The sequence below is a fragment of the Sinohyriopsis cumingii genome, unplaced genomic scaffold (genome assembly GCF_028554795.1).
Source record: "Sinohyriopsis cumingii isolate HCF-2022 unplaced genomic scaffold, ASM2855479v2 utg000940l, whole genome shotgun sequence".
Taxonomy (NCBI): Eukaryota; Metazoa; Mollusca; class Bivalvia; order Unionida; family Unionidae; genus Sinohyriopsis; species Sinohyriopsis cumingii.
In genome coordinates this window covers 1,808,433-1,945,500 of record NW_028315945.1, presented here as the reverse complement: position 1 = coordinate 1,945,500, position 137,068 = coordinate 1,808,433, and the positions used below count along the sequence as shown (strand labels likewise).

The 137,068-nt window shown below is 39.1% G+C and overlaps 1 protein-coding gene across 2 annotated transcripts; it reads right to left on the bottom strand.

Annotated features, from left to right (window-relative positions):
* Positions 1 to 23,660: 23,660 nt before the first annotated feature.
* On the bottom strand, positions 23,661 to 73,260 carry LOC149772989 (uncharacterized). 2 transcript variants are annotated; one of them, XM_089946982.1, is made up of 2 exons: positions 73,060 to 73,260; positions 23,661 to 27,187 (listed from the first exon to the last, which is right to left on the bottom strand). In XM_089946982.1, exon 2 carries the CDS (start codon positions 27,182 to 27,184, stop codon positions 24,647 to 24,649), a length of 2,538 nt encoding a protein of 845 aa, XP_089803108.1. In that variant the 5' UTR covers positions 27,185 to 27,187; positions 73,060 to 73,260; the 3' UTR covers positions 23,661 to 24,646. The 2 variants fall into 2 exon arrangements, with proteins under 2 accessions (XP_089803108.1, XP_089803109.1); XM_089946983.1 differs by lacking the exon at positions 73,060 to 73,260 and adding an exon at positions 71,708 to 71,958.
* Between the last annotated feature and the right edge of the window lie 63,808 nt (positions 73,261 to 137,068).

Sequence of the window (137,068 nt, the reverse complement as noted above, 5' to 3'; positions counted from 1 at the left end):
TCCTCCATGCAGTCCAACAGTGGATTCAGCCGTTTCAGAAGGGAGACACTTGGTTTCTGTACATTGCGTTCCTGAAAATCCTCATTATCCTTTGGAACTCAATAATCTACCACAAATTTCTGAAGATGTTAGCATTTCACAACACAACCCTGCTTCAGACCATCCCCCAATAATCTTTTACCCTTTTCCAAAATCACAAAGTCTTCCAGACCACTCACATCATTTTCATCATCCAGATCAATTTTGTCCAAGTGATTCACAACCTCATCACTATTCCACTTCAACTGACCAACCTAACGATTATATTAGGGGTCCTATTCCATATGCCTCTGAACCAAATTATAGAGTGGTAGAAGAAGAGTCTGATACTGCAGTGATGAAGCCAGTTGCAGAATCACAAGCTGCTCAGAACGGTACGGATCTTCAAGTACTAAGCAGTGAATTCCAGAGTTTACAAAATGACAATAATTATATTAAACAGCCTTACTACTCCATTGATCATAATTCAACTGGCAGAAGGGTCAGAGAAGTACAGGAGAGTCTAGTTAGGGCAGAAGTCAGTAGATCCATACCTATTTCAAGCAGTCCCAACTCAAGATCTCAGGTGTGTTACAATGGAAACATGCCTTCCGTTAATGAACACTATCACTGTCAGCCAGACTTCATGGGCATGACTAGCAATACATTCCATGATGCTGTAATGGAGCACATTGTACATGCATGCCATGAAATCCTTGCTTCACCAAACATTGCATGTTTCCCAATTCCCCGTCCAACATCAATATCCATCCCAGCCATTGTTGAACATCCTGAAGGAGATCCTGACAACCTCGAGTGGCAGAAACAACAACATCGTGCAGCTCAAGATAAAAGATGTCTGCATCAACCTGCCATAGGCATAAATCAACACGAGGAGAAAGAATTCTCAATGGACAGACAAAAATCTCTTGTTCCCAATTTGTGACTTTTGTAACTTTTAACAGCCCTCCCCACTTTACAAAAATGTTTTAGGAAAATAATGACACTCATGCACAATTTAAACTGACATTATCTGCTTTGACTGTGCTTGAAGCGATTTGGGCTTCATAGTCACAAAATTGCTCGACCATAGCAATTCACTTGAACTCCAAACTCTCACTTTAAAATTCATATCTGGAGTTGCTTAGGCTCTGAAATTAAAAATCATAATTGGACTTGCACAGTATCTTTCAAATTTGGCATGCTTGTACAGATGCAAACAGCTGAATAATGCAAACATTCCGACTGCACTCAGATGACAGTTATAGTAGCTTACAAATTTGGACATTTGAGCATAGTTTCAGATTTATTCTTTGACAGTTTCATGACTATTAGGCCTGGAATCACAGACGTTTATAGCATAACCTTGTTTTTATTTTCAGTGAATACCAAATTTTAGTGAAATTGCTATCTTACATGTGATTATCACTTGATGAGTTTTCAGTGCGAATTCAATTTGCAATCATTTTTTAAACAGCTTTCTGACTACAATCCATGTTTATAGTATCCACTGTTTCAAACAATGTCAAAGACAATATTATAATTGTGGGTTATGTTTTTAAACGTGATTACTAATTTAAAACTGATTGAAATATTCTAATACTATTCGCTGCCAACCAGACATGAAATCCATGTCAAAAGTAAGCAATACGTTTTTGATATTCATTTTATCCTGGTTCATTTTCATACAACAGTCAGGTTTGAGTGCATATTCAAAAATAGGTTTAATTTTTAATCTTAATGTATTTTTTATCAAAGTAATTTGCGTTTATTCATGAGCATATTATAATAATTTGCTGCTGAAGTTTGAAATGTCAGTATTAAATATAGAATGTCATCATAATTGAGATATTTTATGGAATTATATCTTAATTTCTTTTTTCACAGACACTCAAGTGTTCTAAGTCACGTAATTATTAGTCAGTGGGTATTTATGTTTTTGTTTGTTGATTGTTACAGATCTGAAAGTATTTTTTTCTCGTCAAATATTGAAACATTATGTCATGTCATTCTATTATAGATACCATTAATACTATGTTCAATCGAAGTTTTATGTATACTAGCTTCAGGTGTTTCAAAAAATTATAAATGCGTATATATGTTGTTTCAAACAAATTATAAATGCTAGCATCTGTTGTTTCAAAATTTTTTTAAATACTATCTTTAATTGTTTCCAACAAAGTATTATTCTTTACATTTGGTTAGAGCTAAAGAACCAACTGGTTAGTTGTTACACTCTAGAGCTATGAAAAAGATCATGTAGATAAACTCTGTAGATTAAAAGAAACACTATGTATAAGTTAAGATATAGCGATGTTCACAGCAAGATCATCTGGTAACAGTTTAAATATTTTCAATTAATAAATAAAATACAATAAATGAATTCACAAAAACTTGTGATTTAAGGAGCATTAGCTAACAGTTTATCATATACAGAAAGCAACCGTCTGGTCAAGTTATGTGATCCGGGTAAATCGGATGGGGAACGAATTAAACAAGACAATTCTCAAAGAACAGCAGAAAAATCACGAAGACCTCAACAAAAACAGGGTCAAAAGGCATAGGTGTAGCCATACAGTACTTGAACAATCTGGAAGATTCTTTTTCTCTATATTCATCTGCTGATATTAATGATGATAGACATTGTTTAAATGAAGTTGCATCAGTTGATAAATGAAGGGAAGATTTCCATTGGTCAGAACACAGTGTATCCCCCAGGGGTGTAAAATTGAGGGTAAAAAACCCCACTTGGTGTCAGAACTGGGGGTCAAATAAAAAATGTGGGGGCCAAAAATATCCTGACGAATTTTCATCTCACCCATACTTTTTCAGTTTGAAATAGGATATTGCAACTTGCAAAATACACGCTCTCTCTCTCTCTTTCTCTCTCTCTCTCTCTCTCTCAATATACAAATAAACCAACTTGCACAATTAACAAACATGCATTTTTCATTCAAAGAATAATTTTATTAGTTAATTTTTCTTTTAGTTTAAAGTCGTACTTTTAACAGTCTCCTTATAGTCTTTTTGTAGCAATATTATAGACCAACGCATTACACATAAGCCAATACAAAATCCAATTAAATCTTTTTAACCAAATGGCAGTTAAATTACTGTCTGTCATAAAATATGCACTATCATCGGTTTCATTGTACTTCGTCCTAGAGCACATTTATCCAAAAATAAAAAAAGGCTAGTGATTAATCTTCTTTCTAATAAGTTACACTTGAACTTTAAGATCTTTCTTTTATTTCAGCAAGTTAAAAAACCAACAAAATCTACAATGACCCCCTGACTTTGTAATCCAAATAACGCATTTATCTCAGCAAGTTTACTGATTTCTTTGTTGTGAAAGAATGTCTTGGGTGATAATGTGTTCTCCAGATGTCTTGTAGTGAACAAGGGCAGATTTTTTAAAATTCTTAAACCCCGTCAAGCAAAGATTATTCACTTTTGCAGTCTTCGCAATCATGCGATCAGAAGCCACACCGGTAATCCTAATGGATGTGCCGTATTCCAGTCAAAGGAATTATTTTCTCCGTTTTTCATTAAAGTTAGATCCACAGTTACTCTTTTGTATTCTGCTTCTTTCACTTTCTTCACTAATGATTCTTTGTCCAAGTCGTTTTAATAATCTGGTGATCACTTTCTAGTGCAACAAGAATGGACGTTAACTCATTCGGCCCCAATCCCACCTGATTACACAGATTCAAAAAGCAATATTTGATGTGGGTGTTTTTTTCTTTCTTCTGAATACAAATAATTCTTTCTTTGGCTAGATTTGAAAAAGAAAAGCTGGGAAACTCAAAACCTGCCAAGAACATCGGGGCTACAACACTTTCATTGATGCCTGTTACAAATGAATTTAAAACTACAGGTAACTGAATGTAGGGTTTGGGGGTAAGGGGGTTCAAAGACTAACATTATAATAATTTTATTCACAGTCCTACAATGTAAGACGCCGACCTTGATTGCTACGATGTGGGGTAGGTGGGAGATCCGCTACACACACACACACCCATCGAAACTGTCAGTGTCGATGTCTTTACACTGTTTGACTATTGGACCACTCCCCCCCCCCATCACTGTAACCATTTACCGATAGTCTTAATTTCAGACCGGTCTTAATTTCATTTGTTGTTGTTGTAGGGTTTAACGCCATTTTTCAGCACACGACAGGCTATACTTGACGGCCAGTATTAATGGTGGAGGAAGAACCCGGGAAAACCCCAGAAAGAACCACCGACCCACGAGAAGCTACTGGCAATCTTTCTCAAATACCCACGAGACTCGAACCCACGCAGACAGAGGTGAGATGGCAGTGATCCGTAACGGACAGCGCTTTAGACCACTCGGCCACTCGGGACCACCAATTTCATTTGTAAGTAGCCCCTGTAGGTAGTATAATCAGTTAACACGAAAATAGATTTAAAGTTAAAGACGCGAAAATTATTTACTCACGTGTCTGGACACTAACGATTCAGCCAAGTCTCAAGTTTCATTATAGCATCAAATCCAAGAGCCATTCGTATGTCAAACAAAACAACACATCCTTTGCTTTAAATATTCAACTTCTACTCAGAAAGCATATGCCAGTTTAGATAAAAGATTAAGACCATGCTGTGGAATGTTCAAAACCTTAGATCTCCTACCATTGGTAGAATTTTTAGTTTGATATTGACGTAGCTATTACATTGCTGATGAAGAATCCCCTGGTCTGTAGAAAAGGCTAAGTAGCAGACGCCTCAATAAGAATTCATACCCTTAAACAGGTTATTAAACTGTAAAACAAATTATCTTTAAAAAAAACAAATAACAAAAATAAAATAAAAATACAATTCTAAATAATTGCAATCACAAGAGTTTAACGTTTTTTTTTCTTCTGAAGTGTCGGTTGCCGACTCACACAGCTTACACAACGCCCTTCGAGCGTTATTTGCTGAGTGATTCGGCAACTGACAGTTTATATCACGATAAACTCAGAAAATACAACATTAAACTATTAAATAAGCCAAAACTAGCATAATAATGCAACCTAAAACCTATTATTTTTACAAGCCAGATACAAATACATGTCAGTTGTATTTGTGATGATTGTTAAGTGTACGTTGCTTACAAGTTTGTGAATGGTTGTTTAATATATATATATATATATATATATATATATATATATATATATATATATATATATATATATATATATATATATATATGGCTTTTAAAGTGCTGGTATATTGCAATTTGATTGACCAATACTACTGTTATATCAAATTGAGATCTTCCCATGGTGCATTAATACGAATATATAAACAATCTTGGAAATGTGTGCTGTCGGTTCTATTCCTATATGGATCAGTGATGAATTTCCACTCATTAATCATTAGTGACGCATGAAAATAACGATAAAAGTACTAATCTGGAGTGAGAGAGTAAAGGAATTTGGGCTGAATGAAAACCTTGAAATTGAACTTTCACCAAGTAACCTACAAGAAATACGGTTTGTCGTAACGGTGTGTGTACACTTCCCTTGGGATCTATATACAGCGTTCATATACTCAATGATACAAAGTTGCAACAGCCTGTTTTCCTTACTTGGCACACGCAATGTATTTATTGCTTTGTTGTTGTGACTGTTGTTGTAGTTTTTAAAACCTATTATAAGGTTCTAAAATCGATTATTATGAATTGAATATGAAAATGGCCATTGGCCACCCCACCCTTGCTCTCTCTCTCTCTCTCTCTCTCTCTCTCTCTCTCTCTCTCTCTCTCTCCATCGTAACACTCTCTGTTGACAATCGTAGCAAGATACTGGCGAAAATCCATGAAAATACGAACGTAGATGATTTTCGCTTGTGTCATACCACGATGTTTCTGGATCTATGAAAACTGACGAGAAATGTTAAGTCAAACAGACCGAAGGGAGAGAGAGAGAGGTCGTGGGGTTTATTTCGCGTCAACGATACGAGACAAAAGAAAAAGAGGACAAAAAAACCTACAACGAAACACAACAAATACTTAATATACGATACTAAAAACAACAGGTGTTAGTTACCAAGAAAATTTGGATTATCCGTTCATGAATCATGGGATGGGGGTTCTAACCTTAAACCTGTAACAATATAACACAAGGGTAGACACCAGTCTGCACCTCTCGGTAGTTCCAACACTGCTAGTTTATCCTAAATGCGTCTGCTAATTTCCAACTTAAGCCAGTCGTAATCAAGAATACTTCAATTTTCAAAGCAGCTCGACACACTTCGTTCAGCTTGTGACATAATGGAGAAAATTCAATAATTGTTCGCCGATTTTTACGTCTGGACAAACGCCGTCTAGAAGTGCCGTTTTGCATTCGGATAGTCTTGGATTTCAAAATTGACCGAAAGGTAAGATCCGAACAAAATCGAGTCCGTAGTAAATAACGTTAATGTACATTGTGATGCGTTTTAATTTTGGTGCCAAAAACAAATAATGATTTTGGTAAAGTTGGTGCTCATTGCTGGTTACATTGTTGCACAGTGCATTGTTAACTCCTGAAACATACTTATTGTTGAACTACAGACTCGAGGTTGCTCGGATGTAGGTAAGTCCCGGGCCCGACATCGCCTGCGCGCGTGGTGAACCTAAGATATTTGTAAAGGCATACCCTGCTCTTCCAACGCCATGGCGGAAAATTCCACTTGGTTAATAAGCAATGTAAAATAACAGATCCCAAATAGCTTATTCTAGGCAATAGTCCATCTACTTTCTTAATGGGCTGTATGAGTCGATCTTGCCAATATACATCTGACACCAAATTAAACAATATAAGGTAGCTTCAACCCCAGCCATGGAGCCCCGCCACACAAGGTGGCACCTATTGATACATGGGATACATACTAAATAAGGTCCCAGCCATGGAGCCCCGCCACACAAGGTGGCACCTATTGATACATGGGATACATACTAAATAAGGTCCCAGCCATGGAGCCCCGCCACACAAGGTGGCACCTATTGATACATAGGATACATACTAAATAAGGTCCCAGCTTAGCTCTATAAGGTAATCTTAATCCTAGGATCATCAGGCCCCGCTGCACAACGCGGGAAGACAATTACGATACGTAGTAAGCACCTAACATACAATGAAATAAAGAAAGAAAAATAAAATTAAATTTGGTGATGTGGTACACAATTTCATTATGATTCTGATTTCGCAAGAATTATGGAATGAAACACGTAAGTGTCGTTTTGTCTGCTGTTTTCTTCCTTTGCTTTTGCTATGAATAAGAGACTCACACTGAAACACACAGGAATAATAACATGGTGTGTGTGTGTGTGTGTGTGTGTAAGTTTTACGTGATTGTTCAGTTATTGAGGATTTGGGTTTTTTAGGATATAGGTGGCATGTAAAGGATCGTTGACATGTTTTCAATAACAAAAAGACTGATGGACTTCACATCATTAGCTTTAACTCTCAATCCCTTTTAACGGCCAAGTCCAACTAATGATACTACCAGTGACAGTAGTAACTGGTGTTGCGGCTTGCACCTCAGTTTCGGTGAGAGTAGACATAGTCTACATTTTCGAGTCTTCGATCGTGAAGGTCTTTTTTCATGGGTTGAACTAAAGACATCTGATACATTTTGTTCTTTAGCTCTGCTAATATCATCTGTAGCACAGCGGTCGTTCGTTTTCAACTCCTTTCTTCTTTTCACTATTCAACGGTTTACTCTTCCCTTCATCTTGCCTTCTTTTCTCTCTTCTTATTGGCGTTGAACAAACGCTTCTGGCTGTTCTTTCTGACATTGCAAAAACTCTCTATCTTATGAAATTATTAACCACTGGTATATGGAAAGGGTAGAGAAGGTAGTACTACTGTTGAAAGCAGATTTCGGCCAGAGCTAAAAAGCTTAAGCAGACTTTAGGTAATTCTCATCTGGATGAAGAATACTAGCTACAGACGCAGTAATAGTCGTGGTCATAATACACACATTCCAAGTATACGATGCATCCCCAATACATTGCTTTTTCGTTTTTGCATCCGTTGTGATCTTTGCGGTATGAGGCATGCATGTTTTATGGGACACACTTTCAGTATTTGAACCCTTCCGCAATGGTAAATCGTTGGAACGCTCGTGGGCATATATATTGAAAGTGGCATAACGGGTCCGCCCTGACTGAATTATTTCACGCGCTATCATAATAATTGGTGGAACATTTCAATCCGTTTCGTTGGATCGTCTGCGATTGATTCGAGGATGCCTTTCATGGTCATTTAATATATCTAGAAAGAGAGATCCCAATCATGTGCTAAAATGTGGATGCTTTGTGTATGTCTATGTTTACAACAAAAACGCCCTATCCCTTCTCTCTCATATGCGTAATAGCATGTTTTCATGCGTAAGGGTATATTAACATATCCTTAAACACCCCTACCCTTGCCCGTTTGTGTGTGTGTTTGTTTGTTTGTATGAGATGGATGTATTTTCATCCCCCCTTTTTAAACCTTAATATACTCTTTTGTGATATGTTTTATATACTCTTCTGTGATTGTTTTTATGTATGTAACTATATATGTGAGTATAAACACTCATACACATTTTGTTAGATAGTAAGGGTGAGTGTTGGATTGTAATGAAAATGCGGCAGCAGGATTGTAGGTGTGTTGGAGCGGATAATAGTATATGTAGTGTGCTAAATTGTAATAAAGAGCGGCTTCTAAATTGTAGGGGGGTGTTGGATTGTCATTGAAAGATGTTAATATTGCCTGTCCCGTTTGTCGCCATAAACTTTCTACCTTTTCGCCCAATAAACGTTCGACACAGTACATTTTGACCCTATAAATTGTTCACCGCATAGAGGCTCCCGCATGATAACAAACGGTGTAATTTTAATTCCCCTATGACGCCCAATCGTCTCATATTCCTACTAATGTTGCATTCTGAACAATGGTATAATCATATACATGCCGTGTAATTAGGTATTCTTAGTTAACAAATGTTATGTCATTTATGTGAATTGTTGGGTTTTGTTTATGGCAGCACTTAATATTGCTACGATAATAAGGAATACAAACGGTTCATGGGGTTAATCTTGCCGGACTTCCCGCTCCATCTGGAAAAACTGGAAGCAGTGTCCGTTACTAGAACACAACCTGAAATATCTTTATAGGAAGTTCTGGACCAGTTACCTAGGGCTTGCATTAACTAGTAATAAGCTGTAGGCGTACAAGGACCGGCATCAAAATGTTGACACGGGTTCTCAAATTTAAAGGAATGACTTTGCTACCTTGTACCCAAACTATTACTTTTTATTTTATTAGTCTATACTTGACATGTACGTTCATGCACTTGTAATCGAGCATCCCGTTGATTACTACAGTGAGTCCGTTTACCAAAATTTTATTTACTCGCGACAACATCAATCAAGAACCTCCGAAGCATCTTCATCCGAGATGAGCTTGGGTCGATGAATTCGCGCACGTAGAAACGAAAACAATTAACCTGGATTCGACAACTGGACCTGGAACTCATTGCGGTGAATACATATTTATATTTTGACTTGTACAGGTTTGAACCGCTACTTCAGGTCGTGTATTATTTAGCAAGACGTTTCCGGATAGCAGAGCAGTTTTGCAGCAACTCTGGAAGCGGAATTTCTGAAGTCATTTACTACTCTTTTATTAATGTTGCAATTTGAAACCCTGAATATTTTTTACAAAATTTAAATAAAATATTGAACCATGAGCTTAAAAAATTATAGATATTCAGAATACCTTCCTTATAAGGAAAAGAAAGATTTATGCAATAAAGCTTTCTATTTTTACGTATTAATCAAAGACACATATGATAATAATGAAATTACATTGGAAGAGTTATAATGAAAGTACAAAATTTATATAAAATAATGCAGGGTGATCGAAATCTGGAGCTGAAAGAACTGGTGCACTTTTAAAGATGGTCTTTTGATTATGGAATGCCTCCTGGCATTTTTCAGACCAATAAAATCTGGTCTTCTTGCACAATAAATTGGTCAGTGGTTCAGCAATTATGAAACAATCTGAGAAACAAATATTTTATAATATTCAACCATACCCAAAACTCGCATCAATTGCTTTTTATACATTGGCACAGCGAATTCAGAGATAGATCAAACCGTAGAATAAAAATTACAAAAAAATAAATATAATCATGTACAGAAGTTTCAAATAATATAGATATACCTCACAAGTTGAATAGTCATATGCCTTCCTCATATCGATTGATACCTATAAAGCATCCACCACAGATGCTTTTGCTTATTTCTTGTTCTAATTGAAGTAAAATGTCAAATAAACGCTCAATGTCATCACCTCTATTCGTCACGTTCAATGATCTCACACTTTTCTGTATTCAACTATCTCTTCATCCTTTGGACAGTTTCATTAGTCGGTTAGTCAAAATAGGTTAAACCCTTCCAGAACTGAACTGCCCAGTTTCCATGATTCTGACTGTTTACAGGTAGAGTTCAGTATTCTTTGAAAAGGTCATTCCGGTCTTTATATTTTCTAGCGTAAGCTTTGTGCCTTTATATATTTGCTTATACCCAATCGAAAAACTGTCTCGTGCGAGAATCTCCCCTTGGTGGCCTCTATCAAAGGTTTCAACGATCAAATGCAAAGGTAGTTTCAAATAGCTTACTCGAGTTTTACTGCCCGTTTTGGTTCTCGCGTGCAAATGTGATGATTCCAAGCTTATATCGAGTTGGTATTGGTACGTCATAGTGATCTCAGCTGTTGATTTCCATTTAAAGTTATGTTAAAGGCTTCTCGCGCAGATATTTGTCAACCAGTGGAACAAGATTGTCGTCGATGTTGATAAATTCCTTCCAGCTAATCCAGCACCCTTCACCGTCAAATTCCTGAAGACTGTCACTGTGTGGCTGCTCAGGGTCCATTATGTATATATAATGCTAAGTCTTAAACAAAAACGCCAAAGATAGTTAAGGGCATATCGGATAGATTCTGATTCCTTATACCTGTATTTCATCTCCGACGACTAACATATGTTAGTCTGATTCTGCATATGTGAACAGGTGAACAACATCGTGTCTTGGTTATGTGTTACTGGCTAACCATGACGCTGGTGACCATTTGACACTATTTTCATAATTACCCCATCAGTCAATAAATTATGTTACGGTGAAGAACTACGATTCAGATTCTTATTGATGTAAAAATTAGGTTAACAAAGCTTTTCCGGCACCAATGCAATGATGTCGGTCATTTGATAATTCGTCATTTGTGTACTCTGCTCCGTTGGTTAATTTCCCTTTTTGTAAGCAACATGAATTAACTACAGGTATGGTTGATGGTAGTATTGATAGATTTTCCTTACAGCCATGCATTGTTTGGTCGCAGCATTGGCATCGTCAACGTAGATTTTGATGTAAGCAACCGACACATCAAATGTCTTTGAGTCCATCGTTTTCGGTCACTCTGGCCAGGTTCTTCGCGATTGCTCCTCGCGATTCCAAAACAACTTCGTTCATGTACACAATCGACGTTTACGGTTTGCAGTTTTCCAGGTCGATCTTGAGAAATTACATGCTCGTTTTGGGTCAATATCAACACCAACCCAGTTGATCAACTCGACTACATCGGCTTTGGAGCCTAACCTGGATAGATCCACATCGGCTCTGCGATGCCCACAGATGTGGCCATCTGATGGGGTTGCAACATTAATAAAAGAGCAGTAAATGACTTCAGAAATTCCGCTTCCAGAGTTGCTGCAAAACAGCTTTGCTATCCGGAAACGTCTTGCTAAAAAATACACGACCTGAAGTAGCGGTTCAAACCTGTACAAGTCAAAATATAAATATGTATTCACCGCAGTGAGTTCCAGGTCCTGTTGTCGAATCCAGGTTAATTGTTTTCGTTTCTACGTGCGCGAGTTCATCGACCCAAGCTCATCTCGGATGAAGACGCTTCGGAGGATGTTGTCGCGAGTAAATTAAATTTTGGTAAACGGACTCACTGTAGTAATCAACGGGATGCTTGATTACAAGTGCATGAACGTACATGTCAAGTATAGACTAATAAAATAAGAAGTAATAAATTGGGTACAAGGTAGCAAAGTCATGCCTTTAAATTTGAGAACCCGTGTCAACATTTTGATGCCGGTCCGTGTACGCCTACAGCTTATTACTAGTTAACGCAAGCCCGAAGTAACTGGTTCAGAACTTCCTATAAAGATATTTTAGGTTGTGTTCTAGTAACGGACACTGCTTCCAATTTTTCCAGATTGAGCGGGAAGTCCAGTAAGATTAACCCCTTGAACCTTATGTATTCCTTATTATCACAGCAATATTAAGTGCTGCCATAAACAAAACGCAACAGTTCACATAAATGACATAACATTTGTTAACTAAGAATAACTAATTACACGGCATGTATATGATTATACCATTATTCAGAATGCAACATTAGTAGGAATATGAGACGATTGGGCGTCATAGGGGAATTAAAATTACACCGTTTGTTAACATGCGGGAGCCTCTAAAGGGTAAACAATTTATAGGGTCAAAATGTACTGGGTCGAACGTTTATTGGGCCAAAAGGTAGAAAGTTTATTCCAATTTAGCACACCACATATACTATTATCCGCTCCAACACAGCTACAATCCTGCTGCAGCATTTTCATTACAATCCAACACGAACCCTTACTATCTAACAAAATGTGTATGAGTATTTATACTCACATATATATTTACATACATAAAAACAATCACAGAAGAGTATATAAAATATATCACAAAAGAGTATATTAAGGTTTAAAAAGGGGGGATGAAAATACATACATCTCATGCAAACAAACACACACACACACACACACACACACACGGGCAAGGGTAGGGGTGTTTAAGGATATGTTAATATACCCTTATGCATGAAAACATGCTATTACGCATATGAGAGAGAAGGGATATGGCGTTTTTGTTGTACACATAGACATAGACGTACACAAATTATCCGCATTTTAGCACATGATTGGGATCTCTCTTTCTAGATATCTTAAATGACCATGAAAGGCATCCTCGAATCAATCGCAGACGATCCAACTAGTGTCAGCATGTTGTCTTGAGAATAGGTGAAAAGATTGTATAAATAGACTGGGACCAGATCGAAACGGATTGAATTGTTCCACCAATTATTATGATAGCGCGTGAAATAATTCAGTCAGGGCGGACCCGTTATGCCACTTTCAATATATATGTCCACGAGAGTTCCAACGATTTACCATTGCGGAAGGGTTCAAATACTGAAAGTGTGTCCCATAAAACATACATGCCTCATACCGCAAAGGTCACAACGAATGCAAAAACGAAAAAGCAATGTATTGGGGGTACATCGTATACTTGGAATGATTGTATTATGACCACGGCTATTGCTGCGGCTGTAGCTAGTATTCTTCTTCCAGATGAGAATTACCTAAAGTCTGCTTAAGCTTTCTAGGTCTGGCTGATTTTCTATTGCCATCGCAATAAATTCTGCTTTCAACAGTAGTACTACCTTCTCTACCCTTTCCGTGTTCCAGTGGTTAATGATTTCATAAGATAGAGAGTTTTTGCAATGTCAGAAAGAACAGCCAGAAGCATTTGTTCAACGGCAATAAGAAAAGAGAAAAGAAGGCAAGATGAAGGGAAGAGTAAAACGTTGAATAGTGAAAAGAAAGAAGGAGGTGAAAACGAAACGATCACTGTGCTACAGATGATACTGGCAGAGCTAAAGAACAAAATGTATCAGATGTCTTTAGTTCAACCCATGAAAATAGACCTTCACGATCGAAGACTCGAAAACGTAAGACTATGTCCACTCTTACCGCCACTGAGGTGCAAGTCACATCAGCAGTTACTACTGTCACTAGTAGTATCATTACTAGGACTTGTCCGTTGAAAGGGATTGAGAGTTAAAGCTAATGATGTGAAGTCCATCAGTCTTTTGTTATTGAAAACATGTCAACGATCCTTTACATGCCACCTATATCCTAAAAAATTTAAAAATATCCCCAATAACTGAACAATCAAGTAAAACTTACACACACGCACACACACACACACACACACACACCATGATATTTACTCCTGCGCGTTTCAGTGTGAGTCTCTTATTCATACCAAAAGCAAAGAATGAAAACATCAGAAAAAACGACACTTACGTTTTTCATTCCATAATTCTTGCGAAATTAGAATCATAATGAAATTGTGTACCACATCACCAAATTTAATTTTCTTTTTCTTTCTTTATTTCATTGCATGTTAGGTGTTTACTACGTATGGTAATTGTGTTCCCGCGTTGTGCAGCGGGGCCTGATGATCCTAGGATTAAGATTACCTTATAGAGCTAAGTTGGGACCTTATTTAGTATGTATCCTATGTATCAATAGGTGCCACCTTGTGTGGCGGGGCTCCATGGCTGGGACCTTATTTAGTATGTATCCTATGTATCAATAGGTGCTACCTTGTGTGGCGGGGCTCCATGGCTGGGACCTTATTTAGTATGTATCCTATGTATCAATAGGTGCCACCTTTTGTGGCGGGGCTCCATGGCTGGGGTTGAAGCTACCTTATATTGTTTAATTTGGTGTCAGATGTATATTGGTAAGATCGACTCATACAGCCCATTAAGAAAGTAGATGGACTATTGCCTAGAATAAGCTATTTGGGATCTGTTATTTTACATTGCTTATTAACCAAGTGGAATTTTCCGCCATGGCGTTGTGTGAGCAGGGTATGCCTTTACATATATCTTAGGTTCACCACGCGCGCAGGCGATGTCGGGCCCGGGATTTACCTACATCCAAACAACCTCGAGTCTGTAGTTCAACAATAAGTATGTTTCAAGAGTTTACAATGCACTGTGCGACAATGTAACCAGCAATCAGCACCAGTTTTACCAAAATCAGTATTTGTTTTTTGGCACCAAAATTAAAACGCACCACAATGTACATTAACGATATTTACTGCGGACTCGATTTTGTTCGGATCTTACCTTTCGGTCAGTTTTGAAATCCAAGACTATCCGAAAGCAAAACGGCACTTCTAGACAAACTGAACGAAGTGTGTCGAGCTGCTTTGAAAATTGAACTATTCTTGATTACGACTGGCTTAAGTTGGAAATTAGCAGACGCAATTAGGATAAATAGTGGCGTCGCTATGGGGGTGAGGGGGGTGCGGACTGCACCGGGTGACACCATCTCAGAGGGGTGACACCAAAAATGAAAAATTGCAAATTTTACAGAGCACACACTGCTCGGTCTAGTCGGATTTCATAAGCGGATAACAGATCATAGTTAAATACATGACTAGCAGGCACAGCAGTGGCGTCGCTACGGGGATGCGGGGGGTGCGGACTGCACCGGGTGACACCATCAGAGAGGGTGACACCAAAATGACATTACTAAGAATTCTGTATGGCCTGTTACGGAAGGAGGACCATGGGGGTGACACCATGAGCTACCGCACTGGGTGACACCAACCCTAGTGACGCCACTGAGGATAAACTAGCAGTGTTGGAACTACCGAGGGGTGCAGAGTGGTGTTTTCCCTTGTGTTATATTGTTACAGGTTTAAGGTTAGAACCCCCATCCCATGATTCATGAACCGATAATCCAAATTTTCTTTGTAACTAACACCTGTGGTTTTTAGTATCGTATATTAAGTATTTGTTCTGTTTCGTTGTAGTTTTTTTTTTTGTCCTCATTTTCTTTTGTCTCGTATCGTTGACGCTAAATAAACCCCACGACCGAGGGTGTTGTGTTCGTTTATTCTGTACAAGAAGGGACATTTTACTTCAGAGTGCCCTAAGAAAAAAGGGGGGAAAGACGAAGAGGAAGAAGAACGAGAAGAATAAAATCCCATACCCGTCCAGAGAGACTAGAAAAGAAGACGAGAAGAAACTGACGATGATGAATAACTTGTGCCATTGAAGAGATTCAAATGAAAATAAAATGGGCCATGGGACGCTCGCTGATGTGATCTGAGATTTAATTGTGATTGAAAAAGAGAAAATATACTAGAAAGAAAAGAAAGAAAGTGCATCTTGGTCTTAATTTGTATAATAAGAACCTACAAGCTCTCTCTCTCTCTCTCTCTCTCTCTCTCACACACACACACACACACACACACACACCATTCAAACATCATGTAAAAAAAGGATATAAGTTTTACTTGATTTAGCTATCTCTGATTAGCCTCTATTTCTAGAGAGGTGGGTGGTACTGAAAATGACCAATGGGTGTTTGTTATTGCGAAGAGGAAATAAAATCGGTTAAATCCCAATTAAAATCATTCTCTTCTGGAAACATAACCGTGTTTGTTTTGGTAGCTATCATGCATTCACTCCACGTCTCCCCTGCTGGCACACCCCAATACATGGTCTTCTTAGTTTCCACCATGTTCAAACTATGTCGCACCGATTCAATGCACACCTACATTCTGCATGTGATGTCACACGCAGCTCTCTTCTGCATTTATGTGAAATCATCTTGGGCTGTCTTAAAGTTGACAGATATGGATATTAGGGAGAGTAGGATGTATGTGGAAAGGGAAGGCTGTCTGAAGAGATTCTTGATTTACGGTCCATCTGTCAGAAAGAGTTTGAGAAAGATAATAAAACCAGTGCGATGCTTTGATGGTAACTGACTTTGGTTAACAACCCCTAAAAGGCCCTTTCCGGGGCCTCTCATTTATCACGAAAAGAGATACTCTTTAATAATTGCCTATCGATTTTGTTATTTGTGTTGTATAAGTAACGTTATTTGTTTATCTATGTTTTCAACCTATAAACACTTGTTGACTATAGTGACGCTTATTGATGTCAACTCGAACACTGTTACAAAGTTGCCGACTGCCTGAGGCCAACCACTTGTAACGCTGTTGCCATTTGACCCCAGTGCCCAGTACCTTGACGTCATTAATGTTAATTTTCCATAGACCTCCAAGTGCCATTCTCATGTTAAATTCGCATTGACCCCCAAATGTTCCTCGACGTTTGCCTATGAGAAATTACATTACGGTGCCACAGGTAACTACAATCGTCCAATAAGATTTCCGACTTAGAGGTAGCAATAAATGATTAAAGTCTGTGATCTTCTTTGTTATTATGTATTGGTCCATATCTTTATGTCTATTACCACGGCTTAATCAAACTGTCATTTTAGTCAGATTTATCATCCAACTTAATATCGTGAATGAAAAGGCCAGAAGTTTGCATTTTGAAATATATTATATTCAATTCACCGAGTATAGATATTAATGCAAACTTTAAATGTGCCAAATATTTATTATTGTCAGCTTGTATGACACTTATTCGTATGTCAATTAATTTCGGAAATTATCTCGATAATGATGGAAAAGAGACTGAATAACAGGCTTTATACAAATCTAGTCGGTATTTGGGCAAGGACATATTTATATTTTAAAAGTCCCTCCATGCAGCAGTTTACTCAGCCTTTATGTCAAAATGTATCTGAAGTTTAGTTGTCAACTGCTAAAACACTGTAGGCACATATATTCTTTCTACCGCCATTGTGTGACTTTGCTGAATTTGTCGGGTAATGCGAGCCAGGTACTTACTGTGTCAGTATAGATTTTACAGCTACATCCATCATTACTCATGAACACGGATGCTCTCATTTGGTCGATGAGTCATGGAAATACATTCCAGGGAGAGTAAGTAAGAACTTTCTAGGCGACTGGAAACCGCAATGGATGAAAAGATAAAATATTTTTAAGACGGAACTGTAATTGTTATCTTCGAATGAAATCGCCCCTAACACTTTCTAGAAATAATTTGGCTCACTTCCTCAAAGGCATCCTTATTTACGGATATCTGTAGCCAGTAATGTCCATCAGAATATGAAAATTTTGTTATGGGAACATATTTATCGGTCTAATGATTTTAATGCAGATCTGACGCTTACAGTTGGCTATTACTAGCACGTCATTCATTTCCTCTTCTCCTGACAGTTTATTTCTATGAGTGACACAAGAAATAATCCCAATCTAGAAGCAAAAGGAGGTAATTCTTTTTGGCAATAGTAATACAATCAGCTCATCGGCAGACAGAAAGACAATATTTTGGAATGCCTGAGCAATCAGCTGCAAAGTCATCAGATAATGGTTGAAATAAGCTGGCACAGCTCAGCACACACATTGCGCAGATACGGCGGGGCTGCAGTCTATGGGTCAACATGCAGTCAGCAGAGTTCCAAATCCAGTTACGCCGCCTTCGGGTTTAAATGGTCACATCAGATTTCCAGATGATAACGCTGCAACATATGCATTTTCCTGCCGTCTTCATAGAAAACTCTTTGAGCAAATGCTCAAGGTTTTTCATATCAAGATTTCATTAACAATGGATACTTCGGTTAAATAGTAGTTATGGTGTTACTTCGTTCCCCCCAATATGCTAGTAAAACTATTAAGTTAGACAATTAAACTTAGCTATAAACTCTATCCAAGACCCTTGCAGAGATATTCATTTAATCATATTACAGATCCTCTGATAGTCAACTTGCCCCCCCCCCCCCCAAAAAAAATATGTTATTATGTAAATATTGATATTTTTACCGGTTTAAGTTTCCTTTCAATTACCTTTTTCTTTACTCCATTGATGTGACGGATTGAGAGCACAGGGATCGTCACTTTTTAGGTAAACAAGATCTTCAAATTAGAACGTTGTATAAAAGCGAACATCTAGAATTTTAGTTATGTATTATAAATTTCTTAGATACAAAAACATTATTTTTCGTACAGTTTTTATTATTATGACTGAATCAATTATTCCTATATAATGAGGTTAGACATCGAAATATAACGCAAGAGGAAATAGAAGTGAACAACTAATACAAATATGATACCAAGAAATATTTTGTGCTGATGTTCTCGTGAAATTATATTTTATGTTGCAGGTGAGATGAGGTTGGACCTGTATATATGTGATACTTTTGCATTATGTACAACCACATTCAGAAATGCACCTGTGTGTTGTCTGTTATATATAAAAAATATTGTTTATTCTGAAAAACGAAAGTTGCCTATATGCGAAAATTTGCTAAGCATCATTATCACAAAGCTATTCACAAAAAAATAAGATGTACATACTTGCAGTTCAATAAATGGTATGAAAATATTTCAGGAAATTCACTAGAAAAAGCCCGTTTATTGTTTTCCATTTGTCATATGTTTGCTTTTAAAGCATGTACTGGTGGTGAGCATTTGATGTATAATTTAAAATAACATTTTTTTTCAGGGAAGGGAATTTGGTTTTTCTAAATACGAAATAAATATATCTTGACATTCCTATTCATCTTCAATCCATAGTGTGCTTTGCGCTATTTTGAGACTCCTTATGCAAACGTTCAAATTTTTAAAAAAATATAGTTAATTATCGGAGTAATCAAAACATGCGTGATTAACATTAATCTATATTTTGGTTATTATTCAGTTATACGCCATTACAATATATGCAATAACCGAGAAAAACGGTTTGTTTACAATACATCGTAAGCATACTATCGAAGTTTAATCAGTTTCCATTTTCATCTACTTTGTGATAGATATAAATTTCGATTTCTAAATATATTCTGATAAAATATAGATCTACCTTCAACTTATAGATTTAAATTGTCTCAAAAAGGATTGTTTGAAAATTCGTCATTTGTTTGAATTGGAAATGTGTTAGAAAATCTAGACCATACGTTGCAAACGTCGATCAAAATTAGTTAAAAATTGTATGTTTTCTTTCACAGAAAATAAGATCCAAATAGAAATGTTTATACATAGGTGGACAAGCTGCCTGCAATAAATTATATTGCAGGATATCAGAGTTTTTATCAATTGACTAGGATCATGTATACCTTTACTTTTCCCCAATATTTCGTCTCTATTGTAAACCCGTTCAATATTGTGCATGTGCTAAAATTGATTTAATTAAACTTGCAATACTGTTTCACACTATTATACTGGCCTCAATCGTTTGCCCCAGTTCGGTGTACATGTAATCTGTCTATCAGATTGATGGCATTGAATCCACAGTTCATAAATCTAATAAGAAAAAGTCCCGATTCTTTCCAGGAATATATTTTATAATTCAACTGAATATCTATCTAAGACTATTAGACTCCAAACACTTCCCTGTGTCTTCATAAGAACAGATCCCCCTGTACAGCATTTTCGAAATGACTTACTTTACGTTTATTTTCATATTGTACTTGTAATAAAATGTATGTGATCTAAATAGTAAGATGAATTCTATAGACGACATAGTTTCTTTTAGATTAATGTTTCCTTTTATATTTTTTCATATTGTTACGACTCTATAAACTTAAACTAAGTGACAGAAAAAAGCGAAATCAACAAATTTAGTAAAATTAAGTAAATAATTTATTTCGCAAGAATACAAAGTGAAAATGTATAAGGAACTTTCATCATTGCGAACATAATCCTGAATAATTGTTAGTTATATCACAAGTCCAAAAGTATAGAATGTTCCGAATGAGTTCCATCTAGAATGAGCTGATGTACCAATAGCTTTGACTGTGCAGAGGTACAAGTAGTCTCGATCTATCAGTGATATAATCCAGAATGTCTTTGAAAGAATTAACAATAATCCCAAAGGAATGTTTAGTCAAAATAAATAATTCCTCCCAAATAATATCGGAACTCACATAAGATTGACTCTACAAAGACTGATGTTAAGACAGGAATGAGAATTTATTTATTTCTTCTTCCTAACATACGAAATGTCACCTGAATTATAACACAACAAATACCCAGGACCTTGGTAACTTCCGATGGAATGTTCCATCAAATTAGTAAACAAGGGCAGGTTTACTTAAATTTTAGCAAATAACCTGACAAACATCCGTCAGACCAAGGGTTTAACCAAGGGACAAACCAATGTCCTTAACTCAAATCCGAGCAAACATGTTACTTGGCAAATTATCATTATCGTTAATCGTAATCTTCAATCATGGGCACAAATTAGCTATCAAATATATTGTTTTACAAAGTACCTTTTCAATCGAGGCTCATGGATAAAACTTAAGCAATATATATATTATTACATAGATGTATATTATATATTATTACTTAATAAACAACACCAACAGTCTGAATACACAATAAACGAAAGCTGTCACACATTTCACATGTTGGTGCTTAATTTGTAATATCTATCTATCTATCTATCTGTATAGATATATATATATATATATATATATATATATATATATATATATATATATATATATATATATATATATATATATATATATATATATATATATATATATATATATATATATATATATATATATATATATATATATATATATATACACAGTTGACACTATTATCCTTCAAAGCATATTTACAAGATCCATTTCAGTATTAAATCACCTGCAACGGTTTTGAAAATCACGAGTATCTGTTGTTTCCAAATAGAAAGAGATATTTTCTGTGGCCTATTAAAATGCTTATTCATGTTAACCTACAATGTAATAATATACTCTGTGCCGTAATTTAGGCTACCGGCCCATATTACAAAATAAAATACAAGTAAATATAATGTGCACCATGTTTTAAAGAAGTTAAATATGGTGTTCATCATGAGTATATATACATAATTTCCAATAATCGATGCATTATTTTTTTTAAGATGTTGCTAACTCTAAGTATATTATTCATCATACGTTTGAGTTATCAAAGATTGTCTGAGACGAAAAGCCCAATCGGTGTAGGAAGAAAGATTTCTTATAATTAATATATTGCAATGACTCATTAGGGATACACATTTTTCTACAGACGGAAATAGATAATAAACTTCACTGAAGTATTTTTTTTTCTTATTTGGTCGTAAGCTGGACAAACACAAACAAAATGGAATTCATCTTCTACCAAAATGAACATTACTTTTTCGGCATAGTTCACATTACCTATTATTTCTCTCAATCCTGCTCTGTTTTCAGCGTATGAGCTGAGCATCTAAATTTAGCAAGTAATTTCCAAAGAAAATACGATAATCCACATGAAAAGTATTTTCTCGGTCATAATTCAGTTTTATGCATGCTATAATATTCACATTTATGTGAGTTGTTAATATAGCTTTGACAGTTTTGTTGTGTTGAATCCTTAATTCTTTGCAAGACATAATGCAAAAAATTGTTTTTCGTCTCCAACATCTTGATTTAGCTAAACATACACAAATCATAAACGAAATAACGTCTTTAACTTCCAGTTTACACGGTTATTTTCATCTAATCTTTTCAACATTAAATAACACTGGTGTGGGTATCGATTCGAAGGCATTCTTACGACCTTCAACTAATATTTAATGCAATATAAAAAATACAAGGTACAAAGTGGGTATCTTCTGCGCTCCCTAACACAATCGCATTATTGGTAGATTTAGGAACACCTAAATACTGATTGCAAAAATTGTATTGCACAATTCCAATATCTCTAATAAATTCATATCCCCCAATTTCTGACCCATAACAAGCAATTGGTTTTATTACCGAAACAAACATTTTAAATCCTGTATGGTTATAATCAATGTTAGTTGAATGTTATAAACTTCTAACCTAAGTTGATCTACGTTAAAATTATTACTGCTATTAAAAAAAAACTGCCATTCCACTATACTAGGATGAGAAAATGTTTTTTAAAAAAACATTGTTATTCCCACTTGGATCTTCCAATATTTTCTATGTTTAGATGAAATTTGTATCATGTGATAAATATATTGCCTATCTTCATGTTTGAAGATCGTAAAAATCCTGACAGTTTATAAAAACTATTTGTATCTCATCGATATTAATGAAAAACATTAATTATAGTCTACAATAATACAAAGCTTTAAAGAGAACTGAACCATGCTCATGGATTTCAGTTGTAGGATGTGAAAAACAGACGGAACAGGATAACAAAAAGCTGGTACAAACTCTAAAACCAAATTCTTTCATTCTTTGATACTACATGTCTGTTCTAAATACTTCTCTAAGTATTTCTCGATATAAAGACATGCGAAATATCTACTGAAGGTAATTTCACAACCATAACTGCATAATAAATTAACATTTAATAAATTAAATAAGCATGAAAACTAGATATATGATGTATACGGGAACAACATAAGGAAAGAAGGACAATAGATTGTAACTCCAATCTAACTGACAAGACTGATGAACATATGTAACGCGATTTAGTAACTATGGTAACTATAAACTAAAGACTAATCAATACCTTTTATCAGCCATGGTCAGGTGTAAAGAAAAAGTGGATGTTTGCAAAATAAGACAAAATCTAGAAAACCTTTAACAATATAAATCTCAATCCATATATTGTCCAGTCAACAAGTGTATTGATTGCATATTAATTCTCCTTCTACTTCTGTATATATATATATATATATATATATATATATATATATATATATATATATATATATACATACATACATACATACATACACACATTTGTGTATGTATGTGTGTACAAATATATATCTGTGTATGTATGCATATGTAACTATATATATATATATATATATATATATATATATATATATATATATATATATATATATATATATATATATATATATATATATATATATTATGTGTCTCTGGCAATGAGCTCAGATATTTATATATTCTTTTAGTCTGCCTTTTGGTTTATTTTTAAGATGCTTTGATTTGTTTGTTAAGAGCTATGTCACAACTATTGCTTGACTCCTGACTTGTGACACCGTCTCTTCGCCAGCTTTGGATGTGGACACCGTGATTTCGCCAATGCTTTGAAATGTGAACACATCTGTCACCATCAGTAAAATCCTAAATTAGCAGAAACACGCATTCAGTTGGTTCCTAGGTTTCCTAGATAAACTTAAAATCTGTAACTGTAACCCTGTGATTGACTTAAACTGATTCAGAGAGGTAAGAACAGGGTATGGGAATTTTTTGATTGAAATGTAGATCGATGTTTTCATTTCAAACTCGGGTATGTTCCAACTGTGTTTCTGTAAGAATTGCATACCGCAGTCAATAGCAAGTTCTGGGTGCTTCTCCAAAATGACCCCTTGCCCACCCCCGCGTCATGACAAAGAATATCATATCCATGTCAAAAAAGTTATATAACCCAAAGTTTTGCAGCAGTGGCGCTAGCACTGCTTGACAACTTAATAAAAAATAACGTTTATTGCTGTGTATGCAGTTACAACTACCCCAGCTTGGGAATCGGGTATATGGAAATTTTACGCTCATTGAAATACGCTTATTCTTTATTGATCTTTTATTTTTCTACCATTATTAGAATCTAATTTGCCACATTTATCGATATCTGCAATTTTTTTATCGAATGCACTCATGCCATTGCAGAGTGTAGTCAACAGTAGCTTCCCAAAAGATTATATATATATATATATATATATATATATATATATATATATATATATATATATATATATATATATATATATATATATTGCAGATATGCTACTCAATTGAATATGATAAATATTTAGGTGACACAGGAAAGTATTGCAAAGTGATCTATCACAAAAACAGCTATATCTATGAAAAGCTATTTTTGTGAAACGCAATTAACTTTACAGAGTGTTACTCCTCTTCTTGCATTGTTTCTTTGATCGTCTATCTTCTCTGAAACTATTTCTGCGTTTGTCTAGTTGACAACCAAGATTTTGTTTGGCGTATTCAGTCAAGAAACGAATGAAATGAACAACGTCAGAATTCTCGGTGCAAAGTCGGAACACTACACTGATACTATCACTTATATCATTGTCACTGATGTCATCACCGATGTAAAGCTTATTATTCTGATTATGTTTTTTCTGGAAACTCTCTAGCTTTAGATTGATTCCAAGTGCATGAAACTCTAGATACCTTCTAAAGATTGTGTCTTTCATCTCGTCACTAATTCTATTGTTCGCTAATCGTGCCTGTTGGGACCCATCCGAATCCTCTGGTCTAAGAATTAATTCCAGAAAAGCGTCCTCGATGCTTCCATAATTCCAAGCAAATACATCGTTTTCTTGGAGAAGCATTCTTGATTTATCCCAGTCACTAAATGTTTTCATCTTTCTCATACACGCCCGAAACTTACTCCATTCTTCTACTTCTAAGGTCCTTTTGTTGATATCACTGTTTTTTTTTTTTTGTTTTTTTTTTGGTTTTTGGTTTTTATCAATGCTATTTCCATTCTTCTTTTGATATGGATGACACTTATATTCAAAGCTGAATCGTTTTATATTGTTCTCGTATGCAGCGTCATATAATGTGATGCCCTCGAATGTGTCAATATCCATCGGACGAGAATCTATCACTTGATCTACGCGTTCTCTGAGTTTTGGTATGTCGTCCTGTACCGCTTCATCCCATGTTTTTTTACTATTCTGCATAGTATTGCTTTGTTTCAAAAACTTCTTTCTTAGCAAATCAGCAATATATCCAGGTTCTCTTTCTTTTAGTTTGGCTTGTTTGATAAATCCATTTACCTGATTATGAATCTGATTAGCAGTGTCACGTGCTGTATTGTCTGTTGGCTCTTCCTCTCTTTCATAATCTCGAACTGCGTCTTTATCCAGAAGAAACATATGGGGTATCTTTGATCTTTCACAAAATTCGTGCCAGTTATCTTTAGCTCCTTGACTTTCTAGTTTGAATATATACAGAGATGTCAACAGAGCCTTAAGCTTGTCAAGGTCAGTTTGTACCTTGGACACAAGCCTAAAAATAGATTTTGTAGAGCCCTCATTCTCAGGGTTTAAGATATGAGAAAACAGTGCAGTAGTAAAATTGAAATCTGAGTCACCTTCAACGAAAAGGATTCTTTTTGCAAAAATCACATTCGAACACTTCTCACTAGCAAGAAGACGGGGCATTTTGTTTTTCATTTTGTTTAAAACAGTTCCCATGTTTACTATATGGTATTTTTCGCTTGTGCTTTGTCTATTTTTAACATCTTTCTCTCTAAATTTGCAGAATCTGAATGTCCGGGGAACTAAGACTGGTGTAAGGAGAGCACCATTGTGTGATATGAAAACTATCACTTTGTTTTTAACCTTTGGTAGAATTAAACTTTTTAACCTGTGTATCATATGAAGATGCATTCCCCTGTCTGGCTCTTCTAGAAGAAGGGTATAAAAATTCTTCCATGAAAGAAGAAGAGACATGTGTCTGGCTTCTAAGATGCCCTCTGGAAGTTTTAAAATGTTGAATATTTGTCCCCTACTATCGAATACAAGCAGTTTCATTGTTTTCTTATCTTTGTCACATAACTGAAATGTAAATATTTCTCCATCCGTAAGAGTTCTGAAGATGCTTTCAGCTTTTGTTCCGTCATACATGGCATCTTCTTTCTTCTTCTCGAACCATCTGATTATTTCTAATCTATGTGCAGCTTCACTGTAATTTTCTTCCCCTTGTTGCAAGTTCTCGCTTTTTGACCACTGTACGCGTCCAACTGCTCGATATCCAAAAGTGAAAACAACATATTTACTTAACCTTTTGAGAATTGTTTCAGTCGGAGTTCTCTTTTTGTTCTCCTCGTTCTTTCCAGTTCCCGGTAAATGTTTATAGTATTTATTAATAATCATCGCAACACATTTCAGGAATTCGTCAGGGCCATTATTCCCCGTCAAGATACATTTTTTTAAACATTTTATGAGAGAACATTTCTGCTCTTTCTCTATTTCACAGTGTAAGTTGTAAGCGCACTTTGACGTATCTTCTCTTCTTATGATATCCATATGAACTTCTTCATTACCTGTTTCGCCATCAGTTATTAGTACGACTTTGGCAAATTCAAAGTGTGAATCGTTGAGACGTTCATGGTTTGTAACGCGAACAAATGATGTCAACAACTTCCTGTTGCCTCTAAACTTTTCTTGTATTGCTTCGGGTAATGTGAATTCACATACAACATATGCATTCTCCGTGCTATTTGGGAAATTTATCATAAACGTGCAATTGGATCCCATGTCCAGACATCTTCTAATAGCTTCAAATACGCTTGACTTACCAGAATTGTTCTCACCCATGAAAAGGAACACTCCTTCCGTATCAAATCGTAACAACTGCTCATCCTCAAACTTGATAAAATTATTCAATCTAACTGTTCGGAGCATATTCTGAAAAAAGAAATGATTTTCCATTCAACAAGCAGGTTAGTTAATTTGTGATTTATCACTTTACCTGTTATAGGCTTCAAAATTTCAATCATTTGAATGAAATAACTCGGTTCGCTTTTCCGCAAATAATTCTTAATCACCCCACATTAGTGTTGATTTATAAATACTTATGGAATGTTTATTTCATGGACTGATACTATTGGATAGCACACATACACTATACAAATCTATGCATCGCTAACCTTTGTATCAGCTGAATGTGCCAACTGCCAACCGCGTAATCGGGATATGGTAGTAGGAAGGACACAATAAAGAGTCATACATTTATCATGCTTTTTGACGCGGTTTATGCCCTATTCAATTTGGATGTTTTTAAAGTTATAAGAACAAAAACATTTTAGAAGCCACCGAGCCCATCCGCTAATGTGGAAAAACATCAGTTATTGAAAATATTACGCAAAGTCAAATAAAACCCCAAAATTACTGTTTCTTTTAGACGTCATCTCAAATTTCATTATAAAACATATCAGGTAAAATCACTCGTAAAACTGCACATGAAATATATTCAAAATAAAATTCGTCCTGATATGTTTTATAATACTTAATTGATATGGACTAATGACATTAAACAGAACAATACTGGTTGGAGAGGACCTTAAGGTTATCATGTGATTTCCACCTTCACATTGGTTAATGAAATCCAACTAAGTTCTTTGTAGCTTATTTGTAAAGTAAATATGAACGCATTTGCTAAGATTATATAAAGTTCAACGTAACATTTAAAACCAGGTGGAAACTTCTAGAAATGATAGTGATGTCAAAAGGTTGATAGTCATTTATTTGTCAAACAAGAACCTCCATAAGTATAAACATTGAATATATTCCCAATAAAGAAAATATAGGTATTAATAAATTTGAAAAAGAATTTAACATATCATTGACTGTCTATGAGATTGCAGATGAGAGAAGGGAGGAAATCTAGTTGAAATTTGAATTGTATCGAATGGAGAAAAATATATAATAATTGATTGATCTTTCTTTTATCAATGTTCATATTATCACAGATAACAAACACATAACCAAGAGGTAGTTTCATAAAAAAAGTGTTATAATGATTGCTATTATCAAAGAATATCAACCTCTAATTTAGAAATGAATTTTTTTCTCTCACTATTTGCAAGAAATAGCGTACGTATTTAACAAATAAACTAGGTCAAAGAACGCTGCTGAGTGAATGTCGGCAAAATAAGATACATAATAATTATAACTATACCGATCTATTTCTTGTGACAAGGACATTATATATATATATATATATATATATATATATATATATATATATATATATATATATATATATATATATATATGTGTGTGTGTGTGTATGTATAATGATTATATCCATACTGATCTATTTCTTGTGACAAGGACATTAAAGAGATCGTGATCATTTGCCATGAAATTATAGAGGTCATGACACAAGGAATGTAACTTGAATTGTCTGTATCCTAACTAAATGCAAATTTTTATTCACAATTTATTACGCTTTTATTCCAGTCTAATTATGAGAACATTGGCAAAATAAGAAGCATAAACAGTTGTATGTGGTTGCTGAGATGGACAACTCAAAACATGTAATAAGACGTGCAGGGCCGATATCTGCGGATTTCATATGGGAGACGAGGAAAAACAGGACCAAAACCAGGTTTAAGATGTGTTTAAGGCGTTTGTGGTAAACTTCAATCAAATGCCAACCGTAGAAGAGTATTTAACTATGAGATTTAAAATAATTGGGACGGTTGTGAATCTACCTAAAATTGATATGTAAAGATGTATATTTAAAGAACGGTCTCATCAGCGATGATATCTTTGACTAGTTAACATCTGCCATTGATACACTTAAACCTAAAAACTATATGTTGACAGCATGCTAAACAAACGTAGTATCACACAGACGTTTGCTAAATTGAATCATTATGTTCGCGTTGATAAATATAGCAGACAGTTACATTCCGCTATGTTGTGTTCGTTAACGTTTGCAAAGGACGCTAGTTATGCTAAACTTAAGGATCCCTATTAATTCTCCATTGCCGTGAAACATTGTAATTATGCACAGCTTTTGCGCGGCAAACATGTATTATATTTGCACAGCATGAGGACGTTCGTTTGAAGATGATGATAAACAGTTGGTGTTTGAAGATGATGATAAACAGTTGGTGTTTGAAGATGATGATAAACAGTTGGTGTTTGAAGATGATGATAAACAGTTGGTGTTTCGCGAAACGCCGCTAAAGAGTCTTATTCCACTCCAGGATCTATCAGTACCGATAGATCCAAGACTTCCTTGGAAATATGATCAAATATAATTTTAAAAAAGCAAATTACGGTTTCCCGGTTCTATAACGTGTATTCGGCTTATACTCCGCCGCTAAAATAGCAAGAAATGTCAATGATTCATTCAGTCTGACTGCCAAATTACATCCAACAAGACATGAATTTTTGTATGGTGTATTCGCAGCCGGAAATTATGCACTTGATTCATTATCAACCAGACTCAACACCTTAGTCTTGACAGCCTGGTGATTTTGAAACAAAATCAAGAAATGAAATAGCGTGTGTGTCTCTGTAAAATGAAAGTGCATTCCCAGGAAATCTAATTTCATCATGGCTGCGCAAGGTCTAAAATATCTCATTTTAAAGTCGGGCATGGTGTGAAGGACCAGGAACTAAAAATGTTCATTATAAAAGCCGATAATATTGTTTGCGTGGGGTTAATCAGATCCCCACTAAGGTCCCTGGGGGAAGGTGTCGGTTTTTGTTTTCAACAGGGACGTAACTTTATATATTAGTTCCGAAATTATGTTGGATAACAAACAAGCGTGGTGCAGTGCATAATCACTGGACTGTGAAATAGCGGGTCATATTTTCGAATGACACCGCGGAATAAAAATATTTTTTTATATAGTTGGGAGACAGCTGTGTTTGACTCTAATGATGTAAATTATATAAAGTGAAAGCCGATTTGGCGAATGCATGATTGTTCTCAATTATCTGATCTAGACACACGTAATTCCTGGGTTGGTCAGGTAGCATGGATCCACTTGAACCTGCTAGTATGTCGTTTAACACCAAGGAGTTTGCTGGGAGGAGTGTCATCGCACAAATTAACATTGATGAGTACAGATGCCTGCTGGCCGTAACAATGATGTATATTTACATCTTTAAGGTGGAAATGTTGTCTAATATATATATATATATATATATATATATATATATATATATATATATATATATATATATATATATATATATATATATATATATATTGGATGGCGCTGGGCTTCGCAAATCGCTATATTTCTCCTTATTGGCGACAAAATATACCATTTGGCGATATTTTTGGCTACAACATATTTGGCTGATAAAAATTGTATATACAGTAGTAGTATATCGGCGTGATATACGGACAATGGGAAAATACGTTACAAAACACCCGGCGGCACTATACGGACAAGGTTTTTCAGCACACTCTGGGGTGATATACGGACAATGGGTATTGAACATGTGGAGTATTTGGGCCTGTATACGAACAAGGGAAAGTGAGGTTGTTGTATAGGAACAATAGGAATGGAACAGGTGAGGTGACGTCACGGTACTGGAGATTGGTAGAAATGTGCAACGGGCTGACCTCAGTCAGACCAAAGAGCGGAAAAAAATCCTAGAACGCTTCGAGGGGTGGGACTGGCGGGGCATAGACATATATAACCCATACAACACATGTATGGTAAAGCGGGAATAAATATTTTTTCGAGGCATATGAGTAGTCCTGAAAATGGGTCTTTGGTTTTTATGTTAACATCATTCGGTTAACATAGAGGGCGTCGCATAGGTGTTCTTCTCTTCCTCAAACTTCTTCGGACTTCTGGGCCGTAGATGATAACTCGCTTCAGTCATCCTTGTCTCTCTACATAAATTCTTCTATTCCAAAAGCTCGTACCGGTGATCCGGATAATTATCCATGATGATCTGACATACATGTAAGTCCGTGCGGAACATCATCGACGATACGAGGGTAGATGATTCAACTTTAGTCCACATCTTGTGACGAGAACAGGTGAAGGAAATGAAATGAACTGCGGTTATTTATAGCAGAAGAGCGGATCGAAACGGATTGAATTTTTTCACCAATCCTACCATGCCTTACAAAATTCAGTCACAATACGGAGTCTTTCTTCCAATTCGAAGATAGCTGTATGTGACGCCACAATCCCTGTATAGATGCGCTAGCGTCTGTACGCAGTGAATCGATGCGACAAAGATTTCAAACATGACGTAAACTAAGAAGACGATGGATTGGGGTGCACCGGCAGTGGAGACGAGAAGCGATGATATAGCAGTGGATACCAGTGTCAACACAGTCTTCCTTTCCGAAGAGACCGATTTTAATTGGGACTGTGTCGATTGTCTTTCTTCTTCGCAATAATTTGTTCTGGTACCAGCACCTTCGCCACCTTCTCCTTCTTTACCACTTGTCGAGGATTTTAAACAGAGACAGAAAGAAAAATTGGAGAAATTTTTACAACAACAGAAAGAAGCAGAACAAGCGTTTCTTCTTCAACAGCATCAACAAGAAGAAGGAAACGACATAAAGAAGAAGCAGCAGCTGAGAAGAAACAAGGTCTAGGAGAGAAGGAGGACAGTGAAAGTCAAACTGCAACGGCACTCTTAGGCATTTTGGCAGAGTTATGGAGTCCGAAACAAATGTATCAGACTTTTTTTATTACGATCCCAGAGATAAAGACCATCTCGAGCCAAACAGCCCAACCCCATTGCTACACATGAGATACCACCCTAGTCATTTCTACCAAATCAATGACAGGAGCAAGTCCGGATGTAGACCTTGGCCGTAGCAAAGGAGTAAGGCAGTTAAAGTTGATTACGTTCCGTTCGTGCTTTTTTTTGTTAAAAAACCCAAACACCCAACGATCCTTTTCATGGCCACCCACTTCCGTTGGAAAGAGATAGCATTCATTTTGCCAAAATCAATTAAAACTTAACATTCTTTTTCTGCCCATGATTTACGTGTGTGAATGCGTAAGTGTAGGTCCTTATTCTAAAATATCAAAACAAAGAGATATTAATATTTTCTGTTTTTGTCTATTCCTGTACAAATTTTACAATCCAATTCACAACACAACACTTTGTAAAGTTCATTGACTTCTTCTGTGCGTTTATTCACTCTCTCTGTTTCTTGAATTTCTTTACTATCTCAGGTTTATCCTCTTCTTCCTCACATTCTCCTCGTCTATTTTTTTTTTGCTTTTTGTTCTCTTTCTGGACGTGTCTGGGTTCTTCCTTTTGGGAGGGAACCTCTTCTTCCTGTTCTGACCCCCTCTCTTCCTCTTTGTCCTTTCTTGACAATGATAACAGGTATCTTGACGTTTGTCTCTTCTGACACCTGTTTTGCTTTTTTGTTGACGGTCTGGACACTCGGTAGCCCAATGCCCATTCTTCTTACAGCTATAGCAAGTATCTTGACTTTTATCTCAAAAGGATGGGGAGTAGTCCGTCGGCTTGTCTGAAGAAAACTTTCGTATGGCACCTCGCAAAACTCTGATCAGAAGTTTGATCTGTGTGGGCTCTTCCATCGTTCTGGTGGGTTTGAGAGTGAAATGAATACTCAGAGGGAAGTCACTGACCCTTCATACAGAGAAGGTACTGGTCTGACATGGATATATGGACCCATGGCGTATAAAATGTAGTCATTTGACTTTTTACATTCAAGATGAAACGATCGCCTCATTTCGTGAAGAAAGGGGAAGAAAATAAAAGGCAGAAACGGGATTTATCGCCTCGCACAGTAGCTAAAGTCTTGGCTCACATTCATGCAAGTAATTTTGAAGATGACACGAGTGAACCAGAATCCAGATCCAGAGCGTCTACACCCAACAAAAGTACTACCACATTCGAGAGACGGAAAAGCGCTCCTCTAGAAAATTTATTACGACAGCCTATAATTACACAGTGAAGTTTAAAGATTTCAAGCCCGAAGTACCGCTGGAGAAAACAAAAGGATTCATCGCTGAGGTGCTGGATTCTCTGTTAATCACACTGAAATGACAATGTGAAGCCAAGGAAGATGATCACTTGAGAATTACCATTCATCACGACAGTTTGAAGTCATCCGTTTGCATCGAGTTTAGCAGCCCAGTAGAATTGACACCTTCCAAAGTCAGCGACAATTCAACATGTGCAACAATCCAACGACAAGTTTCACATCACCAATGGAAAAGCGACACTGTTAATGACTCACGAATCTCTTCCCCAAGGGACTGGACGCAGAAAAGTTTTATTGGTTGACGACCTTCGTAGCGTCAAGCGTAGCCTCGTCCAAATTAATAACCCTCAAGACCAGATGTGTTTAGTCAATAACGGGAACACGTTTTCCGTCCTGTCTAAAGTTGTTCCACCCATCCAAAAAAAACCCCTCATTTAAACAGCCTCCAAAGACATCATCGATTCCGTGTGCGAATGTTGTTCAGATGTCTTGAAAGGCTCAATACCTTTGTTTAAACCCCAGAACAAATGTTTAGCCAAACATCGTCACGTTCTTCGCCAAATAGTTCAAAAGAAAATACCCATTCGTCAAAATAAAATGATGTTGTTACAACACGGGGCATTCTTTCCACTGTTAGGAACTCTTATCAACGTAATAGTGGCATCCACGCTTGGACTCCTGGGAAGTGTTTTACCCATGCTTCCAGGAAGATAAAAGGGACCTCTGGAGTCAAAAGATCGCAGACCTGACCATTGAAATAGAATGGAAGGTCGAAAACTGGCTTTAGTGCCTTACAAACGAAGGATTAAATATCATCGTTGACAAGAACAACTTACCCCGCATTTGGCTGCCAATCATCATTTCAGTTGTCCCAGCTGCGACACGAATTTCAGTCATTAATGGATCGCAACGATTTGTCCGAAAGAGAAAAATTGCAAAACTATTGCAACGAGTGTAACTCTTTCACCAGAAACCTTTAGACGAAACAGCTCTGCCAACTCTGAAAGATTTTAAGACCTTGATGAAAAGTCCATCAGCATTCCCACCACCACCACCCCAGAGGTCATGATAGACACAGGCCAACGAATGCCTGAGGAAGAAGAGGTAAGTCTTTTAAACACCGTCAGCAGCTCCCATTCATAGCAAGATTGCAGCGTCCTTGTTGACCCCTTACCCATTCCCCAACGAGAAGAACTTAAAACATGGGTTAAAAAGATGATGTCCACTCCTCCTTCAACAGAAATCAAAAGAAAGAAGGGAAACCAGAAGTAAAAAAGAAAAGAAGACCAAAACCATCCCAATACCACCACACCCCAACTACCCTCAACTTCTACTCCCGTGGCACATCGGACACGTAAAGCCGCTTCGAAACCACCATTTCGCCCCATCCTAAGTAGCATCAGCGAAGAGTGGGTGACATATTAAAAAATGGAGATGGTGTTAGAGAGCATTTCCTACGATCCAGCCCATCCTGCAGGTTTTGGAGGAGTTCAGAAACTGTATCGTGCTGCCAAAACCCGTCTGAAAAGTCTCCGTTTACAAGAACAAGCCACGTACACTCTACACAAACCCATTCGATAAAATTTTCAAGAAGTCGCATCCTAGTGTAGGACATCCATCATCAATGGCAAGCCGATTTAGCCGATGTCTCTCATTTGGCATCCTACAATCGTGGCTACAAATATTTGTTTTGTCGTCAACGTCTTTTCTAAACTTGCCTGGGTCGTGCCATTGACTCCCAAATCGAGCACTGAGTTAATGCGAGCCCTCAAACTGGTTTTGGAACAAAACGGTCGTCACCCTCTTCAATGGCATACCGATAAAGGCACCGAATTTCTGAACAAAACTTTCCAAAAAGAATTAAAGAAACGTGACATTCATTTTTTCACCACCAAGAGTCCCGAAACCAAAGCCAGCATGGTGGAACGTTTTCAAAGCACTTTGAAAGACGGTATGAGGGAATATTTTACGAATCAACACACTTTCAAGTACATCGACGTCTTACCGCACTTCGTTAAAGCGTACAACCAATCTTACCATCGAAGTATCGGACGTGATCCGAAGAAGTGACACCCGACAAAGAAGTGACTGTTTTTGAGCACCTGTTTGATACGTAACCTTCGATGACTGTCCCCAAGAAAAGTGGTGTGTTGGCAGCAGGAGATTGGGTGCGCGTTGGCAAAACGAGGACTGCACGCTTTAATAGATGCCGCTTTGACGCACAGCAAAGAATTTCTCCAAAGTGTCATCATTGACAAACAAAACCCAAAAGAAGATTTCTTGAGAGCAGGCAAATGTTTTAGATTTTAGAACTAATTGATCGCTTGCATTTAGAGATGTGGTTGCAAGGGAAGTATTTGCTGAACGGGATGAATTTCCGCCTGAGGATGAATTTAAGCAGTATCGCTTTCCATTTGATGGCTGAGATCCCAATTACAAAACTAAAATCGAGGGTGTCAAACTCTACGTGCATCGCGTGGAAGTGTTATCTAAAGTGGGAAACGAAATCAGTCACACTTTGAGCAGAACGACTAACAAGTATCCAATACGACGCGTGGGAGTGAAAACCTTCACCATTGCCAAGATTTATCATTCCATGATCGAATATCATCTGTTCCAATGACAGCTACCCAAAAGTTTAATCATTGGTATCATCGAGAATTCACCCTTCAACGGAGCATTCGGAAAAGTCCTTTCAACTTTAAGCACTTCAACGTAAAAATGATCGAAGTCAGTCGCGATGCCATGACCTTGTGTACCTGATCCTTCGAACCTGACTTCAAGAAGAAGAATTACTTGAAGTCGTACTTGTCCTTATACGAAGCCAATGGAACAGTTAGGGACCAACACCAGTCACGGCATTATGTACGATGATTGTGCAGGAGGCTACGCTTCGTGGGCTTTTGATTGCACTCAAGACCAAGGCAGCGACGAGAGACATTTCCATACTATAAAATCTGGCCAGATCTGTGTGGAACATAAGTTTACTGAAGATCTGGGAAAGACAGTGAATGTATATCATGTATGCCGAATTCGATAATACCATTGAAATCAACAGTTTGAGAGAAATCATTCTAGACTATTAGAAACTATAGAAGACTGAAATCCCTCTTTGAATAGTGGATAATATTTGGAAATGGAATGGGAGGATACCGTGGAAACAGAACCCCAAGACAAAGACGATGACGCCATAGTGATGAATTCCAGATGGCCAGAACTAGAACATTTAGACTCCTGTTTTGCCAAACATGTTGCAGAACAAATTACATAATTGATGAAGAAAGATTGCTATGAATGTCAAAACAATCATCCCAGTCAAAGTCAACACGGTAAATGTCTGATGCTAAGTCAAGAAGAACAGTTGTCCGAGTATCTGTACGAAGATTCGAGTCTCATCTCGGAAGAAGCCGTGTTGCATCAGTGGCATAAAGACTTGCGTGATCATTCATCCCCTCCATTTAATTCTCTAGATATCTATCACATGGAAGTTCTCTTACCTCAGAGTGCGGAGACGAAGAAAAGAAACGTTTACTTTTCAGACATTTTCAAGTAAAATGTTCGGATTAAATTGATGACTTATCATTACCTGTGAAACTCCCCAGAAAAAAACAAAAAGATAAACAACACACAAAATGGATACTTGGGAACTTTATTAACTTTTCAACCACAGTTTGTACACTGCTACTTGGAATCCTGTCGTGTGCGCTAAAGATGAACTTCCTCATCGCAAACCTCAAGACCATCAAGCTTATGTCATCAAGACGGACATCATCTACCAGGAACCCACTGGGTAGCCGTCTACTTTCCCCGTGATGGTTGTGTGGAGTATTTTGATTCGTATAGATTACCATCTTTGGAAGACGACATCATTGACTTTATGAGAAGAAATGCCCAGACGACACGATTCAATAATGCGAAATTACAAGACTCAGATTCCATGGAACTGACAATATTGTGTGTATTTCCCTCATCAACGCAGTCTTGGATATTCTTTAGAACATTTAGTGACTCAAGATATTCACTCTTCTAGAAATGATCACAAAGTAGATCGATGGTTTTGTGAAAATTATGGTTATCTTTTATCTTTAGCTAGCAAACGTAGTGTGCATCAATGGCCTAATGACTTCCACCTGTGGAAATCTAGCTTAACTTCTCAACGTTGTCATCCTGATCAAAAATAGTTTGTTATTTGAAAAAATGTTTGTTTTATTGTTAATTGTAAGTTGTTAACTATTTGAATAAAAATGTTGCGTTTCGAAAAATGTATCTGTCGTTTGTTGTCAATTTTTATCATTATAATGCTCTTTGACTTCTCTCTATCCCTCATCCTAAATTCAAAGTATCATAGCGTTCCGACCCAACAAAAAAATCTTAGGGATGTTTTTGTTTATCACGTTCGCGCTTGAACCATATAAAGCGAAGCAGTCTCCAGTCTGACTATCAATTGTTGACTCATCCTCCAATGAAGATACCTTCTAATTTAGCTAAACTAAACGAAGCCGATGCGCATTTGCGCCGTGTCAGGCAAAGCCTGATACCCAAGCCTGAAAATATGCAGAATGTCAGGATGCTGAAAGTGGCCGAAGACCTGATAAGAGAGGTCTTCAGAGTGGAAATCAAAAATGAGAAAGAAGACTGGACGGAGAAGTACAGACTACAGAAGCAGAGAGAGAGAGAAGAGAGAACAGCAGCAACAACAACAGTAGAAAGCAGACAGAGGATTTGTTGACTGTCGTGTAGACACGAAAGAGTTCTCCTTTTCTTTCCGAAGAAGCAGCATATCCTGCGGGAAAGCCTGTCACCAGACGGATGACGCAATCTTAGACGACAAATGATTGCCATTATTCCCGTTTACAATAAAACAGCTCTTTTCAGGGCTACCCGAATACTCTAGAAAAACATACTAGTTCAATTGCCAAAAATGTATGTATTTGTGTTCGTATGTACGTTAAAGATAGAAGTGTGTCTATAAGCACCTTCTTTCCGTAGTCTGTTTTTTTTGTAGTTAGTATTTATAAGTAAAAACGTGAATGAGTGTTTCTTTTACGTCCGCGCGTTGCATGTTTTGTGATGTCTGCTACTTAACTAATTAGTTAGCTAATTGGATAATTTAGGCTTGCGCACAAATGATCCTGAGGGAAGGAATCAGTGCCTCATACCTCAGGCTATTCACTTTGCCGTCAGCTAGCAAAACATAATGTTTCATGCTAGCTGAATGGAAGGCTGACAGAAGTGTGAATAGACCCAACAGGCACTTATGTATAATATTTCTGCTTTACTTGATTGGATGAGTGAAATGGTACCTACACCCATTCTTATTGAAGTGTGCTTTGTTGGAACATTTATGTGCTCATTGCACGCTGGAATTGGTGCTTTTTCTTAAATGGGTATTTGGTTATTAAGTGGATGTTTAATTGAGGATGGTACTGGTAATGTTAGGGTTAGTTGGGTTTCTTTGCTGAATGATCAGGTTACTCTAGACGAATCAAAGTCGCCCGTCCTAACTCTTTTACCTGACGGTTTGTTTGGATTTAATTGAGGGGGGTACAGGTACTTTTGCGGTAAGACGGGTTTCTTTTGCTGAATTACTCAGGTCACTTAGACGGATCAAAGTCATCCGTATTAATTGGTTACCTGACTGGTTTATTTGAGGTTTGTTAAATCCTATTTTTGAGCCCTGTTGTTTCAAGGTATTTTAATATGTTATGATTTGTTAATTGTTTGTTAGGATTTGTTGGGTATAGGAAGTCTGGATATGTATAGGGGTTTCCAATTTCTGTTTGAGCTCTTTGAAAGTTGTTTCTTGCTACCTGGAGTTTAGTGCAAACATTGAATACATGATTTAGGTCTTCTACAGTGTGACAGTTGTAGAAGTTTATATTTGCTGGTTATTGATTTATGTATTTACCAAAACTGCCTGCTAATCTTGTTTTCCCTGTCATTATCCAGTTAATGAATTTTTGGTCTACACTTTTAATCTTGGGTGATTTGATGGATCGGTCTACTGTTTTTAGGATTGAGTGCAGTTTCCTACCTTTAGGGGTGGAATTCCAGTGTTCCTTTTTTACGAAGCATTGTGCTTCTGTAGAGCTATATCTAAGTGTGGCTAAATTTGGGGTCTCCTAATTTAACTTTAGCGAATATGTCTGCTTGTTCATTACAAGAGATTCCTATATGCGATGGTACCCACATAAACTCTACTGTTTTATTTCTTGTGGAAAATTCTTTGATCCTATGGTAGGCCCTGGCAAGAAAGAGCTCTCTTGATCTAGTGTTGCGATTTTTAATTGAGTTTAATACACTTAGAGAGTCGCTAATAATGACAGCTTTTGGCATGTTATTATCAGTGATCCGAATGAATAAATAATTGCCCTGAACTCTGTCGTGTAAATAGAGTAATGGTCTGGTAGTCTGGTCCCCATTTGGATGTTATATTCAGGGATAACTATTGCAGCTGCTGTTGTTGGTGGTTCAGTTGTTTTTGATCCGTTAGTGTAGACTTTAGTGAAACCAGGGTAGGTGGTTTGAATGTCATTTGTGATTAGTGTTTTTTATTTTGTTTTCTTGTTCCAATTTGTTTCCGTATTCGGTGGCCTTGGTGTTTGTCCTTGGGTTAGTTTACAACCAAGGGGTTTGGTCAGGTGGTGTGGTGTATTCTTCCTGTTGCTAAAGGATTGGGAGTTTTTCCTTATCTCTAGGACTGGTTTGCCGCCTGGTATATTTTGAACTAGTTTTTGTCTAACAGTAATATTGCATCTCCTTATGGCTATTTTAGTGGGGTGTGTATTTGGATGGTTGGCTAATCGAATTGAGTATCAGAGGAACATTTCTCGTCTTCTCAGATTTAGCGGCATTTCCCCAGGGAGAACTTGAAGCTCGTCTAGTGAGGTGGATGGAAATGCACCAGTGCACATGATTAGTGCTTTCCTTTGGATAGTATCAAGTTTATGTAAAAGTGTTTGTTTTGCCGGGTTGTAAATTTGACAACCATAGTCCGATTTGGATCTTATAAGTGATTTATACTTTCTTGGTTCGATCCCCATGTTGTTCCATTGAGATTTCTTAGTAGGTTTATATCCTTGCTGCAGCTTTGTATAAGTTTCCAACTATTGGGTACTTGTCCATTATTTCAAATCATGTTTAGTAGCTTAATAATGGCTGTTGTTATATTGCTGGGGTAATTTTTATATTGTATGTACCTTATTTGATCTTTGCAAGGGGATGTTGTTGGGTTTTGTTTTAGCTGATTGCTATATCCCATTCATATAGTGTGATTTCGCTATTTAGGTTCGAATCATGGGTTCCTAGGTCTTGGAAGAGGAGGGGTTGTGATTTTCTACTTCCTTTCTGAACATTTTTGGTATGATTATTGTTGCTGCTCATGTTGGAGAAATGACTGGCTAGCATATCGGATTTTTCCTTATTGGTGGTAGCACCTCTTAGTTTAGACGTTGGTTAGGTTTTATTCCCCTAATGGTTTTAATTTTATCCCAGACTTGTTTGGAGTTTGAATTTAAGTTTAGTTTGGAGCAAAAAGGACTGCCAGGATGTGTCTTTAGCTAATTTTATGGTTTGTTTAAATATTGTTTCTTTTTCTTTGTAGTGGAGGAAGACTATTGAATCGTTTGGGTGTTTATATTTATTTAGGGCTCTTTTCGTTCCTTATGTGCTATTCTGCATTGATCACTCCACCATGGTACTGTCTGTTTATTATGAGAGTTTATGGATTTTGGGATGCTTAATTAAGCTACATTAAGGATTGTACTTATTATATTATCATGATAAATGTTAATATCTTGGTTTTCTAAGTCTTTAGTAGCTAACATGTTTTTAAACTGATCCAAGTTTGTTTGGTCATATTTCCATCATTTCTATGTATATATAACCCATATATATATATATATATATATATATATATATATATATATATATATATATATATATATATATATATATATATATATATATATATATATATATATATATATATATATATATATATATAACCGAAGTGTGTGTGGTATGTAAATGTTTGTATGGGTTAGCATACGTTTGCGTGGATAGTAGAGTGTGTGGGCTTTTCCTCAATCCTTTCCGAATATATATATATGGGTGTGTGTGTGCGAGTGAGTGGGGGAGGTTAGCGTACGTTTGCGTGGATAGTAGAGTGTGTGGGGTTTTCCTCTTCCTGTGTGTCGATAGTAGGTTTTGGGGATTGTATGAGTTTGCGTACGTTTGTGTGGATAGTAGATATTGTGATTTTTTTCTTCTTTCCGCGTGTGGATAGTATATTTATGATTGTATTTTCTTTTTACCATGTGTGAATAATATATTTGGGATTTGTGTGAGCTAGCGTACGTTTGTGTGGATAGTAGATACTATGTGATATGAGTATAGGGGATGTTTTCCTTCACGTCCATGCTACACACATATAAAGTCAAGCGCTCGTCATTCGCTCCATTCAACATTAAATGATCTAAGGAGATGGTTTTTAACGCAATAGATAAACTGAAGATGTTGGACGAAGCAGTAGACGATTTTGGTATGGTGGAGGAGATTCTAGTCATAATAAATGATGATAACTATTCTTATAGCCCGGATAGAATGAAAATGGAAATCAACAATTTGTGAAAGATGAAGGAAAGACTAGGAGAGTTAATGAAACAGGAAAAGGAGGAGAAGTGATCGAAGAAGAATGAGAGCCTGGAATGAAAAAATAGAAAAAGAAAAGGAGAATAAGAAGAGGAATAGAGGGAGGAGGAGGAGAAGGAGAAAGAGAAGGGAAAGAAGAAGAACGTAGGACAGAAAATAAGAAATTGGTGCAGGAAAAGAAGAAAATAGAAGAAGAAAAGCAAAGACCCTTTTCAGGGTCATTCATATGCCTCGAAAAGATATGTAGTATCTTTGCCATGTAGGTGTTGTATGGGTTATATTTGTCCCGCCAGTCCCAACCCGCTAAGTGTTCTAGGTTTTTTCCCGTTCTTTGGTCTGATTGAGGTCAACCCCTTGCAACATTGTTACCAATCTCCAATACCGTGACGTCATCTCACCTGTTCCATTCATATTGTCCTGATACAAAAACTTCACTTTCCCTTGTCCGTATACAGGTACAATATTCCTCATGTTCGATACCCATTTTTCGTATATCGCCCCAGGATGTGCGGTAAAACCTTGTCCGTATAGTGCTGCCGGATGTTTTGTAATGTATTTTCCCTTTTTTCGTATATCGCCCCCATATACTACTTACAATCTTGGCTTTGGAGTGGAGAAATTTAAAGGCACCATGCCAGGAAGCCGCAGACTTGGATACACAAATGCACTGGAATAAATTGTTACATCAACAACTCCTTTGGTCTTGTTGACAAACCACCCTAACAGTGCATTATTATATCATAAACCTGTTATGCTGATATATGGCTTTTGTTCTTTATGCTGTAATATAACCAAAAAGCCTTGCTACCTGACTAGTTACAATCGACTATCTCTGAAGGCGGGAACGGGAATGACTAAAATCGACCAGACCACACCAATATTTTATTTTTTTATACTAGAAAAAAATAGTTTTGCTGCAACTTCAACGAAAACTGATTACCTTTGAAGTACCGATCGTTCTGTGTATATGTAGCAGGAGCATTTATTTTATAATTGTATATATTCATGTTTTAATAAGGCAGAAGTAGGTATTTTATTATTTTATGTAATTAATGTTCATTGATGAGTGAAATAAAGTCATCAGTTGCAATCATTGTGCTATTCTCATTTTACACATGTTTAGCCATTTAGGCAACCTTGAACCAGGATTACTCTGTATATTTCTCTGAAATGTATGTTGGCGTATTTTAGAACCTTTAATAGGTTATCAATCTGCATATTCTTTTTCTGAGTCTATCATTCTGTCCATACGCTTGTCTGACTGTCTGTATGCTCTCTACGTTTGCTCTACACATTGATTGTTTTGGTTAGGTTTATTATCTGTCTCTCTATATAGATAAATAATAAATATATGAGGTAGTAAATCATTCGTATTGAATGTACTGTAAACAGAATCAATGTATTCATGCAGAACAATAATGCACTGATGACGGTATTATTTATAGTTGTAGTAAATGTATTTTTATTGTATTTGTAGGGTGTAACAAAGCAGGAGAAATGTATTTATCTCCATTTACCATTTACCAATAAAACCCAATTTATTATAACAAATACTGGACTTGCATTTTCTATTCTGAGTATAAGGCAAGTGCTGTAACATTTTCCGCCCACAGTGGGACCTATTGTGCTGAAGCCAAGGTTGTGCGCATGTGTATGACGAATGAAGGACTGGATCAAGTGGATTAAACAAGAATATACGGAGATGCTATTCCTTCAGTATCACGCCGTCAGTGGACGCGTACATGTGGGTACTCCAGCCATACAAATTTATAAAGACAACTTCATCATATAAGAATGCACATGGAACTCCCGCTGTTTTTATTCTCTGTTTCATTCATGGGATTAAGGAAATGATACTCATTGATACTCTGTGGATCATCTGAACCTTGTGATTGGCAGTGCTATTCAACCTGTGCTTATATAGACTGATAGTTGTGTGTTGACTCATTAGGCCACTGTATAATTAATTGTGTTGCCTTTCATACTTTTTTCCTTAGTACAATTTTAGGAAATATGTTACATTGGAAATTTCTTTTACATCTTAGAATCTGCATTATACCAAAGTTAGACTACATGTAGTTCTGGTTCACTTGATTCTACCAGAACCTATTTTCACATAGACTCTACTTTTCCAATAGTACAATATTCACCATTGACAGTACAAACATTGTTCTTACAGAGTGGTCCTTATTTTTGCAATATTCTTGCTTGACTGGCCATATATATATTATTTTATTTTGACCTGATATTTCTTGAATGCTGAACGTTGCGGTAAATTTACTCAAATTATACTCAGTTATTACCCAGACACACCTGAAGATTTCGCAAAGTGCATAGCAGACTTTACCGCTTCATTGGGTGCATCTCCTGTTAAGGAAGAGATGACAGCATCACATGCAACAGCGTCCGTGGCCAGTGGTCCTATATCTGTCACACTACCACATGAATTTTGGATACCGGTATTTTCAGGAGACAGCAGTGAAACATCGTGTGAATTATGGAGATTCAAAGTTACGTGCTTACATCAAGGCACGTATCCACGGGACCAGGTATCTCAAGCCATCCGACGTTCCTTGAGAGTAGAAGCTGGGCGGATTTCTGTGCGATTTGGTCCAACAGCATCCAATAAGTAGTTATTACCAAAGCTGGACAGTGTGCACTGCAATGTAGATTTGAAGGAAACTTTGTTAGCTGACTTTTACAGTGCTCGCCAGAAAGAGGACGAAGATATTTCTAAATGGATTTGTAGGCTGGAAGATTTGTTGAACAACGCCGTCCAAAAATGGTTAGTGAAGACCAGTGAAACAAATGATATGCTAAGGGCTATGCTATGGACAGGACTTAAACACAACTTAAGGATGTGTCTGGCCATAAGTTTGGCTCACTCAAGACATTTGACGAATTGAGAGTAGCTCTTCGTCGTATTGAATCTGAACACAAGCAATGTAAGATGAGCTAAAACACACCAAGAGATCTATCCGTCTTAACATGGCATCAACTCCAACCACATCACAAAACAAGGAGCGTAATGAATTGGGGGATCTTGCCCTCCGGATGTCACATAAAATGAAGATGCTAAAGGAGCATTCAGCATTCCACGTATACAACAGCCAGCAACACTATAGAAATCAATTTAGGACAGATAATACTGATGAGAGGAGAGATCGAATATGCTGGCACCGCGTACAAATTAGACATATTGCTTCTGCTTGTCGTGTTCGACTAGACCATTTCACGAGGCCAATGGCTGGGAGAGGGTGGGGCAAGCAGTAGGCTCGGTTGCCAACTCCATGGTATTTGACATTCAGATGTTTGACCTTGCTAGAAATGGAGTTGGCAAAGAGAAAATTTGTCTAGGTGTTTTGAAGAGCTCAGAGTCACATGTTCTTATTGTGGAAAGCAATAGTAACCTTCGTTAATAAGGAGGTACCATATCATTCAACATGTGCTCTGCTTCAGAATTCAGCGATGTCCACAGTAAATGAAGACTTAGATATTTCTCCAGGTTTGGTGACTTAAAACTACACGAAAAATGGTCTGATACACGTTCGTGTGTCAAACGTGACTGCCAGGACAATTAGTATTCCGCCTAGAGCTATTTTGTATGAGTTGCAACCAGTGTCTGTGGCTGATATCCCAGCAGATGTGGTTGGAAGAGAGCGAGCAGATGACTTTCTTAGTCAGATGGACATCACTTCGGATAAATTGTCCTAAGATGATCAACAAAAAGGAATAGGTCTTATACAGAAATTCGAAGACATCCTTTCCAGAAGTGAAACAGATTTGGGATTTACGGAATCTGTAAAGCATCGCATGTACAGTGAGGTGAATGATCACCTTCACCAGTTACTTGCTAGCGGAGTGATACGTAATTCACATAGTCCTTGGGCCAGCAATGTTGTTTTAGTGAGGAAGAAGGACGGAAAACCTCGCCTGTTCGTTGATTTTCGGCAGATGAATAAGATGACAATCAAGGATTCCTATGCCTTACCTATGATTGAAGATATCTTGGACTGTTTGGCTGGATCTAAATATTTTGCAATGCTGGATTTGAAGTCGGGGTATCATCACAATGAATTAGATGAATCTCATAATAAGAGGACAGCCTTTACAGTGGGTCCACTAGGTTTCTACGAGTTTGAGAGCCTATCCATGGGGCTTTGCATTACACCAGCTTCATGCCTGAAATTGATGGAAGAGTGCCTCAGAGATATGCATCTGACCATCTGCCTGATTCGTCTATATGATATCATCATTTTCGGTGAAACCTATGAAGAACATGTAAAAAATCTGAAAAAGGTCCTAACAAGGATCAGGGAGTGTGGTTTGAAGTTGTACCCAAAGAAGTGCCAATTCTAAAAGGAAAGGATCATATATGTCGGTCATGTTGTGTCAAAATCAGGTGTTGAGACAGATCCAGCCAAGATTGACAGGATCATAAACTGGCCAGCTTCACAAAGCCCTAAGAAAGTGAGATACCTCCTTGAATTTGCTGGCTATTGCCACAAGTTTAGAAGAACTTCTCGAAGATAGCTAGACCATTATCCGAAATACTGCGAAGCACTCAGAATAAAGCGGGTAAGCGTCGGAAGAAAAATCAACACATACCACGGAAGTGGGGACAGGAACAGGAGAAAGCCTTTCAACAGCTGAAGGATGCTCTCTCTTCACCACCTATTCTAGGATACGTTGACATTGGGCAACCTTTCGAGCTGCTCACAGATACCAGTCAACACGGCCTTGGTGTGGTTCTACATCAGATTCAAGATGACATCAAGGGAGTAATCAGCTTTACGAAGCAGAGTATTAACAAAATTTGAGCGAAAGTATTCAGCGCATCGGCTGAAATTCCTAGCATTAAAATGGGCAATCACTGAGAAATTCAATGATTACCTTTATGGACAGTACTTTACTGTGTACGCTGAAAACAATCCGTTCGCGTATATTCTTACATTAGCCAAACTTGATGTCACTGGGTATCGATGGTTAGCTGCTCTAGCTGCTTACAACTTTGACTTATTCACAGAGCCGGATCGAGGAATTCGGACGCGGACGGTCTACCTCTGTTGCCATATGTAGGGAGAAGGACCAGCACCAAGGAAATGAAGACGATAAACCAAAGAGACCTTACACGCTCGTTCTCTGTAATTTAGGTAGTGCTTAACCATTTGTTGAAAGTCTTTGTCTGTCTGCAGATGTTGTTGACGACATTGGCTCTGGTTCTGGAAATACCACAATAACAGATAGAGATTGGAGAGTTGCACAATCCAAGGATCCTGTATAAGGGAATGGGTAAAACATGTACGAGACAAAGGAAAGCCTAATCGGCAGTCCCTACCTACCGGAAGAGATCATTTAGCATTATTTCGCACCTTTGACAATTTATGCCTGCAAAGTGGTGTGCTATACCAGAGGACAAGTGCTGATCATCATGATCAACTACAGCTGGTATATCCCAAGCCTCACCGTGAGGAGACTATACACTACTTACATGATGATTGCGGTCATTTAGGCCGAGACAGGACACTTTCTTTCCTGAGGGATAGATTCCAATGGCCGCGCATGGCACAGTGTGTGGAAATATGGATCCAAAAGTGCCGTCGTTGCATGTTTAGAAAACCGTCAACGGATGTTCGAGCACCACTCGTCAACATAGTGACCACACATCCATTGGAACTCGTTTGCGTCGATTTTCTGATTCTTGAGATGTCCAAAGGAGGCTACCAAAATATACTGTTATTGTACCAGGTATGCACAGGCCATTTGGACAAGAAACCAGGCAGCCATGACTACAGCTGAGGCTCTGTTTTATAGTTTTATAGTGCATTATGCTATGCCCCAGCGTTTACATTCAGACCAGGGTGCAAACTTTGAAAGTAAGGTCATCAAGGAATTATGTCAAATTACTGGAATAAAGAAGTCTCGCACGACACCTTATCATCCAATGGGCAATGGTATGTGTGAGCGATGGAAAAGGAAACCGCTAGATATGTTGGAATTCTCAACCCAGATCAGAAAAGGGATTGGAAAAGCTATTTAGGACCATTGGTTCATGCATATAATTGCACGCGCCTTGAGTCTACAGGCCAGACGCCATTCTTTCTGATGTTTGGAAGAGAGCCACGTCTACCTATTGCATTTGGAAAAGACAAGGGTACTGGATCGGGCAATTTGTCCATTTATATTAAATCTCTTCGGAACCGATTGGAAGAATCGTACAAACTAACCTCATGACTTGCAGGAAAACCTCAAGAAAAACAGAAGAGGGTATATGACATGAAAATAAAAGCAGCAACACTTCAGCTTGGGGAAGTTCTTGTGATGATTGTGGCATTTGATGGAAAACATAAAATTTCTGATCGCTGAGAGACTACTGTTTACATTGTGGAATCCCAATCAAACCCGGATATCCCAGTATACGTTGTACGATCGGAAGATGGCAAAGGACCCAAACGCACTCTTTATTGAAATTCGCTTCTTCCTATTGGCGCCTTGCCAAATCAGTCGGTGCATAATAATCGTAAGCAAGAAAAACAGCTTTCAAGTCTGCGAACATCCAAGGCTAGAAACTCACCCAACAATAATTTCATAGAAACAGATTCAGATCAGGATGAAAAGAATTCTATATCTTTATCTTCCAAGTGATAATGAAATGATTGGTGTAGCTGGTGGTTCCGAAACGGCAGATACGGGAGATATGTCTGTCAGGAACAGTGTTGAAGATGATGTAGCCGACGAAAATTCAATTACAGACTCCTCCAGTGACAGTCTTAGAGTGGATGATGAAACCACTTCAAACCAAGATGAAGGTATTCCCAGTGTGGGAGGAGAGTTGATTTTAGCTATTGCAGTTGATGATAATGAACAGAGTGCTCATACTGCTGAACAGTCTGGAGCTATGAATCCAGAAGACACTGTGATCAACATTAAATAATGACTCTGCAGTACCAGGTCACACCAGGAATGAGAGCCCCAGTAACGCAGTAATTACTCATCAGTAACGAACAGAGAATAATTCCTTGCCTGTTCCAGCACCACGACGTTCTAGTCGAGTGACGAAAGCACCTTCATGGATGACCTCTGAAGATTATGTGATGTCCCAAGCCGTTAATGAGCCAGGCTGGCTAACAAATGTCCGTATCCTACAGTCACTGCACACAAATGGCGTTTTTAACAGTATGCCTGATACCATTTCCAAAGTCATAATTTCCATCATGGTGGATACTCCTAAATGATGAGGACATCATTTAAATGTGTGGAGGGAAGTGTGGAACAGCAGCACATATTTTATAATTTTATATATTCATGTTTTAATTAGGCAGAAGTGGGTATTTTATTATTTAATGTAATTAATCGTTATTGATGAGTGAAATAAAGTCATCAGCTGCAATTATTGTGTTATTCTCATTTTACATATATTTAACTATTTAGGCAACCTTGAACCAGAATTACCTTTTCGAGTTTTGTTCACTCCGAGCAATGAAGCTACCCTGATTACTGTTCATGCTTGAGTTGTTCTATTGTATGAAAAGTGGTAAGTAACTTTCTGATCGGTTAGTTTCCCACTTGACTTAATAAGCAACATAGCATGAATAGCATGTTAGAGGTGGTCATTCCATTGGAGCTTCTGAAGTATGCTGGTCATAGAGTTGCAGTAAGAAAAGTGCCTGATGATTCTTTTGCTTCAAGGAAAATGTGACTTGACCTTTGTCCCATTTGATAAGGTAAATAGATGTATAACATGGATAATGTAACAGTTTATTTATATGTACTCTGTATATTTCTCTGAAATGTATGTTGATATATGTTAGTACCTTTAATAGGTTATCAACCTGCATATTCTTTTTCTGAGTCTATCATTCTATCCATACGCTTGTCTGTCTGTTTGTCTGCTCTCTACTTTTGCTATACGCATTGATTGTTGTGTTTAGGTTTATTTTGTCCACTATCTCTCTAGATGGATAATTAATACATATATGAGGTAGTAAGTCATTCGTATTAAATGTACTGTAAACAGAATCAATGTATTCATGCAGAACAATAATGCACTGATGACGGTATTATTTATAGTTGTAGTAAATGTATTTTTATTGTATTTGCAGTCTGTAAGAAAGCCGGAGAAATGTATTTATCGCCATTTACCAACCTCGTGCACAATATAACGCAGTTTCTTATAACAAATACTAGACTTGTATTATCTATTCTGCGAGTAGAATGCAAGTGCTGTAACGTATATACTAAGCAAATAAAACAAAAAAATAAACATTTGTCACATTCAATGTTGTACAATGGTCTGATATTGCGGCAGCAATAGCAAATGTGAATTTGTTTGGTCCTTCAAAGATAGTATTTAGAGGCGCCTGCAATAACACATGCACCTTAATCAAAGTAAGCCGACGACATCTGATCAAATGAAGTCAGCAACATATTTAAATAAAAGTATTTCATTTAGTGATTGGAACATATTTATTGTGGCGTGAAAGTTTTCCTGTTTGCAACAAAAAAGTTCAGGCTTGGCACCGTAGAACACAAATTAAATTTTCAATATTTTGAATCAATAAATATATGTTCGTGAAGTTAAATAAAAGTGAGACATCTCGCAAAAATGTTTGTTAAACGTTTTAATTTGTTTCATTTCCCTATGAATAGCCTGATCCCATTGGTAGCCATGGCATCATGGTTGTTGTCTCATGCTGATCAAACTCGAGGTAAATTTAAGTACATGTACATTGAGTATATAAACAACTATACAGCCACGTGCAACAAGGATAATGAATATTAGAGTGAATCGTTTCGTGCAACGTGTTTGTTGACAATAGGATATAGATCGAACAAGGACTATCATTATATATATACGTGTTGTGTTTTTTTTAACAAGATTTGACTGATGCATGAATTTTGTAACATCTGATCTAATACTTGAATTCACGGATTTTTCATATGCATGCATATTATTTGACATGATGTGGGGTGTACTACACGAATGTAAGTTGTCAATATACAAGTGTACTTCATAATATTTGTCTTCATTTGATCAAAATTTCCATTGTTTTGTGTGATTTTTCCATATCAGTGTAAATGATAGTCACTTGTATGCGAAATTTCAATTTATTTTCAATCCGCCCCTCCACCTTACTTATCTAAAATTCCACATATGTCGACAATATTACTTTGGTAGCGAGGATGTCGAAATAAACTGACAGTTCCATATTATGAAATCGCATCCAATCTAACTCAAGTTGTTCAAATCTGAACACTGTTCCTACATGATCTACGGAAGGGGAGCACACAAATTGAATGGGCTGATAAATAAGCAATTATCCAAGGCCGGTCCGTGTTTGTACAAATACATCATCTCCCCATAAAAGCATCTGAATAGGCTTCTTTCTGGTAAGTAGTAGCACTTTCGATGTTAAACTTACAAAGTATATTTTGAAATCAATTGCCGCCACCATTTTCGGCTGATGCACAATGCAACAATGCACCGCTGTAACACACTGTTGATTAGTTGGCATTATATTCTAAGGGAGACAACTCATGAAATATAATAGCTGTCGCTAAGACAAAGTACTCAATACCTGATCGATCCGCCAAGGTGTAGATAGGGTTAACACCGGAACCTTGGCTAGCGAAGATGGTCCTAGGGACACTTTGGGGTCGAACGGGATATCCTAAGCTATATCAGTCCATATTTTTTACATAGCAATGGCACTCTGGGGCCAAAAGTGTTTATAAGGTCAAAAGTGTTTACATAAACAAACGTAGACAGTACATATACAACACAAAGACAACACAAAACAATTGTGGTTAAGTTGAAAACAGTGATAATACTTGTACAACACAAAGACAAAACATATATTTGCAATAGACAAATAGTATTATCTTTTCTAGGCAAATGAGTGGCCTTGAAAAGGGCCGTTTGGGTTCTTCTCTTGTGGGAAATCCTATGGAAAACCCTAGCATATATTTATAGCCTCGAAACGTAACATTGTAACAAGTGGCTAACCTCAACTGAGTTGTAACATAATAAAAATGTTGGAGGTGACCTCAATACGCGCTAAGCTAGGTAGGTATGGGAAATTTTATGTTAAATAGACCATAGAGTTAATATGCGGGGGAGCAGCAGAGGGGCTGTACAGACCGAAACTTTTTGCACAATAAACCCCTCCAGGAAACTATTCCTCGATAGAGGGCTTATTTCGACGAAATAAACCCTTCTATTCAGAATACAGGACAAAAAAAATGTCCCCCGAAAACTCGAAGAGTTTCCAGGGACAAACTCGTTGAGTTTGCACTGACAACTTGGGTTACTTCAATAAATCTGAAACAGTTTCCGTGGCGGGGTCGTTATTGAAAAATCCATGGGTCGGGTCCATCCCCTCTGCTGCTCTGGGAAATGAGTTTCCAAGGAAAAACATTTTTATGTTAGCGGAATTAAATCATTGACAAATAAATAATGGCAAATATTGGAGAAGCACATACGACTAGATTAGCTCGAGAACGTCTCGAAGCAATTCAGAAATTTCTTCCTGTCCGTGATAGTGTCAGACAAAAATTACAACTAAGACAGCAAGCACGGGAAGGCTTTGCAGAGACTACGGAGGAATTATTTAAACCCGTGACCAAAGCTACTGAAAAATCCGCAGCTGTTACCAAAGAGGCTTTAATAGAGCAAAGGAAAATTTTACAGGATATTTCAGCTGGACTTAAACCCCCGCCTCCACCCGATGAAGTTGTTGTGTCAGTACCTGCTGGTAAGCGAGTAACAGGGAGAATTACTGACCCCGCCAAAAGATTTACGCCGGATTATATTGAACTTCTTAAAAATGTACCAGAAGAGAAATTACCTGAGACAATACTGTTAGGATTGATTAGAAGAGATGTGTCTTTAAACCCAGAACACGGTTCTATGACAGATGATAATTTTATCAAATATTCGTATCGTATACGTGAAAATAAAAAACAAATCAGCAGGGACGATACAAAATACGATAGACTTGTAGATGCTATACGTAAACTTGAAATTCCACCATCGCAACCTCAAGAAGAAAAATCACCGTTGCAACACACAGAACGACAACAATATCCTTCACGGCGAAGAGCAATAGATCCTGACCTAACTCCGTTAAGTGAATACGAGGCTGCATCTGAAGGAAGTCCGCGGGGCCAAAAATTCAAACAAACTAGGTCGCCGATAATTAGCTTAACAACATCTTCTGAAAGTTCGCCTCAAGACATTTTATCCCCAAGAATTGTACCATCAACAGGGGAGGGTTTAGGATCCGGTTTTATTGCCTGCCCTAATAATATCATCGATGATGTATCACGGTTGGAAGTTCTCATCGGAGGAAGACGTGCCGGAAACAATTCTCCGGAAATTATAAATGAAGCCGCAGATATCTGTCAGAGACTATTTCAGCGTGGCATCATGGATATCAGCATCTACCGGGGGCTCATTGATGAACTCGCAGACGGTTACCACAGCGACTAATAATTAAATTTGCTAGCAAATTCAGTTAGATAAACAATAATTAAATAAAATGATACTACACGATTCTTTTCGCAGACCAAGAAGTGTCAGAGTAGTAAACTCACGATTACCAGTATACGAGGTTGTTTACGGAGATGGAGTCGGTGATGTTGTTAGGGATTTAGTCACAAGAATCGCTCCGAAAGCTGGACCGTTAGCAAAACAATTCGCGATGAAAGCCGCTGATGTTGTCAAGGATAAAGCCATTGGCACTGTTGGTAGTCTTGCCGGGAAAGCATTTCAATCAATCAAGGATCGACTAGCACAGCTGATACGAAAAAAAAACCCAGTCGAGAGGTTGGTGCCAGTAAAACTACCATCCACTGAAGCTATGCCGGCAAATGTTAGTAGCGTAGTAAATAAGGCCGTAAATCAGAAATTAGCTGAGATCGCAACAGCAGGAATTACCTCCAAAGCGTTGCAAGATAGTGTAACTGCTAATTTGATAGCTGGTAGTGGTTTCCGGTGACGATAACATTTTAATTAGATCATCACAAATAATAATAATGTTTGCACGAAAATCCAATGACGCGTTTGATATGTCCAAACCAGTACTTAAAGATGATTCTGTACGTGATTTTCAATATTATTCTTATGAAGCACGTGATCCTAACCAACGCGGAAGAATTGAACTACAGGTCCAGGATACAAGTAGATACTTCTTGCCCGCTGAGGCCTTCATCGAAGTTGAAGGTAGGCTTTTAAAGAATGATAACACTAACTACGGAATCGGCGACCGAGTTGGATTTGTTAACAACGGCATCATGGCGTTATTTAAATCCGCTATTTACATGATAGATGGAAAAGAAATTGAAACAATTCATGATAACGTCGACGTTGCCACAACAATTCTCGGGTTGGCGAGATACTCGGATGATTACACCAGATCAGCCGGACCATCAATGATGTTTGCAAAGGATATAACCGACAGCCCCGAGAACAGGAATGTAACAATGAATAATGCCGGTGACGCAGTTGCATCGATGAACGAAAATTTTAATTTGGGTTTTGCAACACGTAGATCGATGTTAAGTGGAGATGAAGAGTTCTCAGGTGTGATTCCATTGTCTCACATCTTTGGATTCTGCAGAGATGTCCACAAGGTCATATTCGGTGCCAAACACACAGTTGTACTTGTGCGAAAACCTGATGATAATGACGCTATCTGGCGAGATGCTGCTGTTGCCCCTGGTCAGGTAATACTAACTAAACTGTGGTTGTGGATGCCAGTGTTGTCTCCGTCAATCACCGAAGAACAACGACTGTTGTCTTTCATGGACACGGGCGGTAAATCACTGCTATCCTGGAAAACAACAACCACAGACGTTATTCAGGGTGATAATGGTGGGTTGTTTACATGGCATATATCATCGCAACAAGGAGTATCAGCACCACGACATATTTTCATTGCATTTCAATACCGTGCTAGAACAGATAGCCAGGAAAGAAATCCAATGGTATTTGATACACTTGGAGTTTCTGAAGTTTCGTTGAGAATAAATGGGCATCAGGAGCCATCTGAGGATATATTAATAGATTTCGAACATCATCGTGTCGCACGCGCGTATCATCGTCTGATGTCATTTATGGGGCGCGACCTTAATGTAGACACTGGCCTGCAAATATCACAGCGAGACTTTATGAGTTTATATCCGATTTATTACTTTTCGCTGGAACATCTTGATCTGGTTAAACAATCTGTTGTCGACCTACATTTCCGAGCTCGTGTAGGTGTTCCTGCTGGTGGTTACAGAGCGATTGCTGTCATACTCTCCGATAAAGCAATGCTGCTTGAAGGTGTTGGCGGACGAATGAGGGTCATCGACGCTCCAATCGAGAATATGTAACGCAATTAAAATCAAACTTAGGATATAATGTCATACAGTCATGTTAATGTCACCTTGACTTCCGGTCAAACGAAGAAATTGCAATCAAAGAACGCAAGCACGTGCGGGACATCAATAACACTAAAACGAGATCAGATTACTGGTGGTCCAAACAAATTGTCGTTGACTAATACTCAGCTTAAACATTTTAATAAGGCACTAACAGCAAAAACCGGTGTCCGACTTGATTTCTCTGCTGCAGCTATCAAGGACATGACTAAAACCGGTGGAATATTTCCTCTTCTCGCAGCAATACCGGCGTTGATTGCCGCGGCAGCACCAGCCGTAGCAAAAGCCGCAGCACTCGGTGCAGTTGGAACTGCAGCTGGAATGGCACTAAAAAAGGCAACGGGAAAAGGATACAAGAAAAAAAAGGGACGCGGTCTAAGACTACCAGGAACTCCACCATCATGGTATCCAAAAAAATTCTAACGCCGTTGAGCAATTTTGATTTACTCGATGCTGTTAAAAAATTGCGTGTAAAACATTTCAGAGGCGTATTTATGCGAGATCAATTACCGCAACGACCGAATAATCCAGAAACTGGCATTATCAATCTCGACAACAAAGATGGTCCGGGAACTCACTGGGTTGCTTACGCGATCGATCCACGTGGAATTATCTATTTTGATTCGTACGGTTTAGCACCGCCAGTTGAGTTTCTCAAGTATGTCAGCAGATTTTCTAATGTTCCAGTGTGGCAGTCGACGTTACCAACACAAACATTAATTGATCCGCCCATTTGTGGGAGGGAGGTTTTAAATGTTCTTGATGCAATCTCAAGAAATCCAGCAACTCCTCCTCATAAAGTAGTGTATGAATATACCGCATCGAGAAATGCTAGCATTTGAAAAACAGCAATAAGAATAATGGTGGATATTTACGGAAGACCTTTCACACGAGGAGGTAAACCAAGCACAGATGCTGATCTCTCAAAATATGCGACCAAAGATGAAGTCGATAATCTTTTGAATATAGCTGGAGTTGACCCAGATGAAGTTGCTATTTTCCAAGACAGGCAAGGAAAACTAAGAACGAGCAACATTAAGTGGAATGATATAATTCGCAGAGTTCTTGGAGCTACCAAGGATAACTTCGTTGCATTTAGTGATGGCGGCCGGATCAAGGACTCGAATATATCAATCGCAAGCATCAAAGACAGTATTGATAAAGGTGTTGATAAATGTGTGAAAAAAGCCGGTGACACGATGACAGGCGAACTCAGCATGAGCGGCAACAAAATAACCGCGTTAGCGAATCCCGAATCCGACCAGGATGCGTCAAACAAACAATACGTGGACATCGTCAACGGTAAACTAAATACGCTGCGTGCAGAGCATGATGTTCACGTGGGCGCGTTTACAAGATTTCGAAGAAACTTCGTAAAAACTGATGAGGTCGTGGATAAGTTCTTTGGGACTCCTCCAGTCGTCGATGTAAAACTCGCTGATGTAAAGACCGACATTAACACGATCAAACAAACACAGCAGGATATCGTATCGGGTATTCCTGATATCGTTAACAAAACCAGTTTGATTAAAGTTCCCACTGGAGTTACTCCGGGGCATATCACCAACATCGTATTCACGGTATCATCGGGATTCGCAACATGGTCACGACAAAATAACACTATCAAATATACAGCAACAGCCACCGGTGTTTACAGGTTGTCTGTGTTTTCAGCCGCTAAATTTGAAATCTTCACAACATATCCTTGGAGACATTCCACCGATAAGTATTCCGGGGTTTGCACTGTAATACTAAACAGCGGAACCGAGGAAACATTTATGCTTGAAGCCGAGGACGATAGTTTAACAGCAACATCTTACTGGTTTTGTTTGGAATTCGTCGCTGCAACGCCTCAATTGGTTACCGCGTAATTGAATAATGTCAACGACGCCAGATGCTCAACAATATCGATACAATCAAGTCCGTGAGTGGCAATCTGAGTTAAAAACTGTCATCGAAGTAACTAGTCAAAAAGTAAAAAAATACAAGCGCCGCATAACAGTGCTGGATATTATGGTTTATTCAGTATCTGCCGTTGTTGCATCTGCCGGAGCAATACTATCAGCGGTCACTCCGGTAACTGCAGCAGTCGCCGCCACGATCTGTGTTTCCGCGGCCACAACAACAGCTGGAGTTTTCGGCATCATAGCAAAAAAAATATCATCATGTGCTAACACAAAATTACACGATTACACGACAAAATTAAATACAGCCACGACCGCATATCAGAAATTATCATCGCTGATATCATCATCGTTAGACGTGCAAAGTAGCGACGCTACGATATCAGATTCTGAATTCAAACTAATGTCAGATGCGTACAATGACTATTTGAAAACTAAACAAATAAATAATGTCAATAGAACTGCTTCAACAAATAGTCACAAACACAACACCGGTAAGGACCACAATGATCTCAGTGTCCTCGACGACACCAGAATTCGGTATTAATTTTCGAACTCCAATTCCAGTGAGTGAAATCGCGTTAGCAAAGCTCAGTGTGTATCACAGCTGGCCCAATGTTAGGTCGGCATCATTTGGTGGTCTGCAGCCAAATAATTCATTCGTGTTCGGGAAAAGCAAAGCCGACTCCGGCGAACAGGGTGAACTTGACTGGAATACAATTACACTTCCCACTGGGAGTTATCAGATCGAAGAAATCAATAATGAGATACAACACCAAATAAAACGAATCACCGGCAAGGAAGCCAAAATATCTATAACAGCTCATGAACCAACGCTGTCTGCGGTCATTGAAATCTCAACGCCAGGATACGCCGTGGATATTTATAACAGCTCAATCCGAACATTATTAGGATGGCCAAAGGCCCCCGAGGTTAAACCTCGTCCACCAAAACCTGAAAAATCGGATTTTATGACCTATAAAGAAGCACTACACGACCTCGAGTACAATTATTATTTACTCCTTGCAGATCAATTACTAGCAAGAAAAAGTACTTTAATGCCCGATACTTGGAGTATAGAAGCTCCACGTGTTAAGGGGGGGCAGGAGCTCCGTGTTTACCGTCTAGATGATATAGAATCTGAATTATTTATTCCGATCAATCTAGTACATAAACAACAGCTACAACTCCTGCGAGTATATTTCCAAGATTATATTTCTGATTTAACAAGTCCGCGTGATAATATTATCACAACCATAGAAAAACTAAACAAACTCGCATCGGCCATGGAAACTATAAATCTAAGAATAATTCAGGCTTTACTGGATCTTAAAGACTATATCGATGATAATTATAGACAGATAGCCAGAGCAGATTTTGCAATTAAATATGGTATTCAAGTGAATGATATTTCAGATTTTAAATTTCCTGGATATAACGTGCCCGAGCTGAGAAAATCAGTCTCTGATCTCATCGATCAATCTTTCGAAGATATTCTTGCCGCGTACGAACGAATAAAACCACAACCTGTTATTCTCAAGCACGACAACAGTACAGCATCCGATGGCAGACACATCTCACCCGGGATCGTAAATATCACAGATGTTATTGCGGTCAATCTTGTATGTGACGTCATCGATGGCAGTTACAGCGCATCAGATACTACGACGGCACAACAGGGGTTTATCCTGTATACGTTCACACCAAGAGACCTCCCTGGTTTTCTGATTGTGCAAGAACCAATCAATCCGGTCTATCTACGGTGTCATAACCCGTGGTTGTCAACGATAAATTTCAAACTCACCGACCAGAGGGGGAATTTGTTGGACCTGCGTGACGAGACTGTTAGTATAAACTTACTGGTGAAGTCCTAAGTCAAGGGATCCATAATATTTATAATAGTTTTTTTTTCTGCACTGATCCATTTTCGTCATTTTATCGTGCAAATACCCTATCAAAACCAGCATAAGTTATCGTTGAAAGTGCTAGCACGCATTTAAAAAAAAACGGTTGTGTATAATGTATCAACCCGAGTACATTCATGCACGAGTTCATATTCATGATAAGCAAATTCTTTACGAGGCAATAAAAACCGCATTTCAAATACAGACATTCCCAGAACAGTATTTCCCCGTTAAAATAGTTATTGACGTGTATGGTGACGAAGACTTCTTGTTAACTCCGTCACAATTAACAGAGCTACAGCAAAATCATATGATCATAGTTTGGTGTCAACGAGAACAGATTATGAACTATTCTCATTCCTGTATTGATGTTGAAACGCTTAAGCAAATCCTGAAAATCTGAAAGCGCCTTTCACTTGAGAAACTCTTTGAGTTTCCAAGGGCAAAAAAAATAATACACTTTTTTTTTTACCCGTGGAAATGTGCTTTACACTCCAAGCGGGGGGGGGGGGCGCTAGCGTTCTCAGGTTCTACTTTCACTTTGTGCTGTGAGTCACACGCTATGCGGTTTATACTTCCTTGTCGGCCTCGTAGTCAGAAACACTAGTATTTTTGTCAGAAATGCAAGGCATTTCCGTGTCTAGATTCTTTATATAACCTTTTAACCGTCTCACCCTGGTGCTAATTAATTTTCGAGTCTCATACTCTTGTGACAATCCAAGACGAATCTTCTCAACTGCACGGCACAGTGGAATAAATTCAGATACCTGATTTTCAGTTATCCCGGCAAGTGATCTGTAAACACGATCTTGCAAACCCTTAATGAACCTATAACGAGCAGGGAGATTGTTCTTCCCCAAGCGTGATAGCTCATTCAAGGATTCAAAATCTGACATAATTGTTTCAGTGTCTAGTAAAATATTAAAACCTCGCTGTTGTAATTCTTTAATTTCAACAAGTATGGTATTTATATTTTCGTGATTCATATTATTATATATTTTTATATTTTTAATAGAAACACTTTGCATGAGAAACGCTAGCTTTCCAAAACAAAACGAGACAGTCGGAAACATTTATCCCCTGCAAGGGCCTAGATCGTCAAATAACGTTCTAGAACCCCACGAGGACTGCTTCCGACATGACAATACAACATGTAACACGAAACACTTTATCCCCTGCAAGAGCCTCTAGATCGTCAAATAACGTTCTATAGGCTCAAGAGGACGTGTTTAGTGAATTGACAAGGACAAACATATAACACGTAACTTATCCTAAGGACGGACCCCTCTGACTGCCAAGTGACTCAGAGGCACATTTATTTACAAGACGAGACAGCCCTGGCTTCTAGGATCGAGTTCTCTAGCAGGCCCGGCAAACATTTATTTGACAACACAAACAACCTTTACCTCTGATTCGAGTATCACAGCAAGCAAAGGTACAATGAACATGTAATCTTATCCTAAGAGACGGTACAGAACAGACAACCTTTACCTCTGATTCGAGTATCACAGCAAGCAAAGGTACAATGAACATGTAATCTTATCCTAAGAGACGGTACAGAACAGACAACCTTTAACCTCTGATTCGAGTATGACAGCAAGTAAAGGCACAATGAACATGTAATCTTATCCTAACTTATCCTAAGACCTTATCCTATGACGACACAAACATACACAGGTGGGTCATTTTCTACGGTCAGCAGCAGAGCAAAACCATCCATTGAATCGACCATTGGATGGTGCACAAAAGACACCCGCCATTGGCGGATTAAATTTATGGTTTTGCTTGCGCGTGCTGACTTTCGATCGACCCAAAGGTCTTAGGGAGCGATTTCGTATATAACCCAACTGTTACTTGCGAGTTGGAAATTCGCTCTAGCAGTGGGCGGGACTTGTTTAAAATATTTTAATTGTATGTTTTCTTAAGCGCGGTCATATAACAAGCACAGAAGAGCAAAACAGTCGGATATATTCAGTAAAACGAGGATATTGTTTGTAAAAAAATATATATTCTACGGTAAATAAATGATTACATGTTATGAACTCGATAAAATATTTTATCAAGGTGGCTTTCTTAGGGGGAGCAAATCCTCTGACCAGCAACGACAACTCTGCAAAGCGTTACACACTCTCGGAGGAGTTATCGTCGTTTGTGTCAACGATAAGAGTTATATAACAGAATGAAATCTTCTGTTTGAGCTTCTTTGAAAATGCTGTTTTGTAGATCCCATCTGCGACATGCTGTACAGAAGGTGGACAAATACCGAAATACCTACCGGCTGCGCTCATTGATTGAAATATTATTTCTTCACGAGTCTCAACATTCACAGATTTCACTGCTCTTCTTATAGCTGTTTTACATTTAACTCTTCCTCGTATGGTATTCTTGCTCTGAGTGATCGCTTGAAGGTTTTCAATACTGTTATCAAGTCTGTTCCCGTTAATATGATCAATGACAAGGCCTTTAGGGATCTCTCCGTTAAAAACCTCATAGACGAAACGATGACATAAATACCTCCCTTTCCTAACAGTAAATCTTAAATAACCAGCATTATCAACTGTACCAACTTGTTTCCTCAGCCTGTAGTTTCTCACTATGCCATCTCGGTTTGCCTCATAATTTGGAATAGTTGGATGTCGGACGAATTCTTGATTCATTATACTATAAGCAAATCATTGTCTAATTCATAATTTGTCTGAAAACTTATTTATGTAATCACGCTCGCATTTGAGAGCGTTATCACAGTCTGGATTTTTTTTATCATAATACCGTTTTAGTTCTCGATAGCGTTTTCCACCACACGCTGAACATAATTGCGTTTTTCCTCGTACTCCAATGCCGCATCTGATACACGGTATCGGTCCTAGACTCCCACCGCGGATCTGTTGAGCATGTTGTCCACAGTATTCGCCTCTGCAGGGTTTGCTACACGGCGCTGATGAATTTAGTTTGATCCACTTGCATTGGTTCATCATATAATATATTTGTCTATTTAAATATTTGTCTTAATTATAATAATGGGTTTTGAAAGACTATCCAGAATAAAACCCATATCAGGTTCTAGATTCGATCTTGACCGGTTAACCGCTGATCCACGACGAAGAGAGTTAGCAGAGGTAATTGGTGTTATCAAGAATGCCAAAGAAGAGTTTCGTCGTGATGGTGCCGCACACACGTGGTCTTCGTATAAAATTATCCTCGGAAACGCGAGCGTTTCTCGGGAAATGCAAAGCATTTCTCGTGACCGTATCATTGATGCTACCATGAACGATACAATCGCGCGTAACATAATTGGGTATCTCGACGATAGAAGATATTTCGTACAGATAAAATTTATTGTTGGAGTCGGCGAGGGAACGTGGATTATCAGAGACAAACTAGACCCTGTTCTTGATGCCAGAGGCGTTCGTGGAAAAACCGTTCTGTTAAGTAAAGACTCAAAACCGGGAGTACTTGTTGGGATTGATATACCATATTATGCCAGAGCGTATCCTGTGACCGCAGTTGTTTATGGAATTTATCCGATGAAGAAACCACGCGTTGATAAACTCAAACCGATGAAGGTGTCGGTGTTGAATTGTGTAGCTGAGCGAGTAATGGGACATTTTAAAAATGCAATGCGAGGAAACGGCCTAACACCGCTAAGACAAACTAAAATAACAGCGTGGGCGACACGAGTAGCGGATAAAGGAGCGTCAATAAATGATGTTGCTGAGCTAGAGCGATTACTAAAATTTCCTATAACGGTTTCATCGTTAACCGGTGAGGTATTGTATGAGTGTAAATACAATTCCCGTGGAACACCAATAACTATTATCGATCATAACAGTCACGCCTGGACTGACTCGGTTAGGATATTTCCGCAAGACCGTGTTGTGAAGTATTATCCGGAATTGCAAAGCAATTCTGGGAGCATGTTTGATTTTATTTATCAGATAAGTAAAACCGATCCAGTGTCTGTGTGGTTATTCAGAAGTAGCGAAGATGGAGAATATGATCAGTTTGTGAGACCCAACGGGGAAATATACAGAACAATGGCGTTACAGCAGGAAATGAAAAAACTCGCAGAAAAATATCATGCTGGCAACACTGATACGTTACTGACACACTGTTTTACTGTCCCGGGTGTTGTCGCGCATGTAGCCCGGGAACGAAATTCATGGAGACCAACTCCGAAAAGTTTTCTTGCTGATATCCAGCAGAGCTGTGTCGAATACGGACACGGCGGTTTGTGGAATACTCAGTATGATCACCGCGGTATGATATCCGTGGACATGACGGCGTGTTATCCAGGAAGTTTCCTTGGGCGTGGAGAATGCAGCGAATATTTTAAACGGTTTGGCCACGCTGGCAATACCATGACAAGAGTAGCTGTCAACGGTGTTTTACCCGATTTTGACTTGACCGGATTTGCTTGTGTGTCGTCGTTTAAATTCGCTAAGGATTTACATCCTGTGTGTTATGTTTGGTTTGGCAGACATTTCGTTGAGAAGCGATGGGCACCGATAGTGTTATTGCGATACATGCTTGACAGTCGAATACTGTTGTCGCTGACGGTCAGCGAAGCGATTATATGTTATTGTCGTCAAACCGAAGTTTGGTTGCCAACTCCAACGCCGGTTACGTTAGAAGAAGTCATCGAAGATTGGTCACGAGAATATCCAGAAACTTCTATCGACGCTATCATCAAGAAAGCTCCTGAAGTACTTAAAAGCAAACTCAGAAATGATGAAAGCACAGCAAAAGATCTAGGACGAAGAATAATAGGGAAATTCACTCAAGGTGGAGCGTATGATAATAAACAACATCACAGTCGATTAATCATGGACAAGACTAAATTGGATCTTATTGTCGCTGATGCAGCCACGAACAACATGTTCTGTAACCGCAAAGATGTGTTTCTGTCAAACGGGGAAAAACTAGGGACTGTTTTTAGTTATATTGACGGAGAATCATCTCAGTACATACATTTGAGATCTTCGATGCTGGCTTATGTATCCATAAATTTGTTGTCGATGATCAATAGATTCCCTGTTGCCGCAGTGAGAGTTGCAACGGATTCATTTTATATTGATAAAAAACACTCAGCGCTGTTGGATAATGTTATATCGGATGATCCATCGTGGGGCTCGTGGAGAATAAAGAATGAAATGTTACACGGATATTGTAAATCGGCTGATGTTGAAATCGAGGATGAGTATCGCAGCGCAGAAATATCTTCGATGGTTTCGTCGGGGGCAACTTCGTTGTTGCCGCCGGTGCACGATCCTGTTACAAGACACAAAACAGTTTATCTGAACGGTCCTGGTGGTTCTGGTAAAACAACTCGAGCGATTTAATTATTTAGAAACTCTGACATGATTGTGCTAACACCCACACACAGACTTGCCAGGGAGATGAGACAACGGGATGTTAACGCGTGCACGTATCACAGTTTTTTCAAATACAGCGGCGGCACGTGGACACCTGAACGAATGGGAACGAAATATATTCCCGAGAAAATCATCTGGGATGAGATAGACACTGTGCCGTTGGATACATTAAAACAGTTTCTGGATTGGCTGCTAAAGAAAAATACCGCAGTGGTGATGTGCGGCGATCATGGTCAACCACCCCCATTTACAGGTGAATCTCCACACGAGTGGCTGAAAACTTTTGTAGATTATTATGAGGAAATAACTAACGATGTTAGAGCACTCGATGAAACGCTGAAAGAGTTTAAGGCACTGATCAGGCTACAAACCAATAAAGTCCAGTGTGAGATAATGCGTGAAATAATTCCAGAGACTTCGCTGAGCGACTTTTGGGAAACGTGGAAACCAGGTGATTTAATTGTGGCAAGTAGAAAGATAGTCAGGGACACACTTCAGCAGCGGTTATTTCAGTTACATCAGAAGAAATTTCCCATGTTGCCAGTGCCGTTGTGTTATAGACCAGCTGATACGCGATTGCAGAATATTGATGTTGATATTCCAGGGCGCCTGACTGCGTCGGGTCCGGAGAAACAGAATTTAGTATTAAATGATATTGTCACAGTTGATGTTGATGCTGTTGAACAGGCACTGAAAATGAGCAAATCCCCGTGGACGCTAGGATACGCTATGACCATCCACAGTTCGCAGGGACTAACTATTTCAGATACAACAGTTTGGATTGTTGATGATCGCATCGAGTGGTCAAATTTAGTTTATTTAGCCGTGTCAAGAGTAAGAAGGATAGGTCAGTTACGAAGAATTGTATTAGATGATGTTGTCAACGACAGCTCAATCGCTGATGACACAATAAGAAAGAAATTAGCCGGTTACAAACAGAGCGACAAAAAAAATGGTAGAGAGTTTGATCCCAAACAAAGTTTGGATGTTGAATTTGTAATACAATTACAACAACAGCAGAATAATCACTGTGCGAGTTGTAATTGTTTATTGCTGTGGCAGTATTCGAAAAACGACCCAAGGCAATTCACCGTAGATAGAATAGATAGCAGTCGCGGTCATACACGTGAAAATGTGATGTTGACCTGTCTTGAGTGTAACCGACGCAGAGGTGTTGCTGCAGTTATTTAAATGATTGAATCACTTCAGTGCGGATCACTTTAGTGATCGGGGTGGTAATTGTGTATCCTCGGGAATCACCTGAAGTTGCTCGCGTTTAAATCCGCGTTGAGGAGCAGTCGAATCTAATCTGTAGATTGCGTTTCTCCCAGTTGATCTGGTTATGCTGGATATCTTATGTGTAGTAACACTCCATGTGGGATCGGTTGCTCTTTTTTTTCCTCCTTCTAGTTCGCCTGGTTCGTATAAATACCTAACGGTGACATTACCCAGCAGTGGGAACGCTAGCGTCCCTGGCTGCGTTGAAACATTTTGTTGCTGTTGTCCGCGTTCACTGACGCGGGGTATATATTTTTTTGTGATTGCATTTACAGGTCTCATGTTTGTTGTTCTGGTAATTTCATTATTCAGTGCGGCTATCACGTTTGGCAGTCTTGCAACCCATTCACGAGATCTCGTATCGTAAATGAATTCCCTCGCGTACTGGTATCCGAATAATCTCTCAGCGAGTGTTCTATTAAATCGCTCAACAATTGCCTGATCCCGATGAATTTCAGTATGTCCTCGTCGTATGGTAACGTTATGCTGCTTTGTCAGTGATGACACCGCGCCCTGAAATTCCTTGCCAGGATCAACTTGTAATAATCGTGGCCAGTTTAGAGGTCCTCGTTGATAAATTCGTTTAAACGCAGAGGCGACTTCGGACGCTGTTTTAGTCGCTAACGGTTCTGCTTCTTTGTATCTACTGGCAACATCAACTACTGTTAGCGCGTATTTGTATATTTTTCTACGGACAGTATCATGAGGCAGGAATAGTATGTCAGCCTGATGAACTTCATTGGGCACACTAACATCAAAATGTGCAAAGTTGATTTGTCGAGGTGGTGGTAAGTAGATTTGCCATATTGCTTGTTTTGATAGCCAATTTTTGGCAACCTCGCGTGTTACTGATGCCGCGTTGGCGAGTTTATTAATTGCTGAGTTACCTCTCCAGTATCCGATTGGGGAATAATAAATCGCTTGCATTTTTATTTAATTATCCAGCGCCTAATACTAATTTAGATTTCATCGCTGATCTTACTAACCAATTAGCGAGTGACTCCTTAAATGATTTATTTTTTATGGCGCTTAGTGCATGAATTAATTTCACATCCGCGATATGCCTGTCTTGTAGATCTTTACTTCGATAAGCAACATCATGTATGTGACACGCTGCGTCGATAGCGTTTATCGGATACTCTCCCGGTTTTGGTTTAGATTGTTCATCAAGTCTGATATCTAGTCGGGTCCCTGGACCGCAGTAATTGTATCCTGGGAGATGTTTTTCTCCGGGATACTTTGCCCAGGGAGTTCCGGGGAGCTTTCCAAGTTTGGCTGCAATGTCACCTCCGCTAAATTCTCGCTTTTTTTTTGAAATCTAAATTTTTTTGTGCCACATCGCGTACACGTACCAGAAAGTGCTTGTCTGTTATTTTTTGTTGTAATGGTTGTTAGATCATTCGTAGGGGTTCGTGCCTTACACTTCACACAATATAGATCCATAATTATTATTCTTTATATACAAATGGAAATTACAGATTTTTCTGCGACAAAAAAGAAAGAGCCAGTTAAGCATAATTCAGTGCTACCAAACTCTATCCGCGCGATTATAATTGGGCCATCCGGTTCAGGTAAAACACAGCTGTTGCTGAACTTGATAATGAAGTGAATGAAATGGGATAAACTGTATTTGATAGCTCCATCTGTAGATGATCAACGATGCTATAACGTTATAAAAGATTTTAATGAGAGTGCAAGCGCGCTGAGTAAAGACGGTGAGGATGTTGTTGAATTTATCACTGATATCGAAGAAGCCCCCAGCGTCGAGGATCTTGATGAATCAATTAACAACCTAGTAGTGTATGATGATGTTATGTTGGACAAGCAAAAAAATCCCGCAAGAATATTTTCCCGGGGACGTCACAAAAACACTGATGTGATTTATGTTACTCAGCGTTATACACAAATTCCTAAAGTAATCAGGGATAATTGTAATCTTCTTGCGATATTCAATGGAGTTGATACACATACACTGAGAAATATTCATCAAACCTGGTGTGGTGGCGATATGGATTTAAATAAATTTAAAAATTTCTTCAGTCATGCTCAAAGAAAACCTCACGGATTTGTGACAATAAATTTACACGATCCCAGAACAAGATACCGTATTGGACTTGATACACTATTTGCAACATAAAAATGTTTTTCCTTGGAAACTCATTTACCAGAGCAGCAGAGGGGATGGACCCGACCCATGGATTTTTCAATAACGACCCCGCCACGGAAACTGTTTCAGATTTATTGAAGTAACCCAAGTTGTCAGTGCAAACTCAACGAGTTTGTCCCTGGAAACTCTTCGAGTTTTCGGGGGACATTTTTTTTTGTCCTGTATTCTGAATAGAAGGGTTTATTTCGTCGAAATAAGCCCTCTATCGAGGAATAGTTTCCTGGAGGGGTTTATTGTGCAAAAAGTTTCGGTCTGTACAGCCCCTCTGCTGCTGGGGGACTCTACAGGCCCAAAATGCGTTTATAGGTTGAAAAGGTTTTATAGGGTTAATGGGGACGATAATGGTAAAGGGTTTGAAGTTTGAATTGTCAACATAGACAAACACGCGGAAACAAACATACCACACACACACACACACACAGAGGGCCCCGAGTGGCCGAGTGGTCTAAAACGCTCTCCGTTACGGATCACTGCCATCTCACCTCTGTCTGCGTGGGTTCGAGTCTCGGATTCAGCCAATGTGGGTATGTGAAAAAACTTGCCAGTAGCTTCTCGAGGGTCGGTGGTTCTTTCCGGGGATTTCCCTGGTTCTTCCTCCACCATTAATACTGACCGCCATGTATAGCCTATCGTGTGCTTAAAAATGGCGTTAAACCCTACAACAACAACAATACACACACACACACACACACACACACACACACACACACACACACACACACACACCGTCTTGCGATAGCTTAGAGCGAAAGAGCAGGAGATAAAATCTCACAATTATACAAACACATAACACATACACACTATCCATCCTGACTTGTGTTAGCTTAGAGTGTAAGCGAAGATGATGAAATCCCCCCAAAAATAGTCACACACCTTGTATACCATCCAATATTCTATACACACGCTATCCAAAACGCCACGTGTGAGCTTAGAATTCAGGAGAAGGAAATGAAATCTCTCAAACATACAATCACACACCACCTATTTCATCCATCATCACATAAACACACTATCCAAAACTCCTTGTGATGGCTTAGAGTTTTAGAAACAAAATCAGATTTCACAAACTACTCTCCATCACACCACACAAATGCTATACATCACACCAAAAATATCAAATCCATCACCTCATACACGCTATCGAGGAGACGAAATCTCAGAAACATACAATCACACACCAACTATGACATCCAGCATAGCATACACACACTATCCATAAAGCCATGTGTTAGCTTAGAGCTTTAAAAACAAAATCCAATCTCACAAATTAACTATCCATCTCGCCAAAAAATGCTATCCATTACATTATATATGCCATTCATTACCCCAACAAATACTATCATAAACCCCTTGTGCTAGATTTGAGTTTTAAAAGGAAAATCCGATCTCACACACCTACTATCAATCACATCACAAAAATACTATCCATTGCGCCACTTATGTCATCCAACATCCCATACACACTGTCCAATGCGCCTTGTCTTAGCTGCGAGGATAAGAAAAGAAGAAATCCAACAAAAATACTCGCACGCACATTATAAACTACAAAAGCCCGTAAATATCTATCCAAAACGTTTTGAAGAGATGAAATCTCAAAATATAATAGCAAACACTACATACACCATCCATCACCCCATACACACACTATCCAAAACGCCTTATGCTAGCTTAGAGTTTTAAAACCAAATTACAATCTCATAAAACAATACTATCCATCATATCATCTATAAAATCCAATAATCGATATACACTATCCAAAACGCCTTGTTTAGTGTCTCCACAACAACTATCAAAAGAAGAGAATGAATAAGAAATAGATTAAATCTCACAAACATACTATCCAGCACATCATCTATACTATCCAAAACCCATACATAATTCAAAACCCCTTGTGTTAGCATACTGTTTAAACAAATTGGATAAAATCGCAAAAACATACTAACACACTAACTAAACTATCCAACACGATCAAAACCTATATTGTTAGCGTCTAGTTTATAAGGATATGAAATCTCTCAAACAATCTATCCATCACACCATCTAAATAGGCACAGAGAGAGAGAGAGAGAGAGAGAAGAGCTACATCAGTATTTTTTAAACTAGTGAATTTTTGGGGTTTTATAAAGTGAAGATTTCTTGTTAAGCCGCAAGTATGCGTGTATTGGAAAGTGGATAAAATCGGATAGAATTTTATCTTGTGACAAATGTGTAGTAGAGTGTGCCAGATTCAAAACTATCACATAGCTTTTTATGGTCTCGTAGATATTTAGATTTTGGCAAATCTTAAGTAAAGGAAGTCGTTACCACAAACAGAAGTAGAGATAGGGGCGTGACAGTTATTGTTTGGATAAATCCAGTAAACTTTGTAGCACACCTTTTCTGTCTTGTACTTACATCTACGGCACAAGATATTTTATACTTTTCATGCACATTTAATGTTTCCAAACAAATTTAAAATACGAAAACAGCTAAGAGATAAATCACGAAGTACTTCAATAAGTTACAAATCAAAATGACCACAGCTACATATAAACAAGTCATTGTACAAGATTGTCGATCGAAGGTGTGACAGAATTTTTACCTGTATAAGTGTGTGTGTACCTCAAAAATGTCTAAGTGAGAAGAAAAAAAATTGTCAGTTTCAAAACGCGAACCAAAAATGTTATAGTTCATTAATTAGTGTGCCAAGAAAATGGTACAGTATACAACACGAACTGTAAATTCACACTCGTCTGCACTGCAATTGTAAAAACGCTAAAGCATATGCATTATTTTGCCGTGTTACACCAAAATCCATGTAAGAAAGTCAATTCTACCGTTCAAGACCTAATTCATTTTCAAGTACTGTTAATAGAACCGATTCCACAACATTAAAGTTCACTTTTCAATTTAGAAAAAAATCGCACTTTTTCAGTTGCGCAGCTACCGCCCCGTCGTCCCCTGCAGTGCGAGGCTGGGCAGTGGTGGTGGTGGCATTCGAGAAGGGAGCTAAAATCCCAAGTTTTACTACGTTCTAGGGGAGGAAGGTAACGAAATTTTGACGTTACGCCACTGTGCTGTTTAAAACCGCTCAAACATTTCTCAACTGGAACATCATTACGGGATGCATAAAAATGTTGTCTCCTTATTTGTCCAATTACGACAAGCTGGAGGGCACATCGCACCTGCGTGGGGATGGATGTTTGAGTTTCTTTTCTTAATAAATTGGATATAGATAGACATGGAGACAGGAGACAGGTCTCTGGTTTATCGTGACAAAAATACCCCCCAACTTTATATTACATGTATTCTGAGAACTGGTTCCCAGAAAATGTCTTTGCATCTGGTACCTAACAAAAAGTATATGCAACTGGTGCCTGCAAAAAATGTCTGCAAGTTAGTAACACATCGTTCAAACGCATCTTTGTGCAACTTTGTATCAGTTATGCTCAACACTGTTACGAATAAAATAATTTGCAAGCTTTGCAACAGAGTTATTGTGATTGCTGATGCCAGATAAATTATTTGTAATTTTGATTAAGAATTATTCTGCACTCTGTTGACCACAAAACCTTTTGTATGAGGGAAATTAGAAGATTTGTATCGTTGTTACATAATGGCTTCATCTTTTATACACTCCAAAAGATTTAGCGTTTACAGTTTTACATTCGTGGAATATTTCACGATTCACACTTTTGTAAGTCAATATATGTTGGTTTCTTTTGTAATCTTTATATTAATGATACAAACGAGTATTAAATAAAAAGAGGAAAGAGATTACCTTGAAAAAATGTGTCAATAATCCGTTTCTTACAGAACAAAGATATTTGTGTTTTAATCTGCTTCCATGTATATGCTGGTTTTTCTGAAACTTTGTTAAATTCGATGTCTCTGAAACCTGTAGATTACTGGTGTTCCTCGACCTTTCTATGGCTGATACAGCCTTTATTCTCCGTGTTTCCTTTTCATTTCATCCCTTAGTTTTCTTTATTGTAGCTTTCCGTCATTATGCAGATTTACCCTACTGACCAACATTTTATAGGTGCTAGGATTGATATCGGTGTTTACGTAATTTATGAATATATACCTGCACAGGCATGTACATGATAACGTAACTGACAGGTGTATTGGTCCAAATATCTGCTTATCAACTGGAGCAGGAACAAGTATTTGTAAACAAGAATATGGAGATATATATCTGTAAATAATCAAATACATGGAGTCTACCTAATTTATGTCTTGTTCGTTTTGGATATAAGAAGATATTTCAAGAATGAAGAGGAAACATGGCCTCTATTTGCTTATCGAAAAGGGCACGAAAAAGTATTTGTAAATAACGGAACTGTCAATGTTCTACTGTTTTGAAGATACAGCTAAAACATGATTGAAGTATGAGTTCAAAACTCACGATATTTATCACCTGAAAACCATTCATTCATGTTAATTTCCCGTTAATGATAGTCACTGATAACTCATCTCCAAACTCAAGAGACCAAATGTAGGATTTGACGTACATATTATTAACATTGGACATTAGTAGATAGGAACATAACATTTACGACAAGAACCAAAAACTAAACCTCAGTCTAGCTACATTTACAAGCGTACGTTTCCACCAGGAAAGTAAATTATTTATATGTAATCTGAAATGTATATATATACTATCATCTTTAGTTAGAAAGAAATCATATCAATGCCATGTCTAGCCCAGATATATAGATATATATATGAATGTATAAGATGTTCCTAAGAAAATACAACTAAGTCTTGATATTTTTCAACAACCATGAAAGAAAGCTGTATACATTCTTTTACCAATTCATGTACATTAAATAAAATATATCGTACATCAAGTTGTAGCAGTAGTAGTAATTGAATACCTTTTGTCTTTACAATTCCCAATTCTGTTGTAAAATGGTTTTGTTATTGTTGTTGTTGCGATAATGCTGTTTTGTATGTTGTTGCTGTTGTTGTTGCTGTCGGTGATTATACCAACTATTTTTTAATTATCTGATTTTGTTCTTTTTACACACTAATAGAACGAAAAACACCAGGACGAGTACAATAGAACAATAAGAAATATCTAACTGCTATCTGTATTGAAATTATCTAATCATGTTTATGTGTACTTACCCGGAACTTTGTGATATCATTTCACAAGCTCGGAATGTGGCAGTCATCAATGCTGTTAGTTTCACAGCACATGTACATTTTCGTACAGTCGTTAGTTACTATTTAAATGTTAGATTAAATCGATAAAAATTTCTGGATGAGTCACCTTGTTCTTCCATAAATGGTGTCCATACGTAAAAGTTTGTAAGAGCTTTTGTTCAAATTTTTACGGGGATATCCATAATGAGTTTTGTCTGTGTTTGGAATACACACAAAATATAATGCACGTATGTCGCTAGTGACAACAGTCGCTAAAGATGTGTATGGTCTGCCAAAATGGTCAAAAATACATATACAGTTGAATCAGTTTCAATATATAATCGCAATAATATACAATTATCGAAAGGTAATTTTGCAAGGGTGCTTTGAAAAGTGGATCGTATCAATGTTATTTGTATTTGTTGCCAGTGGAATCGTATGCTTTTGCAAAGATATTCCCCTTCCTTTGCAACAATGATCATTCGCCGTTCGACATGATTTTAATTTCTTTTTACAACCATCGTTGTTTCAAGTGAAACACCTTACTATTAAAACTTTCACATTTCCTATGTTACGATAAGAAATTTATTTTGCAATTACAAGATTGCAACAATTATGTTACCTCTGCGAGAAAATACACGATTGTAACGGTAAAATAAACGGTCGCTAAACAAACGATACCGCTAGATTGTTATTTTAATGCAACGGTAGGTGAAAACCGTTTTAACAGTTACGAGAACATAGATAGAAGGATTATAAAGAGATGAAAATATGGTTGCAAAGATAAATTTTATCCCTGCAGCTCTAGAATTCACCTTTGCATCAACAAAACGTTGTGTAGGAACGATAATTGGATACCCTTGCAATCAGTATTTTGTCCTTCTTGGACCTCCATATGTCTGTTACGTATTTTAGTATCGATTTTTTGTACTGAAAATAATATATCATCAATACGAAGTAATAAAAAAAGAGAACCTTCTTTTAAATGAGATTATACATTGCTAAAACATGATCCAACAGGCTTGTCAGAAAGTATACCCTTATCAATTTTGTGTTTGTAAAGCACACAAATAGGCAATGTACGTGGAAGCAAGCGATTGGGACGGCTCTCCTCAAGCCATGTTCATCAAATTCGGGACGAAAATCCCAAAATAACTAGGTGGCAAACATTTAAATTCGATTAGCATTCTGAGAGTGGATGTACTGTGTATTCAAACATCACGAAACATACACATTTTAGCTATCTTTTATGCTATCTAGTAGGTATACGTCAATCATTGGGCAGGTGGGGTCAGTGGCGTACGTAGCTAAAATGCCGCCCGGGGAGGAGGTCCGAGATGCTACCCTCTGCTGTTTATTTTGTTTAGCTATACCCTTGTTTGTCATCATGGGCGGCATCACCAAATTTTCAAAGTATTATCGTCCTTTGCAACTCTCTCTCTCTCTCTTTCCTTTTCTTTTCCTTACTTTTTTCCTTTTTCCTTGTTTCCTTTTTCCCTTTTTCCCGCCGCTACAGAGGTGGCGTCCGGGGCGATTACCCCCCCCCCCCCCCCCACCATTGGCTTCTCTTCGGTACGCAAGTGAGTGAGATCTCTTGTTACCAGTCTGACGTATCCAATTAGCAAGCGTTTAGAATTATAATACCGATTATTATATTGTGCAACCAGGCGCATATAAATACTCAAGTACATTCATTTTAAGCTCAAAACTGTCTGGAGCGGCAAAGAATTCAGATGGACATTAAAAAACGAAACATCAAGTTGTTATCAACCTCTACTAGAAGAACTAACATACAGTTTAGTAATTTTTCGATATGAAAAAAATGGATCATACATTTTCTATGTATGTGGTAGTTGTTATCTGCGATTTCTATTAAATTTAATTTGTATCCATGAAATTTATAGCTAATCAACAATCCAAACTGCGTTACATTTGTGAGGAATTCTTTAACAATTGAACGTGGGAGGGTAAGTGGCGATGTTGAGGTAGAGAGCCTGCGTATCACAACCCCTTAAAAATGAGTTCAAACATCAAACAACCAAACATTTCCTAGAGTAAGTTTTCTTCAGTTAGATGGTTAAAATTATGCGCTGGAAGCACTTAAAAGGCATCAGCTTCATTTGCTTCCCCCCGGGGACCCCACAGGTGGTTCCTCATACGAATGCTTCCGTAGCATATCCCTCCCCAACGACATTTCAGAATCAGCCACTAAAATCTTCAGCATCCAAAGATATATATATATATATATATATATATATATATATATATATATATATATATATATATATATATATATATATATATATATATATTTATAGAGAGAGAGAGAGAGAGAGACCCGACCGATTTTGAGATTCACTTGGTTTGTTTTACCAATTCCGACCTAGTCTATATTAATGTTGTCACTTTTATATTTGACTTTACTGCTTTGAGGTGGTATTGGAACTTACAGTTACTATATTTTGTAACTGGCTCACTGTGGCTTGCTTTCGTTAGTGTTGTTGCACATGTCATCATCATCATCATGTTGATTTTAGCTTTGTCGAAGATGTTAATGTTGCTAGACCTAAATATATTTATCGGTGACGAATAACATATTTATAATGATTTGTTTTTCTACACAATAATAGAACAGCAGTAACTGTAATTAATATTTTTATTTCAACGTGTAACATTATAATTATGGCACGATTCCAAGAATCAACAAATAAAAAATCATCTTATTTACGGGGTAGATACGAAACACTCCGAGATCACTTCATAATCTAACAATATCACAGCCGTCAGCTGTATTAGCTTTAATTCAAATTTAAAAACAATCATTAGTCATCTTTAATGTTACCATCAGAGAAATATGAGTGTCCAGATGTAACATCTTTTTTTCCTTTAATGAGAGTTCGTGCCTAAAATTGTGTTTAAGCTATGTATAGACGGAGCGTCGGTGTAATCTCACGAGGCATGCACGCAATAACCTTATTATGATTGTGATCAGAACACACACATATACAATACACTGGTACACCATTACAAACACACGGAAAGGCTTTCAGAAAAACTTAAACCGCGACGAGTGTAGCGAGAGGTAAAATGACAGGAAGCCTAAATCGGCGTGTATTTCAGGACGTTTAGCGGGCGGGCGTCGAATTCGGACATGAAGGCTTGAAGGCAGACCTTAGGTCTTTAGTGGTATCAAGGTCGTAAGCCTAGAAATGACAGAATGCTATCCGGGTAGCTGTTTGGGTATGGGGGATTGTGCTCCCTTCTTTTGAACGATATGGCCATCGTCGGAGTGAAATGGCAAGAACTGAAATTGATGTATAGTTCCCGGCGAAGGATCTAACATGCTTTGTGCAGGGACGATATTGGGCTTTTACAGGGAAATCCTGTTATTCCAGCTTTGTTTGGACACCACTTCAGCGCATCCGCGGAAGACGAGTGGTCCAGAAATGGTCGTGACTGGGCTGCTGCAGTCAATATTTATTTCTGAGACTGTATGTGGTTGAGGTCATAAAATCGCTTGAAACACTGACAAAAGTTTAGTTCCAGAATGAGAAGGAAACGGGAATAATTATTAATGGTAAATTTACAGCTGGTAACGTACAGGCGCATGATTGAACGGCTGTTTTCTAATAAGTTCGTAGTTGCCGATAATTTAAAGCTTTGGGTAGGTTATGACAACGCATGCTATTACATACTATTTGGTCTTGCTATGTACTCAACTTATATCGTCCCTGGAGCGCTGGGTAAGCTTAACAACGTAAAAGCATACTTTGCCGAAGAACAAAGTTTTGCCTATACTGCACCCTTCTCGAGTGGCTCGTTAAGGAGGAAAGGATTTGGCTCCTAATGACAGTGCCACTTATATACCTAAGAAAGAATATTGGACACAAAGAGCGACTGCAAAATTATACCATACATAAGTCTAACTGCTCGTTAGCATTTCACAAAATGTCATACCTCTGTAAAGGGAGAGGCTCCGGAAATACCTCGTGATCCACAGCCCTTTTCAGAGTTATCATCTACACTTGTGCGTAGTCCTCACGCCAACACATATGCTAGCGAAGGAAAGCCTCGATAGAAATGTTCATCTACAAACTTTGCAAAGTTTCCTTCGATGCAATGTCTCCACATTAGCAGATTATGGTGGAGCTGGGATGGAAGAGGGCAGGAGACAGAAATTTATTTCGAAAGCTATTATTTGAAATGAAATTTGAACAGTTTCCCATTTTTGAAACCTGTCTTGTGTTGCTAAAGGTCTAGCACATTCATGTTAATTGCAGCGGAGAGCATTACCAGCTCCTCCTACTGACAGGGGGTCATTGCACAACTGGCTAAAAAGAATACGCATATTAGCAAGAAATCAGAAGAGGACTATCGCGTCAAGCAGGAGGTTTTAAGGAAGCATTAACAAAGAGGATAAGGAATTAAATTAGACAAGATTCAGGTTGAGGACAGGCGAAAGAGAATACAAGTTGGGGTGAAATTTTGAATAAAAAAGGAGGCCTTAACATCTTTTAATTGTGTCTCAAAATACCGTATGGGGGAGTGATTGAGCAGCATAAAAAGAAGTTTCCAAACGTATGCGTACCCCTCTCCCCCCATGCTGTCCATTTGATACGCGTGGTCAAAATGTTTTAGTTTACAATGCCCGGAACGCAGGAGCAAGAGTTTGTGAACAATGATATCGTTAAGGAAACCATCGCAGCTGCAAATCAATTTATTACAGACAGTAAATTAAGGATGCGTACAATAATAAACAGAGATCTTGGGTCGAAAAATGGTGGAGAAAAAAGAAACAGGGGAAACTTTGGCGTTTTGCTTACATTATTATTGTTCATAATCCACAAAATATCTGGTTTGGTGACAACTTTCCGTGGTATAATCTTTCATATTTGGGGCATCTCGCGTGTAATTTCTGTCTTAGCTTAAGTGTATTCTGGCGCCACCATTGGTTGTGGGATCAAAGGCAAAACGAGAGCTGACACAGCAAGAACTCCAAAAGGCCAGCCATCAAAAAAGTGTTCAAATATGAAAGTTGACGGTACAAAGGTCTAAAGGTAAATAGTCGTGATGAACGCTTTGTAAGGGCTGGTCACTTCATTGACAGGCAAAATTAACTCTGCGCAGGGTGTAACGAAGAAATGTTATGGAGCAAGGAAATATGCAGCACAATAGTGTAGATTGCTATATACAATAACACAGACCACAGAATGATAAATATGAGGTTAACCTGTCTGGAGTCTAATAGAAATAAGATATCAAGATAGTGGTTTCGATCTCAACAAAGTGCTCAGAACGATTACTGAAGAACCGGTCCAGTGGTAATTATGTGTCAAGGGACATACTCTGCAGATCAACACACAAGCATGCGCTTAGGCCTTGCAAAGTCAGTACAGTTGTTTGCAACAGGATAATATAGTAAAAAGGCGATCCAGTTTTACCAACCTTACGCTCTAGTCTATAGACATTTAAGACTACACAGGTCTGTATCACCAGCTCTCCGTGGGTATGTATGTACTGCACTGTGGTGTCTAAGGGCAGACCTTTCTCCTCCAGATCGATCGGCCACATAATTGATATTGCACGGCTAGTCTGTGGATGTAGAACCAATGCCATCTATTTGTTTTTTCAGTTACCTCACCTTTTCAGTATATTCCAGTGTTCTTACTATCTAACGCGGTTTGTCGTTCCCACGGTTAATGCTGACTACTGGCGTGCTAACGATTGGCCCAACTCTGCCAGCAAACAAAAAAAAACTAAAATCTCAGAGACACAGAGAGATATCCACCAACACCAAATATTGTTTGGTATATTTTCTGCTTAGACGATTGTCTGTAAAAGTTAGAAAGTTTCAGCTCGGGCCCAAACTCTTTCTCCTGGTGCTCAACCAACTGTTCTTTGGCGGAATAGTAGTTTCGTAAAAGGTTTGTAAATCAAGTATTCCTGTCTGCTCCTGCTCTTCTTGTTCATTGCAGAGGTCGATAAGTTCGCTGCGCTTCGTGATCAACCTGCGCAGCTTGGAGTTGTTCTAATAACTCAACAGGCATTCTTTCTTGAGAATATGAGAGCAACTTCACCCATTATGCGCCTGTCACTGGCGTTTACTCTCCAAGATGATACTGGCAGGAATGGTGCCTTGTTTAATTAACAGTCTCTGTGTCCAAAGACTCAGCGCTGCGATGGTAACGGCATTTAATTTATCTTAAAATAAACATGCCGTTTCGTTATTAATTGGCGTTTGGCAATAATCGTATACTCAACCTCAGTGACACCGAGTACTTCTATATGGTAAAAGAGGTTCACGAGGCTTATGTATAATATGGTGTAGATACAGTTTTTAGCTTTTTGAGCGAGGGCTCGTACTCATTTTCTCGCGGAAGGCACTACTATTCTATGTAAAATAAAGGGTTTGGCGTGTGTCTAATAGGGGCGAACGTGGCGCGTGGTGTTGGTCCTTCTACCAGGCTCGCTGCATTTTGCTGTCGTAGGCGTTGTGCCTGTTGTTCCACGGAGTAAGGCGCACAAAAGACTAGTCGCCAAATATAGGTTGACCTAGGAATCATAAAAGGTCATCGTGTTATCTTGCCCTCGCGTTGATGCTCCGACTTGTACGTGGTTGTGCTGGTATCGCTCCTGACTATTGTTCCGGTATCAGTACTTCCGCTTTCTGAATAGGTACTTATGCTAGTTCCCGGGACTCCATTGCTGGCTGTGCTTGTACTTGTGCTGGATCCGAAATGGCACTCATTATCCTTAGACAAATGATATTGCTTTTAGTCGGTTTTGTTTGAACATGCTCATGGATCACAAACAACGGTTTTCCAGAAGGTGTGTCGTCTTTCATGGAGTCGTGAAGGTATTTAAAACATCGAAATTAAAATTTAAAATTGTTGGATATGACAGATAATTGAATGTGTAAACTTAATCCATGTCGACCTTGCTATCAGTCAGAGAGTACTCTGAGGACTTAATCCAAGTCGACCTTGTTATCGGTCAGAGAGTACTCTGAGGACTTAATCCATGTCGACCTTGTTATCGGTCAGAGAGTACTCTGAGGACTTAATCCATGTCGACCTTGTTATCGGTCAGAGAGTACTCTGAGGACTTAATCCAAGTCGACCTTGTTATCAGTCAGAGAGTACTCTGAGATTGCCCTGATTATACAGTGTGTTCTTTGTACAGTGACAGAACTGTTCACCTTTTCCGATATTTTTCGTCACTGTCATTTACCTACGTCGCATCAGACGTATATATCTGCAGGTGTCTTGCGTGCGTGTGGATTGCTTTATGGAGAAGAAACAAAATTGTCTTTCGATCGGCCTTAAATTTATTGACATGTTCCAAAAACAGAACTTTTAAATGCCCCTCGCATCTATCCACTGGACAACTCATCATAAATCACCAGGTTGATATTGATTCCTCAGCTATTATTTATATCACGATCGATATGAATAAACATGAGTTAAGTTTTCAACAGACACCTACTCATACTCTGTCGCCTATCAAACAATACTCTGAGTGTATATGTGACACTGTCCTGTATTCAGCACGCAGCTAAAATGCTCAGTAAAATAAATGGGGTTAAAAGATCTTAGTAAAATAAGACACACAAGATAGTTGCTTGTTTCTTTACTTTAGAAACTCTGAATCAAAACGGAAATATTAAATTTTAGTTGAGCGCTTCATAACAAATCATAACACCTGCGAATAGTATCATAATATGGGCTTATCACATCCAATAATACAAATTTAAAACATGTACGATTTTACTCATTAAAATCAAATTGTCCATTATTAAGTTATAAGATATGGATTTTGGAGTAAGAAATGGGGATGACTGTTCTCGTGTAAAGCTTTCACTCACCAAAATGTATACTGAGCTGCGTGTCAAACACTTATTTACATCTAATTTAGGTTCTGTATGTGATAATGTCTGCGCGAATAATTACATATTACACAAATAATTACATATTGCACAAATAATTACATATTACACAAATAATTACATATTACACAAATAGTTACATACTAAGCTCTTTGAAATAACATTTTGAAGATTGGATTTTTTTCATTCTTAAAAAAGAGGAAAAAATTTCTATGAATTTTTAAAAGATCATTTACCAAGATCCAGCAAGAAGACTGGAGAAAAAACTCGCTTTTATGATATTCCATGTAAAGTCACTATTTATGATATGCCACGTAGAGTCACTATTTATGATATGCCACGTAGAGTCACTATTTATTGATTTGAATATTGAAAGTATACAGTTTGAAAAATTAAAATGTATACTCTAGGAATATGGTGAACTATCTGCTGACATTTTACGTAAAAAATTGGTACACAGACCAGAGGTCTATGATTATTAATAGCTATACATTGTGGTTACACGTTTGTTATCTGTTATATCGTTGGTCACCGCACATACATATTTGGCACGTGCATCAGGTAATCTACTTCCTGATACAGCTGCGTCTACTAAAGACTCAGTATTTTACGATTTTAATACTAACATTACAGTTTTAGCGGAACTGCACGTATTATTGAGAAAATATATCCTACCATTTTTACTAATCCGAATGATTAAAACAGAGAATAAGAGTGTGTGTATGCGTTTGTATGTGTGTGTGTTTGTGATTTAGATTTTTAACGTAGCTTTAACAATTTTTCAGTCATATCGTTACGATATCTGCATTGTGACAGTTTATAGTGATGTCTAGCAATGATACATGATGCCGCAGACGTGTAGCATGATGTATAGCATGATGTGTAGCATGATGTGTAGCATGATGCCCCTCATACATTCAAATTTCTTTGCGAGGTCATTATATACGAGCGTAGAGAAATACGTAAAGCAAAAGCAATGTTAAAGTACGTGTGTATTTTTTAATGAGTCAACCTAACATTGTGATCCAGCAATAACCGGACTGTGATATCAACTAAGTTTCGTTCAGTTTAGATTTTTTAAACCGATCACTTCTGTTTAAGCATTATAGAATTTCGGAGTACATGCAAGATTTACCTACCTCCTCAACCGAAGACCTTCACAACCTGCGAAACTTAGCACATTCGAAACTGACATGCTGCAGTTACAGTGGGCTACATTCCGTTTTTCATAAACATGAACAATTTTACTTATTATAAATCTTTGATTAAACTATGTTGTATTAATTTTCAGAAGAAAGAGTGATATTTGAGTAAACGGGCCTGCATGACCACGTCAACATACATTGCTGTCTGGCTGACAGCCAGGCTTGTAGACGATGAATTTACTGTCTGGCTGACAGCCAGGCTTGTAGACGATGAATTTGCTGTCTGGCTGACAGCCAGGCTTGTAGGCGATGAATTTACTGTCTGCTGGAGCATTTGCACAAAGTGCTTAGACTGCATACTGTTTTGTTTATTGTAGAAATATATGTGGACTTCTCCATTTAGTGTATTATTAATGAACATGTTACCGTTGTCCAGGAAGAGTATGACCTTCTGCAGAAGAGGTGTTTAATTTCATGACGCCTTAAAACAACGTTGGAACGATTACTTGCACAGACGTCGTCTGCCATAATAAAAAGGATGGCATATTAAGTCGTTCAAGACCAATGAGCTGGAGAGATCGCAGGGCGAGCTGTAGAGATCGTAGGATGAACTGTAGAAAGCGAATTGGATAAATCGTAGGGCAAGCTAAAGAGACCGTAGGGCGAGCTGGAGCAATCGTACGGTGCGCTGAAGAAGGTTGGGCTGGAGAGATCGTGTTGAGTGCTGGAAAGAACAAGCTGAACAGCACAACTTGTCCCTGAAGTCGGGCAAGTGGATTGTACATCCTTGATTAATTTATTAGAGTTTCAAAAGCGGTCTAGTAAAACCCGAGTGAGTTCAAAACGTTTGAAGATACTAGAACGGCATCGTTGCGATGCAAGAGTTAGTTAAACATTCTCATAGCTCTTCCAGATTTTAAACGAAAAAGTATTGACTATAAAAGAAATAGCACATAACTTGTCATCTATATGGTACAAACATTCTCGTTCAAATATTAAGTATAGCCTATTATAGTTATCGTACGAGTTCTTCACATTCGAAATACAAGGTAAGGCGTAATGATTTTCAAGTGTTCATACACTAGTAATTCACATTCCAGGGTAGACCTAAGCTAATTTATTAGTCCTTGGTTGAATTAATTATATCCAATAGTCCATAATAAGCATCGGCGATAGATTTGCATTCTTTTCAAATGCAACTTTGTTCAACTGAGTTGCACCATGATGGGTAGGAAACCAGGAACATCGAACAATAACTTGAAATTATGTCCAGTAATAGTTTCGAGTTTGAACAAGATATTTCCATTCGAATTCGAAGTAATGAACTAACTTTTTGTTGGACTGGTTTGAAGGAGTTTGCCGATCAGTTTGAGGGCATCTGATAGAGAATACAGAGGCAGCGACATGGGTCACCCAGCATTACAGAACGTCACGCTTCCGAGAAAATGGACAGACTTCCTACTTTTCAATTTGAATGAAACTAATATTTTTGAATAATTTGTGTATTGGTCATGTTTGTATTACTGGCATCAATGATTAGTTTATCTGGATCGTTCACTTTAAGGGTAAATATTAACTATCCTTAAAGTGTACACAAGAATTAATGCGACAATCTTTATACCAGTGAACAACTTAGACTCTACAAAGAATGAAACATTTACCTTTAAATTTGAGAACGAGTTTCTTGTGGTGGACAATTCTGTTCAAGGAGACAGTTTCGATCAGATTTTAGGGTCATTTGTTACATTGTTAAAGCAGGCAGGCATACTACCCAAAACACCAAAACCAGTTTTTGAAAATGACATTATCACTTGGAAGGTGTTGGGGATGCATGCTATATTCTACTCGAATACAGCAAGTATCAATCTCTACAACTGTAATCTTTCGCTAAGATGTAAAAAACAATATTAAATCTTGACCCTTTATTTAAAATATTATCTGAATATTATGAAGTGTTGCACCCTGGTCCAGTGGTCCAGTGTACCTATGTCCCCATGTAACGAATAAGCTACTGACATTAGTCACATTCAGGAGGACACTGGTGGTTTGAGGGGGGGAATGTCACCAAGGTTTGCCTAAGTTGTAACAATGATTAGGATAATCAACATTTTCGAATTTCTTTTAAATTTAACGAAATATGTCTATCTTTGACCGTTTCTATTTCGTCGAAGGTCAAGTTGCGACGTGTATAAATAAAGAGTGGTAAGCATGTATTTTCATTCCTGTGTCTTAAGATTAGTCTCTGGAATTATTTAAAGTTGTGTTCAGATACAGTTTGAAAACAAATTATTCAATTATTCTTTGGAATTACTGACGTATATGAACTTCCGGACTAACACATTACTATTGATGTTTGTGAATTCATTCAAGGACATTTTTGATGACGTCATTGGTGTGTCCGGGTATTCAAGACTCCTGGCACATCAGTACATTCAGGACTACTGGCCAATTAGGACATTCATGACTTGAAATTCGTTTCGATCATTCTATATTCTTGGACATCATGATAAAACATTTATGAATATTTGGGATTCAATTTACAATAATGTCAGTGTGTTTTAAATTTGTACTTTTGATTTTAGAGAAATAAGCTGTTTATTGAATTTTACTTAAATTGCTGGTTTCACTTCTTTCTGTTACCTAGAATCGTAACAGTTTTGGTTTGTAAATTAGTCATTGTAAACAGAGATGTAGTTAAACATATTGAATTGCTAGTATCAATCGACATCTAACAGTTGATTTTTATTGAAAAATGCAAGAAATTAGATGTGTCTAAATTATGCTATCTGACGAAAAATTGATAAACACATAAACCTCGTCATTCTGACGATTAAGATAGACGAAAATATTTTTATATTGTTAAATATTGAATAAAACGCTGTGCGAATTATAGTATTACTGTATTCTATTAGTACTATAAAATATGTTTTAGTATGATGGTCGTACTCTAGATCCAGTACAGAAGTCGGGAAATCAGCGAGAAATTTGTTAAAAAGATGTACAGTCTATCTGAGGAAAACAAAGTAAAATCCAACTTGCTTTAAACGTGCCAAAATGAATGAACACTATTATCATTATTATGTCAAAAACAACATAAAAGTCTAGGGTTTCAACGAGAAAAAGGTAAATACTGCAAAAGTGGATGCATGTCATCCTGGAGGCCTTAAGTATCCAGATTTCAGTTGACGACAGATATTTGGCCCTGGAAAAACAAAGCTACAGGAAGTTTAAAGTTTAAATTCCATCAACTTGAAAGTAGGAAGTGTAGCTATGATAGACATAATAATGGATATGAAAAAGATACTGAAGAACTGGAACTCGAAAACGAAGATAACTGACAATCTATCTGACGGGACATTCAACTGTTGAATAAATTGTGGTATCATAGTAACATCGAGGTGATCAGGTCGTTCAAATGGCAGAATGTACGACAGAAATAAAATCTGCATTGGAAAGGGCAGAGGGTTGTTTGACGTAGAGGACGACATTGATCGAGAAATAAATCTCAGAATTTCAACTGATATGAATTTACCAACTTATTTTGCTACGTTTAACAGTATGTCTTGAACATAACTGGACCTTGAGCGATGAGGTAAAGGACCTGAATGACATAAATGTAGAATCGAATACAGTAATATGAGTTCAAATGATGGTGTGTGTCTCTATATGTTAAAATATTCTGAAGTTTAACCTGTTTATATATACACTCATACAATCACACTAAACTTCATACAGACGCACTATACTACATACAAACACACTATAGTCCATACAAACACACTATGCTTCATACAAACACACTATACCTACAACATACTCATAACACACACACATTTTATTGGGAAAGGGTCTTTTGGTAGGGAAATACAAATACATATAAATGCATACACGAAACATACACACACACACACACACACACATTGTGGCATAATGATTAGTATCTTACTTTTCTAGAGATGTGGACGGCCCTGCAAATGGCTGTTTTTGATTGGTTTGTTGTCCTGAGCTTTTCACCTTCTGGGAGGACGATCCCTTCTCACCTCATGCTGCACTACAACGTAAGGCCTACTCCTTCTAAAGGAGAAGGAGAACACTTCTGTCTCCATTCCACATTCTTCTTCTCTTTCCTCTTGCTGTCTCTGCTGATGTTGTCTCTCCTCCCAATCTTTGTTCTCTTTTATGATTTCTTTGCGCAAGATATCTTTTACTAAGTTTTGTGCTATTTTCAAGAGCATACTTTTCTTCCTTTCGGTGGGCTTAAGACTGAGGTCCTGCCATGGTATCATTCAATCTGGCAGGCTTTGATGTCATTTAACTGGTAACGAGTCAAAGATGGGAGCTCAGACTTCGTCATCATTATTCATGGATTAATATCGTGTACGGCCAGTTGGCCTTGTACAACCACTTAATGTCAGTATACACCGACTGCTTAATTGTCCATCGAGTGGGAAACAGGAGCAACCACTCGAAGAATTGATATCCTTGCTGCAAGCCAGCACGTACTTCGGGAATTATCAGCTACGTAACACTAAGTAATTTACACCTCTGCTACGTGCAAGTATACAGGTGGGGGATTAAATGCATCCACGGCATGCTGCTTAATTTGCGTATTAGGCGTGGGAAAAGAGAAGTCCGGTCTCAGTCCCCAAACGTCAAATGAACCTTTCTGAAACTCCATAGATGTACTATCGTTCCAATGCTGCTAAGTTTTTACTAATTCGGGAGATCCTTAACAACCAATAATGTGTTAACCACGTATTCAATTAAGACAATCATACAAGTTGCAAATTTCATTAGTTATTACATTCAGATCACAATTTTGTATACATAGTGTACATCAATTTTCTAGAATATATAACCAATCAGGAAAACACCATAATCAAGGAAATTTGATCAGACCGCCCTTAGAGACGTCAGACTTCCTATCTTCTCCAGGTAAGCCCACGAGCAGGATGATCCATTTCTTGATGCCTTGTGTGCTGCAATGCCAGAAACTTCTTTTGACCTTTGCGTTGGTATTCTCTCCTGGTTTGTTCAACGCCATTGGCCAGTTGTTCACAGGTTTAGGAAACTTCTTTTCACCTTTTTTTTCTATCTATTTTCCTGACCTGCTTCACTCCTGGACTGACGTCAGCTGCCTCGTAGTAGTTCCCGATGGTTCCCCCATAAATAGTATTGTCGTTAGTATTCATCGACTGCGTTAGGGGATAGGAAGTAGGCTGGTCAAGAACTATGTGGGGTTGCCACATATATACAGCTACGCCCCTGACTTCCTTGTATCAAGTAGTAGGCTGGTCATTTGCTGTTGGTGTCAGCAAAGGAACACCACACAGGTGGCAATCTCCCTTCTTTCTGATACAGCAGCTGTGGTTCGATCTTGATGGCTGGTCTGCTGGATTCTGACTTGAATGAATGAATGATAAAAATCCAGACTGACTCAGTTATAGTCGCGATCGACCGAGTGGTCGTGTGCGACTGGTTATTGAATACACGTTTAAATTAATCGCTGTGCTGGTGCCAGGCATTCTGACGACACTTGATATGTACAGCACAGTTCTCGGTTATTAGATCAGAAAGAGAAAACGGCGGAGAAGGTGCTGCAGATTAGCGTCTCGACGTCATTGAAGGTCTTCTCTATATTTTGTTTAAAATCCATTATGCCAAAATTCAATGGTGTCGTCTTGACGGATTTTTTAATAGAAGGCTGTTTGTACTTTCTGGCGACCTGTTAGTGGAGGTTAGAGTTTGGAAAGAAAAAGCGTCGTTTTTTTAAACGGTTTCTCGTATGATATTCCTTACTCTGGACGTTTTTAGGCTAGGAAGCGTTTATTCTTGTTGAAGGGTTTCCTTTTTCGATTTTTATCAATCTTTGCGATATTGTGTGGCTGGAACCTGGTAGTCTTTATCTTATAATGTATTGTTTATATTGGCCGAGTTTTTGTATTTCAAAACTGCGATGGGTATCAATGTTTGATATATATATATATATATATATATATATATATATATATATATATATATATATATATATATATATATATATATATATATATATATATATATATATATATATATATATATATATTGATGATGAATATTTATCGCTATTATGTTTAGTTTATGAATTATGTACCAGCCATTTTGAGCGATGGGGCATGGTCTGTGTTTTCAGCCAAATTGTGCGACGGGTCCTGTTGGTCTGCATTTTGGACCATCTTGTGCGACGGGGCCTGCTGGTGTGCGTTTTGGGTCATCTTATAGAATTGAAAGGTTAAGTAGGGTCAGTTTGTTGTTTGTTCTGAAGTTTAATTTTGTTCCGAATGTGTTGCTGATGGTGGCCAGACTGAGTGATTATGAATTATACTAGTTTATGACCTTTATGCTGAGTACTGTTTGTAAACGTCAGAAAGCTGGTTTCTTGATTTATCGTCGGGTGGGTAGGAGAACACATACACCCGACGCCTTTATGTGTGCACCGCAGACTTGTTAATTGCAATGTCCGGAAATTGAAACGGAGGTAAAGGGGGTAGATGAACCCTTTCGACGTCACCTCTTGATCCAGGGATTTTGGGATCCCTTGGCCGAAATATAATGGTGTCGTCTTGTGGCACTTTTTGAATATAGGTATCTCCGCTAGTTGTTGGTTGCTAAGTTAAGAGAAGAAAGAAATATTTTTAAATAGGTTCCTGCTAGACATTAGTTAATTTATTGGGAACGTCGAACCTGATATTTTGTTCTTTTAGTTTTGCTTGAATCCAGTTTATGCCAGATTATGCGGCTGGTCCTGATGTTTTTGGAGTGTAACTATCTGATATACTCTAGCTTGTTATGGGTCACGTTTTCATTTATCTGATCTGTCGGGTTTAGCTTTTTCCAAGATATTTCAATTACATTTGTTCCGCTTTGTGCGCATGGCCCTGTAGGTCGTGTTTTTTTTGTGTCACCTTATAATTTCGACTTGCGATGGTCAAAGCTTTTAAATATTATATTCGGTCTTTTATCTTCTGTGCCCACTGTTGTCCTCTTGCGCAGCTGGACCTGATGGTCTGCGTTTTTTATTGTTTCAAATATTTTAAGGGATCGGCTCTATATATCTATTGTATTATGTTTTATTTTTGCATCTAAATCACTTGACACATTGTGTGGCTGGGCCTGATGGTATGGGTTTAGTGTTTAGCCTGATACAGACTTACTAATCAAACCCTAAGCACTTTTATCCAAACAATTTTTTTCCACTAAATATTGGACCAAAATATTATTTATTTCTTGCTTCGTTAAAGAAGCCTTTATCTCAAAAAGATCATATTTTCTGGCAAACTGGAGCAATTCATCTTCTTCAAGTAGTCCTGGGTAGGATTTGAAATAAAGTTCCCCTCTTTAGATGACCTTGTAAAAGCCTGTTGTTTCCACTTTAGATTTCCTAGATGTGAAACAATACCTGGGATTTAGAAAATTCCAAAACAAAGTAAATCTAAATTTCAAAAACAAAGTGTATTTTAAATATTTTAGAGAAATTCATATATCCTGGACGAGCGTCCAATTTCACATTACTACTATATGGTCTAAAATAAGTAATATAAACTAGAAACGAGTGATAAGCAACAACCTTTGTAAAATTCAACAAATAATTTATTTTCCTAGAATACAAAATTAAAGTGTAAAAAGAACTTTGGCCTATTACGAATCAAATCCAAAATAATCCTAGAATTACAGACACAAGTCTTAATAATTTAAGTTCTGAATAATAACTTTAGTGGAAATCCAAATTCACTCCAACCCCAAAAGTGTTGATGTGTCTATGATGGCTAGTAAAGTGCTGCTGTGCCAACATTATTTCGTTGGATTATAATAATACAATCCAAGAATTAAATCTTTCTTTGAAACTTCACTGTAAATTCACGGTTCTATTTCCTAGAATGTTATCAGAGCAGTTTTGTATTTCCAAAGAAGAAATAATTTGAATCACTTCACATCAAATGCTGTACACAACAGTGATAATTTGATTCTGCCCAGATGTTAAAGGACGAATAAATAACTTTTTAAGTAACAAGATTATATAGTCATCTACTTGACCTCAGGTCACAATTGGCATTTTCCAAAACAAAATTGGAGAATGACCTTCTAGAATGTTCATATGTTTACAAGATAAAATCTTAGTTATAATTAGAAATATATTACTAACATTATAATATAAAATGTGTAGTAACCAGCAGGTAGACCCTACAATTCATGGGGTATTTCCAATCTTCTGACTCAGATTGAAATATACTTATTTACTAGAAAACCAAAATCAATAGTTCAAGCCAGGAAGAAACTGAACTTGATTTTGGACAAGGTAAGTCCAACGTACAATGTTACAGCACATCAACAGCATAACATGAAATAAACAATTTTTAAAAAACTAACAAACAATGCAAACTAAATATACATAACATATTGACAGGACTGGAAATGGCAAGTACTTCACAAAGTTTTACATCTTGAAGAGATTCTGGCAAATTCGTCTTGCGGTGAGAGCAAAGGAATTTTCAGTACTTGTAACTCCAGATGGACTTTGCCAATTCAAAGTCATGATTTGGGGGATAAAGGGTTCCTAAAGTTCTTTTCAATGTTTTATGAATATGATAACATCTGAAAAATAGGAAATTGCAATCATTTACAACGACATCTGGAATGACCACATGGAAACCATCCGGAAGTTTTTCTAAAGGCTCAGCGAAGCAAATCTGACAACCAGCTTGAGTAAAAGTGACTTTTGCAGTGCTTGTGTTACCTTTTTAGCAAATCTTGTGACACATGGTCAAAAAACAAACAACAACATAGAAGTTAAGGTTAAGGCTATTTCTGAGCATAACACCAGTCAACATATTACTATAAATTATGTCAAGATACTATCATACATTATAGCATCAGCCAACATATTACCATGCCTTATAACATAAGTCAACATATTACCATGCCTTATAACATCAACTAACATATTACTATACATTATAGCATCAGCCAACATATTACCATACCTTATAACATCCGTCAACTTATTACCATCAACTATGGCATCATTCAACATAGTACCATACTTTGTAGCATAAGTCCACATATTAACATACCTTATAACATCAGTCAACTTATTACAATACATTATATCATGTCAGCATATTACCATACCTTACAATATCAGTCAATATATTACCATACATTATAGCATCAGTCAATATATTACCATACATTATAGTATCAGTCAACATATTGCCATACATTATAGCATCAGTCAACATATTACCATACATTATAGCATCAGTCAATATATTACCATACATTATAGCATCAGTCAACATATTGCCATACATTATAGCATCAGTCAACATATTGCCATACATTATAGCATCAGTCAACATATTATCATACCTTACAATATCAGTCAATATATTACCATACATTATAGCATCAGTCAACATATTGCCATACATTATAGCATCAGTCAACATATTACCATACATTATATCATCAGTCAACATATTGCCATACATTATAGCATCAGTCAACATATTATCATACCTTACAATATCAGTCAATATATTACCATACATTATAGCATCAGTCAACATATTGCCATACATTATAGCATCAGTCAACATATTACCATGCATTATAGCATCAGTCAACATAAGTAGTGAAGGGGGGCACTCTACGTACAATGGGAATTAGCATTAAAAACACCCCTGGGTCAATCTACGTACAATGGAAATTTAACATGGAGAAAAATCGTGGGTCAATCTACGTACAAGGGGAATTAACATGGGAATAAATCGTGGGTCACTCTACGTACAAGGGAATTGAACATGGCAATAAATCGTGGGTCACTCTACCGACAAGGGTAATTTAACATGGGATTTTTTTAAAATTTAAAAAAATTTTTTTTTAAAAAAGGGGTAGGCAATGGAAAGGCTATCTCTTTTCGAGAAATATGGCTGGCCCTGAAAAGGGCCTTTGGGTTTTATGTTAATGTATTCATTAACATAAATGGCACCGCATTGGTCTTCTTCTTGTCCTTAGGCTGCGTCTTACTGTTGGTCCGTACATCAGCACTCTTTTCAGGCATCCTTGTCTTTCGACGTAGATCCTACGTATCCACAGGCTGGTGTTTGTCCTGTGGACAACGGTCCACTTCGATCGGACATACATGAGCAAGTCTGTCCGAAACATCATGGAAGACACAAGGGTGGATGACTCAACTGTAGTCCACATCTTGAAGCGACGAGAACAGGTGAATCAATGCATTGAACGGCGCTTATTTATAGGCGGAGGAAGGATTGAAACGGATTGAGTTCATTTACCAATCCGAACACGCGTTACAGAATTCAGTCAGCTCGCATCCAATCCGAAGAGAGCAGTCTGTGACGTCACGTAGTCAATATAGATTCGCTAGCGCTTGTGTGCAGTCAATCTATGCGACAGTGATTCAACATGACGGAAACTCAGAAAACGATCCAGTGGGGTGCACCAGCAGGGGAGACTGCCCAAGGGAACCCGGACTTACTTTCAGAAGAGGTGAATTGGGATTTTGTGGATTTTCTCTCCTCGCAAGAATTTGTTCCGGAACCTTCGTTACTTTCTTCATTACCGCAAGTGGAGAATTTTAGACAGAGACAGAAAGAAGAATTGGAGAAATTTATACAACGACAAAAGGAAGCGGAACAGACTTTTCTCCTACAGCAACAGCAACAAGAAGAAGAGGTAAGAAAAAAACAACAGCAAGAAGAAGTAGCAGCAAAGAAACAAGAGGGTGAAAATCAAACGGTCACGGTACTGTTGGACATTTTAGCGGAGTTAAGAAGTCTGAAACAAATGTATCAGACTTCTTTATCACGACCGAAGAGAATACGACCTTCCCGAGCCAAACATGTCAACCCTGTGACTAAGCCTACCGTACCACCCTTAGTGATTTCAACCCAATCATTATCATCAACATTACGCAGTCCAGAAGTAGGCCTTGGCCGTGGCAAAGGCTTAAGGCAGTTAAAATTGATTGCTTAAACTCACCCCTACACCATGAAGAAAAAAGGCCCTTTTCAGGGCCACCCACATTTCTCGAAAAGAAATACAATTTCAATTTGCCAATAACTCAAAAAAAACTCACCCATGTTACCCTTTTAATACGTGTCTGTGTATGAGTGCGTGAGTGTAGCTTCTTATTTTAAAATCACAACTCAAAGACACTTACCTTATATCATTCATTTATTCTTTTCTCCATTTTTTACAATCCAATTCACAATTTATAACTCAACACTTTAATAAAAAGTTCATTAATTTCTTCTTTTCTCCTTGTTTAGTCTCTCTGTTTTTTGAATTTCTTCACCGTCACACTCTTTTCCTCTTCTTCCTCCTCGCTTTCTTCCCTTCTTCTTTTTTTCTCCTGTTTCTTTTTCTTCACCTGTCTTCTTTCTTCCTCAGAAGAATCCCTCTCTTCCTCTGAAGAATCCCTCTCTTCTTCTGAAGAATTCCTCTCTTCTTCTGACTCCTCTTGTTTCTTTTTGGGGCAATCTGGAGACCAATGTCCTTTTTCTTTACAATAATAACAGGTATCTTGACTTTTGTCTTTTTTATCCCCTGTTTTTTTTCTTTTTTGACGGTCTGGACACTCTGAAGACCAATGCCCTTTCTTCTGACAGATATAGCAAGTATCTTGACTTTTATCTCTAAAGGAAGGAGAGTAGTCCGTAGGCTGGTCTGAAGAGAATTTTCTAATGACCCCTCGCAAAGCTCTGACGAAACGTTCCATCTGGTCAGTCTCTTCCATCGTTGTGCTCGGCTCGAGAGTGAAATGAATAGTGAAAGGACAAGACACACACCCTTTTATATACGCTGGTCTGCTATGACTATAAAGTAGTTTATGGTGTTTGAACTTGAGTCATTTGACTTTTTGCTTTCAAGATGAAACGATCCCATTCATTCGAGAAGAAAGAAGAAGAAGAAAGTAAGAGGCAGAAACGTGATCTATCGCCTCGTACCAGGGCTGAGATCTTGGCACAAATTCATGCCAGTGATTTTGAAGAGGACATGAGTGAACCAGAATCCGAACCCTCTAAACCAAGTTCATCACCCTTAGTTAACCCTGAAAAGTACTATTCCATTCGAGAGACGGAAAAGCGCTCCTCTAGAAAATTTAGAACCACGGCTTACAAATACACGGTGAAGTTTAAAGATTTCAAGGCTGAAGTGCCGTTAGAGAAAGCAGAAGGGTTCATCACTGAGGTGTGGGATTCTTTGCTCACTGCACTCAAGCGACAATGTCAACCCAAAGAAGACGATCGCTTGAGACTTTCCATACAACACGACGGTTTGAAATCCCCTGTTTGGATCGAGTTTAGCACCCCTGCAGAATTAACTGCTTCCAAAGTCATGGACAAGATTCAACACGTACAACAATCTAATGATCAGTTTGACATCACCGATGGTAAAGCCACACTGGATATGACCCACGTCTCTCCTCCTCAAGGGACTGGACGCAAAAAGATGTTATTGGTGGACGACCTTCGCAACACCAAAACGAGTCTCGTCCGAATTAACAACCCTCATGACCATATGTGTTTAGCCCGTGCCATCGTGGTGGGACGAACCTATGCCAACAAGAACGACACGGTAGAATGGAAAAGAACCTGGAACACTATTCAACGTTCCGACCGAGCCAAACAACGAAACGAAGCAGAACTCCTGTTACAACAAGCCGGACTGCCCAAAGACACACCCTGTGGCATTCCTGAGATGCAAAAATTGCAAGATGCCCTAGCTCCACGCTACACCTTGAAAGTGCACCCTCAAGAAGTGCGCGGACCTCTGTTGTTTCGAGGCCAAGACTTTAAGGACGGAAATTACATTCACCTTTATCATCATGATGACCATTTCGATACCATTACCAGTATCACTGGATTCCTGGGATATGTTTATTATTGTGAGAAATGTGACCATGGTTATAACAATCGAGAGCAACACAAACATTGTGGATCGAAATGCACAGGATGTTTGGCCTCTCCACCCTGTCTGAGCGAAGAACCAGTGCCTTGTTCCACTTGTCTGCGCACGTTTGTCAGCCCTACCTGTTACCAACAACATTTGAAGACGCAAGGTTCACAGAAGAAATGCGCTTGTCAACTGCTGAGATTGTGCCCTACGTGTGAACAAGTCATACGTACCAATAATACCAAGGCACACGTATGTTCAGGAAAGAAAAAATGTCACATTTGTCACCACATCGTGGACTTGGAACACCAATGTTACGTGCAAAAATACCAACCCTCACCAGAGAAAGAGGACGGTCACAAGAAGAAAGGCAATTTCATCTTTTTCGATTTCGAATGCATGCAAGAGACCGGCATTCACATTCCTAATTTTTGCGTGGCTCATCGAGCGTGCGAGAAGTGCATTCAAGAACCTATCTTCAGTCATTGCCCTCACTGCAGCAAGATACCCGGAGGACGTGAAAAAATCTTTCGGGGACCGAACACGTTAGCCGATTTTGCCCAATGGGTCTTAGACCCCGTCGACAAGACGTGGAGCCAAGAGGACATCGAACGTTACGGAGATTGTCATCGTCATGCCACGGTGATGGCTCACAATTTTTCCGGATACGATGGACAGTTTCTTTTGAGGTACTATACGGAACAAGGCACCGAGCGTCCTAAAGTGACTTTGAACGGAGCCAAAATCATTTTCATGCAAGTGGGACAAGTGCAGTTTAAAGATTCGATGAGCTATTTGGCCATGCCTTTGAGTCGAATGCCTAAAACGTTTGGAATGACAGAAATGGCTAAAGGGTACTTTCCACACTTTTTCAATACGGAAGCCAATCAACACGCCGTTCTACCCCATTTACCTGAGGCTCACTATTACGACCCCGACAACATGCGTACCGAACAACGAGAAGCTTTCTACGCTTGGTACCAGGCTCACGCTTCGGACCCTTTCGACTTTCAGGAAGAAATGCTAAAGTATTGTCGTTCCGACGTGGACATTTTACGGCGTTGCTGTGGAAAATTTCGAGAACTGTTCATGGAACACGGAGGGGTCGATCCTTTGAAAGAAGCTTGCACCATTGCCAAAGCGTGTTCCCTAGTGTATCGACAACGATTCATGCCTGAAAAGACCGTGGCTGTCATCAGCCCTCAAACGACCCACTTTGTCAAACGTCAATACTCGGTCAAAGCCCTACGTTGGTTACATTACTTGTGCGACAAGGAAGACAAGTGGATTCAGCATGCCCGCAACGGAGGGGGCGAAAAGACCATCGGAACGTATTCGGTCGATGGCTGGGACTTAGAAAACCCCAAGATCGTGTACGAGTTTAACGGTTGCTTATTTCACGGATGTCCTGTTTGTTACCCTGACCGTGGCACTAAAAATCAGTTTTTGCAACGAACCATGGAAGACTTGTACCAGGACACTTGTCAGCGACGCCTAAAGTTAGAACAGGAAGGATACCAAGTGGTGGAAATGTGGGAACACGAGTACGATCACCGTATGAAAACCGATCCCGAGTTTAAACGCCTCGTGGAAAGTTACCAGTTCATGGACCCGCTGAACCCAAGGGATAGTTTGTACGGAGGAAGGACCAATGCCGCCTGTTTGCTGTACCAAGCCGACGAAGAGAAAGGAGAAGAAATCAAATACTTGGACGTGTGTTCGCTGTATCCCTACGTGTGCAAATATTGTCGCTTTCCTGTAGGGCACCCGCAATTGCTGACGGAACACATCGACCTGGTCAACATTCGACAATACGAAGGCTTGATCAAGTGCAAAGTTTTGCCTCCCACGAACCTATACCACCCCGTCTTACCTCACCATTGTCAAGGCAAACTGATGTTTCCCTTGTGCCGTACTTGTGCCGAAACGTGCAACCAAGACCAACCTTGTCAGCACAGTCAGGAAGAACGGGCCTTGACGGGAACTTGGGTCAGCGTAGAATTGTTCAAAGCTCTGGACATGGGATACCAACTGTTAGAAGTGTACGAAATTTGCCACTTTCCCAAGACACAACAGTACTGCAAAGGTGACCCTACTCAGAAAGGCATTTTCGCCGACTACGTGGATGCCTTTTTGAAACTGAAGCAAGAAGCCAGCGGCTATCCTTCCTGGTGTCACACTCCCGAAGACCAAATAAAATTCAAAGAGAAATACCGGGAACAAGAAGGCATCACTTTAGACCACATCGAGAAAAACGAAGGCAGGCGATCGTTTGCCAAAGTGATGTTAAATTGTTTGTGGGGTAAAATGGCACAACGACCGTGTTTACCCAAGACGGAATATTTGACAGAACCTTCCCGCTACTTCCAGATGATTCACGACAAAACCAAATACATGAAACACGTGGACGTCGTTCGAGAGAATTTAATCTTGGTCAATTACGAAGAAGATCTGGACTTTGTACAAGACGACCCTTTTGGAAATGTCATCATTGCGGCTTACGTGACAGCTCATGCTCGCTTAAAATTGTACGAAGCTTTAGAACTGTTAGAAGAACGCGTCCTGTACTTTGACACGGACAGTTGCATTTACATCCATCACCCGATTCAACATCACCCTAACATCGAAGGAGACCGTTTAGGAGCCTGGACAGACGAGCATCCCGACGACAAGATTCTAAGTTTCGTCAGTGGCGGTCCCAAAAATTACGGCTACGAATACCGGGACAAACAAGGAGAAGTGCACACGACGTGCAAAGTGAAAGGACTGACTCTGAATTATCGTACCAGTCGAGTGGTCAACTTTGGGGTATTGAAAGAAGCCTTGCAATCGGGAGAGGATGGAAACTTTAAAGTGACCACCTACCAGCCGAACAAGATTGTACGTTTACCCACTCACCACATCGTCAGTCGACCCCTGGAAAAAGTCTATCAAATCGTGTACCAGAAGCGAGTTCGACTTCCCAATCATTTCACCTTACCGTATGGACACGTTGGTATAAAACATTGGTTGTAAGAGGATAGCCACCCACCAGAAAGATGACTTCGCCACAGCAAGAATCGAGTGAGAAACCCGATGAGAACTCCAAGTTCAAACCCTACCATTTTCCAGTCTTCTTACCTGACTATTGTGATTGTGCCCGTCGATTGGACACGTTTCAGAAATGGCCTACGGATAGGGAAGGATTACCTTCTTCGCATGTTTTAGCTAGAACAGGATTTGTCTACTTGGGACCTGAGTCAGGATTGGGATACGAGGTACAGTGTTTCGCTTGCGGACTGAAGTTACGAATGGATCTATGTATCTATAAAGATTCAGCTATTCTGGAACATACTCGATGGTCTCCGCACTGCCCTTACCTTTCTATGGCCTTTCCACTCATTACACTACGGTACAATGTTGACGGTACCTTAGAGACGGTACCTTCCGAAACAAGACATAAAAAACGTAAAAAAGGAAAGATGTACAAGCTGGAGACTGCATTGAGACTAGTATAAAAAGGGGCTATGGTCAAGATCGATAGTTCATTGTGACTACCAAGACCGAGCGAACAAGATGAATACTTTGAAAAAGACATCGTTCCAGTTTGGGGATTGTAAAAAAGCTGTATCTTTCTCTAGTGCGACTAATACTGGATGGATAAGACCCATGCATTGCGACGGAAAATGTCCGGAAGGAAACTGCGATTGTCCATGTGGTTACCATTGTAATTGCGTAACGGAGTTTGCAGACGAGTGCGATTGTGAGCCTTGCGATGGGACCGATGCTGTACGTTGTGACCTGAGCGATGCCGTAAAGCATCATGGGAACTTTAGTGCCCCTACCCCTATCATGGAAAGTGATGCTGTGCGTGTCAAACCTGTGGGGTGCGAAAGCGATGCTGCTCGTCCTCTTGGACATTTTACTGGGTTTCGTTTTAAAGGGGAATGTTCACCTTCACGTCTACCCCCCTACGGATGTCATCCAGCCCTGAGCAAACTCCTGTTCATGTCACCCAACCCTCATCGAAACGAACCTGTGAAAGACGAATATTCGTTTCCTGTGCGTTTGTCGGAATACTGCGACTTTGAAAATCGTCTTCAATCGTTCAAAGGAAAATGGCCAAAGTATCTGGGAGGACCGACCCCCGAAGAATTAGCCAGAGCCGGATTTTTCTACTTGGGCGAAGGAGATAAAGTCAAGTGCTTCAGTTGCGGTGTGTCACTTCACCACTGGGAACCGCAAGATTCGGCCTACGTTAAACATGCTCGATGGTCACCGAATTGTCATTACTTACCCTTAGTGGGACCGAGACATTGAAGTAACTTCTTACCATAATAATTTGTTCATGGATACTTTACAAGAGAACATTCGTGCTTTGCCTGTGGAGTTGAGAGAACACATTTACCGAGAGCTGGTCAAAATACAAGTGAAACGTAAAGAACAATTGCATCCGTTACGTCACCGGTGTTTGAACCACTGGTACCTGAAGGCTATACAAGGATTGATTCAATTGAAAGTGTTCCATCGGACAGACATTGATCAACGATCCTCTAGTTTTAAAAAGGATTGGTTTGGTATGGACGATTGTAGTTACATCATTGTAAACGTACTGCATCGAATTCCAGAGGAAGAGTTAACGAATTACCAACATCTTGAACACAATGTCAACTTGGTGAAAGAGGAAACTTCTGAACGAATTGTAATGTGTAGATTAGTGACTCAACGATTTAAATTCGACACTGAAGTGAAACCATGTTTGTGCAAAGAGTACATTTCTTGTGTCAGACCAAAGAGGATTTAGTATGACCTATTCATGGATACTTTGCTAGAGAACATTCGTGCTTTGCCTGTGGAGTTGAGAGAACGCATTTACCGAGAACTGATCAAAATACAAGTGAAACGCAAACTCAAAGTGATTCATCCGTTTTTAAATTATGTTCTGTTCCAAAGTACAAGAAGACTGATTATGAGTGGATATTACATTAGGCACAAAGTTAAACGAGGCTATTGGCTACCACCCAGCGATTCCAAAAACAGTGTATATACTTATGGATACTTTACAAGAGTACATTTTGGGCTTGCCTGAGGAGTTGAGAGAAAGGATTTATCGAGAGTTGGTGAAAATACAAGTGAAACGTAAAGAACAATTGCATCCGTTACGTCACCAGATCTTTAACCACTGGTACCTGAATGGTATAAGAGGACTGATTCGTCAGAAATTTTTTCACTGGTCAGACCTTGTTGAATACTTTCAGTATATGAATGATGATGATGGGCTAGACGTTCGTAATTTTGGTTACTTGGAGATTCACTTACTGCAACGTATTGAGGAAGACGAGTTAAAGGATTACCAACATTTGTTACATGGAATCTGCTTAGAAAAAGACGAAACATCTAGACAAACTCTGGCGTTTCAGTTACAGTATGTAACATTTAAATTCCCTACTGGAGAACGAACGTGTTTGGTTAGAAATTACCTTTATTGCTTCCGAAACAAAGACACTATAAAATCAAGTTGCCATGCCACGGATTATGTCACATATCATTCAACAGATTCCGTGGAAGGAACTCAATGACCATATTCAAACCGTGGATCATTACCATCAATTATTACAAGAACTATATCCATTCAATTTGGGACGACAAGTGGTGTGTGTCTTAGTGACTTGTTTTCTGGGATTTCGTTTACCAGCCGATTCCTTGTGGACTCTTTACGATCAGTACTTACCACCTCCATGGCCTTAAATGGTCACGAAAAACTCCTTTTGCTCAAAGCCTTGCGTTTTCATCTGGATACTTCTCGACCTCAACAGGAAAAAAAGATTCGTCAACTTTTAGCTACCCAAGACGTGTATGACGATGTGTGTGTAGCTTGTGACTTACATCCCCATTGGACAGATGTTCGTGATTGGAAAAAGGGGGGTTTTGAGGCTTGGACCCAAGAAGTGGCCCAGTATGCACAAGAGTTGTTCAAGGAAAAAAGTTACTTTTCAACCCGTGTTAGTGACGGTGCCAGAAGAACCCGTCACCGAGAACAACCACTCGTTTCAGGACAGGACTGTCATGGACATGCCTGAAAGGTCATTCCGGGAGGACACTTGTGTGACAATACCTCATGTAGAGACTGTAAGAACATTACACACTGTCCCTAGGACATCTTGGTTAACCAAAACATGTTGTACAGACACTTGTTTATATTCCACTTTGATCGCTTTGCTGTGTTTTATATTTCTGTACATCACTATTTGGGTTGTATGTATTTTTGTCTTTCGTGTTCATATTTGAAACATTCAATAAACGTGTTCTGAAAAAGTATATAAACTCTTGTCTTGTTTGTTTTTTCGTGTCACAAGTGACATTTCTCATACCATGGCTACCTCTGCTGTCTCTGCTCCCTCTTCCTCTACTGTCAAAGTCATCGACGAACACTTAGATCGTGCCAGTTGGGAGGCTTTGTATCTTCGCCATCCCTTTAACATGCTCATTGCTGGACCTAGCGGTTCAGGCAAAACCGAATTCGTCAAACGTTTGATCGAACATAAACATCATTTGATCGATCGGCCCCCTCAACGGATCGTGTGGTGTTACAAAGAGTGGCAATCGGCGTACAACCTCTTGCGAGAAAGTCAAGGCGATTCCCTCGTGTTTGTGGAAGGCATTCCTAAAGAAGACGATGGCATCGTCTCTGACTCCCGTCTAACCCATTTGGTCATTTTCGACGACATGTTAGGAGAAGACGAAGAAGAAATTAAATTGTGGTTCACGCGCAAAGGGCATCACCGTAATGCCAGTGTCGTTTACATCACCCAAAATTTGTTTCAACAAAGTAAAGCCCATCGCACCATCAGTCTCAATGCGCATTACGTGGTCTTGTTTAAAAGCCCTCGAGATAAATCGCAAGTGCAAGTCTTAGCCAAACAGTTAGGAACGCCTTGGCTGACTCAGGCGTACGACGATGCCACTCAAACTCCACACGCCTATTTACTCGTCGATTTGAAACCTACGACCCCCGAGGATTTGCGATTTCGTACCCACTTGTTTCACCACTGGTGCCAAGACGGAGGGCCTGTCCTGTACACGTCTCCGTCCTCGACTTCATTTCACTCCACCCATGAAAAAATCTATAAAAACCTCAGACCCTTTTTCGTCTGTCTCACACAGTGTGAACATGACGTCCCTTCAGTCGCATCTTCCCGTCAAATTGATTCGTGCCTTGTATGGCATCAGCCGAGAAAAAGATCCACAAACACGAGCCCGTGTCTTAGAAGCTAGTCTCAAAGAAGTCTTACGATGGTTCACGGTGACGGCACGTCAATTACTCCAAGGAATCATTCAGATTCCTCATCAAACCAAACGCTTTTTCGATCGAAACAAAGTCGCTTTGGTCCAACTGGCCGATCCCCGCATCGACACTCAAACCAAAAAACAAATCATTTTGAAACCTGGAGGGAGCGGTACTCTAGGAGGTGTCATCATTCGCTCACTCTTAAGATGGAATCCTAATGCCCCCAAAGTTATCCCCAAGACAAAAGTCCAACGAAGCCCCAAGAAGAAAAAGAAAAAGACCAGGTCCCCAAGAAGAATAACTTCTCCAGTGGCAGGACCCTCCTCTTACCAGACACCACCACCATCACCCCGGAAAAAGAAAAGAAGCCCCCAGAAAAAGAAACAGAGAAAAAGTCCCCAGAAAAAGAAAAGTCCACAGAAGAAGAAGAAAACTAGTCGCAAGAGAGGCACTTCGGCCAGGACGCAACCTTACACTCGCAAGCCACGACCTGCCACAGCGGTGACTGCGTCTCCGGCAGCCTCACGTTTGTCCACTTCTCCGTTGATGTCACCAGGAACTGAAGAGTACTTGGAGACGTTGATCACACCAAGAACTTCTCCGTTGATGACCCCCAAAAGAACTTCCCCAGTGGCAGGACCTTCCAATTTAGCGGCAGTGGCTGCTGCTCACAAAGTACCTTCTCCCAAAATCAAAGTCCATGAAAGATCGGGCATGTTACAAAGTTTACTGGATTTGTCCAAGCAAGAACTGGCTCGATTTAGTCCGTTACGTACCCCTGCACGACGTGTCATGCCTGTCCTCAAACTGATAAAACGTAAAGATAATCAGTGGCGACGAGTTCCAGTATAAAAAGACCTGTGACCAAGTCGGGGGTATCAGTGAACTTGTAAAAGATGTCACCTCCAAGAAGCCACAAAAGAAAGAGACAAAGGCAGACGCGTCATCCGACAAAGCGCTTAGCCAAGCATCGACGTTACCCTAAAAAAAGACACAGTCGTTCCAAGAAAAAGAGGCGTCAACAAAGGGGAGGATTCCTTGGCGATTTTCGGAAAAACATTGTCACCTTTATGACAAAGCGATAGTCCCAGAAAAAAAAAGATAAAAGGGTGTGCGTTAAGTCATCGACGTTAGTGTCTGTTCGGTGAATGTCCCGGAACCCACAAGCAAAAATGTCACCCTCCAGAAAACCCCAAGGAAAAAAAAGGAAAGGACTGCCACCACGTTTAGCCAAACATGGGGACCTGTTATCTGTCCTGTCCAAAGCTTCTCCACCCCTACGAAAAAAACTCATTCAAACGGCCTCCAAAGAGGTCATCGATACCGTGTGCGAATGTTGTTTGAACGTTTTGAAAGGCACGATCCCTTTGTCCAAACACCAGAAACAATGCTTAGGTAAACATCGTCACGTTCTTCGGAAAATGGTTCAAAAGAAAATTCCCATTCGTCAAAAAAAGAAGATGTTGGTCCAACGTGGAGGCATTTTACCTCTCTTGTTAGGCCCCATACTAAAAGGAGTCTTGGGAACCATGTTGGGAGGACTGATGGGAGCAAGATAAAAAGGCCTTCGGAAGTCCCAAGATCTCAGAATTCATCCCTGACAACCCCATGGAAGGACGAAAACTAGCTTTAGTGCCTTACAAACGATGGATGGAATACCATCGGTGGCAAGAACAACGCACCCCGCATTTACCTCCCAATCCCAATTTGAGCGAGATGTCCCAGTTACAACACGAATTGCAATCCTTGATGGATCGCCAAGATTTGTCCGAAACAGAAAAATCGCAAAAGTATGGTCAACTCTTGCAACGACTGCAACTCTTTCACCAGAAAGCTTTAGACGAAACAGCTTTACCCACTCTAAAAGATTTTAAGACCTTGATGAAAAGTCCAGCACCATCATTACCACCACCACCACCACCACTACCATCCCCAAGGGTTACCAGAGATGCTACCCCACAAAGACCTGAGGAAGAAGAGATGCGCGAAGTGTTTCAAACACCGTCAGCAGCTCCCATTTCGAGTAAGATTGCAGGATCCTTGTTGACCCCGTCCCCCACACCCCAACGAGAAGAAATGAAAGCTTGGGTTAAAAAGATGATGTCCACGCCTTCTTCGACAGAAGTGAAAAAGAAAGAAGGGAAACCAGAAGTGAAAAAAGAAAAGAAAACCAAAGTCATTCCATTGCCACCTCCACCTCCACCACCACTACCTTCGACTTCTACTCCCGTAGCCCATCGGACACGTAAATCCGTTTCCAAACCACCCTTTCGTCCCACCCAAAGTAGCATCACCGAAGAGTGGGTGACTTATTAACACACAAAATAAAAAATGGAAAAAGTCTTAGCCAGCATTTACTACGATCCCTCGCATCCTGCAGGTTACGCAGGAGTTCAAAAATTGTATCGTGCTGCCAAAACGCGGCTGAAAAGTCTCCGTTTACCTCAAGTGCAACGATGGTTACAAGAACAAGCTACCTACACTTTACACAAACCCATTCGACGCAAGTTTGCCAGAAGTCGCACCCGAGTGGAAGGCATCGATCATCAATGGCAAGCCGATTTAGCCGATGTCTCTCACTTGGCCAGCTACAATCGTGGTTACAAATATTTGTTTTGTGTCATCGACGTCTTTTCCAAATTTGCCTGGGTCGTGCCCTTGACTTCCAAATCGAGCAGCGAGTTAGTGCGAGCCCTGCAACGGGTGTTGAAACAAAGCGGTCGTCGCCCTCTTCGATGGCAAACGGACAAAGGCACCGAATTTCTGAACCAAGCTTTCCAAAAAGAATTAAAGAAACGTGACATTCATTTTTTTACCACCGAGAATCCCGAAACCAAAGCCAGCATCGTGGAACGTTTTCAACGTACTTTGAAAGAACGCATGTGGAAATATTTTACGCATCACCACACTCTGAAGTACATCGACATCTTACCGCACCTGGTGCAAGCGTACAACCAATCTTACCATCGAAGCATCGGACGTGCCCCGCAAGACGTGACTCCCGACAACGAAGTGCTGGTGTTCGAGCGCCTGTTCGGTACGTCCCCGACGAGGGCTGTCCCCAAGAAAAGTGGAGAGTTGACCGTGGGAGATTGGGTGCGCATTGGCAAAACCAAACGCACTTTCGACAAAGGTTACTTACCTAACTGGACGACCGAACTGTTTCGCGTCACTGGACGAGTACATGGCCGTCATCCTGCCGTCTATAAATTGGAAGACATGAACGGAGAAGTACTCAAAGGAACGTTTTATTTGCCCGAGTTACAACGTGTCACCAAAAAAGAAGACGACGTGTACGACATCGAAAGCATTCTCGAACGCAGAACCCGTAAAGTGGGCAAACGACGTGTCAAAGAAGTCAAAGTACGTTGGAAAGGATATCCACCCAGTTTCGATTCTTGGATCGACGCTTCGCAAGTCATCGACTATAAAAAGAAGAAGTGACCATCATGCCCTTTCACACAGCAGCAGACGCAGCTACGTCGACCAGTCCTTCTTCCCCTAGTTCTTCTGTGCAAGATTTACAAAAACAACCCTTGTGGGTGTGGTGTGGAGAACGTGTGCCTAAAACGCAAATCGTCTTTTTCTGCCAAATCTTCGTGGTGTATTGTGTCATCGGGGCAGCCATCGCCAATTTGAGTTTGCAACAAGGAGACAAACAATTGTGGACCATTTTATTGAGCAGTTGCATCGGTTACCTGCTTCCCAATCCCTCCCTGAAATTCTCCTCGAACGGGAACGTTGTGTCCAGTGCCAGTGCCAGTCACCACTCCAACAACCACAACCAGAACCCCATTTTGGGCGGAGACACACCTCTGACATCCACTAATATTCCCTCGGACAGCCACAGAACTCTGGAATTATGAGTCACCAAAACCAATTTTACTTAACCTTACCCAGTGACAGTTCCATGGAGGTGTTTCCCCACAACACGTTGTACTGTTACACGGCCAAATTACCTCAGGCCATCCCCTTAGATCACGAAGCCCATTGGGAAGTGGCTTTAGTGGAAATCATTCACCCAACCCAAGTCCTCAATGTCCTTCCCAATCAAAATTTTTTTCATGTGGAAGTTCATGACGAGCCATTGCAACAGGAGTTGAATAAGAAAGTCATATATGACAATAAAACCTATAATGAGAAAACTCAAAAGTGGACCTACCACTTTTTCATTTCCCCAGGCTATTATTTTAGTGGTCAACATTTGGTCAGCACCATAGCCTCCAGGTTTAATGCCGTGTTTGGGAAAGCTTTGGAGCATGTCAACAAAAGTGTCACCATGGAGTACCACAAAACAGCTCGTCGCTTCTCGATGAAATTTGAGCGGAGTAAAATCATGTCCATTTTATTTTGTCCTGAATTGTTTGACATGTTGGGCGGAGACATGAACCTGAGAATGAGCATACTCAAGAACAACGAATTACCCATCGTTTACGACAACGAGTCTTTTAGCAAGTTATTTCGTACCCCAGTAGAACTGAACCAAGGACTGAATTTGATGTTCGTGTACTCCGATGTGGTGGAGTATAACGTGGTGGGACACACCTCCGTACCGTTACTGCGTGTCATTCCTTTCAAAGTGGATTCTGCCGCAAACGCTGACGAGGAAGGTGGAAACACTTACCACGTCCACCGCGAATTTGTCCATCCTCACTATTTGCCTGTCAGTAAGTCGTATTTGGACACGGTCAACATTGCTATAAAAGGAGATCTGGGACAAAATATTCCATTCACCAAAGGAAAAGTCACGGTGAAACTCCATTTTCGAAAACGGTTCTCTCACGACTCTTAAGTCATGTATCCAGTGTACCGAGGGGTTGCTCGACAGCGAGGACACGGCTTAGGAGATATGTTAAAATCGGCCTTTCGTTCGGTGGCCCCGGTGTTGAAACCGATGGTGACACGCGGATTGCACGCCTTGAAAGATGCGGCACTGACGCAAGGCAAAGAATTTCTCCAAAATGTCATCATCGACAAACAAAACCCTAAAGAAGCCTTCATGAGGGCAGGCAAAAATGTCCTGTTGCAAACGGGTAAAGACATTTTAGGCCGACGAGACACACCTATAAATGCCCTGCACGCTACCGAGTCAGGCATTCAGCAAGGACAAGGCAGAAAGAGACGACGAAGAAAACACCCTTTCACCAGACTTCAAGCTAGAAAAGCCAAGAAAAGAAGAACCGTTCGAGACTTAGACGTTTTCGATTATTGAGACACAGAAAAAATGATGCACCGAGAGTCATGTGCTTGTTCCAAGACGGAACTGGATATGTTTGCCATGCCCCCCACCATGATGACGATGCAAGAATCCCAGTGGGTGGAATTTCATCCCGTCTCCTCTTTGACGGATTCCGCTCCCATCGAGTTCGAAATCAAAGGACAACCCGAAGATTACATCGATCTGAATAGCAGTTACCTGTATTTGAAAGTCAAAGTGATCAAAACTGACAACACCAATCCTGGAGCCAATGATAGGGTAGCGCCCGTCAACAATTTCATGCATTCCTTGTTCAGCGAAGTGGACTTGTACTTGAATAACAAACTGGTCAGCAGCAGCATGGATACTTACCCGTATCGTGCCTACTTGGAAAATCTCTTGACGTACGGAAAAGAAGCCAAGAATACTCATCTGGATGCTTGCGTGGTATGGAAACCTGACACGGCAGGTGCAGGCACGTTTAGCGACACAGCCCTGACAGAAGATGACAATCCTCACAATGTGGGGTTTAACACACGTAGAACTAAAATTTTGCAAGGACGTAGTTTAGAACTGATGGATCGTTTGCATTTGGACATGTGGTTACAAGAAAAGTATTTACTGAACGGAGTTGATATTCGCCTGAGACTGAATCGTAGCACTGCCGCTTTCCATTTGATGGCCCATGCCAACGAATACAAAACTGTTATCCAAGAAGCCAGACTTTACGTACGCCGTGTGGAAGTGTTACCTAAAGTGGGAAACGACATCAGTCAGACGTTGAGCAGAACGACCGCCAAGTATCCCATAAGACGTGTGGAAGTGAAAACGTTCACCATTCCTGTTGGACAGCGATCCATGATCGAAGATCATCTGTTCCAAGGACAGTTACCCAAGCGTTTGATCGTTGGTATCGTCAGGAATTCAGCTTTCAATGGACTTCACAACGAAAATCCTTTTGAGTTTCGACACTCTAGCGTGTCCAAAATCGAAGTCAGTCGTGACGGCAAGACCTTGTGTACACGACCCTTTGAGCCTAACTTTGCCCAGAACAATTACTTGAGATCGTACTTGTCCCTGTACGAAGCCACCGGACAGTTAGGAACCAATACCAGTCACGGTATTACGTACGAAGATTATGCAGGAGGCTACGCTTTGTGGGCTTTCGATTTCACTCCAGACCAAGGCAGCGACGAGGGACATTTCCACCCTATAAAATCTGGCCAGATTCGTGTGGAAATTCAGTTTGCAAATCGAGACCCTGCTGATCCAACGTTGAACGTGATCCTGTATGCAGAATTTGACAATACGATAGAAATCAACAGTTTGAGAGAAGTCATTCTAGATTACTAGAAGCCATGGAAGACTGTTATCCCTCTTTACCTAGTGAAGAAACTTTGGACATGAAATGTGAGGAGACCGTGGAAGGAGAATCCCAAGACAAAGACGAAGAAATTGTCATGATGAAGTCGAGATGGCCAGAACAAGAAGCCCATTTAGTCTCCTGTTTTGCCAAACACTTGGTCGACAAAATGACGGAATTGATCAAGAAAAATTGTTATGGATGTCAAAACGATCATCCCAGTCAAATTCAACACGATAAATGCCTGATGTTGAGTCAAGAAGAAAAATTGGACGAGTATCTGGACGAAGCTTGGAGTCTCATCTCGAACAAAGACGTGTTGCACCAGTGGTATAAAGACTTGCGTGAACATTCTTGTCCACCATTAACCACTCAAGAGATCCATCGTATCGAAGCTCTCCTGAATCAGAGTGAGGAAACAGAACGAATAACCGTTTATTCGTCAGACATTTTCAAGCAAAAAGTCAGGATCGAATTGACGACTTATTATTACCTGTGAAGAAGAAAAAAACACAAATCAATGGATACCTGGGAACTTTATTACCTTTTGAACCATAGTTCGTATACGGCTTCTTGGAATCCTGTCGTCTGTGCTAAAGATGAACTCCCTCATCGCAAACCTAAAGACCATCAAGCTTACGTGATCAACACGGACGAAAGTCATCTCCCAGGAACCCACTGGGTAGCCGTCTACTTTCCTCAAGAAGGATGTGTGGAATATTTCGATTCGTACGGATTGCCCCCTTTGGAAGACGATATCATCGACTTTATGAGAAGAAATGCTCAAACCACCCGATTCAATAACGTGAAATTACAAGGCACAGATTCCTTGGTGTGTGGACAGTACTGTGTGTATTTTCTGCATCATCGCAGCCTGGGCTATTCCTTAGAACATTTAGTGACTCATTTCGATCCTCGTTCTTCTGCTAGAAATGATGTGAAAGTAGATCGATGGTTTTGTGACCATTATGCTTATCTTTTGTCTCAAGCTAGGAAACGTAGTGTCCATCAATGGCCTAATGATTTCCAACAGTGGAAATCACAATTTCATTCACAACGTTGTCAGCCCTGTTCAAAGTAGTTAGTATTAGAAGAAAAAAATGTTTCTGATTTGAAAAAAATTGTTTGATGTTATAGTGTTGGATTATTGTTAAAAATGTTAGAAATGTTGTTGTTTAGTGTTAAGTGATTTTTGAATAAAAAATGTTGTGTTTTGAAAAAAAATGCCTTTGTGGTTTGTTTAGCTATAAGAATATTGGATTGATGCTCTTTCATTTCTTACTATCCCTCTCATGAACGTTGCGGCTCGAAAACCGTGTGGGGAATGTTTTCCTTCACGTCCGCGCTTTAATTTTAAGAACTGGGTTGTTCCCAGTCTAACCATCCATTGTCGACTCATCCTCCTAAGAAGATGTGCTCCAAACTAGCTAAGCTCAACGAAGCCTACGTGAATTTGCATAGGGTCAGACACAGTTTGATACCGAAGCCAGAAGAAATAGAGAATGTGAGAATGTTAAAAATCACTGAAGACCTGATAGAAGAGCTCTTCAGAGAAGAAATGAACAAGGAGAAAGAAGAATGGACAGAGAAGTACAGACTTCAGAGACAGCAGCAACAGCAGCAACAACAACAGCAGCAGCAACAACCTGAAGCTGACAGAGGCTTTGTCGATTGTCGTATCGACACCAAAGAATTCTTCTTCTCTTTCCGAAGAAGCAGACCTATTGCCAGAAAGTCTATCCTCAGAGGACATCGCATTCTTAGAAACTAAAAAAAGAATGCCATAGCAAAACAAAAAACAGCCCTTTTCAGGGCTACCCAATACTCTAGAAAAGAAATAACTATTAATTTGCCAATGTGTGTAGGTAGAGTAGTGTGAAAATAAACACTAACTCTTTCTTAAAAATTTTGAGGGTATGTGTTTGTGTGATTGTAAGTGATAAAGTAGGTTGGTGTGGATAGTAGATTAAAATGATGTTAGTTTGTTTTTTTGGGCTGCTTGAGGTGTATATTTGGGGTTAGATTGGATTGCTTTGAGTATGTGGATAGTCTATTGAAGTGATGGGTAGCATAAAAAAGTGAGCGAGTGTTTCTTTTAGGTCCGCGCGTTGTTCTGGTTAATGATCTAGGTAAGATGAATTTTATGTTTTTAGGGGGATGTTTTCCTTCACGTTCGCGCTTTCAGTATAAATTGAAACTCGTTCGGCAGTCCAGCTACCCTTGTTGATTGATCAACACAGCCAGAAGAATGACTAGCAGAATAGTGAAACTGTTAGAACTCCAGATGCACCTGGAATATGCCAGGCGGATAGTAAATGAACTATCAGCGGAGGCTATCGTAGAAGAAGCAAGAATAAAGAAGGAAGAAGAGGAGAGAAGACAGAGGGAAGAGGAGGAAAAGAAAAGAGAAGAGAGGATGTAATTTAATATTCCTGAAACAGAGGATTGGGGTGCTGAAGCGAATCATCCTCCCTCTGCGCTCCCCAGAAGAAAGGTGAAAGAAGACTGGGGAAGAAGATGCGTGTGCGGCGCCAGGCCAGGAAGGTGCAACCATTAGATAGGTGCATCTGGAGTTTAAAAAAACAGCCCTTTTCAGGGCTACCCAATACTCTAGAAAAGAAATAACTATTAATTTGCCAATGTGTGTAGGTAGAGTAGTGTAAAAATAAACACTAACTCTTTTTTATGATAGTGTGAGGGTATGAGTTTGTGTGTTGGTGTGTTAGTAAGAGCTAAGGTATGTTTGTGTGAATAGTAGATTATGGGTTTTTTAGCAAATGTGGAGAGTATAGTTAGGGTTATATTATATGAAATGAGAAAGTAGGGGGATGTTTTCCTTCACGTACGCGCGATGTTGGGTCATAATCTAGGTAAGATCCATTTTATGTTTCAGGGGGATGTTTTCCTTCACGTTCGCGCTTTTCGTATAAGAACCCACAGTATTAGTTGTTCAAACCATTCTGCAAAGAATACAAATAAGATGGCGTCAAACCACCTTAACAAAATGGAAAAATTGCAAAACGTCATGGACAATTTAGGAATGTTTGAGCAAATGTTGGTTAACCTAAACGAGGATCACTACTCATATAGTCCCCATAGAGTGAAGATGGAGATAAACAATTTACGAAAAATGAAGGTAATCATTAGTGATCTGTTGAAAGAAATCAAGGAGGAAAAGGAGGATGAAGAGGAAAGGATAAGGATGAGAGAATGGAATGAAAAAATTGAAAAAGAAGAAGAAAATGAAAAGAGGAAGAAAGAAGAGGAGGAAGAGAAGAAGAAAGAAGAGGAGAAGAAAGAAGAGAAGGAGAAAAAAAAGAAGAGAAAGAGTGTTGGAGATAAAATAAGAAGTTGGTGGAGGAAAAGAAGAAATTAGAAGAAGAAAACCCAAAGGCCCTTTTCAGGGCCAGCCATATTTCTCGAAAAGAGATAGCCTTTCCATTGCCTACCCCTTTTTTAAAAAAAATTTTTTTTAAATTTTAAAAAAATCCCATGTTAAATTACCCTTGTCGGTAGAGTGACCCACGATTTATTGCCATGTTCAATTCCCTTGTACGTAGAGTGACCCACGATTTATTCCCATGTTAATTCCCCTTGTACGTAGATTGACCCACGATTTTTCTCCATGTTAAATTTCCATTGTACGTAGATTGACCCAGGGGTGTTTTTAATGCTAATTCCCATTGTACGTAGAGTGCCCCCCTTCACTACTAACATATTACCATACATTATAGCATCAGTCAACATATTGACATACATTATAGCATCAGTCAACATATTACCATACCTAATTACATCAATCAATATATTACTATACATTATAGCATCAGTTAATATATTGCCATACTTTATAACATCAGTCAATATATTGCCATACATTATAGCATCAGGCACCATATTACCATACCTAATCACATCAATCAATATATTACTATACATTATAGCATCAGTCAACATATTACCATACTTCATAGCATCAGTCAACATATTACCGTACATTATAACATCAGACAACATAATGGTACACACATCGCGTTATACGGATCGCCTACTGAACCCGGTAGACGTGAATAAAGGGGCAGGGGATTAAGTGTCCTTTGTGAGTAGTTGAAATCCACCCTGGTGGATTTTCAACACAAATCCAGCGGAAAACGACTCAGTCTAGTGAAGTCCTTCACGAATTGTACTGCAGCCTTAGTGGGTTTTATGACAAACCTCGCCGGTTATGTTGTATTCTCTCTCTCTCTGAGTAGACAAACTAAACGAACAGACGGGAGAAACCTCATCAACTAAAACTCAACAATAACATATGTCAGTTTCATACCTTTTCCGTACAAACTCTACAGAGGTATAAAAAAAATCATATTTATCAGTGACCTACCTAGGAACTCTTAAAGACGAATACGCGTAACATCGAAACAAATGAGGTTTTAAATGATACGGATATCTTCCCATTATGTCCATAGGATAGTCTGCACACACAAAAAAAATTGCTTACCTACAGTGTACATTTACATACGAACACCGTACTATTTATATCCGATAAGTACAATCAAGAACACTTGAACATTATGATCTACATGTAATAATTCTTCTAAAGTGTGTTCTTCAACAATAACGAGGCATCGTATATTAAAATAAAAAGATGCATAACCTAAGCTACAGCAAGGATTTGTGTATACCTTAGACTTTGAAAATAACATGTCTGTGAGAGAATTTGTTTAAAGCAGTGACTTGTTTAGGCTGTATTGACTGTTTATGACAGTTTGTTTAAAGCAGTGACTTGTTTAGGCTGTATTGACTGTTTATGACAGAATTTGTTTAAAGCAGTGACTTGTTTAGGCTGTAATGATTGTTTATGACAGAGTTTGTTTAAAGCAGTGACTTGTTTAGGCTGTTATGACTGTTTATGACAGTATTTGGTTAAAGCAGTGACTTGTTTAGGCTGTATTGACTGTTTATGACAGAATTTGTTTAAAGCAGTGACTTGTTTAGGCTGTATTGACTGTTTATGACAGAGTTTGTTTAAAGCAGTGACTTGTTTAGGCTGTATTGACTGTTTATGACAGAATTTGTTTAAAGCAGTGACTTGTTTAGGCTGTATTGACTGTTGGGCTCTTTTAGTAGACATTCATGTCATAAACAAATTCGTTTCAATGAAGAATAAAATGTAAATTTATGTCCATAATTTTTTTCCGAATCTGCATGCATCACCAGTCACTGGCTACAAAGAGCGACATTCTTAGTCTGAAGTCAGCCTGTTACTGTAGCTTCCTGCATCCGGTCAACAAAGGTCAGTCAGGACAGTTAGTACATTTAAAAGCTACTGTCTAATGTCGCTCTTCGACGGTTCAAAATGTACATTAACGATTGAAAGAAATACGACAAAACCACACACCTTAAAGCTAAATAGATACTAGTTTGTGAAAAACAAATTGGTCTGAGAAATGCATTTTAAGTTATCATATTATCGTGGGTGGTTAATGAGAGCCTAATGTTAAAAAGAGCACCTCCAACTTGCTGGACTTATTGAGAGTTCAGTGTATGCACTCTACGATATATTCCTTCATTAATTTGAGAAAAGCTGTAAATACAAAGTAAGTTTCTTCTTCCCATTCACTCGATTCAAAGTTTAGGAATCCTGATTCATGTAAGAATTATACATTTGTCGGCTAAGTGTACTCGGTTCGAATTTACACTTTTTTTTCAAAACATCCAGACTGAAGAACTCTTGTGCAGCATGCTCAAAATAGGGGCCTACAATGGTTGGCTCAGAAGTTATTATTGACATTGTTTAACAACTAAAAATCTAAATTATTGGACTCATTACTAAGTGTATTGTTTTTTAAATCGAAATGATATGTTTTACTATCATTTTCTTATTATATGGCAGCTTTTGACCCAATCATGTTAGGTTCCTGAATTATGTGGATCACAAAAGAAAGCACTTTTCACTCAGGAGGGATGTTTTGCAAACGCACGTGTAATTCTTTCATGAAACAGGATTCAAAGAGTTGGACTGAATGAATGGTATTTAGAAACTTACCATTCCATTAACCACGAAGGAATGCATCGTAGAGTAGCAAATTCCGTATCTCTCAGTAAGTTCCGAAAGTTACAGGTGAACGTAAGTTTGTCCCGGCAAGCACAGTTGGAGCAATTTGTACATTTCTGAGCAGATAACTTTAGTTTGGTGCAACGCAGAAAAGTCAATGATCTATTGATAAATAGAAATAGCTCAGACGTAAAGCAAGTAATAGATTATGGCCGTGTACGTTCAAAAGATGGAAATATTAGCAGGAGTTCGAGGGTCAGATGTGGGACGAAGTGTTTGGAAGTTACTTACCTTGTCCCGTTTATAGTATAATATATAGGATCCAATGTCAGAACGGGTCATGGGGGTAATTTGAGATAATTTTGTCACTCGGTATGATTTTTTTTTACATCAAGTAATTTCTTTTTTCAACTTTAAGCTCGTGTCACCCACCATTGCGTAAACCTGGTCTCTAGCGTTAAACTAAAATTTTAATGTAATTTTCAAAAATATATGAAATTTATAGCTGGAATAAATTGATATCTGAAGCAGCAGGGAGGGCGAATCCGACATTTTGTCCAAACGTCATTTGGTTTAATTAATACTTTCTGCACTCAGCGGATCCGGTGTCGTCAGCGCCTGGTAAAAAAAAAACGACGCGGTCGTCGGGGGATCGTCCAATCGTCATTTGGTTTAATTAATACCTTCTGCGCGCCGATCCCAGCGTCGTCAGCGTCCGGTAAAAAAGCGCGACGACCGCGTCGATGTCATCGCCCTCCCTGCTGCTAAGTGGCTACTTACAATTTAACCGAATATTTGGTCAAGTCCGATACGATATCGTGTCCGAGGATCATGTAAATTTATCGTTACAAATCCATGTGGGGTCGACTGAGCATGACTAAAAAAGTTTCGAAAAACATTAAAGTCCATGTCACCGCCGCACCATGTCTGCCAAATATTTCGTAGCGTGTGTGTATCAACGCCGTTGAATACAGCAAGAATATTACAGTTATCTCTGATTACTTTTGGAATCTGAGTGTATCGTTGAGTGACATATATCACGTCAGTGTTTTTATGCCTGCCTCTGGAAAATATCCTAGCTGGGTTTTTTTGATTGTCTAACATAACATCATCGTACACGACTAGATTGTTAACGTCGCCATCAATATCATCAATACCTGGTGCATCATTGATATCTGTAATAAACTCAATAACATTTTTTTCAGCGATCGCTGATGCATTCTCGTTGAAATCTTTCAACACCTCGTAGCATCGTTGATCATCTACGCTAGGGGCGATTAAATACAACTTATCCCACTTCATCCATCTCATTATTAAATTAAGTAACAATTGCGTCTTGCCGGATCCGGATGGTCCGATGATAATCATCCGGATCGAGTTTGGTAACGCTGCAACATGCTTAACTGGTTCTCTTGTTTTAGTCGCCGAAAAATCAATTATATTCATATCTCTATACATAAATTATGGATCTATATTGTGTGAAGTGTAGAGTGCGTACTGGCACAAATGATATGACAACCGTTACAACAAGAAATAACAGATCGGCGCTTACTGGCAAGTGTGTACAATGCGGTATAAAGAAATTTAGATTTATTTCTATTAGACCCGGAGATGTTTTAAAAAAAAGCGAGGAGGTGATGTTGCAGCCAAGTTATCAAAACTCCCCGGAACACCGTGGGCAAAGTATCCAGGAGAAAAGCACCTCCCAGGATATAACTACTGTGGCCCCGGAACACGATTAGATATCAGACTCGATGATCAAAATCAACCCCGGCCCGGTGAGTATCCAATAAACGCTATCGATAAGGCGTGTCATGCTCATGATGTTGCTTACTACAAAAGTAGCGATCTGCAACAGCGTCATATCGCGGATGTAAAATTAATTCACGCGTTAAATGCTATTCCTGATAAATCCTTCAAGGAAAAATTGGCCTCATGGTTGGTAAAATCGGCTATGAAAGGTAAATTAATGATTGGAAGCGGAGCTTCTCGCGCTGGTAATTGAAAACGCTATCGTTTATAATAACAACATGGAATCCATCTATTATTCTCCGAGAGGATACTGGAAGGGGAAGGCCGCAATTGGTAAGCTTGCAAGCGCTGCAAAAGTAACGAGGGTCACTGCGGCTAATTGGTTATCCAAACAGGCTATATGGCAAATCTATCTACCACCGCCTAAACAAATCAACTTCTCGCGCTTTGATGTCAGCGTACCTAATGAAGTTCATCAGGCTGATATACTATTTCTGCCGCATGACAACGGTTACAAATACGCGCTAACCGTAGTTGATGTTGCGAGTCGATACAAACAAGCGGAACCGTTAAAAACAAAGTCAGCAACTGAAGTAGCCGATGCGTTTGAGCGGATTTACCGAAGGGGTCCTCTGCGCTGGCCAAATCTATTACAAGTTGATCCTGGTAGTGAATTTCGCGGCGCTGTTTTATCAACGCTGAAACATCATAGCGTCGCGGTACGACGAGGTCATACTGCGCTACATCGTGATCAGGCAATTGTTGAACGATTCAATCGGACTCTTGCTGAACGGTTATTTGGATATCAATACGCGAAGGAATTCATCCAAGAAAAACGATCTCGTGAATGGGTCAAAAGGTTGCCAGGCGTAATTGCCGCGTTAAATAACGAGATTACCCGAGCAATCAACATGAAGCCCGGCGACGCGATTAAATACGAGTATATACCCGGAAGATCAAAAATAGATAGCGTTTCCAAGCCGATTCTCGGCGATGTCACTGTTAGATATCTATATGAACCAGGAGAGCTTGAAGGCGGTAAAAAAAGAGCTACTGATCCTATCTGGAGTGTTACCACGCATAACATATCAACGATAACACGATCAACTGATAGACCACCGATCTATAGACTGGATTCAACTGCCCCACAGCGGGGGTTTACACGCGAGCAACTACAAGTGATACCTGACGATACTCAATTACCCCCGCGTGGTCTTAACTAGCGCCGTTGCGTCTATTGCACTCAAGACAGGTTAACCTCACATTGTTTTTGACATGACCGAGACTGTTATCGATTCTGTCCGCGGTAAATTGGCGAGCGTCTTTATCCGAATAACGCCAGCGCATTACACAATTACAACTCGCGCAGTGATTATTCTGTTGTTGTCGTAACGCAATTATTAATTCGGCATCAATATCAAAACGCCGCTGTTTTTTTTTATCCTGTTGGCGGTAACCCGAGAGTTTTCTATCAATGACGCTTGCATCGATGATGTCGTAATCGTTGGTGACTCCGTCACTGACTCCGTCACTGACTCCGTCAACAACAATTCTTCGAAGCTGATTTATCCTTCGTACTCGGGACACTGCAAGATAGACTAGATTTGACCATTCGATGCGATTATCAACCATCCAAACAATTGTGTCCGTGATTGTTAGTCCCTGCGAGGAATGTATTGTTGTTGCGTATCCTAGCGTCCACGGGGATTTATCAGCACGTAGCGCGTCCTCAACGACGCTGATATCAACAAGCACGATATCATTCAGCACGAGAATTTGTTTTTTTGTCCCTGACGCTGTCGGGCCCGGGATTTCAACTTCAATGTTCTGCCGCCGTGTATCCGCGGGTCTATAACATAACGGCACTGGACGCGTTGGAAACTTTTCCTTATGCAACGTAAACAACTTCCGCTGAAGTGTGTCTCTGACTATCTTTCTGCTCGCTACAATCAAATCGTTTGGTCTCCATGTTTCCCAGAATTCATTTAACGGCGTTTCCGGAATCACCTCGCGGATTATTTCACACTGAATTCTATCCGGCTGTAATCTGATTAATTTTTTAACCTCGCGCAGTTGTTCATCAAGTGCTCGGTAATCAGTATCGGTTTCTTCATAATAGTCCACAAAACCCTTTAACCAATCATGTGGACCCTCGCCGACAAATGGTGGTGGTTGGCCATGATCCCCACACATGATTACCGCTGTATTCGCGAGCAGCAACCAATCAAGAAACATTTGTAAAACATCTAACGAAACAGTACATATTTCGTCCCAGATGATAACCTCAGGAATAAATTTTTCACCCATTCGATCAGGAGTCCACTCACCACCGCTGTATCGAAAAAAGCTGTGATAAGTAACGGCGTCAACATTTCGTTGTTTTATCTCTCGCGCTAGTCTATGGGTCGGTGTAAGCACGATTATACTTGCCCGCGTTCGAAATAGTTCAATTGCCCGAGTCGTCTTTCCTGACCCGCCACAGCCGCTTAAATAAACTGTTTTGTGTCTACAAATTGGATCAGAACACGGTGGTGCATTAGACCATTCTGATAGATTATCACCGCGTAAGTAGTTGTTCTCAACGGTGACATCTGCTGACGGGGAATAATCGCGTCGTATTTCATTTTTAATTCTCCATGTACCCCAACTCTCGTCCGGACTAGTAAACTCGGCTATGTTTCCCTTATACTTTACGTCTATATAAAATGAATCAACGGCTACTCTAACCGCGGTGTCGGGGAATCTATTTATCATCGAGAATAAATTGATAGCGGCATAACCCAGCATAGACGCCCTCAAATGTGGATATGCCGGGCTGTCTCCATCGCTGTAAGTAACAAATGTACCCAACTTTGTTCCATTGGACAAGAAAGCTGTTTTGCAGTTCACGTATCTATTTTTCGCCACTGCGTCCTTGATTACGAAATCATATTCTGCGTCATCTATAATCAGCCGTGAGCAATATCGTTTGTAGTCGCAGTTTTTTCCACCTTGTGTGAACTTACCGATTATTCTTCTACCGAGATCTTTTGCCTCGCGGTTTCGTTGGTTGAATATCCTCCTGGACCATTCGATGATATATTCCTCGTCGGCATCAATCTGTTTTCTGGACTCGTCAATTATGCTATCTAGACGCTCCGGTTCTGGTAACCATACTTCAGTCTGCGCCCGGTATGATATAATCGCGTCACTGACAATCAACAATACAAACATTTTACAATCAATCATATACCGTAGCAGCGCTATTGGCAACCACTTCTTTTCAGACATGTGTCTACCGATCCAAATATAACAACAGCGATGAAGTCCTGCCGCGAACTCAAATGATACTACGCGAGCGAATCCGGTTAAATCAAAATCAGGCAGTGGTCCATTAATAGCAACACGAGTCATTTCATGTCTGGGGTGTCCAAATCGTTTGAAATACTCAGCGGCGGATCCATACCCGAGAAAACTCGCTGGATAACAGGCAACCATATCAACGGAAATCATAGCGTCGCGGCTGTATTCAGTGTTCCATAGTCCACCGTGATAGTATTCCAAACAACTGGATTGTACATCCGGTAGAAATTCCTTGCGTGTTGGACTCCACGCATTTTTCCTTGCTGCAACATGAGCCGCAACCGATGGAATCGTAAAACAATTTGTTAGCAGTTGTTCATCATGCTCTCCAAATTCTATGGCGGTTTTTTTCATCTTGTTGTGAAACGCTTCAGTGCGATATAATTCACCGTTTGGTCTTACAAACTGATCAAAGGTATCCGCATCGTTTTCAGCGCTGCGAAGTAACCACACTGACACAGGGTCGTCTTTACGCAAACAAGCAATAGCATCAAATAGTTTCCTCTCCGCGAGAAAACCATCCTTGGAGAATTGTTCTCCCAGGAATTCTTCAGGTATATACTTTACTGTTCTATCCCGTGGAAATATTGTGACCGCGGACGTCCATGCGTGTTCGTTATGATCAATAATTTTGATTGGGGCTCCATTTGATTTATACTTCGATTCGTATAATACTTCACCGGTTATCGTTGTAACGGTTATTGGAAATCTCAGCGACGTTTCTAATCTCGCTATGTCGCTGATGGTTGCTCCACGCTCGCGCACTGTCTTCTCCCACTGGTTGATTTTGCTGCGTCGTAAATCAGTCAATTTGTTTCCTCGACACGCATTTGTAAAATGCTCTATTATTCGTTCTGCTACACAATTTATCCCCGTTGACTGTTTCATCGGCGCTAGTTTTCCGATATCAGGTTTCTTATTTAACGGGTATATTCCATAAACAACTGCTGTTTCAGGATACGCTCGTTCATAGTATGGTCTGTCAATTCCGGTTAACAACCCCGGCTTGGAGTCGCGGCTAACAATAACTGTTTTCTTGTCGCTGAGAACTGGTTCAAATTTATCACGTATGATCCAATTACCTGATTCCACCCGAACAATGAATTTTACTCTGAAGAAATACTTTTTACCGTCAAGTTGTGATATTATCGTTGCTGCGCGGTTGTCGTTCATGGTAGCATCAACAAAACCATCAATTCGAAATGTTGACCAACTATGAGATGCACCATCACGCTTGAATTCATTGATACAATCGCGTATTTTACTCAACAGGGTTCTATCGTTTATTAACGCTTTTGGTGCGTCCTTGAGGACTCTGTCGAGATTAAACCTAATATTTTTCCAGGGCTTAATTGCTTTTAATCTCTCGAACTCATCCATATAATTAAAACAAGTATTTAAATAAAAGAATATAGTATAATGAATCACTGCAAATGGTTGATGATTGGGTCGACAACCCCGTGCAATAAATCATGTAGAGGTGAATTCTGCGGGTATCATTTACAAAGCGTTCGTAATGGTTCTCTTGGCCCCCTCCCGTGCTTGGTTTGTCGCGTTGGTGTAAGAGGAAAATCGCAGTTGTGTATCAATTGTGGCGAAAAGCGATACAGATAGTTAAAACGTTATTACGACAAGCGAATTAAAAACGCCGTCATTGACCCCACCGCCGACTTCGTCATCAAAACTCCTCAGGACTACATTGAAAGGTTTATAATTAAACCAAATAATGAATTAGACAAGTAGTATTATTATACAAATGGACCAAGAGTTCAGACCTCACCCTGTGCTCGTTAATTACGAGGCATCTCGCGACGGTATTGTTAGAAATTGTAGACTAAAAAAACCAGTTGGATGGAAAAATAATCAGGGGTATTTGATGTTTGGTGCCGGAAAGAAGAAGTATTATGTTCATAGGGTGGTATTTGAAGTATTCAACGGATTAATCGAGAATGGGCTTGTGATTGATCATATTAATAATAATAAGACTGATAATTCTCTTATAAACTTGCAAGCTATCTCGCAAAGTCAAAATACCAAAAAAGGCGAAACTGGTAAATACTCAAAGAAAGCAAAACCCGTAAAGTCATTTGATACAACAACAAACGAGGAAAAAATATTTCAGTCGATGAATGAGGCAGGAAAATATTTCGACATTTGTATCGCCTCAATACGATTTGTTGCAGAAGGAATACAGAATTCAGCGATCTCAAAAAAAAACGGACGCAAAATTCGATTTTCATATGTAACAGAATTCTCCGATTATATCAGCGAGTGACAAGGTCACCGGCGCCTATGGCGCTGACGAAGTCGCCATGACAATAAATTGTCTGTTCCGGAAGAAAACGAATTATCCTACGGTTCAATCGAATGTTAACACACTGCGCAGAGTTCATTTTTTTAATATTAGAAATAAGGATGTTTTATAAGAATATGAATATCGAAGACATCAATAATGTATTAGCCGAGATTTCAAAATTAAAAAATCAAGGAATTGAATTATCTGATAGTCTCGACAGCGAAAAAATATTATCCGATTATGAGATTATTAACGAACAATCGAAACGGGGGCGTTTTACCCTGGCCCGCGAGTACTTTTTTATAAAACGATTACAACATGCGATTCATGAGAGCCTGTACCACAATGACGTAAATGCATTCATTGGACTATTTACTGCCGTTGAAATAATACGAAAAAAACTTGGACGTGTTTATGAACGACGCCGGGAGATTTCTAGTAAGATCAAAAACATTAGAAGGATTATAGACGAAAACTCCGTGGAGCCCCCGATGGTATACATATCCCCCCCCCGCCACACTCGGCGGGAAATTAGAAATTGCGGAGCAATTGCAATAATGGTAGGCGAATCACTTACTACTCGGCTAGCCAGAGAGCGGCTAGCAGCGCTTAAAAAGTTCATACCGTTACGAGACAGGATTCGAGAACAACTTCAAACGCGGCAGCAACTACAAACTGATTTTACTGTTGGAAGCGAACAACTCTTTGCTCCAATAACGAGTGCAACCAAGGATGTGAAAACAGCGATATACGGGGATATTCCCGACGAAGAAAGAAAGAAAAAGGCGCCACTGCTTGGCGTACTTGAAAAGATAGCGGCTCGGACCGAACAAACAAAAAGGTCTTTAGAAACACTTCCTGCAAAAATAGCGGTTGCTACAACACGGAGGCCACCACCACTCGCTATAATGGACCCACAAGAACCTTATGTTACAATGGCCGATGAAGAAGAACTAGGTGCTACTGCAAGAGAACCAGAAGAAGAAATACCGGAAGAAATACCGGAAGAAATACAGAAAGGGGGGAATATACCCCGTAATGTACTTAAAAAGGGCACAATAGATAAAATTAGAGGCCTCAGCAGGAAAGAAATAATTAATTTTGTTATTACAACATCACCTAAGAGCCTTCGAGATGAGCATATCAATGAAGATTACAAGAAAAAAGTAACCTCGACGGAGAACTGGGCAAGAATAGTGTATTTAGCGAGTATACATGAGAATACGATACCACGTGGTGGTGGTCCCGATTACAAAGCATTCCTCGATGAGGTTAAAAGGGCAAAATCAAAAAAAGGAGAAGGATACTCTGTTGGTAAAGAATCCTACGGCGTTACCTGTCCTGGTAGTGTTCTCAGTGATATATCACGGCTGGAAGTACTAATCGGAGGAAAACGAGCCGGAAATAACTCTCCGGAAATAATCAATGAGGCCGCTGATATTTGCAAGCGGTTATTTGCAGGCGGTATCATGGACATTAATGCATATCGAACGCTCATAGACGAGTTAGTGGATGATTAAAAAAATTATAAAATTGTCGTTTTTGTTAATTTTTGTTAATTTTTTTTAATTTTTGTTAATTTTTGTCAATTTTTGGTCGTTTTTGGTCGTTTTTTGGTCGTTTTTGGTCGTTTTTGGTTGGTTTTTACGGGTGAAAACCCCAGGAAATCATTTAGAGAAAATCGATATTTTTTACCAAAAACCAGCAAAAACCAACCAAAAACGACCAAAAATTGACAAAAAACGACAAAAATTGACAAAAATTGACAAAAAACGCGGATTTTTACCGCCGATGAAAACCCCAGGAAATCATTTAGAGAAAATCGATGTTTTTGACAAAATTTATGATTCGGTGGTGGGAAGGGGGGGTGATCAATCACTAATTGGAAAACTGGTGTTTTTATAATAAAGATGATCATACATTACAACCATGATAAACCAGTACTCGTCTACGTGGTAAACTCGCGATTGCCTGTTTACCGCGCGTACTATGGAGATGGTCTCGGTAGCACCATTGCGGGGTTATTTACAAGAATGGCTCCAAAAGTTGCGCCGTTAGCCAAACAATTAGGAATGAAGGCTATTGATGTTATTCGTGATAAGGGAATCAGCGCTATTGAAGATGTTGCCGGAAAGGCGTTTTCTGCAGCAAAGGACAAACTAATGTCGTTGGTGAGAAGAAAAAAACAGAAACCACCGGTGATGCCATCAACGACAGTGATGCCTGCGAATGTCAGTAAAGTAATAAATAACGCCGTGGAAGAAAAACTAGCGTCGCTGGCGGATCAGCCATCTGCCGATGCGGCAACCAACGCGCTCATGAACGCAATAGCGGGGAGTGGTCTTAAACAAAATTCGAAGAATTTACGACGAAAACGACGTTGATGAATTGCAATTGAAAACATCAACATGATAAATAATAAAAATGTTTGCGCGAACCGCTGATCCCGCGTTTGATATGGATGCCCCAGTGCGCAGGGATGATTCTGTCCGCGATTATCAATTTTATTCCTATCAACCACCCCAAGCCGACCTACGATCGCGAATTGAACTTCAAGTCCAATATACCAGTAAATACTTTTTGCCGTGTGAAGCGTTTATCGAAATTGAGGGAGAACTCGTGACAAATGTTGCCGCTAATACACGGTACGCAGATGACGATCGTGTTCGAGTTGGTTTTGTCAACAACGGTATCATGGCGTTATTTGAGAGTGCCAGATATCTTATTGACGGGCGAGAAATTGAATCAATAGAACGCGAGGTTGATGTTGCAACAACGATAATTGGGTTAGCGAGATACTCGGATGATTATACAAAATCGGCGGGCCCATCTATGATGTTCGCAAAGGACGCCACTGATAACGCTGATCATCTTCAGTACATTAACGTGCTGACACCACAAGATACTTCAGTTGCTAATCAAGCTGAAGCAGCTAACCCAGACCGCAGGGCAAGACCAGGCGCTGATTTCAATATTATAAAAAGTGCTAACAATAATTACAATCTAGGATTCGCAGCACGAGTAGGGATGTTGAAAAGACCACGCCGACAGTTTTCATGCGCGATTCCACTCCATCACATATTCGGATTTTGTAGAAATGTCAGAAAAGTTATCTATGGGGCTAAGCATACAATCGCGCTAACGCGAAGGGGCGATGATAACAATGCAATATGGCGTGCTGCTGGCGTCGATAACGGTAAAGTCGTTTTAACTAAAATGGCATTGTGGATGCCGGTGTTGACTCCATCAGTTACCACGGAAGCACGATTGTCATCATTTATGGAACAAGGGGGAAAATCGTTGTTGAGTTGGCTAGCGGTAACAACTGATGCTAAAGAGGATAATGTCGCCGATACATTTACATGGCACTTGGCATCAAAACAGGGTGTTTCAGCCCCGCGTCATATATTCATAGCGCTACAGAATAGGGGACGATTGGGTAATCAAGAACGCAGCCATATGATATTTGATCAATTAGGAGTCAGGGATGTTTCGCTGAGAATAAACGGACAACAGGAACCATCCGAGGATATACAGCTTAATTACGGCGACAACCATATCGCACGTGTGTATCATAGATTGCTGTCATATATGGGTCGTGATCAAAACGTCGACACTGGTTTGCAAATATCACAACTTGATTTTAAAAACCTGTATCCGATTTATTATTTTTCGTTGGAACATCTTGATTTAACGAGACAATCCGTCGTTGATATACACTTCCGAGCTCGTATAGCCCCGGGTGGTGCTGATTATAGAGCGGTTGCTGTCATTCTCAGCGATAAATCAATGCTGCTAGAAGGTGTTGGTGGACGAATGAGAATCGTTGATGCGCCAGTGGAAAACATGTAATTGAAAACACAAACGCGTTTACAATAAAATGTCGTATAGTGTTGTCAGTGTAGAGTTGACTGATGGTCAAGTCAAGAAATTACGATCAAAGTCGGCTAAACAATGCGGAACCACAATAACGCTGAAGCCGTCGCAGATGGCAGGTGGTAATCATAAGATATCGTTGACGGCGCGTCAAATAAAACATTTCAATGATGCGATGAAGAATAAAAAGGGCGTTCAAATATATTTTTCGGCCGCAGCGATTAAAAACATGGAAAAGACCGGTGGGATATTTCCGCTGTTAGCTGCGATTCCAGCGTTGATTGCCGCGGCCGCACCAGCAGTGGCTAAGGCGGCGGCGTTAGGAGCCGTTGGTACCGCGGCGGGAATGGCATTGAAGAAGGCAACCGGGAAAGGCTATAAAAAAAAACGATCCGTGGCCGGAAAGGGTCTAAGACTACCGGGAACCCCGTATTCATGGTATTCGGGAAAGGGTCTAAGACTACCGGGAGCCGTTTAATGACTCCTATGTCTAATTTTAATTTAATAGACGCCGCAAACGCGCTAGCGATAAAAAACTTCAGGGGTGTTTTTATGAGGGATCAATTACCGGCGGCACCAAGGAATATTGAAACCGGCATAATTAACCTCGATGGGTCCTCCGGAGCGGGAACTCATTGGGTTGCGTACGCGATTGATCCGCGTGCGATCGTCTATTTTGATTCATACGGGTTAGTCCCGCCGAACGAGTTCATGCGGTATATCCGGGCGTGTTCAGCCCCGGTTTTTTATTCCACGCTGCCAACACAGCGATTAAGTGACCCACCGATATGTGGCCGTGAGGTATTGAACGTACTCGCGGCGATTTCATCATCGCGAAAACCACCTCATGTGGTTGTAAACGAATACACTAGTGGGGTCGTAGAGGCCCGGCGGGTTAATTAAAAACACCGTTTTTTTTACAATAACGATGATTGATATTTGGGGACGACTATTTCGGCGCTGGAAAAATCCACGGAAACGCCCGCCACCGATGACATAAAAAAACTAATCGAGGATGAAATCGCCGATACGTTAAACTTAACCAGTGTTGACCCAGGTGAAATAGTTGTATTTCAAGACCGCCAGGGTAAATTGAAATCCAGTAATGTGTCGCTGGATGACGTTTTAACACGACAGCGTGACGCCGCCGAGAACGCTATCGCGCTGTATACCGGCGACGGACGACTCAAACCGGGTGAACATCTGTCGACGGTGACGGATAGGGTAACATTAATCCAAGACGGTTTTATAAGGTTGGATAGATCGGTGACCGAACTTGACACGCAGGTGAAAAAATCTGTCACCGATATACAACTCACTACCGCTAGTTTTTTTGGGACCCCGACGGTAACCGAACCGAATCTTGCGGGGATAAAAACTACTATTTCGGAGTTTACAACGCTGTCGGGCCAATTTTACACGTTACGAAAAAATGTTAACAGGATCGATGACAACTTTGATAAATTCTTTGGTAAAAAAAATACCAAGCTGGATGAGATTACAACAACTATAAATGATATCACTGCGTATGGACAGGAAATAAGAACAATCAAAACTGATGTTGCAGCGAACAAAGGGAATATAGACGCGTATAGAGGGGAAATAGTAACGCTCAAAACTAATGTTGAAGCGAACAAGAATAATGTAGACGCGTATAGAGGGGAAATAGTAACGCTCAAAACTAATGTTGACGCGAACAAAAGGAATATAGACGGGCATACATATGAAATAAGAGCAATCAAAACTGATATTGAAGCGAACAAAGGGAATGCAGACGCGTATAGAGGGGAAATAGTAACACTTATTACTAATGTTGCAGCGAACAGAAGGAATATAGACGCGTATAAAGGGGAAATAGTAACGCTCAAAACTAATGTTGAAGCGAACAAAAAAAATGTAGACGCGTATAGAGGGGAAATAGTAACGCTCAAAACTAATGTTGAAGCGAACAAAAAAATGTAGACGCGTATAGAGGGGAAATAGTAACGCTCAAAACTAATGTTGAAGCGAACAAGAATAATATAGACGGGCATACACAGGAAATAGTAACACTCAAAACTGATGTTGAAGCGAACAAGAATAATATAGACGGGCATACACAGGAAATAGTAACACTCAAAACTGATGTTGAAGCGAACAAAAAAAATGTAGACGCGTATTGGCGGGGAATAGGAATAATCAAAACTGATGTTGCAGCGAACAAAAAAAATGTAGACGGGCATACATATGAAATAGGAACAATCAAACTTGATGTTGCAGCGAACAAAAAAAGTATGACCGAGAATACACGGGAAATAGGAACGATCAAAACTGATGTTGAAGCGATTAAAGACAGACTACCTAGAATGACAGAGCAACTCGAAAAAATAAAAATCCCTCATGAGAACACCATCAACACGGTATACACAATTCGGTATGGATTATTCGATTGGACTCCTACGCATAATACAGTAGATATCACCGCAACTGTTAGGGGCATTTATCGATTGACATTGATTTCAGCGATGCAGTTCAGTATATCATCGTCAAATTCAACCGGGTTTAGCAATACAATATCAACAATTATGAACAAGAACACAACTGAACGGTTTATAATTCATGCCGTTGATAGAAATTTAAACACTGCAAACATCATATGGTATGTGGAATTTGTAGTGGATCTAAGTAATTGAAAACACTAGTTCTTTTAAATAAAAATGACCACCAAGGCAATTGAATCAGAGGTATCACCAACGTCACATCAATATCGATTCGATACCGCAAAAGAATTCTCCGCGAACTTGAAAACGCTTTCCGAACAATACCGCGCAAAAATAAAAAAATACCGCCGAAAAATAACCACCATCGACGTGGCCGTGTACTCGGTGTCCGGTATAGTAGCTGGTACCGGTGTCATTTTATCCACGGTGACCATGATGGCCCCGATCGCTGTTCCAATCGCTATCTCCGCGGCGACAACAATTGCTGGAGTCGCCAACGCAATCACTAAAAAGATATCATCGTGTTCTCAGAAAAAACTCAACGAGTATACAGTAAAACATCAAATAGTATCCGACGCGTACTCGAAATTATCCGGGTTGATCTCGTTGTCGATTGATAATTCGTTCATATCCGATGTTGAATTCTCCACGATGGTCCAGTTGTATGGCTCCGCGATGTCAAAAATCGAAAATTTTCAACTGAAAGCCGGAAACCACGTCGCTGAAACCACTTCAATGGGCTTAAAACAAGCAGGTTGTTAATATTCGGTGTCAAAATTAGACTAAAAACAACGAATAATAATAATGTCGCTGAACCCCGAAGGGTTTCAATTACTTCAACGGATCGCGGAAAACACCACTCCGGTACAAACAAGTATGATATCGATAACATCAACGAAACCCGAATTCAGTGTAAACTTCCCATCACCGGTTCCAGTGAAGGAAATAGCGCTGGCAAAATTGCGAGTATATCACAGTTGGCCTAATATCCGAGCGGACGCATTTAACGGACAACAACCTAATAACTCGCTGGTTTTTGCATGGACAAATAAATCCAATGGGACCCCAGACTGGAAAACTGTTTCAATACCAACTGGGTCATACCAAATAGAACAAATCAATAAAGAATTTCAACGCAGGATAAAATCGATTACCACAAAGGAATCAAAAATAGCTATTACGGTTCATGAACCGACGTTATCGTCGACGATTGAAATAAGCACACCGGGGTATATGGTTGATATTTATAACAGTTCAATAAGAACCATACTAGGATGGCCCGAGAATCCACCTCATGAAATCCCCGAGGACTTGCACATGAATGCGCAATCGTATCACGAGATTAATCCCAGTTATCAAAATGATTTGTCTATTATAAAAAGCGCGTTATCACCCAGCAGGTTTATATTTCAAAACAGGAATACCATGCAATGGTATTTTCCGTATAAGCAAACTCCTGAATCGTCCGCCGTGGTCACAGTTGGTTTAAATGATATCACTGGTGCGTTTGCCGAGATTAATCGTAATTACCAATCACAACTAGAACAGCTACGGAAAACGAAAGCACGAAAACACGTTGAGGTGTTAAACCAACTTATATCAGACATGGAATATATCAATGAACGAATCGTTAAAACAATATCCGCTAACAGCGATGATAATAAACAAAACTTCCTAACCGAGTATAATATCACAGAAGCCAATTTACCCGATTTCAAGTTTCCAGGATACAACGCACCAGAACTAAAAAAATCTCTTAATGATTTTCTCGCCCCATCAACTATCCTCAGACACGATAACGGAGAGGGTGGTAGGCATATTGCTCCATACAACGTAAATATCGCATCGGTGATAGCAATCAATCTAGTGTGTGATGTTATCGAAGGGAGTTACCAGGTGGATACCAAGCAATCAAATCAGGCTCAACAGGGGTATATCCTTTATTCATTTTCACCAACAGCCCCTCCGGGATTTTTAATCGTTGAGAGTCCGATTAATCCGGTCTATATGCGATGCCATAATTGGTTTTTAACGAGAATTAATTTTAGACTTACCGATCAGTCAAATAACCTAATTGATCTACAAGAAGAGGAGTTAGTGATCACTCTGTTTATAAGATCATTGTAACTCTTAGCAGCAGGGAGGGCGATGACATCGACGCGGTCGTCGCGCTTTTTTACCGGACGCTGACGACGCTGGGATCGGCGCGCAGAAGGTATTAATTAAACCAAATGACGATTGGACGATCCCCCGACGACCGCGTCGTTTTTTTTTTACCAGGCGCTGACGACACCGGATCCGCTGAGTGCAGAAAGTATTAATTAAACCAAATGACGTTTGGACAAAATGTCGGATTCGCCCTCCCTGCTGCTTCTGAGCCGAGATATAGAATAGAATAACACAGGCAGAATATAACAATTTACTCAGTTATATAAACAAAATTAAATTGAACTAGACATTTTGAAGGATACAGTTTCTTAGAAATGATTACCAAGTTTTTAAATGCAATTAGCCGTTCTGTTTATACCGACATGACAGATCTTTATCATGAAACCGAGTGAGCGATCGAACTCAATTGTCCCGCATGCATGCATAACCTGGTTCCATGCCGGTCAGATATAGCATACGCCTGCAGTAATAAGTGGCGATTCGAGCTTCGTGTCACAAAGTCATACATTATCATTTTCGGTCCCCAATACAAGAATTATGTCAATATGAAATGGTATCTTGGCCCGTCATGTTTGCCGGTTACTGATTCGGCAACACACCTGGGTCACCGGATTAACTCAAAGCTGACGTCGCATGACGCAATACTCGATGCATGCAAGAAAGAAAAACAATCTCTTCACGTTCTGTTTGGTATTGGCATTAAACCGAATGGTTTAAATCCTTTGGTTGCTGCAAATGTATCAAAAAGGTAATTTTTCCTTCAATGTTTTATGGAAGTGAATTATGGTGTAACATTTCAAAAAGTGACCTCTCTTCATTGGATAAAACTCTGAGGTATTTTGCCAAACATTTACAAGGTTTCTCAACACATACAAGATCAAACATCGCCCTGGGAATGCTAGGATGGACAACAGCGCAGTCCGAAATTGATAGAAGAAAATTGATGTTTTTATACAGATTGTGTTTGATGCCTGAAAACGTACATACTAAACGTGTGTTTAACGTTGCGTTATTTCACTTCATTTTGAGCGGATGCATGTCAAGCTACGGGTTAATTTCAAATTTATATTATACGTTAAAGAAGTTTGACTTGCTCGGGTATCTAACTGAATATTTGCATCATTCCGAAATTCCAGATAAACATAATGGGAAAGAAATTGTAAGGTCAAAAATTGCTGGTCTTAAAAATAGCTTCTGGAGAGTTCATATGTCCAATCAAGCAGATTTTGATAGATTCTCTTCGATACACGAATACTTACGATCTGCCTCAGTGTGGCAGTCGGCTAAAACCAGACAGCACACTAAGGTATTTACATATGTAGCTAAACTTCGGGCTGCTGTTCCTCAAACACAGCTCGATATGTGTATTAGATGTGGGAATGTTTATACAGACTTGATACTTCACTGTTGTGATGGTTGTCCTTATATGTCGAATTTCAGAAACTCTTTCTGGAATTTCCTTACTGATAAATTTCCACCGAGCCTGCACATTACGTTATTTAATGCAGAAGATGCGCTGCAACTACAATATCTTCTAGGTAAAAGGTTACCATCAGGTGTAATCGACAAAGAAAACTCCAAGCTATTCGTCCTGTATGCAGCATACTTTGTCATGCAGTGTGCAGCTATCTTCTGCAAATAAGGTACTGAAACTTGCAACTTATGCAGTTGACGAACACTTTGTTGACTGATATACTGTAAGAATTTGTATTCTAATATAATAATAATAATAATAATAATAATAATAATAATAATAATAATTATTATTATTATTATTATTATTATTATTATTATTATTATTATTTTACTTATTTATTGATTGTATTCAGATGATTCATTTTTATATCATGTAAGCTACTATGGAAGGAAATAAAGATGATGATGGGTTATCAACTGTAATTTGGTTGCCTGCTCTCTGCTTTCTCTGAATGCTGCATATATAGAGTTATTTCCCTTTTAAAATTAATAAGTAGGAAGTCCAAAATATTTTGTCAGGTTCTTACTTCCGGGAGCAGAGAATTATTCCCTCTCTCGTTACGTCGGATATCATCATATCGAAATTCAACAGTAATTTTCTGCTAATATGGGCTATTTTGCAGCAGACAGCTCAAAAACAAAGCTAGATGATTTAGGGCTATTTAGAAGCCGTAACTGAACTTAACATAAATTATACATAATAAACCCATACGACTTAACGTGGACTAAAACTTATTAACTGAATTAATTGTCGGCCGGCAAGCGCTCGATTTCTCTGCTAAAATAATTCATATCTTGATTATATAAATGAATCAATGAAATTCACTTCTTGTCTTAATTACATTTTTTGCTAACTATCGATCATTCGGTCTGAACAAACTATGACCTAGGAGTACGGAATTCTCAGCAAACATGATTCATATAATTTAAGAAAAACAAATTCACTCAGTTCTCTGAAATTTGTATCAAATAAACGTTGTGTATTATATTCTTAGAATAAATTAATCATATAACGGTCAGGAAAAATGAATACAAAAAATGATTTCCCGAACTCGTATCAAAGGAAAATTGATAAATTAATTTAAAACAAATAAATTCAAGCAAATAACTACAAACTGATATCAAAGAGGGAATTGTATGAGATTGAGATAAATACCTTGTGCATTCGAGAAATGATCGTTTCCATTGTAGCAGAATCTCACTCTCTTTAGTTCATTGTCTCTCAAACTTTCAGACACCCGTCCTTAGGAAAACTTATTTGACGAGGAAAAAATACTCGCTATTCTTCATCAGAGCTAAGACTTCGCCTTCTTCCAAAACTTTGACTGGCTAATCTCGCACTTTCTTAATAATCCAATTTCAGGAAAGTCTTATTTTATGACATTTATTTCAACGAGTACAAAGTTGTCCCTACATCATTAAAACTTATGACATTTTCCGATACTTAGACCCCAAGTTAACATTGCCTCGTCCACCTGTCTGGTCTTTATCAAACGGATTCAATAACACCACAAACCAGTGATAATAAAACCACCACAGTCTAGCAATTTAGCACCCTACCAAGTTTTATTTTTCTGGCTATCAAGCAATTCAGCACAATTCAAATTCCAGCTCAGCATCTTGATATTCTTGTAAGGTCAGTATATCCCTTAGGGGTGCAAGACTGAGAGTCAAAAATCGCCATGGTGTCAAAACTGGGGGTCAGACTGAGTAAAAAGCAAACTTTGGTATCAAAACTGTGGGTCAAATTAAAAATGTGGGGGTCTCTGAAGCGCAATTGTGGGTAAAGGGAAACTCTGAAGGTTATAAACCCACAAGGGTCACAATGGGTGGAGTTTGGTGGAAGGGGGGATGGTATCTCGGTGTACAACTATGTCATCTTTACACACAAAGACTACCTCAACTTATAACTCTTTGTAAAAGCTATGTCATAATCTTCTCGACTTGAGCCTTACCCTGTCTTAAGGCCTTAGGTTACTATTTGGCCTGCTTTGATCTGAGGTCTCACTCAATGACAAGGTCTAATTAATGCATCTTGGTCTTTTTTCTTCTATCTTTCTTGACAAATGGGCTTTTCTCCGTGAGTAGTGTGCTTTTCTCCATGAGATGTGGGCTTTTCTCCATGAGTAGTGGGCTTTTCTCCATGAGTAGTGGGCTTTTCTCCATGAGTAGTGGGCTTTTCTCCATGAGTAGTGGGCTTTTCTCCATGAGTAGTGGGTTTTTCTCCATGAGTAGTGTGCTTTTCTCCATGAGTAGTGGGCTTTTCTCCATGAGTAGTGGGCTTTTCTCCATGGCCTCATTAAGTTTATGTTGCTTATCTGACATGTTGTGCAAAATCAGTTACTAGTATTATATTCAAAATAATTAGCTACAGTATACTTTTCTTAACTCAATGCAGCTTTTTCCGTCACATTTACTTGATTTGAATCATCTCTCTCTTCCTCTCTCGATTCCAAGAAGTTGCATACAGACTGACTGAGGATGTTATTAAGGCAGATATATACAAGTATGGAAGGAAACTACAGACTACAAGACTACAAAACTATCCAGAAAAATTCTGTATTATAATAGTACGAAATTCAGACTTTGGTGTTCATACTACAGTGTACCAAATCAGTGTTTGGTGTTAAAACTACGGCATACCAAATTTCAGTTTTTGGGTGTGAATACAACTGTGTACCAAATTTCAGTCGTTGGTTTTGATACTATAGCAATACCAAATTTCAGTCTTTGGTGTTAATACAACAGCATTAGCAGATTTCAGTATTTGGTGTTGATGCTACTGCAGAACCAACATGGATAAACTTGAGATGGAGGCAAAAGCTCAGCAACTGTTGTATGGATTAACTTGATATGCAGGCAACTGATAAACTACTGTAGCAAGGATAAACCCTTATAGGAACTCATAACTCTGCAGCTAAACTATTGTAGCAATAATACACGTTAGACAGAGGCAGCAGCTAAACTATTGTAGCAAGGACAAGCCTGAGGTGGAAACAATTACAAGGTGTCAGCACCTTTTGTCTTTAGTTTCTGATCTAGAAAGGACAGATGCTCTACAGTCTGAAAAGAATATCCAGTAATGTTCTTTAAACCCGCAGAATGTTGAAACCCCTCTCATATGATTTGCAATTTTACATAAGTCCTGACTCGGTATTGTGTTTCACCAATATGTCATGTAACAGGAGATATTTTTGAAACTTTACAAAGAAACTTTGGATACTTTCTTGGTAATGTATTTAATCCAGTTTCAACATCAGTTTCAACATCATTTTAGAATTATTGTCCTCCATTAGGTTATTGACCTCCATTTGGATACTGACCTCCATTTGGATGTTGGTCTCCATTTGGATATCGGCCTCCATTAGGTTATTGACCTCCATTTGGATATTGGTCTCCATTTGGATATTGGTCTCCATTTTGGATACTGGCCTACATTAGGTTATTGACCTCCATTTGGATATTGGTCTCCATTTGGATACTGGCCCCCATTTGGATATTGGCTCCATTTGGATACAGGTCTCCATTTGGATATTGGTCACCATTTGGATACTGGCCTCCATTAGGTTATTGGCCTCCATTTGGATATTGGTCTCCATTTGGTAAGAAGCTGTCATCCTTCACTTCCTTCATTCTGCCATTCTCTCTGCACATTCATGCTAGCACAAACTTGAAGTTAAAAAGAATCATAAATACAATATAATCACACCTCTGGAAAATGGACCATTGCAGCCATACTGGATATCAGATTAGCACCAGTTGTATTTAGGACCAACTAGACATCACAAGTCTTTCAGTGAAAACCCATTGTTGATATGACTATCTATTTATGATGAGTAGCAATGAGTTTCAGGATGGCAGCTTTGGGGTCACTATTAGACATTTTAAAAGTACCATTTTCATTTAGGACAACTCAGACATCAAATGAAGCTTTCTTGTGAAAACCCCATGTCAATGACTTTCTGTTCAGGAGGAGTAGCAAAGTAACAAGATTTTCAAGATGCCTGTCATGGTGACTGTAATGGGCATCAGATAGGTATTATTTTCATTCAGGACGAATTAGACATTATAAGGAGTCTTTCTGAAAACCCATGCTGATATGATGATCTACTGAAAAGCAATGGCAAAATCAAGGTCTTCAAGTTGGGCACTACGACAGCCATAGCTGATGTTCACGAAGCACTACTGTCATCTAGGGCTGACTAACTCATGGGATAAATATGGGTGTAAAGTTGTATGGCAATCCTCAAAGGTGCTTAGGAGAAGCAGCGGTAACAAACTTGTGCTATTGGAAAAACAGATTGATGGAAAAGACTGGCAATGGACATTCAACGATAGACAAAAGTCTATCGCATAGGGTCTTCTGGTCTATGACTAGCAGATATAAATAAAACAGTCATCAAAAGTAGAATCAAGACTTGAGTTGTAATGAATCCACACGATGATTGGAACCATGGAGTAAGAACATCCATCATAACTACATGTATATATTACTGGTGAAACGATATGCCTCTGTCATGTAATACATAAGCCATGATACACAGACAAAACTGCAAATGTGTTTTCTTCTCAGTCAGCAGAAACAAGGGGTTTGATATGGTATAGGGATACGTTAAGGGTTTGATATGGTATAGGGATACGCTAAGGGTTTGATATGGTATAGGAACACGTTAAGGGGTTTGATATGGTATAGGATACATTAAGAGTTTGATATGACATGGGATACGT

What these genes read in the sequence shown, in the direction of transcription:
- LOC149772989 (XM_089946982.1), bottom strand. Translation starts at nt 27,184, where the DNA reads ATGCTCCGAACAGTTAGATTGAATAATTTTATCAAGTTTGAGGATGAG.